Source organism: Lithobates pipiens, unplaced genomic scaffold (assembly GCF_037356315.1).
Source record: "Lithobates pipiens isolate NorthernLeopardFrog02 unplaced genomic scaffold, aLitPip1_a1.2 Scaffold_16, whole genome shotgun sequence".
Classification (NCBI taxonomy): domain Eukaryota; kingdom Metazoa; phylum Chordata; class Amphibia; order Anura; family Ranidae; genus Lithobates; species Lithobates pipiens.
In genome coordinates this window covers 126963785-127107963 of record NW_027507748.1, presented here as the reverse complement: position 1 = coordinate 127107963, position 144179 = coordinate 126963785, and the positions used below count along the sequence as shown (strand labels likewise).

At 43.9% G+C, this 144179-nt stretch overlaps 1 protein-coding gene across 4 annotated transcripts; it reads left to right on the top strand.

Annotated features, from left to right (window-relative positions):
- The first annotated feature begins 40916 nt into the window (after positions 1–40916).
- RABGEF1 (RAB guanine nucleotide exchange factor 1) lies at positions 40917–142155 on the top strand. 4 transcript variants are annotated; one of them, XM_077480441.1, is made up of 11 exons: positions 41007–41060; positions 46057–46154; positions 60477–60662; positions 68419–68588; positions 75998–76117; positions 108160–108326; positions 111527–111608; positions 118180–118312; positions 119032–119123; positions 124715–124971; positions 137545–142155. In XM_077480441.1, the coding sequence occupies exons 3-11, from the start codon at positions 60484–60486 to the stop codon at positions 137941–137943; spliced, it is 1599 nt and encodes a 532-aa protein (XP_077336567.1). In that variant the 5' UTR covers positions 41007–41060; positions 46057–46154; positions 60477–60483; the 3' UTR covers positions 137944–142155. The 4 variants fall into 4 exon arrangements, with proteins under 4 accessions (XP_077336566.1, XP_077336570.1, XP_077336569.1 ...); XM_077480440.1 differs by lacking the exon at positions 46057–46154 and having other exon boundaries at positions 40917–41060; XM_077480443.1 differs by lacking the exon at positions 46057–46154 and having other exon boundaries at positions 40979–41060; positions 60480–60662.
- Positions 142156–144179: the final 2024 nt, after the last annotated feature.

Sequence of the window (144179 nt, the reverse complement as noted above, 5' to 3'; positions counted from 1 at the left end):
GCAGATCATGTTTCCCTTTTAGCAGAAACCATGCATTATTTTTTGCAGACAAGGTGAAGATGGGTTTTTCTCATAATTTTTGTGGCAGGTGTACAGAATTGGAAAATTAAACCGAGGTTCAAGGATTTTACCAATGGTGACCATCAGAGACAAGAGAAGAAAATGGTGTTCCAGGCTTTCCACGGTGCTTTTTAACAAAAGCCCAGGTGTTTGATGCTATGGTCTTTGTTCAAATTGTGGATTACTCAAGGTGAACACTGATCCTTTTTTTTACAAATCAAATCACACAACAAACTGCTTTGGTTATTGGTTATGGGACGAATACAGAAGGAAACTGTATTCGTTATTCACCTTTTTCATTTTAAGCCCCAGAATTTCAATTAAAGAGGAAATGTCACCTTAGCCATGCAGGGCAAAGTGATTATGTCTATGCAAAGGCCCTTCCCTTTGTCCCTCATATACTCACCTCGCCTGTGCTCCCTCTCTGCTTCTTCCTCTGTTGCAGGCAGCACTGGAATTATCAGTGCCAGCGACCAACGATGAGCTTGAATATCCTCTGAAATCATCTCTATCTTGAACTTCCACTTTGTGAAATTTTACAATCCAATATGAACACATCAGAATAGAGTATTTAGTCAATTACATACATAATTTTAGGTTAGCATTTGAGCAAAGGTCAAGAATCTACCAATGACTGAAACATCAGCGTTGAGTAGTCTGACCCTTTAAAATTAAGCTCCAGGCAAATATTTATTGCACAAATCAATGTAGTTCTTCAATCATTGATACAACGTTAAATGTATTTTAGAAATGCCAGCATTGTAAGTACCTGAATTTGACTTGGCATCGGCTTTTTGCAGTTTACTGTACAACCCATATGGCAGAGCTTAGAAGGAGAGGGAGAAGCAGCACAAGGAATCAATCAGTATACTGCAGTGCAAGGAACTAATCATAGGAGGAGAAAGCAGAGTGACAAAAAGATGGGGTCATCGTTGGGCTACTTTTCTTTTCACTGTCCAGTCACAGGCTGAGGGTAGGGTAGGGTAGGGAGCAGGGATGAGCGAACGGTTCGGCCCGAGCATAAGTTCGGGCTGAACTTTGTTTGAATGTTCTGCAAACACCGAAGAATATGCGGTGTTCGGGGCTAATTCGAAAGCCGCCGGAACACTGTTATGCCGTGTACACTAGACTTTCTGGCAGAAAAAGTCGGACGGAATCATTTCATCGGATATTCTGATCATGTGTGGGCTTCAGCTGACTTTTTTTTTCGAAAATTCTGACGGACCTAGAAATCTGAAAATTTACTTTTTTTGGGGGGCAGTGATTTTTTTAATGCTTAAAGTGAAACAATAAAAATGAAATATTCCTTTAAATATTGTGCCTTGGGGTTGTCTATAGTATGCCTGTAAAGTGGAGCATTTGTCCTGTGTTTAGAACAGTACCACAGCAAAATTACAGCCGCAATCAGTTTTAAGTGACAATTTTTGCTTTAGAAATGTAATGAATTGTCGGGTCTCAGCAATATAGATAAAAATCATTGAAAAAAAGAGCATGAGATCCTCCCAGTCCATTACCAGGCCCTTTGGGTCTGGTATGAATATTAAGGTGGACCCCAAAGTAAAATAAAAAAATTGCGTGGGTACCCCCCTAATATTCATACCAGGCCCTTTGGGTCTGATATGGAAATTGAGGGGAACGCTGTGCAAATTTTAAAAAAAAAATGGCGTAGTGGTTCTCCTCAAAATCCATATCAGACCCTTATCCGAGCATGCAACCTGTCAGGCAGCAGGAAGAGAGAGCGGCCCCCTCCTGAACCGTACCAGGCCCCATGCCCTCAACATTGGTAGGGTGTTTGGGGTAGCCCCCAAAGCACCTTGTCACCATGTTGATGGGGACAAGGGCCTCAACCCCACAACCCTTGCCCAGTGGTTGTGTGGGTATGCGGATGGGGTGCTTATCGGAATCTGGAAGCCCCCTTTAACAAGGGGACCCCCAGATCCCAATCTCCCCAATCTGTGAAATGGTAATGGGGTACGATGTGACAGTTCTTATATAACTGGTCACCTGGTGACTCCGCCCCCTCTGATACCACAGGGACTTCCCTATGGCTTTCCTGTGGCGTCAGAGGGGGGAGGGTCACCTGTTTAGGTAAACAGGTGACCCCTCAGTTATATAAGAACTGTCACAAGCACAGAAGCGTCACACTGCGGGAGCCTCCCATTGAGGCAGATCGTCTGGAAGAAGAAGCCGGAGGAAGATGGAGAAGACTCGAGGAAGAAGCAGAGGAAGATGGAGGAAGAATCGGGGGAAGAAGAAGATGGAGGAAGAAGGAGAAAACCGAAGGAAGACCAGAAGAAGATGGAGGAAGAAGCGGGGGGGAAAGATGAAGACATTATTAATAAAGGAATTGTCAAAAACTGGCTATTGTCTTTTTTTACAATTTTGACACTTTTTTTTTTACCATTTCACACAGAGGGGAGGCCGGGAACTGGGGTTCCCCTTGTTAAAGGGGGCTTCCAGATTCCAATAAGCCCCCGTCCTCATACCCCCACAACCACCAGGCAAGGGTTGTGGGGATGAGGCCCTTGTCCCCATCAAAATGCAGACAAGGTGCTTTGGGGGCTACCCCAAAGCACCCTCCTCATGTTGAGGGCATGTGGCCTGGTATGGTTCAGGAGGGGGGGCACTCTCTTGTCTCCCCCTCATTTCCTGGGGTCTGCCAGGTTGCATGCTCAGATAAGGGTCTGGTATGGATTTTGAGGAGGACCCCTACACCATTTTTTTTTAAATTTGGTGCAGGTTTCCCCTTAAATTCCATATCAGACCAAAGGGCAGGACCTGGGTCCCCAAACAATTTTTATGACAACAACTTGCATATAAGCCTTTAAAATTAACACTTTTGATTATTCATTTTCGTGTCCCATAGACTTTAACGGTGTTCGTGTGTTCTGCCGAATTTTTTGCCTGTTCGGTATATTCTGGTGAGAACCGAACTGGGGGGTGTTCGGCCCATCCCTAGTAGGGAGATGGCCCCTGCTAGATACAGGACATAATGAGTGGAAATCCAACTCCTTTGGATGGTAAAAGAACTATATACGGTACATTGTTTTTAATCCCTGTATATAGTTGTTTACCTGAAGCTCCGCTGTAACTACTCTATAATAGTAAACTGAGATATGGTTAGTTGCTGTTAGTTTGTAGTTATTTTCTTATGTGTACATAGGTGCAGTTCTTCAAAATCTTTATATATATATATATATATATACATATACACACATACACACACACAGACAAAGCTTATTAAAAAGAAGACATGCAAAAGAAAAGTAACTTACTGTACTTCAATAAACATAAATTCCATAAAATACTAAAAGTGCATGCAAGTGAAAAAATGGGAATGGGTCCTTAGCACTCAGTGAAGCTACTGAAGATCTCATCTGAATGACCATATACTAAATTATGTGTTTTGCCACTTCATTTAACAGAAGTTTAATTCAATTTCTAATGGTTTGCTTGCCTTAAAATACATCCTAGTAATTCCTTTAATCGCAGTAACTGATTACTGATATTTCAACTGCTTTCTAGTTGTGCACTGATTAAAAGGGAAGGGTGTTTTCTATGCAGGCACATTAAAATAAAGCAGACATACATTCCTCCTCAACTGAGTTGCACAGGAGTTCTGTGCCAGGCACTTCTGCGCTTACTCTGGAGGGGGTGGAATTACTGGAAAAGCAGACAATGCTGCATCAGAAGGAACTGTGATCATGAGCAATATAAGCTAGGGCCACGCTGTGGGTATCTGTACAGCTACTCTGGGTAATGATAAAGAAATGATGGGCTAGGGCACATTTGTAAGTGTTCCTGATCACACAGATAAGACAGCAAAATGTCAAAGCAGTGCAGAATCCAGATCGGGTTTAACTCCTGGCAGACAGCTAAATAAATACGTGACAAAATGTTTTTATTTTTTTCCTTTTTGTAGCACACCCCCAGAGGAGCCGCTGGTGATGATGGGTTCCTCTGCTTTGCCATGACTGTCCAAACTGCTCGGTCCCCACTGACACACTTGGTCCTTGCACCTGTGAATTCAAGGGTTAGCAGGCTACCATTCTATGAATGCACGGGAATGAGGCCACAAACAACTTGACAGTAAACTGATAGAAAGTATTAAAGCAATTAAATGCAAAAATAAACGGATTGTAAACCTTCCTGTTTTTTCACCTTAATCCTATGCATTAAGGTGAAAAAACACCTGGCAGTGACTGCCCCCCCCCCCCCCCCCCGTTTTACTTACCTGAGCCCTGGAACCTGACCCGTCAGGGACGTGCTGTCTTTCTGCCTGGGGTTCTCGGCTCTTGATTGGATAGATTGATAGCAGCACAGCCATTGGCTCCCACTACTGTCAATCAAATCCAATGACGCGGGCCCGGAGGGGTGGGGCCGAGTTATACATTTGGTAGCTATGGACGCCGAATGCTGGACTTGCCCGCAACATAACCCCCTTGGGGTGGCACATGCGGAGAGGACCCGCAAGAGCCACCGAGGAACCCCAGAAGAGCAGGTTCGGGGACACTCTGTGCAAAATGAGCGGCACAGTGGAGGTATGATATGTTTGTTATTTAAAAAAAACAAAAAAAAACCCTTACAATAACTTTAAAGGAACTCAATGTAAGCAGTGTAAATACACAAACAGATAAAGTCATATTCATAGTCAAAGGAGTACTGTAATAGACATATAGGCAACAGTTATCTGACTTGCACTAAAAAGAAACTACAGCACCATTAACTTGAATCCTAACTGGGCTACTAGAGTCTGTAGATAGCCTCAGCCAAATCAGAAAAGGGGCCTGGTGTAACCCTCACAATCCCAACAGCAAGCGGGTGTATGTGTTCTTAGAGTGGGGGGTACCCCTGGAGGTAATGAAAGTACCTAGTGTACTTTACATTGACCAGCTTTCAGTTGGGCCCTTCTCTAGCCACTTGAGCTCTGAAAGATTTACCCCCTTCCTGACCAGGCCATTTTTTGCACATGACAATTGGGCAGTCGTGCAACACTCTCCCACAAATAGAGCTTTCATTTGGTGGTATTTGATCACCTCTGCAGTTTTTTGTTTTTGCGCTAAAAACAAAAAACTACTGAAAATTAAATAAATAAATAAATATAAATATATATATATATATATATATATATATATATATATATATATATATATATATATATAATTCCTGCCTTAAAGCATATCCAATAAAAAATGTAAAAAATCAAATTTCTTCATCAATTTAGACCAAAATGTATTCTGCTACATTTTTTTGGCAAAAAAATCCAAATGAGCGTATATTGATTGGTTTGTACAAAAGTTATAGTGTCTACAAACTTTCGGATATATTTAGGGAATTTCGATTTATTTTTTTGTTTTACTAGTAACGGTGGCGATCAGATATAGCAGGACTGCAATATTGCAGACACCTAACTGACACTTTTGACACTTTTTTGGGAACCAGTGAAACTAATACAGTAATCGGTGCTAAAAATATGCACTGTCACTGTACTGATGACACGGGAAGGGGTTTTCATCACGGGGTTAACTGTGTGCCTAACATGTGATTCATGTAGTGGGGGAGGTGCTTTTACTAGTGGAAGGCATGGATCAGTGTTCCTGTTTCACAGGAACACAGGATCCATGCCTTCTCTACTGACAGAACTGCAATCTGCCTTGTTTACATAGGCAGCCTGTTGTTCTGCCTGTGTACAGACCGATCAGCAGGTGCCAGTAGACATCGGGTTTGCGGGACCCGCAGATCAGCTCCCGCTGTGTAAAATCACAGCCGGAGGGAGAGAGCTGCCAGCGGCACACACTTGTACCCAAGACTCCGGAAGTGCATAATCATGCATATACATATATGGCTGCCATGTAGCAGTAAATGTGCTATGAGGCAGTCGGCAAGTGGTTAGTTGGTGCACTGTCCCTTTAATGCTCCATAAACACGGTCGGACATTCCGACCACAAAATCCGTCAGTTTTTTTCTGACTGATTTTGGCTGAAACTTGTGTTGCATACACACAAAGTTGTCGGAAAATCCAATCGTTCTGAACGAAGTGACATACAAAACGTACGACAGGACTACGTAGAGGCCAGTAGCCAATAGCTTTCGTCTCCAAATTTTTTCTGAGCATACCTGGCACTTTGTGCATCGGAATCCTCTACACACAATCGGAAAAAGTCCGATCAGATTTTGTTGTTGGAAAATTTTAGATCCAGCTCTCAAACTTTTTCCGTAAAAAATTCAGACGGAAAAAATCCGATACAGCCCACACACGATCGGATTTTCCGACAACATAATGCGATCTGACTTTTTCCATCTGAATTTCTGACCGTGTGTATGGGGCATTAGAGTGTTAATTGATCAACAAAGGCTAAGCTGCTAAGTAGGAGCAGTCTCTATTTCAGCTAACTGTTTGTGCATGCAGTTCAGCTCACCTCTTCTTGTCAGGCAGATACTCTGGTTCCAACAACTTGCCAACTCGTGGTTCCCAGCAATCAAGTCCTGTATCCTCACACAGGCCGCAGTCTCACAGCTCAGACCCCAGTCTCTAAAGGCAGCTCCAGCAGGCTCGGGTACAGGGTACTCCATTCCCTGATGTAGGGGAACAGGCATAGCAACGGGTACTCTTAGCTCCTCTTTAATGGCTCTGGTCCATCGGCTGTGAGGCACAAACCCTGACTGCAGGTCCGTCCCCATCGCTCCCTTCCCAGGACTGCCCAGTGCTCAGGTTTACCCAGAAAACAGTGAAATTCTCCTCCTCTAAGAAGGATTTGTAGGAACTGAAGTCCAGTAGCCATAAGTCTCCATAAACAAAGATGGTGCAGCACCCTTTGCCACATGCCTCTACTAGGATAGGGGAAGGGATGAGTGCGGGGACTGAACACACATGCAACCGTCCAAGCACCTGGTTACATTTTGTTCAACCAGTCTTATGGTCAAATAGGTGTGCACACAGGATGTGCTGAGTGTGCCTGGGCACAGCCTAATCTAGTGGTTAGCAACCCATCAATCGTAGTCCCGATCATTCACTGTATTCGTTCATAACTGAAGCATAGTAAACTGTGTTTGTTATGCTTCAGTTCGTGAATAAACAGGAAGCTGCTCAGCACAGAGCACTTCCCATTCATTCACTGTCCAGTGCAGCTGAGGCTACAGAGAAAGAAACTAGGGAATCTAAGTCCTTAGTCTCTTTGCCTCAAAAGTGAGACATCAGGGATCTGTTTGGACCTTTGATATGTCAGCAAAGCCCAATTTAGGTCACCTATCTGCACACAGGCTGTTTGTAGGCAGGTGCAATCTGCTCCCTCCACTGTAGATGGTGCCTGATTGGAGCAGCATCACAGTCTGCTCTCTGTGGTTCCCCATCACCTGCAGCCATGTTTCAGTTAGTGTGTGTCAGGTGACACTTTGTAGCCACCTTGGGTCAGCAGAGTCTTTTTAAGTCCCTGGCTCTCAGGTTTTAGTGCACATTTGTGAGTGGGTAGTGTAGGGACAGGTGTTCCATCTGTCAGAGAAAAGTTTCCAAAGGAGAAGGGAAAGGATAGGGTTGTAAACTTCTCTGGACTTCTTCCTGCTTGGGCATGAGATGGCCGCATTCTGCTCCTCCTAACAGGTGCTGTCAGTTCAGATGAAACATGCTTCACTATATGCTGTTGGAATTTGTGTCACTGAGTTTGTTGTAAACTGTCTTACTTTACTTTAATACAAGTTCTTTATATTGCCCCTGGATTTTGTTGTTGCCGTCGCACCCACCTACATGTTTACTGGACAGTAAAAGAGCATTAAACCATTGAAGTAATCACAAGTGTTTTCCTCCTGTCAGCACGCTAACCATGTTAGATTGATACTACTAAACAAAACTGTTAAAATATGATGGCCCACAATGCTGTCCCTCCTTCTTTGTGTAGAGGCTTAGATGCAGCTAATATAAAGACAGATTCAGGTACTCATGCTAGCTGTATTTAAAAATAAAATAAAAATCTGTATAAAAAAAAAGGACAGACATAATATATTACAGCTTACTAATCCTTAGATGTGGTGGCTGCATTTGTTTTCTTTTTTCAGGATTGCTTGCCTCTATTTTCACCTGGTGCTCCTGCCAGTAACATACTTCATATCCTAAGACAGTGATGGCGAACCTTGGCACCCCAGATGTTTTGGAACTACATTTCCCATGATGCTCATGCACTCTGCAGTGTAGTTGAGCCTCATGGGAAATGTAGTTCCGAAACATCTGAGGTGCCAAGGTTCGCCATCACCATCGCCATCACTGTCCTAGGATGATAACATATTGTTATCTATCAAGGAGAAGTGTTGTCACCCCAGACTACTTGTACCTGATTTGAACTACAGAACACTTCCAACACTCCTTATCTCCATCTCGAAGGTGTTCTGTAGTTTGCAGAAGTAAACTGGACAGGGGCAATAACACTGCTTGAGACCCTTTTCCGAGAACGCAGCCCAGCCGGTCAGGAAAGGGAGTAAGGGCGAGCAAGCGCCCCCCTCCTGAACGGTACCAGGCCGTATGACCTCAACATGGGGGGTGGGTGCTTTCGGGAAGGGGGGCGCCCTGGACTAAATCCGCCGTATAGTCCGATCGTGTGTACGCGGCATAACTCTACACTCTACAGATAGTGCTGCTGCCTACGGGTTGCTACACTGCAACTCCACAGATGCAGTGGAAGGGTAATTGTAGCCAGCCTTTTGACGAGCCTAACCAGTGTAACTGAGAATTTGGAGAAGTCAACACACATGTGTAGCGCCACCCCCGAAGGAGCCGCTAAAGATTGTTAGATCTGGCACACCTGCTACACAAATATCACTACAGACACAATGGTGAGGTACATTACACTGTAGCAGGTCAAAATACTTTACTGAAAGGCTTTTCAATAAACAAGACAGTAATAACTTCAAATAGGTAGTTACCAATACCTATAGTAAACTCTGATATTAGGCAGCAGGCTATAAAGGAATATGCAAAGTAATCATAACCAATTTACAGGCCCTACTATGACCTATGTGCTCTGTTATGAAGGGGAACAAGAATGATTTCTCATAGGTCAATTAAATTCCCTAAAATCCTGAGATCACAGGCACAGAACATAAAGATACAGGGCAACACACAATAACATGTAACATTAACCACTTGCCGCCCGCCCTATAGGCAATTGACGGCTGCAAAGTGGTTTCATAATCCTGACCGGACGTCATATGACGTGATCAGGATTATGAGCCGCTGCGCGCCCCCGGGGGCGCGCATCGCGGCGATCGTTGTTGCGGGGTGTCAGTCTGACACCTGGCAACTACGATCTCGGTAAAGAGTCTCCGACGGAGACTCTTTACCATGTGATCAGCCGTGTCCAATCACGGCTGATCACAGTGTAAATGGAAAGAGCCGGTGATCGGCTTTCCCTCACTCGCGTCTGTCAGACGCGAGTAGAGGAGAGCCGATCGGCTGCCTCTCTGACAGGGGGGGTCTGTGCTGATCGATTATCAGCACAGCCCCCCCCGAGGATGCCCACACTGGACCACCAGGGACGCCACCAGACCACCAGGGAAAAGGTAATAAAGGTCATAATCCTCCCTAGACCACCAGGGATGCCAGTCAGCACAATGGGTGCCAATCAGTGCCCATAATGGATGCCAATCAGTGCCCACAATGGGCATCACTGATTGGCATGCATTATTGTTTGGCACTGATTGGCATCCATTACTATAGTATAACACCGATGCCGCCTATGAGTGCCCACCTGTGCCGCCTATGAGTGCCCACCTGTGCCGCCTATGAGTGCCCACCTGTGCCGCCTATCCATGCCCACCTGTGCCACCTAACCATGCCCACCTGTGCTGCCTATCCATGCCCATCCATGCCCATCCGTGCCGCCCATCCGTGCCGCCCATCCGTGCCAGCTATCAGTGCCAATTTGTGCCACCTATCAGTGTCCGTCCGTGTCGCCCATCCGTGTCGCCCATCCGTGTCGCCCATCCGTGTCGCCCATCAGTGCCGCCTATCAGTGCCACTTCATTGGTGCCCCATTAGTGCCCATCAGTGCCGCCTTATCAGTGCCCATCAGTGTAGCCCCATCAGTGCCCATCAGTGAAGGAGAAAACGTACTTATTTACAAAGTTTTGAAACTGAAACAAAAAAAAAACATTTTTTTTTTCAAAATTTTCTGTATTTTTTTATTTGTAGCGCAAAAAATAAAAACCGTAGAGGTGATCAAATACCACCAAAAGAAAGCTCTATTTGTGGGAAAAAAATGATAAAAATTTCATTTGGGTACAGTGTAGCATGACAGTGCAATTGTCATTCAAAGTGCGACAGCGCTGAAAGCTCAAAATTGGTCTGGGCAGGAAGGTGTTTAAGTGCCCTGTATTGAAGTGGTTAAACTTTACACTGAAAGTGAGAGTTCCTCTATAATGTGTACCAGTCATTTACACTGGGTCCTTAGCATTGTAGCAAAAGTAGTTTGGCAGTCCTTAAAGTGGGAATATCTGGTATCTTCAGCTAGCTCAAAGTGCCCAAAGAGACCTCTATCCAATAAAACTCAGTAATGGGATAATTGGTGTAAAATGTCTCCTGTGGTGGCTCTGATGCAAAGATATGGTAAATGTGTCTGCATGCAGTGTCTCTTTTTTAGTGTATGTGTTCAAAGTGAGCTTCCATCAGCTCACCAATTCTGGAGACACCAAGGCCCAAAGTAAGGGGAGTCCTGGAATGAACTCTTGAAGGATGCCCAACTGGGAACCTGGTGACCAAAGAACCCAGAAATGTCTGTACAGGTACCCAGACAGCAGTGAAGGGTCTGTGACAGGTGATCTGCATCCAACAGTGTAGATTGCTTTCAGGAAGGGCCACCACCTTGCTCAGCCGCAATGTCTCACCCAGCAGGGAAAAGGGAAGCACTCCTTCCACCATGTATGGCCTTCTCCAACTCACCCTGACAGCCCTTTTCCCCCGGCTGCTTGTGGTCTCCTCTCCTCACCATAGGTCCCCTCCTCCTCTTTTCCCAGGAGTGGGGCCGCTCATCTTCTGGACTATGTCTTCCATGACCCTCTGCTCCTTTTCCTGGTTGCTCCCATTTCCCCTGCCAATAAGGAAACAGGGGAAAAGAGCAGAGCAGGCGGCTGTCCTTGCCAGTGCCACCTTACTAGCACGGCGGCTCAGAGAGATGAGGGAGGAGGGAGTGAGTGTGTCCTCCAAGGGCAGCGGGGGCTAGCTTTCTCACAGAGTGAGGGGAGAGGATTGGCACCTGTTACATACTCCCCCGCCAAAGAACCTTTGGTCCTCCCAAGGAGGTAAATAATAACCTATTACATGCTTTTTAAGATACATCAGGAGGCAAAACAGGTTAATAAATGTAAGAAAATAGTCAGGTTGCATGTATATAAGAATCTGGTAGAGAAACCTATCACCATTTATCATATGAGGGAAGGTTGTCCTGCCTACAAGCCACCATTATTGGGATGGCCCACCTATAATTGCCAAGGGGTGAGTTAAGGTCACCCTCCACCAAATCTGTAGTGGGAAGGTTGGGCATGTCAAGAGTCCTTTGAGAGGTGAGAATGACTTCCACAGAACTTTCACCCTGAGCTTCATAAGTCAGTCTCTTTGGTGACCAAATGATCCTTCTCTTTCTCTGCTCTCTGGGCTCAGGCATTGTAGATTCACTAACCTCTTCTTCATGTACAGCAACTGCTTTCTCCTGTAGATCTGGCTCCACTTCTTACACAACTGATCCTTCTTCTTCCACCTCGGAAGAGTGAAAGGCTTCTGAATCTCCTGCCATCAGAGAGGTTTGGAGGTCTTTGTGGCTCTGGCCTGTCTGTCTCCTTAGGAGGAGGAGAAGAAGGAGCGACAGTCTCTGACATTTGAGACAGCCACAGTCAGTCTATGCCAATTTCTTCATCCCCACTGTCTTCCTCGTCTGTGTTCAGGGGCACAGATTGGGACCTGGTCACTGGATAGGATCTCTAAGAGGTCATTGGAGTGGACTGTGAGTCTGGCTGTTGCGGCACATGAACCGCTTCGGACAAGGGCAGCAGGTGATTGTGGTGCCAAGTCTTTAGTGGGCCTGTGCTTCCCTCCGGGTAGATCTGATAAACTTGCAGCTGCTTACAGATGATATAAGGCTGTGAATTCCAGCGATCAGCCAACTTGTACTTTCCAGGGACACCCAAGTTCCTTAGAAGCACTCTATCACCCAGCTCATGGACTCTCACCCTCAAGTCAAAGGTCCTTTTGTTCCACTGCCCTCGGGCATCTGAGGCAATCTGAGCCTTCTCAAATGCTGTTTTAAGAATTTTCCTCATGCGGTCCACATATCCTCTGTAGGATGTCATTGAGGTGTGGTCTGGGGATGTACCAAAGTCCAAGTCAACTGGCAGTCGAGCTTCCCTTCTAAACATTAGCCTGTAAGGGAAGTAGCCCGTGGTATCATTTTCAGTACTATTGTAGGCATGCAAAGTGGCTGAGATATGCCTACCTCAATGCGGTTTCTGTTCAGAAGTGAGAGTTCCAAGAATATCTAGAAGGGTACCATAAAACCTCTCCGGCTGAGGGTCCCCTTGCGGTAATAGGGAGTATTTCTTGACTTCCTTTGCCCAAAAGGCCTAAGAGTCTCCTGATGAGGTTACTCTCAAAGTCTCTCGTCTGGTTGGAGTGAATGCGTTAAGGTAGCCCTTAATGAACAAAGAACTTCTCCACTAGGATTTTGGCCACAGTACATGCTTGCTGGTCTTTAGTTGTAAATGCCTGAGCATAGTGGTCAGTCACTACCAGGAAATGTCTCTGTCCACTCAAGTCAGGCTCCAGCCACAGAAAGTCAATGCACACCAGTTCCATGGGTCCTTGACTCTGAAGATGGCAAAGTCTTCCTCTGTATGTATTATATACAGAAGTGACAGTACCCCTCAAATTTATCCCACATGCAGGACTAGTAGAAACACTAAATTGAATGTCCTTTCGGGCCCTAGGTCACCATGGTTGTCAAGAAGAGCAGTCAGCACAGTCTCTCTATGCTTTCTCGGTAGGTATAGCTGTCATCTCTCTTCAGAATCGTCAGAGGGGCTCCTTTGGTAGGCTAATGTGAGGGGATTGTTGTCAGTCTTGATCATGAAGTCTGCACCGTAAATTAGTCGCTCAACTTGTCCACCACTGCCCACTTTAGAGCCAGATTGGTTGGTATAAGGCTTCTACACACATAAGCAACAGGCCTATGTGTGCAGAACATGAAGGTGCCCATCATGTTCTTGGTACAGCATCCCATCTAACCCATCTCGACTGGCATCCATACGTTCATACAGCTTAGTAGGATCAGCATAGGCCAGAAAAGGAATGGTTGTTAGGCTCCACTTCAGCTGCCGAAAAGCTTGCTCACACTGGTCAGTCCGCTGATCCTCGATCACCTCCTGAGGCCTCCCAGGCCCTCCTGATGATCTAACGGGTTTTGTTAGACTCCTGATCCTTGCTTTCTGAGTGTAATGCACTCCTTAAAGTGGTTGTAAACCCTTACAAACCACTTTGACCTACAGGTAAGCCTAAATTAAGGCTTACCTGTAGGTCCAAGAAATATCTCCTAAACCTATATGGTTTAGGAGATATTTGCCCGAAAACGGGCACCGCTGTCTACGGCGCATGCACCGTAGACAGCGGCGCGCAGACGCACTAAGCGCGGCATTTCCAAAAATGGAGCTGCCGCGCGTGTCGACTCCCGTGCGCATGCGCGGGAGTGACGTCATCGCGGCTTCGCCGAATGACAGCGGCAGAGCTGCGAGACGCCACCAGCAAGATGGATGCAGCGGACTACAGGGGACAGCGGCGACTTCGCTGGCTCCTGTGTCAGGTAAGTCACACATAATGGGCTATTATGCAATGCATAGTAGTTCATTATGCTTTGCATTTGCAGGGAATGAAAGAGGAAGTAAACCCATCAGGGTTTACTTCCTCTTTAACCCTGCATTCTGAGTGTAACGCACTCCTGATCCCTGAATTCTGAGCTTAATGTACTCTCTACGTACGCAGTAGAGTAAGTAGCATGCACTACTTTCAAAAATGCACTGTGACAAATTCTATGATACTGTAATACCATGTAATCTTATGTCCACAAACACACTGCATTTGCAATCTACGTTTGGGGTCAATGTATTATCACCCACAGTGGATCACAAACAAAGTTCATTTTGAACATGGTGCAGGAAACACACATGAAACATGCCTTTCTGGCACCACGTTCTGGTGTGAACTGGCCCTAACAACAGGACATTGTGCCCGGTGATCTTTGACTTCATCAGTGTTGTTCAAGTAGATCTCCATCTCTTGAAGGTTGCCTACCCCTGCTGTAGTCTATAAGAGGGGACAAATTAGTCATCAATGGTCTCTTGCCAGCCTAAAAAAATGGTACAGGGCCACCTTCTGGTCAGCAGATTTAGTGCAGCCCAACACCTGCCTAAAATCCTAAATCCTAAGTGTGTTACTGTCCAGATGAAAGTAGAGAAGAAAAAAAAAAGCCTAACAAAAGGAAACCAGCCGCCACATCTAAGGTTTGTTAACCTGTAATATATTTATATATAGAATGCATACATAATTGTATGTGCATAAAAAATATACTTAAAAAAATTATTTGTGTTTTCAGGCTGACATAAAATTCAAATGACATTCTCAATCCTGCCCTTTTACAAATTTCCCCCTCCTTCAATACATCACCTATGGAAGAGCCCTGGGCCCATCATAATCATTTATTTTATTTTTTTAGAGAATTATGAGTTTCAAAGTCAGAATTCTGAGATTAAAAGTCAGAATTCTGAGTTACAATGTCAGAATTCTGAGATTTAGCCCAGGTTCACACTGAGCTACAGGAATGAAGCCTCGCACAATTTCACTCATGCATGTCAGTCCCGATTTCCGCCACGATTTCAGAGACATCTGTGCAGGTTTCTGCACAGATGTCAATGTAAATTGCAGCCTGAAATCGCAAAAAGTAGTACAGAAACAACTTTTTGAAATTGGTGCAGCGCTGCAGATGTGGCGTAGCACCTATTAGGTGCTACCATTGACGTCAATTGCCTCCAATCTGACATGCGATTAGACATGTCAAATCGCATGTAAAAACGCTCCAGTGTGAACCAGGGCTGAAAGTCTGAATTCTGAGGTTCAAAGTCAGAATTCTGAGATTATATAGAAGAGCCCTGGGATCATCATAATTTTTTTTCTTTTACAAAAATTTTGAGTTTGAGGCTGGGTTCACACTAGTGGGAAGTGGATGTGGGTTTCCCCGCATTCAATATTCACATCAGGAGATTGTGACCGGCTCTCTATAAAGCCGTTTTACGATTCTCCGCAGTGGCTCTGGTGCTATTTGCACAGGAGCCCTGTGCGTCTTTTGGTCTGTTTCAGGTCCGAATTCAGAGAAAAATTCAGGGTGAAACTGGACCTGAAAAGATGAACGAGGATGTACTGGACTCCTGCTGTGAGCTGTAATAGTGTGAACCCAGCCTTAAAGTCAGAATTCTATGGAGAGCCCTGGAGCCATCATATATAATATATAACCTAGTTTTCAAAGAAAAGTTAGCGCTAGAGATGTGAAGAAGGCAGCTTGCAAAATAGGTAAATATACCAACCTAACAAAACCAATACATTTACAATGTGCAGCGCCAAAGAAAATTAAGTGCATATTATAAAGTGCAAAAAAAAAAAAACAAGATATGTAGATATACTTATGTAAATATTGTCTATAAATTCAAACAAAAAAGTTAAATTAGTGGAAAAGTTAGGTGTCCTCATTGGAAGTGAAAAATCCAACTCCTATGCTCCAGATATTGATACAGTGGTTGAAAATCGCCCTCTGCTGGTTACAACAAGAGCTTATTCTCTGAGCAGTGGAGAACGTTTGCCTATTCATTATCAGTCATGCATGCTTTGCTGCTTCCTTATGAAGTTTACGAGCTGGTAAGTGGGCAATGGTGGCGGTATTTTGACACACTCGGTGCAGGGTTGCCAACTGCCCGCAACTTTTTTTACTGACAGAACATGAAAATTTACTGACAGAGCACAATTTCACTGACAACCTGATAAAATTGACAGAACTCCTATTAGAAACTAGAAAAATCAATATTTAAACAGTGAACAGAAAAACAAAACAATCTGTAAACACTGACAATACCCATAACAGGTAATTGACCTGGTTTACATTTATAAAGTCAACACAGCATGACAAATGATCAACCACCCTGCTGGGGAAAAACAAGTTCTGTTATGCATGCCAAAGAGAGCAATGGGCATAACCAGATTGCTTCTAACAGTGGGAATGGCTTAAAAGAGGATAATTAAATAGAATCGCTCACTGACCACCTACCTCTAAATGAACAATAGCTTTATAGTGTGTAATTTTTAACTCAAGATGTCAAGTTTCAAAGGCAGCATCACCTGTCACACTTACGTGTTTAGCTCAATAGGCAACAAACCAAATGCTTGACTTGTGGTTGTGACACAGTATTTCAATGCAAAATTCTAATTTGGCTGGAAAAAAACACATTTAGGAGGCAGCAGTATCACCTCCTGCAACAGTGGGAGAGTCTGTTAGCATCCAGTCTTAAAGAGTTTTAAAGAAGAGTTAAGGAGACTTAAAGGAGTCTTAAGGGAGAGTCTTAAAGGGGCATACTAGAAGTGTCCCTATGACTGTCACGCTGCATCAATCACTCGGAATCCCTACAAAAACGATTCCTCAAGTGATACTACAGGCCACACAGACCAACTGCTATATACCCCACCGGTTCACCAAAATGCTGGAGAGGATACAATGTTACCGAATCATTGTGCCACATATGGTGGGATTGCCCGGTCATTACAAACTACTGGCAAGAGATATCCAGCTTCCTCCTTGTGAGATGTATCTTTCAATATGACCTCACTATACCTACTGCTGGGCCTATCTCTTCCTGAAAGACAAAACCAGAGAAAATTCCCAGCTCAACTCACCAACTGATGATGCACTTTCAGTGACGAAACGTTGGGCGGAGCTTGGCTTGACGTGGGACGCGGACAAACTACACTACAGCGATTGTTACTGAAGCGCTGGACGCTTCAGCTGTTTGCTTTCATGAATCAACAAAAATGTGAGTGGAATCTTCTTAATAATAAACTGATGAATGGTTCTTAAGATATCTGCGCAATGACCTGACACAGTGAACAAAAAGTGCTTAGTGCAAGAAAATATTATTCATTAGTAAAGTGCATACATCAAAAATTCATATGTGTTCAAAATATTTGCAGTCCATTTTGCAATCCCAGGAAAAAATGAAGACTATTATTATCACTTTCTTGGATTTTTCCTGGGATTGCAAATATTTTAAACACATATAAATTTTTGATGCATGCACTTTACTAATGAATAATATTTTCTTGCACTAAGCACTTCTTGTTCACTGTGTCAGCTCACAATTTTTTCTTTTGCACTTTTTTTTTTTAAACAGCATTTGCACTTGGTTTGTTTCATAGAAACACATATTTTTTTGTATGAGAGATTCATTATTTTATGCAATGACACAGAGTTTATCATTATACATGATTGTTGTATTGAATGTATTTCACATGTGTACAGTAATGCCGCGTGCACACGACTGGACTTTGACGGACTTGGTACGGCGGACAATCCGACGGACTTTGCAGCTGAGGTCCACTGGACTTTCAAACGAACAGACTTGGCCACACACGATCATTCCAAAAGTCTGACGGATTCGACGTGATGATGTAGAAAAAGGAAGTTCATAGCCAGTAGCCAATAGCTGCCCTAGCATTGCTTTTAGTCCATTGGACTAGCACACAGATGAACGTATTGTCCACTAAAAGCCAAGTCCGGTGGACAAATTTGAAGCCGGTCTTATTTCTAGGTCCACTGGACTTTTTGGAAGAAAAAGTCCACTGGAGCCCACACACGATCGAATTGTCCGACGGACTCTGGTCTGCCAGAAAGTTCAATCGTGTGCACGCGGCATATTCGGCCACTAGTGGTGCACTTTTAACCCCCACTAGCAGACGAAAAAGGGTTAAAACTTTACCGGTGGTTTGGTGGCACTTCCCTATTGATTTCACATCCCGGGTGCACATCCTGGCACTATTCGGCCGCTATTCGGCCGCTTTTAACCCCCGCTAGCAGACGAAAAAGGGTTAAAAATGCCCCATTGATTTCACATCCCGGGTGCACATCCCGCCTTAACCGCATTGGGGAACACGTTCCAGCAGTCTGTGTCAAATCTTTGGTTGTTTCATTAGCACTAGTCTGAACATCCAATTCCGGGGAAAGGTTTTTCACTTGCAGTTTCAGAAACTAATGAAGGTTCACCAGCATCTGGGTCTTCATTGGCAGTCTCAAGAGTTAATGAAGGTTTACCAACAGCAGGGATTGGTGACAATTCACTTGAGAAGTCTATCAGGTCCCTGGTCTATTGTTCAGGGATGACTCCTTCGGCCTTAGGTTTATCCATCCCCTCAAAAGGTGACAATGTATTGAACTCTGGTCCAAGGGACCTACGAATCATCTTATTTGTTTCTTTTGGCCGATGAGGTACCATCTTAGCTGTTTGTTTTGGCCATTGGGGTACCATCTTAGCTGTTTCTTTTGGCAGTTGGGGAACCATCTTAGCTATTTCTTTTTGCTGAGGTAGCAATGCTCTATAAGCTTCCATCCTTTCTTTCATCCTCTTCAAAGGGCTGGCTTTTGAGCCACAACCAGAAAGGCACATTCACCATCTAATCCTCTTCTTCAACCCTCCTTCGAAGGTGGTGACCTAGAATAAGGAAGTTCATAGCCAGTAGCCAATAGCTGCCCTAGCATCGGTTTTAGTCCATTGGACTAGCACACAGACGAACGGATTGTCCACTAAAAGCTGAGTCCAGCGGACAAATTTGAAGCCAGTCTTATTTCTAGGTCCGCTGGACTTTTGGGAAGGAAGAGTCAGTTGGAGCCCACACACGATCGAATTGTCCAACGGACTCTGGTCTGCCAGACCAAGTCCGCTGGAAAGTCTGATTGTGTGTACACGGCATAAGGCTACTTTCACACTGAGGCGGCGTCGGCGGTAAATCGCAGCTATTTTTATTGGCGCTTTACCGTCGTTTTAGCGGCGCTATTCAGCCACTAGTGGTGCACTAGTGGCCACTAGTGGACGAAAAAGGGTTAAAACCTCCCGCTTTACCAGCGGTTTGGTGGCGCTGCCCCATTGATTTCACATCTCAGGTGCACATCCTGGCACTATTCGGCCGCTAGTGGGGCGCTTTTAACCCCCAATCTTTGGTTGTTTCATTAGCACTAGTCTGAACATCCAATTCCAGGGAAAGGTTTTTCACTTGCAGTTTCAGAAACTAATGAAGGTTCACCAGCATCGGGGTGTTCATTGGCAGTCTCAAGAGTTAAATGAAGGTTCACCAACATCAGGGATTGTGACAATTCACTGGAGAAGTCTATCAGGTCCCTAGTCTATTGTTCAGGGATGACTCCTTCGGCCTTAGGTTTATCCATCCCCTCAAAAGGTGGCAATGTATTGAACTCTGGTCCAAGGGACCTACGACTCATCTTATTTGCTTCTTTTGGCCGCTGAGGTTCCATCTTAGCTGTTTCTTTTGGCAGTTGGGGAACCATCTTAGCTGTTTCTTTTTGCTGAGGTGGCAATGCTCTATAAGCTTCCATCCTTTCTTTCATCCTCTTCAAAGGGCTGGCTATTGAGCCACAACCAGAAAGGCACATTCACCATTTCATCCACCTCTTCTTCAACCCTCCTCCTTCCTGGTGAGGACACCGGACTAGAAACAGAGGACACTGGACTAGAAACTTGAGAAAACACATAATCTTCTCCGAATTCATCTTCTTCATCCGTCATATCAGCTGCAGTCGACATTTCCTTTTGTAAACATGTTCGAGGTAGAGTTGGCTTTGGGGAAGGCTATAGAGGTGCTTGAGGCACCTTTACTGCATCCGACAGTGGTAACAAGTAATTCCTGTGTCACATCTTCAACGGTCCCTTCTCTCCATCAGGTCTGATCTGATACACGGGCAAACCAAGGAGTTGTTTACACACAACATAGGGCTGTAGCCTCCAACGATCCGCCAGTTTATGTTTTCCTGGTACCCCTAGATTTTTCAGTAACACTCAGTCACCCGGTTGTAAGTCCTGGATCTTTACTCTTAAAGCAACGTTTTTTTTTATTCCGAGATTCTCTGGTAGAAGCATGCTCCATAGCTTTCTCATAGGCTTGTCGTAGGTTCTTCCGTAATCTATCCACATAACCCTTATGTGATGTTAAAGGGATGTCATATTTTCGAATGAGGTTGAAATAATGTCGAATCATGTTGAAATCATTTCGAATGCAGTTGAAATAATGTCGAATCATGTTGAAATCATTTCGAATGCAGTTGAAATTATTTCAACATGATTCGACATTATTTCAACCGCATTCGAAAATATTTTTGTGACACGAATATGGGCCATGTATCTCGGGGTCACTTGGTGCTAGAAACTCCAAATTTGGATATGTTGTAGTGCTAGTACTATTGTGTTTGCATACCAAATTTGGGGTTTCTAGCTATAAGTGACCCCGAGATATGTGGCCCCAAAATCGGGTCGCAAATGTCCGAAAGATGCAAAATTCGGCCGAATTTCGATTTGTTGCGAAACGAATTGCACAAGCCTACTAGCCACCTGTGTCTTGTGGCATACAGTTTTGCCAAGGTCAAGATGTAATTTAAGGGATTGTTGTCAGTCTTGACAATGAACTCAGCTCCATACAAATAGTCTCTCAGCTTATCCACCACAGTCCACTTGAGGGCCAAAAATTCAAGTTTGTGTACGGGGTAATTCTTCTCCGATGGGGTAAGGCTCCCACTCACATAGGCCACCGGTCTCAATACTCTATTTTGTTCCTGATACAGCACTCCTCCTAATCCTTCTCTACTAGCGTCCACATGCAACTCATAGGGCAGGCAAGGGTCAGCGTAGGCCAAGACTGGGGCCTCTTCTTCACCTGCCAAAATGCTTTTTCACATGGAGAGGTCCATTGGCTTTGAATGGACACTCCTTTTTTGCGGGCACCACTCTTCTTGGGTCTAGCTCCATCTTCTCCTTCTCCCGTGATCACTTGCAACAGATCATTAAGGGCTCGTGCAATCTTAGAGAAGTAGGCCACAAATCATCAATAATAGGAGCAGAATCCCAGGAATGAACTCAACATGGTTATAGTTCTTGGTCTAGACCAGGTGGTGACAGCCTCCAGCTTTTGTGGATCTGTGGTGACTCCTCTTGTAGAGACAACATGGCCCAAATAAGTAAAAGAGGTTCTGAAGAACTGGCATTTTTCCAGTGACAACTTCAGTCCTTCCTCGTGGAGACGGAAAAATACCTTTTCTAGTCGAGTTTCATGCTCTTCCAGTGTCTTCCCAAACACAATGATGCCATCCAAATACATCAGTACTTCTACAAGATTAATGTCTCCTACTGTCCTTTCCATCAGACGCTGAAAGGTTGCAGGAGCCCCCGACAAGCCCTGAGGCATCCCACTGAACTCGTAGAATCCTGAATGGATTATGAATCCTGAATGGATATGAATGCAGTCTTCTCCTGATCTTCTGGGTGCATGGGAATTTGATAATACCCCCTTTTCAAATCAAGCACACTAAACCATTTAGCTCCAGTAAGGCAATGCAAAGCATCTTTGATGCGGGTTGTGGTGTACTGGTCGGGGATGGTGCACCGATTCAGGGTCCGGTAGTCGATACACATGCGTAATGACCCATTTTTCTTCCTTGCCACAATGATGGGGGATGCATAGGGTCTCAGAGATTCCTGAATTACCTTTTCAACTCTGCCAGCTGCTCTCTTAAGTCTTCTAGGTCACTGAGAGGTATTCTCTTGGATCGTTCTCGGAAGGGTTTGTCTTCCTGAAGCCGAATTCTATGTTGGCCACTTCTTGCACATCCCACATCAAAATCATCTTTGGAAAACAGTTTCTCCCATCTCATCAGTTGAGACTTCATCCTTTTCTGCCAGGCAGGGGACAAGACCGCTGCACATCGCTGGAACTCCATCTGTAACTGTTGGCCCTTCTTAAAATCCTTCTTCAGGGAGTACAGGGGTGGCGGCACTCACCTGTTCCACCAGCATATGGGCTCCCAACGTATTAGGCTGATTGATCGCATTATTCAAATGGATGGGCACTTTCCTTCCTGTTCTGGACAAGTCTCGGGTAGGAACCATCTCAGGGACCATTTCTAGTCCAGCCGTCTTGACTTGCTCATCCGCCAGCACCACAAAGGGGCCCGGTTGGTTCCAAGTCAATTTCATGGTGGCCTTCACATGGGCAACTTCCCCCGGCTGTAGCACCCTCTCTTTGGTCTCTAACTTCCACGGCCACCCCACTCCTCCTTTAGTGGCCTTCTTCTCTCTTGTCACTTGCCGACAAACTTTCAGTAACTGAATTAGCCATCATATGGGCATCTAGCAGTTCCAATTCCCCAGATCTCGAGTTCTTCCAGCTTGCGTAAGGGAATGTGGCTCAGGTGTTTGTCATAGAAATCCCAATATAATAACGTGACCTGGGCTCCCGTGTTGAGTAAAGCTTTGGTATAGACACCTTCTATTTGCACAGGCATCGGGGACGTCCCCACTAACTTTTCCAGGAAACTGGCAGAAGTATCCTGAGTGTGGTTAAGATCATAGTTCCTTTTCTTTGAGGCACGGTGTGGGGACCCAACAGTGACCCTAGGTGGTGTCACCAGGCCACTTTTGATTGAGCTATTCTGACAAACTTTCTTAGGGGTGTTCTGATAGGACCTGACTGTGGACTAGGTGATGGTAAAGCATTGACCCTCTGCGCCTAGCTCCCTGACCCCGGTGCCAGGTTACTTGACTGTGGGGATGGCCAGAGTGATCGGGCCACTCTTTCCTTCTGCAGCCTCGTTCTGGCCCTTTTCTTCCTTTGTTTCCTGGAACTCTGTTTCTCACGGGGTACTAAGTTGGCTCCTTCACTGAGACCCCCTGGAGTTTTCCACTGGCTGAGCTTTCAGCAATTTCTGTAATAGCTTCACCAGCTCCTCCGACAGTTCAGCATTCACTTCCCTTTGTGGACACTGGGCTTTGAAGTGCCTTTGATCACCACACTTATAGCACTTCCGAATGCTCATCCACTCAGCCTGAGCTTTGGCCTGGGCCTCCATCACATTTAATAAAGCTTGCTGTACCTGTTCTTGAACTTGAGCTCCACTTTCTGATGACTTGACGGGAGTAACTTTGGGGTGGATTGCAGGGGTTTTAGTGCGCTCCCCCCACTCAGACTCTTCTTCGCTCTCCACCAAGCTGGCATCCACCTGGACTGATTGTGGGACTATCTTCTCATTCTTCTGGAGTGATTTTACTGTGAGCCGAGCCTCCTGATTCTTTTCATCCAGGAGAGCCTCCTCTTCTCTCACTAACCCCATCAGCTCGGGTACCATTGAAGAGCAATCGAAGCACAATAGGATGGTTTGACCTGGCTCCTTGTAGGATCCGATCCAACCGGACTCTGCCTCCCAGGGGTCGATAGCTTTTTTTAAGATAATCTGGTGCAGGATTTGATCCACCCGGGTGATATATAATCAGACAACTTCTCTCCCCTTCACTGGTGGGTATGCTCAAACTTGTACATCATATCAGGTAGCTTCCCTACCCTTCCATAAACTGCGTAAAGAGCTTCAATATAGTCCATGGCCTCACAATCCGGTTTCCCCCTCTTTAAGCTTCTGATGACATGCGCTGCTGAACTGCAGAGACTCTCTTGTCTTTCCACTGTTCCCAACACATCCCACTCCTCTATGGCTTGCATAGCCTGATCCATCCAGATATCAAATTCTTCTCCATCTGGTCTGGGGACACAGCCTGAAAAGATTAGTAACCTCCGATATCCCTGGTTGTTGGACTTGTTGTGACTCTGTATCAGGCTGTCAATTAGGCAATTCATGTCTAGATAGAATGAGGTAGGAGGCATCCCTGCCATTGGGCTTCCTGCTGCTGGACTGGTTGCATTTAGACTACCAGCAGTTTGACTGCCTGCAACAGGGCTCCCTGGAGGTGACCCAGGGGACTTCCCATCAGTCTCCTCCGGCAACTGTACTGGGATCAAATGGCCATGCAGGCCTTCGGCTAGGCTCCCAACCTTCTTCTGGAACTCTGCCAGAAAACTCTCTTTCCATTCTAGACGGACATAAGTACAATCTTCCTCTAAGTCATGTTTCAGGTCCAAGAGGTAGGACCCCTGTTCTGGAACAACCTTTCTCATCAACTGCCGTACCTCTCTCTCAAACCACTGGACTCCTGGTAGCCTCAGGACCATAGTTTCTTCCAACCGACTCCCATACTCCTGGCTCCACTCGGTGGCAGTGAGTCCGTGACTTCTTCCACCCTGGGCGCCTCAACTGATCTGCCCGGGTACCCCAGATAGGATATCTCGGTGGGACCTCCAAATGTAGCAGTACCCCCGTGAGGGCTGCTGATTGACTCTATACCCCACTGGCTACCCCGACTCTGAAGATCCTCTCTTACCTCTTACACCTTTTGACAAATTTGTTAATTCCGAAATTTCAGAATTTCAAATTTCAGAATTTTCAAATATCTGAATTTCGAATTTCCAAAAATTCTAAATTTTGGAAATTCGGAATGCAGAAATTCAAAATTTCAGAAATTGGAAAATTCTAAATTTCGGAAATTGGAAATTCGGAAATTGGGAATTTCAGAAATTCTACATTTCAGAGATTGAAAAATTTAGGAAATTCGAAAGTTCAAAAATTGGAATTCTGAAATTCAAAATTTCGTAAATTCGTAAGTTCAGAAATTCAAAATTTTGGGAAATTCGGAAATTAAAAAAATTTGAAATTAGGAAGTTAGAAAATTCTGAAATTCAAAATTTCAGAAACTTGAAAATTCTAAAATTTAAAAGAATGAAAATACAAAAACCTGAAAAATTAACTAACTAATAATAATTATTCAATTCTAGGTATTGGAATTTCCTTTCAAATTTGGCTGTTGAATGTAACAAGTATGAATTTAACTGAAGTTACGAATTACCTGAAATATCGAATGCTGTATCTAAACGAATGGAATATAATGATCTAATAATAATAAACAATAATAATAATAATAATAAAACCACCACCTGTAAACCTTCATCTCCATCTTTCCATAATCAAGACCTATTAGGTCCATGGCGGTGTTTTCTCGCCAGCGAAAGGGACTTTACGTTCTTTTCACCCCCCCATTGCTTGTACTCCCGTATTGATTTATACCTCTTGGATAAGTGGCTTTTATCAAGGGTGCTTCATGAACATTAACACTATGACATGGTCAACCTTCATCTTCTCCGAACTTCCTTCACGTAATGACCGGTACACACGAGCGGATTTTCCGTTGGAAAAAACTTGGATGGTTTTTCCGACGGAATTCCGCTCAAGCTTGGCTTGCATACACATAGTCACACAAAAGTTCTCTGAACTTTCGACCATCAAGAACGCGGTGATGTACAACACTACAATGAGCCGAGAAAATTAAGTTCAATGCTTCTGAGCATGCGTCGAATTGTTTCCAAGCATGTGTAGGAATTTTGCATGTCAGAATTTGGACAGATGATCAGAATTTCCGTTCAGAACTTTTTCAGACTGAAAAATAGAGAATCTGCTCTCAATCTTTTGCTGGCTGGAATTCTTCCAGCAAAAGTCCAATGGAGCATACACACAGTCGGAATTTCTGACCAAAAGCTCACATCCGACTTTTGCTGGTAGAATTTCTGATCGTGTGAACGGGGCATTAGAATTGGAAAAACATCTACTGAATTTGTGAAAATAATGAAGCTTCAGTTAGTGACCAATTTGTTTTGTGGAATGCCCCCAAGGCATTCATAAGGGGAATGTTCATTAAATTTGGTGTATGGGCGAAGAGGCATTGGTAGAAACAAATTATCGATCTCACAAACAACGTTTTTGCTCTAGATAATACCCAAAACAAGCTAAAACCATCACTTAAAATCTCTTAAAAATTAACCAATTTACACCAAGATCTTCACACCTTCTCTTAGAAAACTTTGACAGGACATTCAGAAGATTAAAAATGACACATTATTCTTGTGGCAACAGGGTGGGTAAAATTCTAGTCCATCACAAGCAATGCTGTAGACATAAAACCAAGATTCCTTTTATCATACACCCAACATCCAAAGCCAAACTATACTATTCACAGGATACAGCAGACCCTTTTAGTCATTACTATAGCTTGCTATATAACCTTAACAAAGACCCTAATCATTTTCAACCAAGTTCAAAGCTGGGCAATGAATTTCTACAAAAAGTAGCCCTACCACACCTAACCCAAACTCAATTGCAATTGCTAAACTCTCGATTTGCCCCAACTGAAATCCACTGAATAATGTGTGTTTCAGTATGGTATTGTCCTAACACTGGGAGGCTTACTCCTCCTTCAAGTTTAGACTTGAATTGAATTTTGGGGACCTTTCCTTGCCAGATACATTTTTTAAGTATAGTGTCAATTGTTTTAAAAGAATTAGATGGAATTATAGTGGGGATTGTAATAAAAAGATAAAGGATTTTAGGTACTAGTACTAGCATCTTAAATGTTGCTATGCGCCCTAGCCAATTCAATGCATATTTTGCAATTCGTTGGGTATCTTGGGAAATAGTTTGTATAAGTGGATGGAAATTGACCTTGTACGTGTGGTCTGTGGGGGTTGTTAGGGTTATGCCTAAATAGGTTTGTTTGCTGCCTTCCCACACATAAGGAAATGTTCTTTTTAATTAAGCTAAATTTGTATTTGAAATATTAATCAGCAAGATAGTGGACTTGGTGGTGTTAAGTTTATAGTAGGAGATATTACTAAATCGGTTGATTATGGAGTATATCGCATTGAGCGAGGACTCAGGGTTGGTAAGGGTCAGGACCACATCATCCGCGAAAAGGTGTTGCCCCGCTATCTTTATACCTGAAATTTCGGTGTTAGCTCTAATTGATTCCGCTAAGGGCTCCATTATAAGAGTAAATATGAGGGGAGACAGGGGACACCCCTGCCTAGTGCCATTGGAGATATGGAAGGGCACAGATAGGGCACTAGAAGTAAATATGTTCGCTGAGGGACTTGAATATAACGCTAAGATGGCCGATTGGGCGAATCCCTGGATTCCGAACTTGTCCAGATAAGCCTGCAGATATCCCCAGTGCACCCTATCAAACGTCTTTTCGGCGTCAAGCGCTAGGAAGGTTGTTGGTGTTTTCCATAATTCCACAATGCGAAGGAGATCAAGCATGCGTCGGGTGCCATCTGGGGCCTGTCTACCCTGGACAAATCCCACCTGATCCAGCTTAATCAAACTCGGTGTGATTTTTGCTAATATATTTGCTAATACTTTCACGTAGATCTTGAGATCTGAGTTTAGTAGTGAGATAGGGCGAAAATTCTGTGGGCAGTCTGGGGTTTTTCCTGGTTTCGGGAGTGTTACTATAGTGGCTCTTAGCATCTCAGGGGGGAATGAGGCAATGGAGGGGTCAATGTATTTTGAAAAGTTTTGTAATACTCAGCAGAGAACCCGTCCGTACCCGGTGACTTGTTATTTGGCAAGGCTTTGATAACCGCCAGAATCTCATCTTGTCTAATAGGGGAGCTCAATGTTTCCTGCTCCTCTTTAGAGATCCTTGGCAGGGTCAGTGATTCTAGAAAATTGTCTATCAATAATTTAGAAGGTTGAGGGGTCAGTGGGTCTGTGGATAGATTATAGAGGCTTTGATAATATTTACGAAAGGCCTCGGTAATGTGTTCTGGGTGGAAGACTTTAGTTTGTGTTTCAGGGTCTATAACTGATGTCAATTTGGATTTTGTTTGTCTTTGTTTGAGATACTTAGATACAAATTTGCCTGCCTTGTTCCCTTGAGAATAGTGCAAGGCTTTAATCTTCTCAGGGCATTAGCATGGTTGGTTCCTATTGGTGCCTTAAAACGATTCCTAAGATTTGTCAATTCTTGTAACTGATCCGTTGCCAAGGTGTTTTTATGATGAGACTCTAGCTGTTTAATTTTTAACAATTCAGACATTTCGCTGGATTTGCACCTTTTCTCCCTGGCTGCCATCTGTATGAGTAAGCCTCATACAAATGCTTTGTTGGCACACTAGACCGACGAAAAGGGTAGGCCTGTTGTGGTCTTTGTAGAGAAAAATTCTTGGTTCTTCCTCTCTAGGTCTTTTTTAAAGGGCAACCGGGAGAAAAGGCTTACATTGTTTCATCACATATATATACAGGTTTAGAGTCGTGGGTCTCCTCCACTACTATAGAAATAGGCCCGACCACAGAATTTAATGAATTTTTGCCTCTTGGTTAAAAATAGATTGTCTGTAAGAAAAAGATCAGTCCTAGTGTACACCCTGTGAGGGGCTGAGTAAAATGTGTAGTCCCTCTCTGAAGGATTGAGACAACGCCATACATCGTACAGGTCTTCCTTATGCAGGACTTGTTGAAAAGTCGAGCGATTATGGGCCTTTGCAGTGGTATCCAAATGTTTGTCTACTATCATATTGAAATCTCCACAAATGAGGAGTGTCCTTTTGCAAACTTGATGAATCTTCCTTAAAAGTTTATGTACAAATGCGATTTGATTGGTATTGGGCGCATACACATTTACTATGGTATAAGTAACATTGTTAATATCCCCCACCAAGATGAGTGTCAGAAACAATGAATCAGACCGAGACAGAAGTACAATTAAATCACACTTGTTTATTAAATAAAAAGGTAAATATAAAAAGCGTAGTCAAAGCATAGCCAGAGTCCAGTAACCGGATCGAGTAGTCAGCCAGGCCAGAGTTCAATAACCAGATCGGGTAATCAGCCAAGCCAGAAGTCAGGGATCCAAGTAGAGCAACAGCAAGCAGGATAAGGAGCCAGAAGGAATGTCAGCAAGCCAGTCTTTAAACAGAACCACAGGAGATGGTTTCTTGTGATGTGACCAAGGCGAAGGCAGAGGTGAAGTGAGCTGGACAGCTTTAAGTAGGCAGGTCAGACGAGCATGATCAGGAACAGCTGGTAACTGTGGAGAGAGATGAGAGCTGACAATTAGCCGACAGCTGAGCAGCCAGCCCAGAGAAGGAAGGGCTAAGCCAGCCCTGACAATGAGGTACCTCCCATTCTGGTCCGATATTAGTGATTGGAGATTAAAGGCTACAGAGTTCTTTATGGCAATTAGGATTCCGCTTTTTTTAACTGCTGCGCTTGCTGTGAAAACCTGCGGGAACATTTTATGCGCGTATTTAGGAGGGTTAGAAGAAGCGAAGTGGGTCTCTTGTATGCAGATGACATCTCCCTTTAATGCTCTTGCCTCTTGCCACATTGCTTTATGTTTAAATGGGCTATTAAGGCCGTGGGCATTTAATTAAATAAATTGAAATGTAATTTGTTAGGTAGGAGGGGTCACTGGGTATCGGACGGTGATAAGTATCTTCATCTTTTCCCTGATGAGAGAGTATTGGGTAATTTGCTTTAGTGGTGAAGTGTTCCCAAGTATGGGAGCGGCATCGGTGGCATCAGCATGAACCAAACAAAATGAAAATAAAAAACAACAACAAAAGTAGAACTTAATGAACCATTTAAAAAGTTCAACCGTGGCAGTAATAACGGCTCCTTTTTACTGGGGGAAACAGCTCAACTAAGCCACAGGGTTCTCTGGGTTCAAGAAAAATAATAAACCCTTCCATTGCTTCGAATGTAGTGTTCAGCCAGGGATCGTATCCCATAAAGGGTCTATCTTTGGCAGGGAGGAGCTCTCTGGGGGAGGTTGATGGTCGACAGGCAGTAAACCCCACATCTCCATCAGGCGCATTGCTTCCACCTTGAACACGGTGTGGGTTTTGATATTCTAGTTGACAATTAGCTTAGCTGGGAAGCCCCATCGGTAGACCATGCCGTTATTCTGATACAGCTTGGTGAGCGGGACTAGTTTGCTGCGAGCTTGCATTGTGTATTTGGAGAGAACAGCAACCAGTGTGATGCCTTTGTAGGGGTCCAGAAAATTAGGGTCTTTCCTAACTCTCAGCATCAGCACCTCTTTTACATGGTAGAAATGCATGCAGACTATTACGTCACGTGGTACTGTTTCAGACAAAAACGACGGCTTGGGGAGCCTGTGTGCTCTGTCTACTGCAATTTCTCTCTTGGACACATCAGGCAGTAGAGAGACGATCGTTTGTTGGATATGGTTGCGTAGTTCAGCAGGAGGAACAGATTCAGCCACTCCCCTAAACTTAATGTTGTTCGTCCTAGAACGATCTCCCAAATCTGCGAGTTTGGATTTAATGGCTAGTAGTTTATCATCAGCCTCATTATGCGCATCCACCAGTTCATTATGCGCCACCGCAAAGTCCCCCATTTTGTCTTCCACATGGTGCAATCTCTCTCCCAGCTCTTCTATATCCTTTCTAATGTGGGTAATCATGGACATAATATCTTTATGGAGTGACCCTCTCGGCGACCCTAGCATATCTTTCAGCATCTTATCTGATAATGGTTGTCCCACTGTGGGGTACTCATCTATGCATTCAATGAACTCCCTCGTGGAGTCCCCTGACATGTTTTCCGGTCCCCTCTCACCTGCATATTTATGTGCTGGAGACATCCTGGGGATTGCTTTGAGAGGGCTGCTGCCTGGGGATTCTCTGGGAGAAGTGTGGCTGCCTCCACTGCCATGTGATCCGAGTGGTGTGCTGTGCCTGGATTACGAACGTTTCTGTTCCCGGCCGGCGGCATCTTTGGACGAGCGGGCCTCCACAGTATTGAAATAAGTCGTCAATTTCCGGGCTCCAGAGGGGGGTTTGAAATTGTGATCGGTGATGTGTCCCCGCTTGTGTGGCTCTCAGGGGGTGTTTAGTTCTCCGCGAACGACGCTTGTCTGGCCAGGATTACAGGAGCTCTTCTTTCATGTGGCCATCTCCGTTGGCTGCCGGCTCTGCCCCCCCATTGAATAATTACTAAAGAACAAATCTCCAGGCTCAGACGGTTTTACAAGGTAGAATTATAAAACATTTAAAAATATCCTAACGCCAAATTTGGTTTACATATATAATGCAGCGGCTGCCTCTTCTTCCTTAAAAGCCTTAATTATAACACTGCCCAAGCCAGGGAAAGATCCAACCACAGCTCAGGCCAGGTTCACACTGGTACGACATGACAGTCGTATGACTGTGGATCCGACTTTGCCCTACGACTGGAAGTCCAACATCCTTCTGACTTCAATGAACGGGGATCCGACAATGCAAGGCATTGTGTCTGGTATGAATCTTTAGGGAGAAATCCATTCAAAATGTAAAAAAAAGGTATGGGTTCCCCCTCCAAGGCCATACCAGACCCTTCAGTCTGGCATGGATTTTAAGGGGAACCCCCCACACCAAAAAACAGTGTAGGGTCCCCCCAAAATCTATACCGGACCCTTATCCGAGCACTCAGGCCAGCAGGTGAGGAAAGGGGGTGGGGATGAGCGATCGCCCCCCCCCTTCTTGAACCATACCAGGCCGCATGCCCTCAACATGGAGGGGTGGGTGCTTTTGCTCCCCCCACCCCAAAGCACCTTGTCCCCACGTTGATGAGGACAAAGGCCTCTTCCCGACAACCCTGGTCGTTGTTTGTTGGGGTCTGTGGACGGGGGGGCTTATCAGAATTTGGTAAGCCCCCTTTAACAAGAGGGCCCCCAGATCCAAGCCCCCCACCCTATGTGAATGAGTATGGGGTACATTATAACCCTACCCATTCACCTAAAAAAGTGTGAAAAATAAAATGCAGTACACAGGTTTTTAAAGTAATTTATTAACAAAGCTTCCGATTTCTTCTCCCCTCCACCTTTTCTGCCTCCTCCACTGATGTCTTCTGCCTCTGCCGGTTCTTCTCCCCTCTCCGGGTCTTCTCCGCACTCCGCTGATGTCTTCTAGCCCTCTCTGGTTCTTCTCCCACTGTCTGCTGTCTTCTGCCTCAACCGGGTCTTTCCGCTGTCTTCCCGCTCTTTTGCCGGTTCTTCTCTACTGTCTTCTCCCTCTGTTCTTCTTCCAATATTGACTGTCAGACCTCAAGTTGCCCCAAGTTGCTGGACATAAGAAATTCCTTTGAAGTGAATGAATGCCGTTTTAATGCACACTACTGAAGTTGCTCCGAATTCAGAAAAGGTTCCTGTACTACTTCAAGGCGACTTCTAGGCAACTTGTACACATAGATTTCAATGGACGTTGCCTCCAAGTCGGATCTCCATCTATATAGACGCGACTTTACAGGATAAGAAACTAATTTACACAGGTACTTCCCACGTTTACCCAGGCAACCCCCTCCCACAGAGCAGATTATTCTGTGATTGGCCACAGCCAAAGTCGCCTGTCCTGGAGGCAACTTTAAGTTGTGTTGTAAGTTGCGCAAATTCACGCTGAAGTCACGCGGAAGTCGCCTCCAAATCGCCTTGCAAAGTCACACTGTAAGTCAGGTTGCCCCTGTGTGAACCGGTACTAAATGTGCAGGAGACCACAGATGCCACCGGGCGACTAATTAACATTATCCATCTTGCAAAAATGCAACAGACACTTTCTCTGCTTCTGCCACTAGACGCAGAGAAGGCTTTTGATAGAATCCACTGGGATTATTTAGCTAGTGTACTATCTGCTATCGCACTTTGAATGACAACTGCGCATTTTTTTTTTTTTTTTTTTAGACAGAGTTTTCTTTTGGTGGTATTTAATCTCCACTGGGGTTTTTATTTTTTGCTAAACAATGTTTTCTTTGTTTCTGTTACATTTTTTTGCAAATAAGTAATTTTTCTTCTTCAATGATGTGCAAACAGATGGGCACTGATAAGGCTGCACTGATGGGGCGGCACTGACAAAGGCATGCACAGGGGGTGTGCCTGGGCACACCTTAATTACTATGTGTGGTGCCGATTCCCCCTACTGCCCAAGCCCCCCTCCCTTGTTTGTTCCCCCTGCCCCGCAGTCCTACTGGCTTTCCTCCTCTCCAGTCCCCGGCTGCTGATGTTTCAGGGTGGAGAGCAGAGGAAGGGGCGATTAAATATGTAAGTTACTGGCCACCTTCCTTTTCTAAATGAACACACTCGCTAACTGCGTTCATTCATAACTGAATAGTAAGCTGTGTTTACTATGGTTCAGTTTGTGAATGTACAGGAAACAAATGAGCTCAGAGCACTTTTCCATTAATTCACTGTCCCCTGCAGCTGAGGCTGCAGAGAATGGCATGTGTGTTTGAGCTTTGGGGTGCACACCCTTATGCAATAGGCTGCACACACCTATGGGCACTGATGAGACGGTACTGATGGGCATTAATGAGGAGGCACGTATAAGGCAGCACTTATATGCTGCACTGATATGTTGCACTGATGGACACTGTTTGGGCAGCACTGATAATCAAAAAAATGATGATCAGTTCCTTGATTATCAGTGTAAATGTGTTCTGTCGCAGTGAAAGTGCTGAGAAAAAGAAATGCTGATAAGTGATATTTGTTTACATAGGATCAGCTGTGATTGGACACAGCTGATCACATGGTAAAGGGCTGCTGTGATTGGCTCTTTGCTTTGATCTGTAATCAGCTCTGTCCGAAGAGCACAGCTATCACAGAGCACATCTGATGCTCATACCAGGGGCACCAAGGGTTCTGGGAGGACATCAATAGACGCCTTCCCAGAACTGGACAATTGCACTGTAGCCGTCTTTCAATTTGTAAAGTATAGTAATCCCATGGTATGGGCGTTGCTGCCAAATGCTTTTGAACTTGAAGGCAGAGGCAGTACTGCTCAAAGGCATGAAATTCACCTGCTACTTTCATTGCAAACACATCTCAAATAGGACCTCCTGTGTCTAGAAAAATAAAATGTTAAGCAGCTTACCTGAAACCTCAAAACTGTCATCTGCACTGTACCACTGAGGTAAATGAGAATCTGCTGGCCTACATTTGACTTGTTTCAAGCGCACATCAAACATAGTAAACATTGCCTGTGTACAGAAGCCCTAATAAATATTGTGCATGGTAGCTTACTCTATGTAGGAAAGAATAGAATAGATTTTAGCAATATTTAGATTAATTGTTCATACAAAACGTCACACTATGGTAAAGTGCAACTAACTAATGCCATCTAGTGGTAAATCTAATATAGGAACATTGGAGAATTCAGGGATAAAGCCAAAGCATGATTATTTTTAGATACTATAAAAAAAAGAACAATTTTGCACAATCTATGACCATAGATGGACTTAGTACACATTTCACTTTGCTAGTACTGCTTTATATCACTAAAGAAGCACAGTTTATAGATACTGCTAACTGTCTACCTTACCACTTAATGTGGAAGTAAAGGCAAAACCTAACTCTGAAGCTACTTTCCCACTGCGGCGGTGAAAGCGCCGATAATTTTAGCAGTGATTTACTGCCATTTTAGCTGCGCTTTTCGGACACTAGTGGGACGCTTTTAACCCCCTGCTGATGGCCGAAGAAGGCGTTAATAGTGTCAGTGTAGCTCCGCTGCTGAACCGCTTTTCAGGAGCTTTGGCAGCGCTGCCCATGCATCCAATGGGCAGGGGCTGTGGAGGAGCAGTGTATACACTGCTCCTTCACTGCTCCAAAGATACTGCTTGCAGGACTTCTTTTAAAGCCCCGCAAGCGCACTGCCAACCCTGGAAATAATTTCATACCAGCCCCATAGCATTATTATACCAGCCCAACAAAATAACATCATTATTTTCTTGTTCATAAAAAAGAGAACCATGCATTTTAAAGCACATTTGAAGAGTGTATTGTACTCACCAGTGCCCATCAGCGCAGCCTCATCAGTGCCAATCAGCGTAGCCTCATTAGTGCCCATCAATGCAGCCTCACCAGTGCCTATCAATGCAGCCTCAGCAGTGCCCATCAACTCAGCCTCACCAGTGCCCATTAGTGCAGCCTGAACAGTGACCATCAGTGCAGCCTGAACAGTGACCATCAGTGCAGCCTGATCAGTGAACATCAGTGCAGCCTGATCAATGAACATCAGTGCAGCCTCACCAGTGTTCATCAGTGCAGCCTGATCATGGCCCATCAATGCAGCCTCACCATTGCCCCTTATTAGTGCAGCCTGATCAGTGCCTCTAAGTGCAACCTCACCTGTGTCCATCAGCGCAGCATTACTAGTGCATGGAGTGAGAGGAGAGCCGATGGATTACACATTCATAGTACACATTACAGAGCAGCCGGGGATCTCCCGCTTACCTGGCAGCTGATGTCATACCAAGTTCCATCTCCTGCAATGGCTCTTATGATGGACATCACATGTCCCGGCATTGGGCCAGTGTGACGTCCATCATGGGAGCCGGTCCAGGAGGTGAGACTTGGTATTACAGCGGCAGCCGGGTAAGCAGGAGATCCCTTCTCTGAGTAATCTGGCGGCCCTTGCCCCCCCCCCCCTTCCCCTCAGAGGCAGTCCAATGGATCGAGCGGTGGGACCCAAGGTAGGGCTGGCCCTGGACACCCCCCTCTGCCCTAGCTTACGGTGCCTGGGTGGGTGCAAGCTGGCTCTGCAAAGAACCCTATTTAAGATGATCGTATGGTGGTGCCATTGGCTAATTCACTACAACACCCTAGACAAAATGTGGGCAAGCTTGTAAGGAGTGTGGTGGATAAAATTGAACTCCTGCACCCCTTTTGTTATTAAGGGGGCAGGATCTGCTCCATTTTCTCAGCTTAGCAGAGGTACAGGAGTAGACCCTGCAACACTCTTTGTTAATCCCCCCCCCCCCCAAGTAATTTACACTGAGCAGCCCTATCTTCCCTTCTGATCTCATTAAACTCTCCGTTTTTTAATCACTTTCAACAGCTGATTTCATTTCTATTTTAATCATTGACTGTGTTCCTGTTTATATACAATATTTGGAGATGAAATCTCTTTTTCCTCTAGACATAAAGAGTGTCCCCTTGTGCTCTGTGATGACCTTAAAGTGAATAACTCAGCACCAAATTCACTATATGGACCACTTATGTATTTATATCTGTTGATCATATCTCCCCTTAACCACTTCAGACCCGGAAAGGTTTCACCACCTTCATGACCAGGCCATTTTTTGAATTACGCCACTGTGTTGATTTAACTTACAATTATGCTTTCATGCGATGTTGTACCCAAACAAAATGTATTTCATATTTTCCCCCACAAATAGAGCTTTCTTTTGCTGGTATTTGATCACCGCTGAGGTTTTTATTTTTTGTGCTATAAATAAAAAAAACTGACAATTTTGAAAAAAAACAATATTTTTTACTTTCTGCTATAAAACATTCAATAAAAAATTTTTAAAAATATAATTTCTTCATCAATTAAGGCCAATATATATTCTGCTACATATTTTTGGTAAAAAAAAAAATCCCAATAAGTGTATATTGATTGGTTTGCGCAAAAGTTATAGCATCTACAAACTTTGGGATATTTTATGGCATTTTTATTTTTACTAGTAAAGGCGGTGATCAGCGATTTTTAGCAGGACTGCGACATTGCGGCGGACAAATTGGACACTAAGTGACAATTTTTGGGGACCAGTGACATTAATACAGTGATCAGTGCAAAAAAAAAAAGTACTGTCACTGTATAAATGGCAGGGAAGGGCTTAACATCAGGGGTGATCAAAGGGTTAAGTGTGCTCCTAAGGAGTGATTTCTAACTGTGGGGGGATGGTTTAACTGGAGAAAGCGAGAGATCCGTGTTCCTGATTAGCAGGAACACAAGCTCTCTCTCTTCCTCTCTGACAGAACAGTGGTCTGCCTTGTTTACTCTCCTGAGAATGATCAGCGACCATCGCGGCCCCTGGACCCGCTGTGTCCAATCACAGTGGGAGCGGGTCACTGTGCACGCGCACCCTAGACTCCGAGGAGCAAACAACATACAGGTAAGTTGTTTTGCACAGACGGGCCACCCTGCCACAGTAAATGTGCGGTGGGCGGTCCGGAAGCTGAACTCCTCCGTGCATCTCATCAGTTTGGTTGCCCATCTCTGCACTTTCTCCAGTTCCCCAATATACTTTTTGAGAACTGGTGGCTAAAACTGAACTGCATATTCCAGATGAGGTACTGTATTACTAATGATTTGTACAGGAGCAAAATTATATCTTTCTTCAAAGTGAAGAAAGTGACATTTATACACTAATCAGTTCATTTTTATAGCACTGATCACTGTATAATTGTCAATCGACCCAAAAATGTGTCAATAGTGTCCAATATGTCTGCCACAATGTCGCAGTCTCGATAAATATCACAGATCACTGCCATTGCTAGTAAATAAATAAATAAATAATAAAAATGTCATAAATCTATCCCCTATTTTGTAGACGCTATAACTTTTGCGCAAAAAAATCAATATACGCTTTTTGCCATTTTTATTACCAAAAATATGTAGAATAATACATATCTGCCTAAACTGAGGAAAAAATATGGGGATACTTATTACAGCAAAAAGTACAAAATATTGTTTTTTTCAAAATTTACACAATTTTTTTGTTTATAGGGCAAAAAATAAAAATTGCGGAGATGATCAAGTACCACCAAAAGAAAGCTCTATTTGTGGGGAAAAAAAAGGATGTCAATTTTGTTTGGGTGCAACATCGCACGACTGCACAACTGCCAGCTAAAACGACGCAGTGCCGAATCGCAAAAAATGGCCTGGTCATTGAGCAGCCAATTATTCCGGGGCTGAAGTGGTTAAAAGCCAGCAGCTACACATACTGTACTTTTACTTTATTTATTTATTTATTTATTTTTTTTGGCGGACTTCCGTTTTAACTACTTGCCAGCGACCCATAGCCAAATGACGGCTACAGGGTGGTTGCATAACACTGGGAGGGCGTACAGTGACGTCCTCCCAGAATCCTGTTCTCACACATCCCCTGGGGCTCGCACCCAGGAACATCCGTGATCACTGTAAATGGATCACGGTAAATGGCCGCTGATAGCGGCCGTTTATCACGTGATCGCTCCGTCATCCACCCATGCTCAGCCATCCCTCTATGCTCAGCCATACTCTACAATACTCTACAATACTATGCAATACCCTGCTATACTCTGCAATACTCTGCAATACTCTGCAATACCCTGCTATACCCTGCTATACCCTGCTATAACCCTGCAATACTCTGCAATCCCCTGAAATACTCTGCAATCCCCTGAAATACTCTGCAACCCCCTGAAATACTCTGCAATACCCTACAATACTCTGCAATACCCTACAATACTCTGCTATACCCTACAATACTCTGCTATACCCTACAATACTCTGTTATACCCTACAATACTCTGCAAAACCCTGCAATACTCTGCAATACCCTGCAATATTCTGCAATACCCTGAAATACTCTGTAATACCCTGAAATACCCTGAAATACTCTGCAATATCCCACAATACTCTGCAATACCCTGCCATACTCTGCAATACCCTGCCATAATCTGCCATACAATGCAATATTCTGCCAAAGGCTACAATACTCTGCCATACTCTGCATTACCCTGCCATACTCTGCCATACCCAGCCATACTAAGTCATACTCAGCAATACCCTGCAATACCCTTCCATACTCAGCCATACCCAGCAATACCCTGCCATAATCAGCCATACCCAGCCATGCTCAGCCAAACTCGGCTGTACGTGGCCAGGCTGTGGAAGTCTCACACATGTGGTATCGCCATACTCAGGAGGAGTAGGAGAATCTATTTTGGGGTGTAATTTTTGGTATGTACATGCTATGGGTTAGAAATATTGTATAAATGGACAACTTTGTGTTAAAAAAATGCGTTTTAACCACATCCCGCCCGCCGTCATAGGACGTCCTTGATTTTGTGTGGGAATATCTGAATGATGCCTACAGCTACAGGTATCAGATTCAGATATCAGCTTTTTCAGACAGCGATTCCCTACACCATAAGAATGATCATAGCGGCTGTTCCGCTGCTTGATCGTTCTTACAGGAGGCAAGAGGGGATGCCTCCCCCCTCCCGTTGCCCTCCGGTGCTTCTATCAACTCACCGTTATGATCAAAGACAGGATCGTTTTTTTTTTTTTTATTTCAGGCTTCCCAGCCTACCTAGAGGTGAGATGTGACCCCATATCTCACTGTAAAGAGGACCTATCATGCCATATTCCTATTACAGGGGATGTTTACATTCCTTGTAATAGGAATTAAAGTGATCAAAAAATTTATTTTTTGGAAAAAAAGTGTCAAACTAAAATCAATAAAGTAAAATGAACAATAAACATTTATTTTTTTAAAGCGCCTCTGTTCCCGTGTGCTTGCATGCAGAAACGAACACATACGTAAGTAAGTGTTCAAACCACACATGTGAGGTATCGCTGCGAACGTTAGAGCGAGAGCAATAATTTTGGCCCTAGACCTCCTCTGTAACTCAAAACATTTAACCAGTAAAAAAATTTAAAGCATCGCCTATGGGGATTTTTAAGTAGCAAAGTTTGGCGCCATTCCACAAACATGTGAAATTTTGAAGGGTGACATGTTAGGTATCTATTTACTCAATGTAACTTCATCTTTCACATTATGTAAAAACATTGGGCTAAGTTTACTGTTTTTTTTAAAGCACAAAACAAAAAAAAAACGCGTTCCGAAAATTGGTGCGCAAATACCATGCGAGATACAAAGTTGCAATGACCGCCATTGTATTCTCTAGGGTCTTTGCTAAAATTATATATATCATGTTTTGGGGTTCTATGTTATTTTCTAGCAAATAAATGATGATTTTTACATGTAGAAGAGAAATGTCAGAATTGTCCTGGGTGCTCCAGAACACCTGAAGGTGCTCCCTGCATGTTGGGCCTCTGTATGTGGCCACGCTGTGTAAAAGTCTCACACATGTGGTATCATAATATTTGGTAGTAATAGCAGAATGTATTTTGGGGTGTAATTTGTGGTATGCATATGCTGTGTGTGAGAAATAACCTGCTAATATGACAATTTTGTGGGGAAAAAAAGAAAAAAAAATCTTTATATTGCAAAGAATTGTGGGAAAAAATTACAACTTCAAAAAACTCATCATGCCTCTTACTAAATACCTTGGAATGTCTTCTTTCCAAAAAGGGGTCATTTGGACGGTATTTGTACTTTTCTGGCATGTTAGGGTCTCAAGAAATGAGCTAGGCTGTCAGTACTTCAGGTGTGATCAATTTTCAGATATTGGCACCACAGCTTGTGGACTCTATAACTTTCACAAAGACCAAATAATATCCACCAATTTGTACTTATTTTTATCAAAGATATGTAGTAGTATTTCATTTTGGCCAAAATGTATGAAGAAAAATTACTAATTTGCTAAATTTTATAACAGAAACAAAGAAAAATTCTTTTTTTTTACAGAATTTTCTGTCTTTTTTTCTTTTATAGTGCAAAAAATAAAAAAGAAAGCTCTATTTGTGTGAAAAAAATACAACAATTTCATGTGGGTACAGTGTTGTATGACTGAGTAATTGTCATTCAAAATGTGAGAGCACCGAAAGCTGAAAATTGGTCTGGTTAGGAAGGGGGTTTAAGTGCCCAGTGGTCAAACTAAATGGAAACTTGCTGCCAAAATGAACACTGCCACTGATGTAAATAATGAGAGTGGACTGTATATCTCTTATAGTTCGTTAGGGGGCGCTACTGGCTTCCTACACATTGGTACCAAAGCCAGTTCCACCACATGGCAACATACCAGAAGAAACATATTCTCATGCGCATTATCGATATTTAAATTGATTCCTAAAATGAGTCGGTAATGAAAAAATAAAAACAGACAGTGACACTGAAACTCTCTTTTGTCAGCCTGCCCACTCATACCCGGAAGTGTCCGCTCGCAGCGAGGCTTAGAACGCAGCGTCATGTAACGTCATCACGGCGGACCTGGCCTGCGTGTCGCTCTGGGGTGAGAGCCAGGAGGGTCACAGGAACTCAAATTACCTGGGACGAACAAAGGTAAGAGCCTGGAATATAGGGGGCGGAGGTGTTGTTGTTGTTGCTGTGAGGCGGGGGGCATGCGTGACAACCAACGAATTGGCATGAACGGTGTTTTCAGAGACCTGCCCTGCCAGTTAAAGGGGCATGTCTGCTGATAACCCAGGAGTGCAGCACCAGGCTGAGGGCTCTGTGTATGATGTGTGAAGCCCCCCACCTCCCAGTACTGTCAGGTTTGAAGGCTATTTGTGTCCTGTGGCGAGTGAATGTAAGTGCAATGTATAGTGTGGTCGCTCATAGGAACTCTCAGGGCCTGTGCACCCCAATTCTTGTTGGATTCCTGTACATTTTGGGACCACAGATTGGTTGCAGGAGATGCCCAGTGCTGAGGGAAGGGTCACAACATAAAGGCACGTTTCCCTCTGGTGCCATTAGGGCAGCCTATTCATTCCAGTGGGCTGCCAAATAAACAGGAACACTCAATGCGTTCTGTAGGCATGATTATTTATATTGCTGCCCACCAAACCACATGATACTCTCTCTGGTACCAATGCGTTTAGGTGGGTGTGAATGCACCTGTGTTTGCGAAATGCATCAGGTGTCATTGTAAATGAATGCACATCCGCAGAGGAAAAACTCGCACCGCCAGTAGTGTGAACAAGCCTTGAGGCACAGCAGTGCTGAGATCCCTGTGCTGCCAGTGCACCTCTCTCACAGACCGGAGCAATCGAATAATTGTTGTGAGTGGGCAGAGCCTGATAGAGGTCTCTGATAGACTAGTTCCCCATCAGATCCGCCTGCGTTGTGGTTGGAAGTGGGCAGATTCCATAGCTGTTAACCCAATAGTGACTATGGAATCCGTGTGCTGCTGACATCAGGACATCTGTATGGGGAAGGAGACTCAGCATCCACCCACCATCCAAGTTCAGCCCACATCATTGTTTGCTAGGATATAAGGATGAGCTTAGGCGTGTTCGCAAACAGCACCTGCAAAGCCCGCCAAGAAGTCAGCACTGCACAGCGCTAATCACAAGCAGTGAGACATTGTCCTGATGTGCGGCTGCAGAGATCGGGAAATGTCTCACTGCTTGTGATTGGTGCTGTGCAGTGTCGACTTCCTGGCAGGCTCTGCACGTGCTGTTTGCGAACACGCCAGAGCTCATCCTTACTAGGATACTGGCAACCTGTATCCTAGTAACCAGTGAAGGAAATACAAAACACATTCACTGAAATGTATTAAGAGTGCTACATTTGGCTGTCAGTCTCAAGGAGAGCAGAGCCTGATGGGGAACTCCACCCATTGTCTGTGTACCCTTACTTAATTGGCTGCTAGAAACCAGTAAAGAAAATACAAAACAATACCAAAAGTTAAGGAGCTTAAGAAAATTAAGTTAGCAGTTACAAATACTGTAGATGCCGACTTTTAATATAAGGACATTTATCTGTACAAGGATCTAGCTTTGTCGTCACCCGAGCCGATTCTTCAATCAGCTTCGGGTCCAGGGGCCAGCATCTTGAATAAGGGAAAACCGCAGTGAAGCCTTGTAGCTTCACAGCTGGTTTTCCACTGTGCATGAGCAAGCCACGCTACCCTTTGTGAATGTTTCCACGAAACTGTGATATGTCCTAGAAAGCTGTGGGGCAAGGAGGGGAGGACTGAACTTCTGACCGGAAGTGGGAGGAGGTACCTGTCAAAACTGGGTACCCACTCCCCCAAAAAAGTGGCAACTGTGGCAGAGAAGAAGGGAATATATGTAAATGAGCAAAACGCCCCTTTTGGGTGAAGTTATGCTTTAAAGCAGAACTAAATACAAGGAAGCTGCCATGTCTGGCATGAACTTTAGGCTGGGTTCACACCTCCAACGGATGCGGCTCGCTGCAGGGGTTCGGTGTGTCCATGTTCTCTGTTTCGGGGACGAATTGGGGCTGAATTTTTGTCTAAATTCGGCCTTGAAACAGAGCGCAAGCCGCAACAAATATGTGAGCTGGCTCCATAGAGAACAAATCACAATCACAATCTCGGCCCGCTCCCTCTTCACTGGCTATGATTGACAGTAGTGGGAGCCACTGGCTCCCACTGCTGTGTCTCAGCCAATGAGGAGGGGGAGACTCGGGAGAGCTTCTGCTCTTGTGCACACCTGTGTATTGGGATCTGGTAAGTATAAGGGAAGGCTGAGGGAGAAGCTGCCCCCTGAAGGTTTTTTACATTTATGCATTGAATGCATGAAAGTAAAAAAACTTGCAGCTTTTACAACTACTTTAACATTTGTGGTGTCTTGCCAGGCAAACCACCTTGTCCCTATGTTGATGAGGACAAGGGCCTCTTCCCCACAACCTTAGCCTGGTGGTTGTGGGGGGAGGGCTTATTGCACTCTGGAAGCCCCTTTAACAATAAGGGGAGGGGCCCAGATTCCCCCATGTGAATGAGTAAGCTAGGCCATAAATTAGAGGTCGACAGATATGGGTTTTTGTCTAGCCGATGCCGATATTTAGAAATCATGGTGGCCGATATATGATGCAGATTTTTTTTTGGCCCGATATGTTAGGCCCATTTTTTTTTTCCCTTCATCTCATAAAATCTAACAGTTATGCCTTGTTTTCACTGAGCGGTTCGGTTTGGTACAGTACGCTATTTTGAGTGTTTCCATTATGAAAGCGGCCCAAACAACCGAACCATACCACACCATTCAGGGTCCTGCCTCAGATGTGGCGCCATAGAAAATGGTATGGTACGGTTAGGGCGGAGCTACGATACATTCCACTGATTGGCAGACGTTTTTCTGTCCGCCAATCAGTGTGACGCAACGCTAGGCGTTTTTTCGGAACCCTGTATGGGCCTTGGTGGTCCGATTTGCAGTAGAAATGCTCACCTGAATAGGCCGGACCATTCTAACCCTTCCAAACTGTACCAACCCAAACTGATCCGCTCAGTGGAAATGAGGCATTAGACACCTTTCACACTGGGGTGTTTTTCAGGCACTTTTGGGCTAAAAATAGCACCTGTAAGGTGCCTGAAAAAAGGCTCCACTGCAGTTTGTGTGAAAGCCGGAGTGCTTTCACACTGAGGTGATGCGCTGGCAGGACGTTAAAAAAAAAAAAGTCCTGCAAGCAACACCTTTGGAGCGGTTTATACCGCTTCTCCACCACTTCTGCCCATTGAAATGAATGGGCACCGCTGCCGAAGGGCCTGCAATGCAATTTGGCAGCAGCGCTTCACGGGCGCATTTAACCCCTTCCTCGGCTGCTAGCTGGGTTATAAATGCCCCGCTAGCAGCTGAATAGCGCCGCTAAAATGATGGTAAAGCGCTGCTTAAACTAGCAGCGTTTTACCGTCAACGCCTGCCCGCTCCAGTGAGAAAGCAGCCTTAAGTGATACAGAAAATGTCTTACATTTAAACATTTATTAAACAAAACAAACCTCCAATCAGTTCACTTGTATGTATAATTTAGATTAAAAAAAAAAAACATTATATATATATATATATATATATATATATATATATATATATATATATATATATATATATATATATATATATATATATTAAATACACAAAAACAGGTAATCAAAACTTTTGGATGAAAAAAAAAATGGGCTAACTTTACTGTTTTAGTTGTTTTTTTTTTTCTAAATCATTCGTGTATTTTTCCCCAAAAAATTGCGTTTGAAAGACAACTGCTATTTTATTCCCTAGGGTCTCTGCTAAAAAAATATATATAATTTTTGGGGGTTCTAAGTGATTTTCTAGCAGAAAATACAGGATTTTTACTTGTAAGCAACAAGTGTCAGAAAAGATTTAGTCTTTAAATGGTTAAACTGAGAACTCCTACACATCAAGCTCAGTTCATTCATAAGTATAAACATTGTATCTCTTTGGTCTTTTCTTGGCAGACTGCCCAGATAGGAGAAGTCTCCATGGAAGAATTCAGGCAACTTGTATTGACTTCTATTACTGTTTATAATCGGCCTATGCCGATTAATTAAAAAACGTCAAATATTGGCCTATATATCGGTCGACCTCTACCATAAATTATGCTATTTTCTTTCCTTCAACAACTGGTTGAAGGAAAGAATATTCCTTAGTACTGACTGACTGTATTGATGAGGGATTCCCTTTTGCAGCGCTATCGTTTACTGCCGGTGGGAGCTAATACTTACCTGAGCCTCATCTCTCTCCAGCAGTGTCCACGAGTACCTTGGCCGTCTGAGACGGTCCCCCCGATTGACTGACTGACTTTGACAGCAGCAGGAGCCAATGGCACTGCTGCTGTCTCTCAGCCAATCAGGAGAGAGAGGGGGTAGAGCCAGGTCGGGGCTCTGTGTCTGAATGGACACAGGGAGCTGTAACTCGGCTCAGGTGTCCCCATAGCAAGCTGTGGGGGCACTTGACAAGAGGGAGGATCTGGGCTTCTCTGTGCAAAACCACTGCCTAGAATAGGTAAGTATAACACGTTTGTTATTTTTATAGAAAAAAAAAAATGAGACTTTACATAGGACAGTGATGGCGAACCTCGGCACCCCAGATGTTTTGGAACTACATTTACCATGATGCTCATGCACTCTGCAGTGTAGCTGAGCATCATGGGAAATGTAGTTCCAAAACATCTGGGGTGCCAAGGTTAGCCATCACTGACATAGGACTTTAGGCTCCATTCACACCCGAGGGTATCGATTTACTGGCATTTTTTAAGCTTTTTTTTTTTTTTAACGTTTTACAGCAGCCAATAGAAAGGACTAGGGGGAAGAGAGGGGAAGGAAGTTAGGGGTGGAGAGCTGCTATTTGGGGCTCTGTTCACAACTTCTTTTTGGCGACAGGCGACCCTTGATTCTGTTTGCACAATTTGTTGGTCGACAATCGTGGCAATATCGCACCACAAATGCAGTGCCATTGGTGGTGACGGGAACCACACGAGGGTCCTGCGATATGCCATGATTCGTTGCAATTCTATGGAAGTCTATATGGCCAAAAATGCTTGTACTCTGCCAAAGAGAAGCTTATGTACCATTTTGCTTCAGGTGACAGAATTCCCATACAGTATGTGAACAGGGGCCATTGAAATGAATAGGATTTGACTTGTCGAGCGTTTTGGAACTTCAATCAGAAAATCCTTCAGGTATGAATGGGGCCTTAATGCCCCAGAGTGTAAAGTCGTATCAAAGTCGGACTCCAAAGTTGCACGACTTTGGAGTCGGGCTAGTGTAAACCGAGCCTTTATGCATGATGAATGAAACACACTTTGAGGGAGAAAATGAATGCCATTTGGAAAAACAAATGACACACTGTGCAGAAATTGATGTTTTTTTTCCCCCCCACTTGTCCTCACTATACTGTGACTCGTCCTTTAGGGCTGGCTCACACCATAGAAACGCAGTCCGGGTGCATTCCGGATGTGTTTTTGCGAGAGCAGTTTTGATGCTCTTCCGTGCATCAAGAGGGTCCTTGGTGCATTTTGGTGTGTTTGATGCATTTTACCATGTTCCTGCACAGTTCAGTGCAGAAAAAATGCAGTGTGTTTTTCACTTTTTTTTTTTTTTTTGGAACGCAGTGGAACTGACCGCACTGGTGTGAACTATGCCATTGGAAATATAACCTACTATGCATGCATTTTTGATGCAGAAAAAAATGCACCGGACTACGTATGGTGTAAATTGGCCCTTACAGAGTACTTTGGGCAATGGGCTCTGCTGACTATTGATCACAAATAAGCCATAGAACACAATACAATGCTAAAAGATTTGCTGTAGTAGTTGGAATATATTTAGGTGGGGGCAGCTGTAATGTCTTGTGACTCCATTTCTGTAACCGTCAGCGATGAATTATCATTAGTACGGCGGTGGCTCATCAGTGTGCTGGTTTCTTCCTGTCTTTCTTGTCTGTCTCTTTCTGCCTGGCTTGTTTTTGTGCTTTAGACCTCATAGATGCTAAAATTAGCTGGTAGCACTGTGTAAACACCATTTGCATAGAATGCATAGAATGTCTGATGAGTTATGCAAGTAAAATTTGTTCATAATACCACACCTACAGTGGATATAAAAAGTCAACACACCCCTGTTAAAATGTCAGGTTTCTGTGATGTAAAAAAAATAAATTAGACAAAGATAAATAATTTCAGAACTTTTTTAGGCTGGCCATACACTATACAATTTTCTTGTTGAACTTTCCTTTAGATTTACCAAAACCATATAATGAGGTCAAACCTAAACCCTTTCAATTTGTATTTTATCAGGCAGGCCCTTGCACTACATAGTTTAAGGTAAATCGAAAGGAAATGGAATAATAAAATTGTATAGTGTATGGACCGCTTTAATGTGAACAACAAACTGAAAGCGGTTGTAAACCTCTGCACTTTTTTTTTTTTCTTACTGCAAGACAAAAGCATAATGTGCTAGTATGTATCACATGCTAGCACCTTGTGAAACTTACCTCAAAACGAAACCTTCCAGCGATGCGATGTTATCGCTGGAGACTGAGTCCATATTCACCCAGTCTTCCTTCCGGGTTTGCACGGGCGGCCGTTCTTTCAGAGCGCATGCCCCAGTGATTTCATTGGCTGCATGTACAGTAAATATCTCCTAAATGGTGCATTGGGATATAATTACACTACCTATAGGTAAGCCTTATTATAGGCTTACCTATCGGTAAATTTAAAGATGGACGTTTCTTCCTCTTAAAATTTTGTAGTTGGAGGGAAGTAAAAATAAAAAAAATAAAATAATATGGTTGCATAAGTGTGCACACCCTTAAACTATCAGCATGGTGCATCTTGACTCTAAGCCCTTGTACACACGGTCGGACATTCTGACAACCAAATCCGTTGGATTTTGGCCGACGGATTTTGTCCGAAACTGTTGCATACACACGGTCGGACAAAATTGTCGGAAAATCCGATCGTTCAGAACGTGATGACGTTATTTCATTACGACGAGACTACGTTCAGGCTAGTAGCCAATAGCTTTGGTCTAGGAATTGAGCATGTGTGGCACTTTGTCCGATCGGAATTCTCTACACATGATCGGACAAAGTCCGATCGGATCATGTTGTCGGAAAATTTTATAGCCCGGCTGGAAAACTTGGTGCACAGCATTTTAATCGGATTCAGGTTTGGGCCATTCCAAAAAATGCATTTTCTTCTGGTGAAGCCATTCCTTGGTTGATTTGAATGTATGCTTTGGGTCGTTGTCATGCTGAAAGATGAAGTTCCTCTTCATGTTCAGCTTTCCAGCAAAAGGCTGAAGGTTTTGTGCCAATATTGACTGGTATTTAGAACTGTTCATAATTCCCTCTACCTTGAATAAGGCCCCTGTTCCAGCTGAAGAAAAACCGCCCCAAAGCATGATGCTGCCACCTCCATGCTTCACTGTTGGTATGGTGTTCTTTTGGTGATGTGCGGTGGTGTTTTTGTGCCAAACATATCTTTTAGAACTATGGCTGAAAAGTTAAACTTTGGTTTCATCAAACCATAACACATTTTCCCACATGCTTTTAGGAGACTTCAGATGTGAGTTGCAAAAGTTTCTCCGGGCTTGGATGTTTTTCTTGGTAAGAAAAGACTTCTTGCCACTCAACCCCATAACCCCGACATATGAAGAATACGGGAGATTGTTTTCACATGTACCACACAGCCAGTGTCAGATATTCCTGCAGCTCTTTTAATGTTGCTGTAGGCCTCTTGGCATCCTCCCTGACCAGTTGTCTTTGAGTTTTCTTTTCATCAATTTTGGAGGGACTTCTTGGTAATTTCACTGTTGTGCCATATTTTGTCCACTGATGCCTGTCTTCACTGTGTTCCATCGTATATCTAATGTCTTGGAAATTATTTTGTGCCAAATGATACCTTGTAACAATGAGATCCCTCTGATGCTTTGGAAGCTCTCTGCGGAACATAGCTTTTGCTTTAGGATTTGACTAAGAAAAGGAAAGACCTACTAGAACAGCTGAACTTTGTTTTGGGTTTAATTAGAGGCACTTTACACTGATACTAAACACAGTAATATGAAAATAGTTCATGTGCCCCTGCATTGCCCACAGCTTCTTTTTACATTTAAATACTGCCGCTACCTTTTTTGGCGGATCTGTATGCCACGGACACGTGTTAAACTGCAGGATCTGCCCGAGTGCTGAGTGTTCAGGTAGGAGGAGATTTCCACTACCTTTATATACCTTCCACTCCCATAACTACTTTCCTTGTGCTGTTATGGGAGGCGGATCATCCATCAATCAAGATATGACATCCCAACCACTGTTCTTTTTTAGTTACCGGGCATGGAGGAGGGAGGGAGGGACTGGGCTGTCATTTAGGATGTGTATACACACCCACATGCGTGATGTCAATATGTGACCTGAAAATCTCAGTTCAAAAACAAAATATTCTCTCCAGCAATAGAGACCAAACTAAGCATGTGCAGGGGGACCAATCTGACTGTGTCTTAACTGGCCTTGCCTGGAGAGACCCTGCAGGAGGGTGAGGATCTGTGCATACAGGATCAAAGAGCTTTTTTTACACAATGGAGGAATATCCCCTTAAGTTCCACAGTATAACAAGCAAGCTATTCTTCATATACAGACTGATTTTACTGTTGTAGGTTTAGTAACACTCTAACCACTTGCGAACCAACCACCGTTGTTATACTTCGGTATTTTGATGTAGAATACCGGGCTTATGGCAGCAGAAAACTGCGATAACCCCTGTATTTTCTTTAATGGCGGGTGGTCCTCTTTCAGATAAAAGTGGTCTCCACGGCAGATTCGCCATGAGATGACCCTCTTATAGCTGGGTATGTAGCTGTGTTCAGAATTAAGCTATCAGGAGGTCTAGGGCTAGAATTATTGTTCTCGCTATACCGATCGGACGATACCTCAAATGTGTGGTTTGAACACCGTTTTCATATGTGGGCGCTGCTCATGTATGTGTTCACATCTGTATGCGAGCTGGGTGGGGGGGCGCATTTAAAAAAATAAAATAAAATAATGTATTTCACCTTTTTTATTTTTTATTGTACTGTTCTTTTTTAAAAAAAAAAAAAAAACACTTTTATTCCTATTACAAGGAATGTACACATTCCTTGTAATAGAAAAAAAGCATGACAGGACCTCTTAAATATGAGATCTGGGGTCAAAAAGACTTCAGATCTCATATTTACACTAAAATGCAAAAAAGAGTTGCTTTAAGAGCTATGGGCAGAAGTGACGTTTTAACATTGCTTCCGCTCTGCAGTGGTATGGAAACGGGTGGGGACCATCTTCCCCTCACTTGTCTCCATTCCAAGCCAGGGAGAGGATGTGATTGCCTCCGCCGCTACCAACGGCTCCGGAGAGCAGCGGGGGACCTCTCACGCCGCCGATAAAAGTGATCTTGCGACGAATCAGCCGCAGAGACCACTTTTATCCGAAACCAGACCGCTCACTGAAGAAGAGGATATGGGGGTTGCGGTGGTTAGCTGCTGCCATAACAGTGCTATCCATCTTCAAAGTGCCGACATAGGTCGGCGTGAGCCAGTACTGAAGTGGTTAACTGGGGTGTGTAGACTTTATACCCATTATAGAGATTTGTTTTTGCACTGTCTAGGAGAGTATACAGCCCCATACACACTATTAGATTTTCCGCAGATTTTTGTCTTCAGTTTTACCAAAACCATGTAGTGCAAGGGTCTGCCTGATTGCATACGAATTGAAACTCTTAAGGTTTGACCTCCATTGTATGGTTTTGGTAAATCTGAAGACAAAAATCTGCAGAAAATCTAATACAGTAGTGTGTATGGGGTCTAAGAGCTCATTGAAAATGAAGTCCAATGCAAGCTTACGCTTTCAGTTGACTCTTGAAAGTGTAGTATGCCTAAAGTTGAACTTGGTCACAAAAACGTTTTATACAAATATATACCTCAGTAGCAATGAGGGAAATAAATTATTATACAGGATTTATATAGCACCAACAGTTTACGCAGCACTTTACAATATAAAAGGGAGACAATACAGTTATAATACAATAAAATATAAGAGGATTGAGAGGGCCTTGCTCAGAAGAGCTTGCAATCTAATAGGGTGGGGCAGGTGGTACGAATGGTTTAAAAGGAATGAACTGATGGAAGTGGTAAAAGATTAGTTAGAAGCATGATTGGCTTCCCTGAAGATATGGGTTTTTAGGGATCGCCTGAAGGTAGCAAGAGTAGGGGATAACCGGACAGGTTGAGGTAGCGAGTTTCAGAGGATGGGAGAAGCTCTGGAGAAATCCTGAAGTCGAGCATGGGAGGAGGAGACAAGGGAGCTTGAGAGTAGGAAGTCTGGGGAGGAGCGGAGAGGATGGTTCGGGTGATATTGGAAGGCCAGATTTGTATGTTGTGGTTAGTATTTTGAATTTAATTTGCTGGGCGATTGGGAGCCAGTGTAGGGATTGGAGGAGAGGGTTTCCGGACGCTGAATGGTTAGGTAGGGTGGATAAGCCTGGTAGGAGCATTTATGATAGACTGAAGAGGGGATAACCTATGGAGAGGAAGGCCAATGAGAAGGGAGTTGCAGTAGTCAAGGCGATAGATAACAAGGAAGTGAATGAGGAGCTTGGTGGTTTCATTTGTTAAAAAGGGGCATATTTTATTTCATAAATGTTTTTTTTTATTTTATCAAAACGGAACATAACAATTAAGATTGTTGCAAATGGTACATATCGTAATAAAAAGCATTGTAAAGACATATAAAATAGGTTTTGTTCAAATCTTGATGGCCCAATCCAGCCTACCCCAAATGGGTTCATGCTGTAGGTCTGGGAGGTCACCACATTGAGCCACTAGTCAGTCTGTACAACTATAACTAAGGGAACAACATTGGGAAGGGGGAGGGTAAAAGGGGCACATTTTAGAGATGTTACGGGTGAATTATTCAAACGTTTGACGCCGACAGAGGCATTCTGACTATTAAAGTGGTTCCCTGTAAAGTGGCACATCTGTACTGTGTATTCAACCTGCTGCAGCAAAAATGACATTTGTAAAGCCAAAAAAATAAATTTTCCCTACAAGCTTTCTTTATTTTATAAACAACGGCTTGGGGAGCCAGTCTGTATGATGAAGCCACAATTTAGTACACTCGGAACAAGATTGGAGATTTTTTTTGGATAAATTCTGGTGTCTGTTTCGCAGACTTTGGAGAGAAGTATCGGATGCAGAAAAATTGGGCTTTGGGTGTTGGTGGTGCCTTCACACCGTAACCCTGTAGAGGTACTCTTGATGAAAGCAAGAATTGACCTTGCTGTGAAAAATTGGAATTATATGCACATGTCAAACAGGTGCAGAAAAATTGGCCCTTGGGTGTTAATTGTGCCCATGAAACCTAATACCAAAAAATGTCCACATCCCACAAACACTTAATCAGCTTGATAGCTGCTGCTAATCGAGGAATCATTCATTTTGATAAAGGTCAGCCGGTAAACAGAGTCTGTGAACGGACGCACTCTTTTATTTGTCACAAAACCTCTGGCAGCACTGTATGCCCGTTCGGAAATCACGCTGGATGCAGGGCTGCTCAACTGCATATTGGGCAAGTTCTGGCCAGTGGTCTATCCTCATGACCCAGTAACCCAGTGGATGATCAACTGGAATGCTCTCCATGTCTGTTTTCACCCCTAGATAATCTCCCACCATATAATACAGATGCTGCGGATGGTATATGGGAGCTCAATAAATTAGATACGCTGAGCTAAAAAATTACACTAGAGCTGCACAATTAATCGTCAAGAATCATTATTGTGATCTTGACTAAAGTGTTTCACAATTCTTTCTATGCAAAGAATTCTCTCTGCTCTTCTGAAGCCACAGCCTTCAAAAGAAGGAAGAGAAAAACTGGGCAGTCTGCCAAGAATCAAAACATTCTTTATCAGTTGAACTTAAGTATAAACATTGTAACAATTTGTCAATGGAATAGAGTTTGTGTGTAAGTGAAAAAAGTTTAAACACTAAACCTTTTTCTGACATTTGTTGGTTTCAAGTAAATATTTTTTTTTTGTAGACACCCTAGAGAATAAAATGGTGTTTAAACTCAGCTCTAAATGCCTGTTGCTAGGGGGTCCCTCGTAGTCTGCCTCCTTCAGTGCCTGGGCTGGTGACATCACTTCCCCTCAGCTCAGCTCTGCCCCCTTCCTCCTGTCAATCACCTGGGGCACATGACAGGTCCCAGATAACTGCACGGCCACTCGCGGTTCGCGGCGCCGCTCGCGCATGCTAAGTTGGTGCCCGGCTGTGAAGCCACAACCGGATGCCCACAGTTGCAATGCCGGCGCCGCCAAGCTGAGGGGGGGATGAGCGGGGCTTTGTTCCCCCGCATTGATGGACTCTGGGACAGGTAAGTGTCTGATTTATTAAAAGTTTGTAGCTGCTGACTTTTTTAATTAAATTTTTTTTTTTTTACGGGAACTCCTCTTTAAGGTCTACTCTCACAAGAGGTCCATAGCTTGGTGACAGAGCATTATATTCCCCACTCCTTTCTATTCTGTGGCTAATTTATTGCTCCCTAATTGGTCACGTTACTTAGCAAATGTTTATTGGGCACAGCTGCTCCCCTTCATCGGTTGTCCCCATGGAAAACCGATTTCCATGGGGGTGCTCCCGAGCCCCGCTTATGCTTCCATTGACACAGACGGCGGGACTCAGCCCCGCCCACATCTCCATTGTCACTGGATTTATGTGACCGCAGCAGGAGCTGGAACAGATGGGCTCAGGTAAGAAAAAGAGGGTGCTCTGGGGGCAGCTGCAGCAAGGAAGGTTTTTCACCCTAATGCATAGAATGCATTAAGGTGAAAAACCATAAGACTTTACAATCACTTTAATATCAGTTGATGGAGAGTCCACATAAACTCATTGTCTAACGGTGAAACTAGGCCGCACATGTAATGTGCAATTGTCCCTTTGTGGTCGCCAATTATGTTGCCCAAATCTATAAATTTTCCTGATATGCTTTGGTTAATGAGAGTTCTTATCCAGAAGTGAAAGCTTCAACACAACAACGACAACAAATTTATTGGCAATGCATACTAGCTCATTATGCCCTTTGTCTTACATGATTTGTTTTTTATTTTTATAGGGTTTACAACCTCTTTAATAGAGCTCTAACACCTTACTGAATACAAACAATGAGAGAGAAAAGACATAAGACAAAAATTTAGATATAAGTGCAACGAATATATTGCCATGAAACTACAAATGAGGGCCCCATTCTTTCTATTCAAATCTTAAGAGTGGCTAATTCTCAACCCTTCTTTTTCAATACTTCGCACAAGTCAGCCCCTATTTTGTTTGGTAGGGAGAATTAGGTATGCCAGTTTGTGACCTTTTTCAGAGAACTTAAAGCAGAGTTCCACTCAAAAATGGCATGTCATTTTTTGGGGGGCTGATGCCCTGTTTTTAGAGGCATCCAGCTCCCACTTCCTCCCAGGACTCAGGGGCGCTGGAAACAAGTTCACTTCTCCCCCCTTCCTCCCTGCAAACTTCTGGGACATGTCACAGGTCCCAGAAGATTGCCCGGCCAATCGCAGCATGCAGCGCAGCTCGTATAGTGCATGCCCGGCTGTGAAGCCACAGCTGGGCACCCACAGTAGTGATGCCGGCACCACAGAGAGGAGTGGGGCTTCGCTCACCCACATCGCTGGACCGTGGGACAGGTGAGTGTCCGGTTATTAAAAGTCAGCAGCTACATTTTTTTGTTGCTCCTGACTTTTAAATGGGTGGAACTCCACTTTAAGTATCCATGACAGGTTGGCCACCTTTACTGCATATCTAAATCCTTTGAGGGATTCTTTGAAGTGAATATTCATAGAATAAAAGAGGTTTGGGTTCCATTGTTTAGATAAACTAAATCCGTCCCCGAATTGTCAGTGAAAAACCTTCTCACATACAGTAGTAATAATTTGAGTATTCCCCCTATCAACTTAACCACTTGCTTACTGGCCACTTAAAGTGGAAGTAAACCCATCGATTTAAACAGTTAAAAAAAAAGGCATGCCGGGAATGCTAACTGCACATTGGCTGTGCTCTCAGCCAAACTATCAAACTATCCAATGGCTGTTGTCATAACGAATCACATGTGCAGCACCATAGCAGTTGAAGATTAAACAGAGGCAAAGATGGCAGCTTCCTTGGCTGAAAACGATAGGGGAGTTTACTTCCACTTTAAACCCCCCTCCTGCCCAGGCCAATTTTCAGCTTTCAGCGTTGATACAGTTTGAATGACAATCCCGCGGCCATACAACACTGTACCCAAATTAAATTTTTATAATTTTTTTTTCCACAAATAGAGCTTTCTTTTGGTGGTATTTAATTACAACTGGGAGTTTTATTTTTTGCAAAGCAAAATAAAATAAAATAAAATAAAAAATCATGTTTAATAGTTTGTTATAAAATTTTGCAAACAGGTAATTTTTCTCCTTCATTGAAATGCGCTGATGAGGCGGCACTGGTGGGCACAGATAAGGCAGTACTGATGGGCACAGATAAGGCAGTACTGATGGGCACAGATAAGGCAGTACTGATGGGCACAGATAAGGCAGTACTGATGGGCACAGATAAGGCAGTACTGATGGGCAAAGATGGGCACAGATAAGGTGGCACGGAGGGGTGGCACGGATGGGCACTGATAGGTACTACTGATGGGACTGATGGGCGGCACTGATGGGCACTGGTAGATGACACTGATGGGCACGGATATGTGGCACTGAGGTGCAGCACTGTTGTTGCGGCAAATTGTGGGCACTGATGGGTGGCACTGTGGGTAATCATGGGTGGCACTGTGGGCACTGAGTGGCACTTTCTTACACATAGGTGGCACTGGCAGGGGGCAGGTGGGCACTGATGAGCTGACTCCAGCTCGCCGTGATTGGGACTGATGTCCCTCTCACGGCCACCGGTGATCGGCTTTTTTTTTTCTCCTCGCGCTGTCAGCGCAAGGAGGAAAAATAGCCTATTACCGGCTCTGTTGTGATCACATGATAAGCTGTCATTGGCTGACAGCTGATCACGTGGTAAGGGGTCGGGCCCGACCCCTTGCTCCGATCTGTGATCAGGCGTATCTCATACACTCGCTGATCACAGAGTGCGCCGGGACTGCTTGTAAGACCCCTTTTACACGGGTCGACCGTTCAGGTCCACCTGTCAGTTTTTTCGGCGGACCTGAATGGATGCTTCATGTAAGTCTATGGAGTGATGGATATCAGTGGTAACCATGTCAGCTGACATCCGATCCGCTAAAATCAGACGAATGGCCCTACGTTCGCATCCGTCCTTGGCGGATCGAATCAGGTGAGATTTGATGACGCTGCCCGTATTTGTCCGATCTCTTCATAGCAAGCAGTGGCGCTCGACAAGCCCCTCCCCACTCACTGAGCAGAGAGGGACCTGTCATCCGCCGGCTCAGCGGAGATCAACGGAGAGATCTCCCGCTGAGCTGACGGACTCGGTGGCAGTGGATCCACCTCGTGTGAATCAGGCCCAATTCTAATTTTATTTTCGTTTAGTCTTGGTCACTGAAAACGTGCAGCTGACTAAAACTATGACGAACACTGCCCCATAGGAAGTGGCTTCCCATTGTGGTGCATTGATAGGAGAAGGGGACAGAGCTCCAGCGGAGGATTTCCAGACGTTCAGGGCAGCTCTATGCAATACCATTGCATAAGCCACTTTGTGTTTTTTGTCTGCAAAGGTGTACATTGATGTAATTTTACTGTGTCTTCTGTTGCCCTGTGCAGCCTATAGTAGATTATATCTTCACATTCCATTGTCAGAAGTTTCTGTTTTTCGAGACACGAGGCATGCAGCAAGCCGGTCCAAACTTATCAGACCGATGCTGCATGACTCCCAAAAAATTAAATAAAAAAAATCCTTTACTTCTCTTTTAAGTGAAACCTTGAGTTCATCTTAAAGGATAAGTTCACCTTTTGTAACATGTTGCACCCATATTCAGGGTGTAACATGTTACAGATGCATCAGTCCCTGGTATCACAGATAGCGGGGATCTTCTCCCTCCTGCTAGATGTCACAATCTGTAAAAAACCCGGCCATGCAGGGCTCCACCTGCCCGGCCGCATCATCCATTTACATGTTCTGTGAAATTGAAAACTTCAAGGTCTGTCAAGAGCCTTACCTGCTGTCCACTTGTAGTTCTCAATGAACTATCGGGGCGCTGTTGATTACTGTAGTAGTTCATTCTTCCTGTCACAGTGTAACTGCCTGGTTATATCAGAGGTATGTCCAGACAGTCTGCAGGACCCGTGTCATTACATCCACGATCTTCTGATTGTGGATGCAACGCTTTACAGGTCCATTACAAAAAAAGAATGCAATTTTTTTCTTTTAACTGCAAAAAATTGTGCATTTATTATTATTATTATTATTATTATTATTATTATTATTTATGGTGAACTTATCCTTTAATGCTTCTGTTAAAGCGGGAGTCCGCCGGGACTCCGCGTTTTTTTTTTTTTTTTAAAAGCCAGCAGCTACAAATACTGCAGCTGCTGACTTTTAAAATAGTGACACTTACCTGTCCAGCGCGCCCGCGATGTCGGCACCCGAAGCCGATCTCTAGATCGTCTCTCGGGTGCTGCCGCCGCCATCTTGGGTATGGGAATCAGGAAATGGAGCCTTTCGGCTTCATTTCCCGGTTCCCTACTGCGCATGCGCGAGTCATGCTGCGCAATAAGGACGGTCCCCGCTGCCTCTGGGATCTGTGTGTTTTCCAGCAGGCAGCGGGGCACTTGCGGAAAGGGGCGGGCACTTTCGGAAAGGGGCGTAATGTACGCCCCTTTCCGCAGAGAGCTATCCCGGAAGTGGGTGCAGATACCTGTACTGTACAGGTATCTGCACCCCCTCCCCCCTGAAAGGTGCCAATTGTGGCGCCGGAGGGGGGGAGGGTTCCGATGAGCGGAAGGTCCACTTTAGGGTGGACCTCCGCTTTAAAGGGTATAGGGTGTGTATAAAGGTTGACTGAAAGAAATGAACCTGAGTGCTGCTGCCATATGTATGTAGGGCAGATTAACCTTATTTAAAGCATGAAAAAGAAGTGTCAGTTTTAGGTAATTCTAACTTCTGATCCAGTTGTAAAAATGGAAAGAATGTGTCTCCTAGGAAAGACACACGTGACATGGGCTATGTTCTCTGTGGAAACTAATTGCAATATATGCTGGTTGTTACTAAGCTTGAAAGTAGAATTTTATAGTTTAACATCAAAGCCTTTTTCTTTTGTATCTTGAATAGAGCGGGGAAAGGTTAGACCCTCTTCCTGGTTTATACTGATTTACAGGACTCTCCTAGAGAGACTTCTTTCTTCTCTGCCTGTGTGACAACTTGTTTGACAATATGATCCTAGCCTTTCCCCTACTTCACTGAACAAACACTTCATTTCTGTCTGTATTACCCTTTGCAGTTTTACTTTCATTTCTGGTCTGGTGAAAATGTTAGAAGAACAAAAAGCGAGGATAACATTTATGTTGAAGCCCAGTATAGCAGTATTAAACCGACAGGGGACCTAACTCTTCCTTATTCTATCCAAAACGAATACATTTTCTTTTTTAACATTTGCCAATGTTGAAGCTGGTGAAACATGCATGGAAATGAGGTCACCCCGACCCAGCCAATGAAAGCTTTGGACACTTGATACCTGGAAACTTGCCACTAGAAGATGTCAGCAGCCGCCGGGGACCTCCAAGACGTTGCATCGCTGGAGCCAAGGTAAGTATAGTTCTGGTTTAAAGACAGAGGAAAGGCATTTGGTTAGCCAGTCAACTAGCATTTTCCCTAGGAAGTCTGCTATGTGGGCTCACGTATCCCTCATGACAGGTTTAAAGTCTAGGTGTGAAAATTATCCTTGCAGTGAACTTGCCACCTCCTAAACAAACACACTGTCAAAGGACTAGTTGCTTTTCTTTCAGTAAACACGGGCTGAATGTTGTGCGGCATTGGCCGTTTCAATAGAAACTTGTGTACTGCAGACAGTCCGACAGAAGCTGGCGGGGAGGGGGGGGGGGGGTCTGTCCTCCTGTCAGCACACAATAGTAGAGCAGGGGAAATTGCTATACTAACATTGCATGATTAGTACAGCGGCTCCTCTGGAGCGGTCCATTTTGTTCATTCATCCCTGCTGGTTTGAATAAAAAAAATTTCTAGTGTGTACTAGACTTTAGCTTATTCCTTATTACACAGCAGCTGCCGCTCTTAGACAATCCAGGATGCGTTCTTACTTGTAAGGGTAGTGCTGGCCTTGCATTGTACCTGATGGCGTCAGCAAACTTGCAGAAGCTTCTTTGGGGAACCAGTCGCACAACTTTGAGAAATAAGGTAAATATTACTGTTTATTACAACCCCCCCCCCCCAAACTAAAAGAGTCTTTAACCTTTGTTGGGAGGGGCCATTGCCCCTGCAAAGGTATAGTTTTCTTCTATAATCAGGGTTGGTTGTCCCAAATAAAAGGTGTGCGCTTTGGAAACCCTTTGGGGCTCATATGCTGAAATGCAATTTATGTACTATTCCTGGGGAAAAAAAGCATCCTATTTTAAAGTTGTACTCAAGGTTAAGTAAATATTTTATACATATGAGAAGCTTGTGTGTTCTTATTTGAATCTGGGGGACCTTTGTGTATTTCTTCCAGATCTGTGCAGTAATCTAGCATATAACTTTGCATCTGTGCAGGAGCTTCCCGTAATGTAGATCGGTTACTGCTGTTGATGGTGACTGGTCTGGTATCCACTCCCTCCTGTCATTTTCTGCAGGGAGCCTGTATTGGGAGACAATGCTGGGTCCCTCCCACAGGTTTGTTCTGCACAGGATACGTACAGCGCAGCTACTTTTACGAGGTGATTACTGGGTTTGGAAAGGCATTTGGTACACACAGAGTAGATGTGTACTCTTTAGGGCCATTAAGGAATATACTTTTTGTTTCGTGGAGTTCATCTTTAAAGTAGAACCATAGGCAAAACCTTTATTTATTTTTTTCCATTTTGGATAGAGTAAGGGAGAGTTAAAACCCATGTCAGTTTTTTTTTTTTTTGTTTTTTTGCCATCTGTGTCCAATTGCAGAGATTTCCCTACACGTCCTGTCCCAAAGCCAAACAGGAAGTGAGAGGAAATCCCTGCGAATTAAGGTAATTCATTGGGGACCCCCAGGTCACTGGAACTCGTGTCCCCATTGTAAGATTTCCACTCTATTGCTTTTCTGGGGACAACCCAAAATGTGGTATTTTCTTTCACTTTTCGATTATAATGGTATACAGGATAACAAAACGGGGACACGGACAGCAATAAAAACAGACAAGTGTTCTAATCCTTCTCCACTCTCTCCAAAAGAAAAAGTTTTGCCTTTAGTTATACTTTAAATCTTTCAGTCAGTAAAAAAGTTTATCTCAACTTTTTTGTGCAGGAGTAAAATATTGTATCCATCAAATCCAAAATCCATTTGTTTTTTCCTCCAGCAGAAAGATGAGCCTCAAAACGGAGCGAAGGGCCATCCATGTGGACCAGTCAGAACTCCTCTGCAAGAAAGGATGTGGCTACTATGGCAATCCAGCATGGCAAGGGTTTTGCTCAAAATGCTGGAGGGAGGAATATCAGAAAGCACGACAGAAACAAATCCAAGAAGACTGGGAGCTCGCAGAACGGTATCATTCTCGCTATCAGTTTGTTTTTTTCTGTTTAATTTGCTTTACTAAGGCAGGGCATAGATGTTGCAAACTTCTTTCCTGCAACCACGGGTTGTTTCCAAAGTCCTAAATATGTATAGTATTTAGAGCCACGCCATCATTTTATGGGGGATAGTCTGCCCATTCACGTTAGCTTGCATTGTGAGTACTGGTGGATTTCTTTGGTCAATTTTGTTGTGAGTAGTTTATAATGTACTACTGCTAGCTGAGAGGGAGATGGTGTAAGTTGAATACCTAGATAAGGACTACTAGTGTCCTTCCAGGTGTAAGGTAAGTGTGCATTAAGGTGGGCTCTAGTGGGTTTAGAAACACCTAGGTCTAAAATAAGAGATTTAGTATAATTCACTTTATAATATGATACAGAGCTAAACCGGGTTAACATGATGGGCTTGTGGGAGGGACAACTTGGGAATAGTGAGGAGAAGGATCACGTCATACGGAAAGAGATTGATGACATGAGAACGGTTCTTGAAATGGAAACCTGTGATGGAAGCATGTGAGCGAATGGTCTCTAGTAGTGGCTCAGTTATGAGGTTAAAAATAGATGGGGGCAACCCTGCCTGTTTCCATTAATAATAGGAAAAGGCTGGAGGAGTAAACATGCAGAAGGAGTTGAATATAGGGCTATAATAACTGACAGAATGTGTCCATCCAATCCAAATTCAAGTAATACTCTTTACATATACAATCAGTGAACACGGTTGAACGCCTTCTCTGCGTCTTTGGATAAGAAGAGAGAAGGCGTTCTGTTCGATTTTGCGTGACTATGTATGTTTAAAGCGGAGTTCCGCCCACAAATTGAACTTCCGCTGTCCGGATACCCCCCCAGGGTATCACATTTGGCACCTTTCACCTGTCTAATCTAGTTATTTTCTCCCACTTCCAGCGAAAGATCACTGCAGTTTCCGTGGCGATCTACACCATGTCCGGCCCCTCCCCCGTCAGTCCCCCTTCTGTCTTCTGGGAGTCACACTGGTCCCAGGTTATATTAAAGGCAATAAAAAAATCAAAAAAAAAATCCTACTTACATGCTCTGTGCAGTGGCTTTGCACAGAGCAGCCCTGATCCTCCCCTTCTCGGGTCCTCCTCTGGTACTCCTGGCCCCTCACTTTGCTGAGTGCCCCCAGAGCAAGCAACATGCAATGGGGGGCACCCATGCAGGCTCGCTCCCGAGCCACTGCTTTGTGTGTGCATTCACATACAGCGCCACAGCTCGGCCCTACCCCTCTTTCTCCTCATTGGCTCACTGGATGTGATTGACAGCAGCGGGAGCTAATATTGTCTCAGCCAATGAGCAGGTAGAGTCCCTAGAGAGCAGAAACTCTCATGCATATCGCTGGATCACAGTGGGACTTCATATTAGAGGGGTCTGCTGCATAGAGAAGGGTTATTTCCTTCATGCCTAGAATGCATGAAGGTAACAAACCTTGAGCCTTTACAACCACTTTAAATCACTCCCTGTGACCCTGATGGGGAGACTCAACCTCTCTATATGACCACTTTTTTTTTTTTTTTAACAGTACTATATGACCATTTTTAGCCAAATGTGATGGGAAATGCAAAATCTTTTAAAAAGTTTAAGAGGGTATTTTCCCTAAATTTGAAGACTTTTTCCTTTCAATTCTTTTGTCTCTGGAACAGGAAGTGAAGTGAAATCTTCCCAATTGAACACAGAATGCAAAGGGTAAGAAGCGGGAAAGGTCCCCATCCCCCTGATCCACCGGTTCTTGAACAAGAATCGATGGAACCCAAGGATGAGGAGTCGGCGGAAGAACTGGAGGATGGTCAGGCAGTGGACTCTGCTTCTGAGGCGTCAGAGCCTGAAGAGCAGCAAGAAGTCTCTGCCTCTCAATCACAAATATTAGTTCAGGGCCTTACTAATATGGTCCATTCAGATGTGAGGCTATCCCCATTCGAAGCCTCTGAGGTCACCTACTCCTCTTTGGGTTCATTAAAACTGCTGCAGAGTGCTCAGGTCTTTCCATTACACCCTCTACTGGAACAAGTTATTTATGCTGACTGCGATCATCCAGACAGGGTTTTTGTCCCACCTAAAAGGTTTTTCCTCCTATACCCCATGGAGAGAAGTTTGTTAAGAATTGGGGCATGCCGGTAGTTGACACAGCTGTTTCTTCCCTAAATATGCATTTGACTTGAGGACAATGTCCAGGTATTTAAAGATCCGGCAGATAAGAAGCTAGAATTGCTACTTAAAGCCTCCTTTTTCTCTGGCAGGGTCAGCCACACATCTGGTAGTGGCTGCTATTGGCATTTGTCAGAGTCTGAAAGACTTTCAGGTCAGGGGGAGGATTCTGCTGAGGATTTGGCGGATTTACCATGTGCCTTATGTTTTTCAGTTGATGCCCTTAAGGATTCAATTCAGCAGATCCCACGCATGGGTCTTTTGTCAGTACACATGTGCGTAGAGTTTGGTGACTGAAGAGTTGGTCAGCGGAACTGCAGTGCAAGAAGCTATTGGCAGCTTTTATTTTTAAGGGAAATGGTGGTTTGGCAAAGATGTGGATAAATCTACCCAAATAATCTCAGTGGGAAAGAGTTCACTTTTACCTTAAGAGGAAATCTAAGTGCCCAACCTTTAGGGGTTAGGCACTTTGGTTTTTGGGTTCCTCATCTGCCAGTCATTTCACCACGCACAGGGCTCTTGCCTCTAGAGGTAAGGGGCCCGAGGCCAGAGCCAGAGAAAGCCCTGGGTCCAAAAGTCCTCAAAGACGGGCTCAAAATCGTCTCCCTTATGAAAGGGTGCCCCCACTCGTGCGGGAGGCTTTTGAATTTTCAGATGCCTGGAAAGAACTGATCCAGGACAAGTAGGTCATTTCCACAATGTCTCAGCGGTGCAGACTTGAATGTCGGGTCTTTCCCCCTCCCCGTTTTTTAAGGTCAAATGCTCCCACGAATTTGTTGAAAGTTTTTTTTTATTTCAGGCACTTGATTGGCTGTTACTCCAGAGAGTAATTATGGAAGTTCCAGCAGACAAAAAATTACAGGCTTTCTATTCAAACCCGTTCATGGTTCCAAAACCAAATAAGGGCATGAGACCCATTCTAGAGCTCAAGGGATGGAATCAGTTTCTAAATATCCATTAATTTCGAATGGAATCAGTATAGTCTGTAATAACCTCATCACAGGATGAAGATCTTCTAGCGTCCAAAGACGTCAAGGACGCATACCTGCATATGCCAGTACTTCTCTCTCATCAGAAGTTTCTGGGGTTTACAGTAGAAACTTGACATTTCATGGTTCTACCTTTTAGGCTGGCCATGGCTCCCACCCCCCCCCCCCCCCCCCCCCAAGTATTTACAAAGGTTCTGACTCCAGTGTTGGTGTTGCTCAGAACTCATAAAGTATTGGTCTTGGGTTATCTGGATGATTTACTGCTCAGGGGCCAATCTGTTCTAAGCTTAAGACAAAATGTGGCTTTCATGGTGCGTACGCTGGAACACCTAGGCTGGGTGCTCAACTATGAAAAGTCAGCTCTGGAGCCAGTACAAAGCCTGTAGTATTTGGGGATGGTCTTAGACATGGTTCAGTCAAAAGTGTTTCTGCCTCCAGTAAAAAGCTGCACCCTAAGAGATCAGGATCAGCGTTTAAGAAGCAGAAGGTATCCTTCGATACATCTCTACATGAGGTTACTGGGGAAAATGGTGTCCTTGTTCGAGGCAGTTCCCTATAAACAGTTCCACTCCAGACCTTTGCAGAGGAACATTTTGTCTGTTTGGAAGAAGAAGATTCCAGCACTAGATTACCACATGTCTCTATCCCCTGGGGTACTGCGGAGCTTGAGTTGGTGGTTAGAAGCTCAGATTTTGGAGAAAGGAAGATCTCTTCTCTAGATAGTATGCAAATTGGTAACCACCGATGCCAGCCTTTCCAGGTCGGGGGCTGCACTACAGGGGACTTTGTCTCCACAGGAAAACACTTTACCCATCAAAATCCTGGAAAACTTTGGGTGGTACGGCCTGCCCTGAGGTAGTGGACAAACGGGCTCCACGGTGGGAGGACACTTTTACCCGATTCAGCTGCAGGATTGCGGAGGAACAAATTCTGGTCAGTTTGCAAGCTCTTGCTTGGCCCAAGATGCAAACATAGTGAATCTGACAGTGGACTGTCCGTGGTCTCTGCCGAGACGCCCAGGTTGCTTCTCTCAGGGGCCAATATTGCATCCGGCATTATGGTCGCTGAATTTGACGGCATGGCTATGCAGACCCAAATCTTGAATGATGGGGGGGGAATCAGGCACAGTTATCCTCTGAATGTTGAATGCCAGAAAACTGGTTTCCAGGAACATTTAATACAGAACTTGGAAGGCATATATTTCCTGTTGTGAGGTCCGGAAATGGCATCTGTGGAAATATGTAATTGGTAGACTTTTGTCTTTTCTCCAATCCGGAGTGGAGAAAAAGCTGGCTGTTGGTACCATTTTAAAGGCCAGATTTCAACTTTGGACATTTTTTTTTTTCTTTCTAGAGGCACATTGGTTCTCACTCATTGATTCGTACTTTTCTGCAGGAGTATGGAGAAATTTCCTCCTATCAGACACCCTTGGTGTCTTTGGGACTTGCACTTGCAGAAGTCACCTTGTGAGCCTATTGGGGAAACTCGTTAGTTCTGTTTTTGGTGGCAATCACGTCTGCAAGGAGGGTGTCAAGCTGGCAGTCCTTTGTAGAGAAACATTTTTGGTTTTACATAAGGATAAGGTGGTGTTGTGGCGACATCCCTTTTCTTTTCTCCAAAAGTGATTTCTAATTTTCAATAAAATCGGGACATTGTATTGCCTTCATTTTTTTACTAGGCCTCAGTCAACAAGGGAAAGATCTCTACATGCCCTGAATGTGGTATGGGCTATCAGAGTCTTCTTGAGAATGACGGCACAAATTAGAAAGACTGATTCCTTCTTTGTTCTTCTAGATGGGAACAGGAAAGAGCAGACAGCATCCAAAACTATTTCTCATTGGATCCGCCACTTAAAGAGGGATTCCACCAAAAAAATAAATATTAAAAGCCAGCAGCTATAAATACTACAGCTGCTGACTTTTAATAAATGGACACTCACCTGTCCCGGGTTCCAGCGATGCCGAGGCCGATCGATCGCTCGGCCCTCGGCTGCTGCCGCCACCATTTTAGGTGAAGGAATCAGGAAGTGAAGCGAATCGGCTTCACTTCCTGGTTCCCTACTGCGCATGCGCGAGTCGCTCAGTGCAATAGGAATTCTCCGCGCTGTCACTGGGACCCGTGTGTGTCCCAGCAGACAGCACGGCAGGGCAGGAAATGGCGTAGACTCCCACGGGAGTCTATGCCCGGAAGTGGGTGTAAATACCTGTCTTTGACAGGTATCTCCACCCCCCTCCCCCCTGAAAGGTGCCAATTGTGACACCGGAGGGAGGGATCCGATCAGCGGAGGTTCCACTTTAGGGTGGAACCCCGCTTTAATCATTCAAGCTTATGGTTTCAAGAGTAAGGTCCGACTCTTTTCGGGAAGACCACACCCTATCTGCCATCAGGCATCAGTGAAAGGCAGCTACATGATCTTCGATACATACATTCACAAGGTTTTACCAAGTGGATGTCAGAGCCACGGAGGATACTGCCTTTGGCCGCAATGTATTACGAGCAGCAGAGCAGGTCCTTTGGATTAATGAGTAAAAGAAAAGGGGCCTGTGATCACCAAACCAATGTCTCCAACATTCATGGGTGTTCTGTCTTTAAACCTTGCCTATTTGAAAAAACAAGGATTTAAGGTTATAACTAAAGGAAGTAAAGCTCCCAAAGAAGGGTAACCCAGCGGTTAATTGGACAGAAAACTAGACTTAATGGATGGTGTAATGGCTTGTTTTATTGAAAAATTCATATAGACCACAGAATATATTAAAATTTGGATTATGGTTGGGTCTCCCACCCCTCCAGATTTTATTTCTTTGTCCCGTGATGGAAGATAAAGAAAATTTTCGATTTTGTAGGAAAAAAAAAAAAACTTACCTGTAAAAAATCAATTACTTGGAGTACATCATGGGACACAGAGGTCCCACCCTTCTTTCTGGAATTTCATTGCTTGCTACAAAACCAAAGTGCTTCCTGTGTAGGAGGGGTTATAAAGGGGAGGACTTCCTGTTTTGGTTGGTCGGCATATAACCAGCATAGTCATGATTATAGCCTGCTCTGTGTCCCATAAAGTACTCCAAGAAATAGATTTTACAGGTAAGTATGTAGAAAAAAAAATCAAGAGCAGAAGGGAGGGATATCTATAATCTATGCGTCACTTGTGAGAAACACTAACATACTACCTTTATATGCTGGCTTGGGAAAAAGACCTCCAAATCACATGGGACTTGGAGGACTGGCACAAGTCATTCTCCAGATCACTCAAAGGCATTTTCAATACCTCACTCATAGAAGCCAACATTAAACTCTTTACGAGTGGTACCTTGTCCCTACTAGATTAGCTTCCATATTCCCTTCCTCTTCCCCATTGTGCTTCAGGGGCTGCCAGAACTTGGGCTCTATGCTACACGTCTGGTGGGAATGCCCAAAACTCAGAGGGTTCTGGAATAATATTTTCCACCTCATTTGCAAGGTTACGGGCTGCTCTGTCCCCCAAACCACGTTCATAGCTTTGCTCAATGGATTCATTCCGGGTATCCCCAAACTCACTCGCAAATTGATCCTGTTTATCCTAACTGGGGCAAAAATCTCTATAGCCAAGGCCTGGAAACGACCTAAGGTCTGGCTACTATCCACGAAAAGTAAAAGTTGCTGGATAATGACCCAAGAAAAAATAGTAAGTACCATCTTGGATACAACCAAACAATTCAAAGTGACATGGGAACCCTGAGCCCAACACATGGGCATTCCCTGCTACAGGTAACAGTCCCTGAACACTGGGCCTGGCATCTCACAGGCTGGCAACTCTCTCTTCTCTATTATTTCCATATGCTCGTCTGTCTTCCCCTCGTATACTCTACACGCCACGATTTTGGTTAATTAATCACACATAGGGTCCATATGACCTAAAGAGGTCCTAAACATAACCAGGTTCAGAATTACTATCAAGGTTGAGGTGCTTCACAGGACCGGCCCCTTAGTGAACCCAGACCACTTAAGACTCTACACTATTAAAGCTTCTATAGGATTACGAATGGTATGGGCCAGGGGGGCACCCGCCTCTCCTGGGTACAGTGTGATCCCATTGGGGGTGTCTGGAGCGAGGTGAGGCGCCCTTGTCCTCCTAATTTCAATTGCATACAAAACACCTGGTAGATGCTAACAGAAAGCCAAATTGGCTCTTGCCTAAGCCTTTAAATCCTGGATGATCTCACCATATGTCAATATGATGATCAATGTTTTGTACTATGACCTCAATTTTGATATCTCTGTTTTGTTGATTTATTGAAAACCAATAAAAACATTATATACAAAAAAAAATCAAATTTTTAATGTTCAGCATAGTGTTGTAGACCTATATTTTTACCAGCGTGCTTTTTGTTGTAAAATTGGTTCTATCGTTTTTTCTTTCAGCTTTCAAAAGTAAACTTTAAAAGTCATCTTGACCTTCATTGAAGCAGGTTGTTAGATTTGCCAGTATTTGAGCTGATGCTTGACTTGCCATCCCATCCATAAGTCAATGTTATTTTAGCAAACACTGCACAATGTCGCTGTTAAAGTCTGTTTGACCTTTTATTATATTTGGTGTCTCCTATAGCTTACAGCGGGAAGAAGAGGAGGCTTATGCCAGCAGCCAGGGTGCCCAGGGAGGTCAGCCTTCACTTGGTTTTGCCAAGTTTGAAGAAAAGAAATCTAATGAAAAGACACGAAAGGTTACAACTGTAAAAAAGTTCTTCACTGCCTCATCCAAAAGTGTGCAGAAGAAAGGTAATATTTTACATTTCATGTATCACGTAATTATAATATATCTTTTGTTCGATTTTACTGTTAGAAAAAGATTAAAGCATACCTGTAACTAAGACCTCTTTCACACAGGATGCGTTTTTCAGGCGTTAAAGGGCTAAAAATATCACCTGTAAAGCACCTGAAAAATGCCTGCATCCCCAGTGTGAAAGCCTGAGTGCTGTCGCACTGGATTAGTACGCTTCCAGTGTGTTAGAAAAAGTCCTGCAAGCAGCATCTTTGGAGCGGTTTAGGAGAAACGTATACACAGCTCCTCAACTATCCCTGCCCATTGAAATTAACTGGGCACCACTGCCGAAGTGCCTGCAAAGCGCTATTCGGGGACATTTAACTCTTTCTTCGGCTGCTAGCGAGGGTTGAAAAGAACAGTTAAAGTAACGCTAAATTTAGAGACGTTTTAGCGCTAATGCGGCAGCGCTGTGAGTGTGAAAGGGGTCTTAGTAGTAAAGCTAATGATGTGAAGAAAAGGGTGAGTGGTAGTCATTGTTTAGGACTTTAAATGAGACAAGCCTAGTGTCCCCACTGAGATCTAGGTACTTTGTGCCAGTCCGCTACAAACTAAATGGTAAGAAAATATATCTTGAGAGCTCCTGATTTTTACGCTAGTCTTTCTTGTAGCCTTTGGTAAACAGTGGTGGGAGAAATAATGTAACATATGCACAAAAGCTCCGTGCAAGCCTTCCAGTACATACCAGTGATTAGTTGACTGTAGTCATGTCTAGGCAAATCTAGCCAAAGTCTAAGAGCCAGAAGCACACATAAGTAAACTTCAGCGTTGATATGATGATCTCCATCCTCTTCACCAGAAGCCTAGATTCAGTTGTCTTCACCGTTTTTCCATAACAGCCATATGCACAGTTCTTATATTTAAACCCTACCCACAACCAGCATCTACATCTGCAACCATATACCAAATTTACAGTTCTCCTTACCTTCTTTGCCATAACATTCATGCCCCTTCCCCCCTGTTCTTGTGTCATTTTTGGTGGTATATGTGATGATTTGTGATTACGTTTATGCCTTATTCCGCGTGCACACGATCGGACTTTCCGTCGGACAATTTGATCGCATGTGAGCTCCAGCGGACTTTTTCTTCCCAAAAGTCCAGCGGACCTAGAAATAAAACATGTTTTAAATCTTTCTGCCGAAAGTCCGGACCCAGTTCCTGTCGGGAAGTCTGCTCATCTGTATGCTGGTCTGATGGACCAACTACGATGTAACGGCAACTACAGCACCTGCCCGCGAGAATGTTTCCAGCGCAACTTTAGATTTGCCCTGCGGCCCACCCACCCCAAATGCACCTTGTCCCCATGTTAATGAGGACAAGGGCCTCTTCCCGACAACACTGGCCATTGGTTGTCGGGGTCTGTGGGTGGGGTCACACCCAAAGCACCATGTCCCCATGTTAATGAGGACAAAGGCCTCTTCCTGACAACCCTGGCCATTGGTTGTCGGGGTCTGCGGGCAGGGGGCTTGTCGGAATCCCGGATCCCCCTTTAATAAGAGGGCCCCCCATCCCGACTCCTCACCCTATGTGAATGAGTATTGGGTACATTGTACCCCTATCCATTCACCTGGGGGGAAAAGTGTCAATAAAAAAACACACTACACGGGTTTTTAAAGTAGTTTATTAGGCAGCTCTGGGGTGGTCTTCAGACTTTGGGGGTCTTCTTCTGACTTCTCCGCACTTTCTGGTTCTTCTCACCGGGCTCCTCCACTATCTTCTGCTCTTTTGCTAGCGGAGGAGCCTGGCTTTCTCCTTCATCATCGCCGTCTTCTTCCTCCTCCTCCTTCTTCTTCTTCCTCCTCCTCCTTCTTCTGTTCTTTCAATGTTGACACAACGCAATCTCCCGCTGTAATGCGATGGACAGGGTGCACGGCGACCCCGCCCCTTATGACGTCACAGTCCCAGCATGAACCGGGTCTATGACGTCATAAGAAGCGGGGTCACCGGGTGACACGCCCCTTATGCCTATATAGGTCGCCGCACACCGTGTCCATGGCTTTGCAGCGGGAGAGAGTGTTGTGTCAACATCGGAAGAAGAAGACAGTGATGACGAAGGAGAAAGCCGGGCTACTCCGCTAGCAAAAGAGCAGAAGATAGTGGAGGAGCCTGGCGAGAAGAACAGGAAAGCGCAGAGAAATTGGAAGAAGACCCCTAGAGCTGCCTAATAAACTACTGTAGTGTGTTTTTTTTTTTTTTTATTCACACTTTTTTTTTTTCCCCATTCACATAGGGTGGGGGCTGGGATCTGGGGACCCCCTTATTAAAGTGGGCTCCCGGATTCCGATAAGCCCCCCCGCCCGCAGACCCCGACAACCAACGGCCAGGGTTGTCAGGAAGAAGCCCTTGTCCTCATCAACACGGGCTTCCCAAAGCACCCACCCCCCCCCATGTTAAGGGCATGCGGCCTGGTATGGTTCAGGAGAGGGGGGGGGGGGCGCTCACTCATCCCCACCCCCTTTCCTTACCAGCTGGGATGCGTGCTTGGATAAGAGTCTGGTATGGATTTTGGGGGGACCCACACACCGTTTCTTCAGCGTAGGGGGTTTCCCTTAAAATCCATACCAGGCGACGGGGCTCGCAAGGTGTCAATCTCGCCGATGAAAGCGGCGAGATTGACTTCCTTCTCTAGTCCCGTCATACCTGGAGTCGCGTTCAAAATGAAGGGACTTTAGTCCGTGTGTGGGCAAGTCCGTTCATTTGGAAAGTCTGTCGGACCTCTGCCAAAAGTCCGCCGGAAAGTCCGTTAGTGTGTGTGCAAGTCCGCTCGTTTGGACCTCGACTGCAAAGTCTGGCGGATTGTCCGATCGCGTGTACGCGGCCTTAGAGCAGCTGGCCACAGTGGTAATCCTTTGCTTCCCCATTCAGACCTACTTGTGAGACAAATGACCTACCACACTGAGCACTGCTGGGACAAGGCTTGCTGCAATCTGCGCCGTGTTTCTCTTCCCAACAGTGCACTCTGTGCTGCAGGTCACTCTTCTGACAAGCAGGTCTGCATCGGGTAGCTTATGAACAGCATACCAGGGAACCTTTTCTACTGGTAACGTAACTGGGATTTGTCTAGCCCTGGGTAGAATAATGCAACTTGTGTGACTTCTTCAATATTCTCATTAGCAATTTATTTCTGCACTATAGAGTACCCGTGAAAATGCTCTGATACCCGTAACCGCTACCCTTGTGCTGCGATTTGAGCCCAAAAAAATGAATGGGCTAAAATTGCACTGAACTAATCGCATGCCATTTGAACAGGAATTGCATGGGTTATTCCCCTGCCCCCCACCGCTTCTGTGTGAACCCAGGCTTGTCATTGTGATTTCAGCCTGGGTTCACACGGAGCAAGGGGTTCGGAAACCTAAGGCGAGTTGGACAGGAATAGCACCGAATTCCTGTTCAAGTTGCATGCAATTCTTTGTGCCCATTAATTTTGTATGGGTATGAATCGTACTGCAAAGGTATTAAGACTCGCTATCGGCGAAGAACGTTATCAGTGCAACCCTAGTGGAGAGTGTTGGAATCCGTAGAGTGCCACAACCAACCCCAAACGGGAGTCCGATTTTGGGTCTCCAAATGGACGCTACTGATTGGCCTGACATTTGGGCTGCCACAAAAGCCGGCCTCCCGGAATGTTGTAGCCTCAGAAAGTAATTATAAAGTATTAATACACTAGTATTTGGTTCCTGCCCAGATTGCTAAATACCTTCCCTCCTATCCTCTCCTGTTTTTGAGGCTGCTCAGACAATGGCACACACCTTTTATATTTTGGTGGAGCTGTCCACTTGACCAATCATTTTGGGCTGACATTTTTCAAATCCTCTCCACCCTCATTGGTAGCAGCTTGGACCCCAACCCAGCCAGAATTCTACTCCATAAGAAACCTTCTGATATAACCTATCTCCAATTCAAGTTGCTCCTGCAGGTCATAACCGCGGCAAAGCAAACCATTGCAAAGGTCTGGTAAACCTCTCGCCTCAATGTCACAGAAACTAGGAATAGAGTCACCAGAGCCATGATCCATGGCAAGATCGAAGCAGTTCTTCTTGACTGGGTCATAAAATGTGAATGTCTTTGGAAACCCTGGGTTGACCACTACCTTCCTCCTGACTTTTAGAAACACATTACTTCTTCCCTAAATCACCTTATCTGTAGTTCTGATTACGTATAGATGCCGGATCCATATGTCACGTGAATCGGATGCGTTTCAAAAACCCATCTGATTCGCATAAATGTGAACGGAGCCCTGTTATCACTTTAAACCTTGTCAAATACAACAAAGCCTTTCCTAATGGCAAAAGAACTGTATCCCTCCTATCTATCATCCTGCTTTGCAACATAATGACAAGGTCTACTTTTAACCTAGAATTGACCACTTTCGGTTCCTTTTTTATCTTTTACTACTATATTAGTTTGCATATCCTGTCAGAAAAATGCTTTACAGTTAGGAAGCCGTTTGCAGTGCAGTCTTTGTTTGGTAGCTATATTTGGTCTTAGTCTCTATTCTGCATTCCAGTGTGGATCAGAGCTTGTAAATCAATGTTGGTGTGTGGGAGCCCAAGAATTTAAAATGTAGAAAGTGACTAAATGCATTGCATAGTTTGGTGAAAGTTGGCTGAAATGGAGAGAGTGGCTTTAGGGGGCTGGCTTCTTTAAATAGACCAAAGTTAGACACACTGACACTATTTCCCAGCAGTAGCATACAAGAAAGAAACTAGTTTAAATATTTTAGCAAATGTAAGACTGATTATTTTTCTTAAAGTGATATGACCATGTTTTTTGCACTTCATGGAGTTATTTTTCATTGCCACCAGCCACTGCCTTAAATGTGTATGCATGTACTGAAAACAAATAATGGTTGATTTTGCAATTGTATGTGTGGCCTGTATGGACGTGTAAACCAGTTCTCCACTTAGAGGAGGGCCGTTTAAAAAAAAAAAAAATTAAAAGTCAGCAGCTGCAAACACTGCAGCTGCTGACTTAATAAGCACACTTACCTGTCCAGGGCGCCCGCGATGTCGGCCGCCTGAGGCCGACCCGTCCCTCGGCTCTCGGGTCCCAGCGCCACCATTCCTTCTAAGGGAAACAGGCAGTGGAGCCTTGCGGCTTCACTGCCCGTTTCCTACTGTGCATGCGCGAGTCGCGCATCGCTTTGTGAATGGGACGCGCTGTGTTCTGGAACACACAGTTCCCAGAACACAGCACGATCCATTACCCAGAAGACAACGTGACGAGGAGAGAAGAAAGAAGATCTCCGCGGAGGAGGAAGAGGAAGATTAGGATTATGTGCCTAGCAACAGGCATTTCTGGTAAGTTAAAAAAAATATATATTTATTTTTTTTTTTTTTTAGATTTTTTTTTTTTTTGTAATTTTTAATACCGTATATACTCGAGTATAAGCCGAGATTTTCAGCCTCTTTTTTGAGGCTGAAAGTGCCCCCCTCGGCTTATACTCGAGTCACCGCCGTCTGTCTACCCGATCAGCATGTCGAGCAGACAGACGGCGGCCATTCAACTATTCAAAAGCCGCGCCTCCCTGTCTGTGATAGGCGGAACACTCAATTTCCCAGCAGTCAGTGGTCCGCCTATCACAGACATCCGCTCATCCTCATACTACGGACGAGGATGAGAGGATGTCCGTGATAGGCGGAACACAGACTGCTGGGAAATTGAGTGTTCCGCCTATCACAGACGGAGGCGCGGCTTTTGAACAGTGGAATGGCCGCCGTCTGTCAGACGAGAAGAGGTGCGGCATGGCCGCCGTATGTGCAGAAGCACGCAGGCTCGGGACGCAGGCTCGGGACGCAGGCTCGGGACACAGGTAGGCTGGACGGACACACAGGGCTGGACGGACACACAGGGCTGGACGGACACACAGGGCTGGACGGACACACAGGGCTGGACGGACACACAGGGCTGGACGGACACACAGGGCTGGACGGACACACAGGGCTGGACGGACACACAGGGCTGGACAGGCATGTCTCACCCTCGGCTTATACACGAGTCAATAAGTTTTCCCTTTTTTTTTGTGGTAAATTAGGGGCCTCGGCTTATATTCGGATCGACCTATACTCGAGTATATACGGTATTTTGTATTGTTTTGTCCATGTGTATTATGGTGCACTGATCTGCAGATGCATTACCAGTTACTGTATTATTGTGTTGGGGATGCAGTTTAAAAACAAGGACACTGCCAGTGCATGTGGATCGCTGTGCATTGTGTTATAAACATGAACATAATTGGAGAGATAAAGGAATCAATATACAGCTCACATAGATGGAGATGGGATGTACAGGAGACGAGAGTGTGAAAAGCATAAAAAATTATCCCACAATCGCAACCCCTCGCTGTAAATCTGCTCTGCCGTTCATCCTTTCGTTCCCTTTCATTGATAAATCCCCACCACTTCTTTCCACAGTTGTAAGAAGGGGTGGGTTCCTAGATGTAAACATTTATAGTGTTTACATTTGTGATTGGTCATCATGGTGATCACAAGGTAACAAAGGGTTAAAGGTATCCATGCATGGGTGGTACATTGTACGTTAATGTACTTTCCCTAAGTTTGTCCCTGCACTTTCACTTTGAAATTCTTCAGAATTGCTTGTGGTCCTATGTATAATCCTGTTCCAAAGAAACTAGATGGCTAAGAAAAAATGTAAAAAGCTATATATTTAGGAATGCCGAGTGGATGAGAACTTGTAACAGACACGGGATATAGTGGGGTTTTCTCAAATGTGACTGTAAAAATGGAAATTTACTTTAACTAAATGTTGTTTTATGTTATATTTCCCAGGTACATTGAGCCCACCTCCTGTGTTCTTTGCCCTGGTTTTATGTGCATTTTACCATGTCAACTCCAAATTGGACAGGTTATGAGGGTACTGTTCTGGCAACCTTTTAAATGGTAGGGAGGCACACCGTATTAGAGCTGGGTCTCAACACAATACATCAAAAGTACTTTGTATCTTCGCCTAGGTTCACACTGACAACGGGAATGAAATCGTGCATGTTCAGCTGAACTCGCACGATTTCATTCCTGCGTGTCAGTCCCGACTTCGGGGCAATTTCAGACACATATCTGTGCATTTCTTTTGGCTTCACACAGCATCATGTTCACTACTTTACTGCAGGTGTGCCTTAATGAACATTACAGGAGAGCTCATATACACTAACAAAATAATCTGAAGGTGGCAGACCTTTGTAGTTTTTGCATGCTATGCTGACTGCTAAAGAGTTTACTTTCCATTTCAAGCTTATATCATTGATCCTATTTAATCATTTGTTCTGATTTTTATTTATTTTTTTCCTTATTTCTACCCTTTTTTTTTTCAACCCAATTTGCCACCTGGTTTGCTGCTGAATATTCCTCAGACATTGAAGAAAAGTCTGTTAAGCCGGCGCAGGCAGGAGGGAGGGAGCGCAGTGCTGATATTCTCAGGGACTTGAAGGGTCTTTTTGTCCCTCCCTGGGAGCTGGCCTCCCCGGCTGAAGGTAACACAGCTTAGTCAGTACAGTCTGCTTGCTTCAGTACATCGTTGCCTGTTATACTCTAGACTGGAATCTGTGATATGCTAAACTCTTCTTTCTGTACTAAGCAGCAGTGATTCTGTTTTGCTTTATAACACAGGGGAATCTGAATTAAGCATCTTTAGTATTGATATGACTTTTGTAATTGTTAAAAACCTGTCTAGGGTGTGCTGTCTGTAATATTTTTCTTGATTATGTAGAACAGAGCTACACTGAGTTGAAGAGTCAGTGTTTGATCTCTGCCGCTGCTTTATTATTAAGCTAGGATCTCCTGTTGATCTGGAATAGTAGTGGGCTGTATGTGTTCAGCTGTAACCGCTTTTAGTAGTTTTAGTTTCAGCTCATGTGCTTCTCAGTAGCTGGAGACTTTCATAACTAATCTCCATTTAACCCTAATCCATCCCTTTTGTGTGTGTGTGTGTGTGTTCCAAGTGTGTTCCTTCTTTGTGATTAACTGATTTTTCACAAGATTTCAGTTCTCTCTCTCAGGTTTCAGTCAGATGCAGTGGCTGCTGGCTCCAAAAAATGTACAAGATCCAAAAAATATGTTGGCTTGAGAAAAACAAATGTAGCTCCAGAAAATTGCATGCTGACTTAAGCAACCATTGCATATTAAAGTGTTGAACACTTGGGCTATGAAGTAGGTTCTCTTCCTGTTGCTCTGGAAGCATAGATTTAAATTTATGTTGTTGCTCTCCAAGTGCTCTGGGTAAAGTAAATATGGTTTATAGTAGTGTTATCCACAACTCATAGTTTATATTAGACCAACCTTTCTCAACCAGAATTCCGTGGAATCTCAGGCTTCCTCCAAAGGTTGGTTGGGGTTCCTTGAGCTGTGGATGCTTGACCTGTCATGTTACTGGCCATGCCAAGGTAGATGAGATCATTGATCTTTTTATCTGTCTTAAAGGGTTAGGTTACCTTTCTTTGCTTACATCAGGGGACACAGAGCCATAGTACTTACTATGTGAGTTATAGGCCCACTGATAAGTGATGGACACTGGCACACCCTAATGCAAGAAGTGTACTCCCTATATAACCCCTCCCACCACTGGGAGTCCTCAGTTTTTTTGCCAGTGTCTAAGGTGTTGGACACGAGTAAAGATGTGCTGTGCTGAGCTCCACTGGAGGCTTCCCTGCTGGGGCTAGCCATGTAGACCGGATCCATTCTGATGTCCTTTCATGGGCTAAATGGATGGTACCCGGGCCTTGTGTTCGAAGAAGCGAGGTTTTGCTTGCGAACGCTTCTCTTTAGAGAGCTGGACCCTGGGATCCAGTACTTTTTGGTAGTAAGGCCATAAAGTTTTTACTGGCATGGTGCTGTCGCAGGTCCAGGGTTCCCCTGTTCCTGAAAGTTTCCTAAAGGTCTCGGAGCCCTCCGTGAAGGGTGAGGATTGTTTTTTTTTTTTTTTTTTTTTCACCACTGGGGGCTGTATTGAGCACTCACCGACCTGATGCTGGAAACGGCACAGAAGCCCTAATTTCTCCTTCTCCGGCCACAACAGATCCTCTGGTACGAAAGGGGGGTCTGGGGCTCCTGCACCCCCAATATTGATCCTTTTCCCCTTCGGGGGATTCATATAAAGGCAGTTTCCTTTCTGTAAAAAAAAAAAAAAACAGGGACAGAATGCGCGTCTGCTCAGTGGAGGATTTAGCCCCCCCCCGCACGCCATGTCTGCTGTTTTTACAGGACGCGTGAGCTGCTGCTCGCACAGGAAAACACTTTCCTTTGAAAGGATGGGGGGGCATAAACGAAATCCATTTCCAAAAGAATGTCATCCTCCTCTGAGAGGGATGCGGCTGATCAGATTGAGCAGTCAGGGGAAACTGTTATTGCATAAACACTTCAGTCCCTGTATATATCATACAAGAGGTTTTTTCTTCTACCATTTGTAAATTGGAAAGAAGATCGATGCTATGATGTCTCTCCATAGTGGGGCTAAACATAGATTCCCATCTAGTGCTCAGGACCCTCTTATTGAGGTGCAGGAGGCTGGGGATCAGGTAGATCTTCCCAAATATTTGGAAGATACTTATTTATCCTCTTCTGAGGATCCTAATATGGAAGGAGTAGCATCACGAGACAGGTTGCTTGTGTACTCCCTTACTCAACATTTTTGCTGCCTACAGCGCAGGCTCTTGAGGAACCTACCTCTAATTTGGGTTCAATTGGAACCTCCCCCATCTGGGGATGTTTTTTCCTATTCAGGCATGGCTAAAAAAATGCTTATGGATTCTGAATAGGAACATCCGGATAAATAATATTATCCTCCCAAGAAATTCTCCACACTTTATCCTATGGAAGAGGATTTCTATGAAAAAAAATAAGGAACAGTTTGTGAGGATACTTGAAATTCTGCCTGATCAGCAGGCCCAGGAATGGGCCGGTGTATCAGATGCACTATGTCTCACAGTAGATGCTATGAAAAACTCTATCATAAGGATGCAGTGGTTTTTATGTCCTCATCCTGAATTCCTACCAAAAGTGGTAACAGGTTTTCATTTAAACCAAGATATTATTCTTCCTTCTTTCTCCCAGAGCCTCAATCTAGGGAAGAGAAGGCACTTCATTCCCTTCATGTAGTAAGAGCGATCAGAGCCTATTTAAAGGTGACCACTCAGGTTCGCAAAACAGTTTTTTTTTTTTTTTTGTACTGCTAGAGGGTCCAAAATATGGACAGGCAGCGTCAAAATCCACTATTTTCCAAATGGATTTGTCAAGCGATTGTTCAAGCTTCAGCTGAAAGAAAAAAATTCTTCCTTCCTTCTTATGTTAGAGCACACTCATTCAGGGCGATTAGTGCCTCTTGGGTGGTGCATCATCAGGCCTTTATGGCTCAGATCTGTAAGGCCACAACTTGGTCTTCTGTTCATACGTTTACCAGATTTTATCAAATCGATGTTAAAGGTCATGAGGATATTGCCTTCGGGCGCAGTGTACTGTAGTATGAGTCCTCTGGCCTACTGTTTTTTGTTGTCTCCCTCCCCTCAGTTGCCATTGCTATGGGACATCCCACATAGTAAGTACTAATAGCTCTGTGTCCCCTGATGTAAGAAAAGAAAACAGGATTTTTAAAACGGCTTACCTGTAAAATCCTTTTCTTTGATGTACATCAGGGGACACAGAGGTCCCTCCATTCTTGGTATACACTTGTATTGCTTGACTACAAAACTGAGGACCCCCAGTAGCGGGAGGGGTTATATAGGGGAGTACACTTCTTGCCTTAGGGCATGCCAGTGTCCATCACCTATCAGTGGCCCTATAACCCACATAGTAAGTACTATGGCTCTGTGTTCCCTGATGTGCATCAAAGAAAAGGATTTATTGGGGTCCATTGGAAGAATGTCAATTTGGTGGTCAGTGGGAATAATTCAACCTTTAGCTCACCTTTTTAGAACAAAATTGTGCACACTGGTTCCACCCCCAGACCCCACTGTACTTAACCTCGATGGGTGTTGAGCTGTTGGTGCCTATGCAACCCATATAGCAGTCCAGGGATTTGAAATCCATGCTCTTGTCTGTGTGGCGCTTCTGGGATTGATAAGTGATGCTCTCTGCTGCTGCTGACCAATCGGAAGCTCTCTAATCTGTCCCAGAAGCACTTCACAGAGAAGAGGGAGAAGAGCGTGGCTTTCAATTCCCCAGACTGCTGCATGGGCACCACACAATCCTGCATTGAAGGAGGCAAGTATGGGGGGGTCTGGGGGTGAGGAAGTTATACAGTGTTCACCTTTTTAGTTTTTCTGAGAAGATTAACTCTTTTTAAGGGTTGCATTATTCCAACCATCACTAGTCTGCATGACGTTCTTCCAATGGACCCCAATTCATTCATTTTAGCAGGGGTTCCCTGAGAATTTAAAGTTATTTCAAGGATTCCTTCGTGGTAAAAAGGCTGAGGAAAGCTATATCAGACTTCAGTCACACCAATTATAGTAGATTTAGCTTACTGGGTTTTAGTTTATGACCTCTACAGGTAGATTTTCCTTGGCTTAAACAGCATAGTAGTCCCATGCCACTGAAAACTAAAAGGAATATGGCTAGTTTTAACTAAGAATTATCTGTAAAGTTGACCAGCAGCACTTTTTCCCTACGTATAGGTGTACTGGAAAGATTTCAGCATTTAGCAGCTCAGCTCACACGGGCTGGATTTTGGATATTAAAGCAGAGATCTGCCTCTCCCACCCCCCCCCCCCCAAAATAAACAGGTACCCGCTCCCCCTCCCCCCGAAAGGTGCCAAACATGGCACTGGAGGAGGGAGAATTCAGGTAAGCGGTACTTCCACTTTTGGGTGGAACTCAACTTTAACTAGTAGCAGGAGCACTTTTATTTATTTTTTATATACAGTGCAGAATTCTCTTGAACATCTCTGCCTGTTCTTGATTGGTGGATGTATCTAGGAGGTGAATGCTAAAAGCAACAGACTTCACTGAGCCAATGAGGAATGGGCAGGGAAAAGGGAAGATTAATATCGGGGACAAACCATGAAAAAAATACCAACCTTTTTCTTCATTCTGGTGTTACCATTGCTACCCACATTGACTAAAGTTCTCAGAACAGCTGTAATGTTAAATTCCAAGGTCCTAGACAGCTAAAAGCATTACAGGATGCTGCTTTTCTAGTTTACAGTAATGCTTTAAAGATGCTAGAACTTTAAAGATACCTCTGTATGATGTGTTATAGAGGGTGCCTTATTGCCTGGTTGGATTCAGCTAAACTCGCATGATTTCATCTGTGTGGGTTGCCGAACAGATGTCTATGGAAAGCGTACCCTGAAGTCGCCAAAAGTAGTACAGAAACTACTTTTGGAATCTGTGTGGCCCCGCAAATGCAGCGTCACATCGTTTCGGACGGTGCCATTGCCGGGAATTGCTGCCGATTTGGCATGCGATTTGATGGGGCTCAAACTACTGGTGAAGACATCCCTTTTGGATTGTTTGTGAGTAACTGACTGCTATCTAATGGGTGTGGTGTAAGGTAGCAAGTGAACTGATAAATTGGTCACTGGTAAGGTGCCATGACTGCTCTACTCATTTTAACCCATGAAAAATGAGGTGCGTATTCCTATGCCATACACTAGGGTGTTGTGTTTTTTACTCTGCCTTTACTGCGTGCAGTATTTGTTGCATGTGTGTTTCTAGATCTTTGTTGTCTACTTTCATTGTTTGCTTTAAATTGTTTTGTTTTCATTTTACTTCATGAAATCCTTTATTTGTTCTAACCATTTTGTATGTTTTTAAATGCGTTCATTGTCATATTTAACTTCATTTTGCTTCTACTGGTTTGCAAGTGCTTTGTGACAAGCTAAGAGGTGGGTGCACAATTCATTGTATGCGCGTTCCATTAACCTGTGTGTTTTTGCATTTATATCATTGTAATTGGTGTAATTATAGCACTTTTAGTATTTTTCCTTTATTGTCTCTGGTCTCTGCATTTTGCACAAATAGATAAATTTTTAAGGGAATGTCTTATGCTGATAATGTTAAAGTAGAACTATAAGCAAAATTATTTTTTTTTTTTTTCATTTTGTATAGAGCAAGGGAGGGGTTATAACCCCTGTCAGATATTTTTTCAAAATCTGTGTTCCATTGCAGAGATTGCCCTTCACTTCCTGACCGTGAGCCAAATGGGAAGTGAGAGGAAATCCCTGAAAATTAAGGGAATTCCTTTGGGACCCCCAGGTTACCAGAACTAGTTTCCCCATTGGAAGATTTCCCCGCTCTTACTTTTCAGGGAACAACCCAAAATTTGTGATATATATATATATATAATTTTTTTTTCACTTTCAATCATAATGGTAAGCAGTGCAAATAGAGGCTGAATCTCCTTAACCGAGGCACAGACAGCAATAAAACCTGTCGGGCATTCTAATCCCTCTCCACTCTATCAAAAACAAAAAGTTTTGTCTTTAGTTATACTTTAAGTTTCAGCCTTCTATTCATCCTTCTCTACCCAAAGCAACCGCTTTCAACCACCACTAGAGGGAGCTGAAGGGAAGAAGAGATATAGATGCCTTGCTTAGTTATCCAAATATGAAAACGTCTCTTCTTCCCTCCAGCTCCCTCTGGTGGGGGCCCAGAAGGATCATGCAAACACACTGCTTTAAGTAAGACACAAGTATTATTATTTTTTTCTTACAGTACTGTTTCTGTAATGTTTAATGTGTAATTAATGGACCTTTGCTGCTTCTAGTGGTAGTAGTAGCATCAACAAATTTTTAGTTTTTTTGAAAAATTTAACTATTAGTATCACTAAAATTTGAAAGTTGTAGAACTCTATTCTGTCTACATAGATTTTACCGCTGTCTACTGTATTTAGGTTTGTTTTAGAAATACAAGAAAAAAAAAATCTTTAAGGTACCCATTGTCTTTAGACCTTACTGATCACAAAGTGCTATTGTAGAAAATGTCCAACTTGTAATCTTTGTACGCTTGCAGACCAACTGCCGCAGTTATACTGTGGCGGGTTGGCTCGGCAGCGCAAATTGCCTTAGGTGTACCTCAGGCTCGTACACAGCTTTCAAATCGGGCTTCTGGCAGGGAAGAGCTGACGGGCAGCAATGGGAAAGATTAAAGAGAGAATTTTCTTCGCAATCCAGCAGTGTTTCCCTAGTGGGGTAAAAATGTTTTTTGTAAATGAATGTATGGACATGTATTTAAGTTTTTAATGCTCATAAAAATTATTCTTTCACAAGCAGTAACTTAACTGTAAAACAATGCCTCACTGACCTCTGTAACTGCAGACACCGTGGAGCAATTAATTCTCCAAGTTCACAAGGGGAATCGGTGAACTGAAGTACCTGATCATTATGCTCATTAGAAGGCTGTCAGTTTTCCAACTGGCTGCTGAGCCTCTGTCACACAGCATAGCTAGAAGACCACTTTATTTTTTGGTTGAACTTTTCTGCTTTCTAGGTCACCTCCCTCCTCATTGGGCAGAAGTGATGATGCTGATTTATCTTTTTAATACACACAATGGAGCTGGAGAGTCATAAGAGAAGGATAAATCTTTTGAAAGGCAGTTCGTATGTATCCTCCTAATACTTGTCCCTGTGGCATGAGGGCAAAAAAAAAATCACGAAAATCGCCATGACTAGGACAGGAAAACACCGCTAAAGATACCTGCCCTAGCTTATACCCCTTCCATGTTCTACCTAGGAATGCTTTATTCTTATTCCATCGCTTCTTTCCTTTTGTCTTCAGGAAAGAAAATTGGGACTCAATTTGAACATTACACTGGAAAGAGATTATAGAGCTATCTTTTGCCTCATTGATTTACTAGCCTTCTGTAGCTGTAATTAATTCTGGTAGTACCTACAGGATTATGTAAACTGTAAGCTTCTAAAGTAGTGACCTTTTTTTATTTTTGATGTGTAATATGATAATTCACTATTTTGGAAAATGCAGTGCTCAGTTTTCCGAAAGATATTTTTAAAGCTTATTCTAAATTCTTGACATGGAAAGATTGCTGTCAGGAAAATGCCAATATACAGAGTGTCACAAAAGGGAGTACACCCCTCACATTTTTGTAAATATTTTATTATATCTTTTCATATGACAACACTGAAGAAATGACACTTTGCTACAATGTACAGTAGTGAGTGTACAGCTTGTATAACTGAACATTTGCTGTCCCCTCAAAATAACTCAACACACAGCCATTAACCACTTCGGCCCCGACAGAATTTACCCCCTTCCGGACCAGAGCACTTTTTGCGATTCGGCACTGCGTTTCTTTAACTGACAATTGCTCGGTTGTGCGACGTTGCACCCAAACAAAATTAACGTCCTTTTTTCCCACAAATAGAGCTTTTTTTTGGTGGTATTTGATCACCCCTGCGGTTTTTTATTTTTTGTGCTATAAACAAAAAAAGAGCGCCAATTTTGAAAAAAACAAATTTTTTACATTTTGCTATGTTAACCACTTCCCACCCGGCCAATGTACATATACGGCCGGGTGGGAGCTCTCTACTTCTGAGAGGACGTTCAGGAACGTCCTCTCAGAAGGAGGGGGATAGCGCGTGCGTGCCCGCGCAGCGGCGCGATCCCGATGTGCTCGTGTCACCCGGATACGGCACATCTCGGATCAGCAGGAGGGCTCTGTGATTGGCCCTCCTGATCACATGACGCCCGTGTCCAATCACGGCCGTCATGTGATGTAAACAAACAGCCGGTTGCTAGGCAATCAGCTCCTCCTCTCCTCACACAGAAGTCATCGCTGAGGAGAGCAGATCGCTGCAGCCGACTGGTGATCAGTGAGTATGAGCTGTTTTTACAGCTTTTTACTAACTGATCACCAGTCTAGTGTAAACACACATCACCACACAGTGTAAACACACATGTCACCACAATACACATGTCACCACACACGTCCCCAAAACACAGATGTCCCCTAATAATAAAAAGACATGTCCCCAAATAAAAAAACACATGTCCCCCACATATGTCCCACTAAAATCACATGTTCCAATGATAACCTGCACACATATGTACATGATCATTTGCGTACATATGTCCGTGATCACACAAACCAATTATTATACACTTAACGGAATTTCTTTTACCAAAAACATGTAGCAGAATACATTTTGGCTTAAATTTATGACAAAATTAGATTTTATTGGATTTCTTTTAAAATAGAAAAAAGAAAATATAGTTTTTTTTCCAAATTTTCGCTTTTTTGCGCTTATATCGCAAAAAATAAAAAACGGAGTCGTGAATAAATACCACCAAAATAAAGCGCTATTTGTGCGAACAAAATGATAAAAATTTCATTTGGGTACAGTGTAGCATGACCGCGCAATTGTCATTGAAAGTGCGAGAGCGATGAAAGCTGAAAATTGGGCTGGGAAGGAAGGGGGCGAAAGTGCCCTGTATTGTAGTGGTTAAATATCCCCCAAAAATATATAAAAAAAACTTTTTTTCCTCAGTTTAGGCCAATACGTATTCTTCTTCTACGTGTACATTTGCGCAAATGTTATAGCATTTACAAAATAGGGGAACGTTTTATGGCATTTTTATTCATTTTATAATTTTTTTTACTAATAATGGCGGCTGTCGGCGATTTTTTTTTTTTTTTTTTTTTTTTTCATGACCGTGACATGGCGGACACATTAGACATTTTAGACACATTTTTGGGACCATTGTCATTTATACAGCAATTGGTGCTATACAAATACACTGATTCCTGTGTTAATAACACTGGCAGTGAAGGGGTTAACCACTAAGGGGCGGTGTATGGTTTAAGTGTGCCCTGGGGAGTGTTTCTAACTGTGGGGTGGCATGGCTGTGTGTGACGCGTCACTGATCTCTGCTCCTGATTACAGGGAGCAGAGATCAGTGACACTGTCACTAGGCAGAATGGGCAGATGCTTGTTTACATTAGCATCTCCCTGTTCTTCCTCTCTGTGAGGCGATCGCAGGTATCCCAGCGGCGATAGAGTCCACCGGACCTGCAACCTGGCTCGCGGAGCTTGCTGCGGGTGGCACGCTCGCGCCCACTGACCGCCTCCTAAAGGGCCACATACAGGTATGTTAGTTTGCCTGTATGAGCCCTTCTGCCAACGTATATCGGCATGAGGCTGTCGGCAAGCGGTTAATGTCTAAACCGCTGGCAACAAAAAGGGTACACCCCTAAGTGAAAATGTACAAATTGGGCCCAAAGTGTCATCATTTTGTATGGCCACCATTATTTTCTAGCACTGCCTTAAACCTCTTGGGCATGGAGTTCATCCAGAGCTTCACAGGTTGCCACTGGATTCATCTTCCTCACCTGCATGACATTACGTAGCTTGTTAATGTTAGAGACCTCCACCTTCCATTTGAGGATGCCCCACAGATGCTCAATAGGGTTTAGTTCTGGAGACATGCTTGGCCAGTTTATCACCTTTACCCTCAGCTTCTTTAGCAATGCAGTGGCCGTCCTTGAAGGTGTGTTTGGGGTTGATGTAATGTTGGAATACCACCCTGTGGCCCAGTCTCTGAAGAGAGGGGATCATGCTCTGCTTCAGTATGTCACAGTACATGTTGGCATTCGTGGTTCCCTCAATAAACTGTAGCTGCCCAACACACGCAGCACTCATTCATCAATCCCACCACCATGCTTGACTGTAGGCAAGACACGCTTGTCTTTGTACTTTTCACTTGGTTGCCACCACACACGCTTGACTACATCTAATCCAAATAAGTTTATCTTGGTGTCATCAGACAACAGTGCATAGTTCCAGTAATCCATGTTCTTAGTCTGCTTGTCTTCAGCAAACTGTTTGCGGTCTTTCTTGTGCATCATCTATAGAAGCGGCTTCCTTCTGGGATGACAGCCATGCAGACCAATTTGATGCAGTGTGTGACATATGGTCTGAGTACTGACAGGCTGAACCCCATCCCTCCAACCTCTGCAGCAGTGCTGGCAGCACTCATATGTCTGTTTCCCAAAGACAACCTCTGGATATGACGCTGAGCATGTGCACTCAACTTCTTTGGTTTACTATGGCGAGACCTGTTGTGAGTAGAACCTGTCCTGTTAAACTGCTGTATGGTCTTGGCCACCGTGCTGCAGCTCAGTTTCAGGGTCTTGGCAATTTTCTTATAGCCTAGGCCATTTTTATGTAGAGCAACATTTCTTTTTCACATCGCAGGACACAGAGCCATAGTAATGACTATGTGGGTTATAGGCCATCTTCAGGTGATGGACACTGACACACCCTAAACTGGAAGTTGCTTCCTTATATAACCCCTCACACTACTGGGAGTACCACCGTTTTTTTGCCAGTGTCTAAGGTGTTGGTCACGAGTAAAGATGTGCTGTGCTGAGCTCCACTAGAGTAATCCTTGCTGGGACTAGCTATGCAACCAAATCCATTCAAAGTGTCTTTTCAGGCCGAATTGAATGGTACCCGGGCCTCGTGGCGGAAGAAACAAGGTTTAGCCCGTAGCGCTTCTCTTTTTAGAGAGCTGGACCCCAGGATCCAGAGATTTGGTGTTTTCAGCCATAAAGTTTTTACTGGCGGGGTGCTTTACGGGTCCAGGAGTGTGGGTACCCGAGGTTCCCTGTTCCTGAAGGTTTTGTAACGGAGCCCATCGTGAGAGGTGAAGATTGGGTCTGTTGGTTTTTACCACAGAAATCCCTGCGGCAGAAAAGGTAAGTAGAGGTTTCTAAGGAATTTTTTAATTTTCTTATGAAATGTCTCCTTTAACCACTTTCAGACCGGACCATTTTGCTGGTAAATGACCAGAGGTCTTTTTACACTTTGGCACTGCGCTGCTTTAACTGGTAATTGCGCGGTCATGCAATGTTGTACCCAAACAAAATTTGCGTCCTTTTCTTCCCACAAATAGAGCTTTCTTTTGATGGTATTTGATTGCCTCTGCGATTTTTTATTTTTTGCGATATAAACGTAAAAAGACCGCAAATTTTGAAAAAAAATGATATTTTCTACTTTTTGTTATTAGAAAAATCCAATAAACTCAATTTTAGTCATACATTTAGGCCAAAATTTATTCAGCCACATGTCTTTGGTAAAAAAAAAGTCAATAATTGTATATTTATTGGTTTGCGCAAAAGTTGTCACATCTACAAACTAAGGTACGTTTTCTGGAATTTACGCAGCTTTTAGTTTACGACTGCCTATCTCATTTCTTGAGGTGCTAAAATGGCAGGGCAGTACAAAACCCCCCCAAATGACCCCATTTTGGAAAGTAGACCCCCTAAGGAAATTGATAAGAGGCATGTTGAGCCCATTGAATATTTTATTTTTTTGCCTCAAGCGATTGAATAATGACAAAAAAAAAAATTTTTTTTTTTTTTTACACAAAGTTGTCACTAAATGATATATTGCTCACACATGCCATGGGCATATGTGAAATGACAGCCCAAAATAAATTCTGCTGCTTCTCCTGAGTATGGGGATACCACATATGTGGGACTTTTTGGGAGCCTAGCCGCGTACGGGGCCCCGAAAACCAAGCACCGCCTTCAGGCTTTCTAAGGGCGTACATTTTTGAGTTCACTTCTCACTACCTATTACAGTTTTGAAGGCCATAAAATGCCAAGATGGCACAAAACCCCCACAAATGACCCCATTTTAGAAAGTAGACACCCCAAGCTATTTGCTGAGAGGCATGTTGAGTCCATGGAATATTTTTTATTTTGCCACAAGTTGCGGGAAAATTACAAACTTTTTTTTTTTTTTTTTCACAAAGTTGTCACTAAATGATATATTGCTCACGCATGCCATGGGCATATGTGAAATGACACCCCAAAATAAATTCTGCTGCTTCTCCTGAGTACGGGGATACCACATATGTGGGACTTTTTGGGAGCCTAGCCGCGTACGGGGCCCCGAAAACCAAGCACCGCCTTCAGGCTTTCTAAGGGCGTTACAGTTTTGAAGGCCATAAAATGCCAAGATGGCACAAACCCCCCCCAAATGACCCCATTTTGGAAAGTAGACACCCCTAAATTTAGGGGTACACTAGTGAGACTAGGTAATAAATGGCGGGTGCCCTGAAACTATAAAAAAATAACTAACCAACCAGCGTCACCTGTAACAGTTATATGGTGATCACTGGTGAAAGGGTTAACTAGGGGGCAATTAGGGGGCTTTATGCGGTAGTATATGGGGGTCCCTGGCGCTATAAAAAGCTGCAGCGAACCTAAATACCTACCTGCCTAACTAGCGTCACCTGTGACACTAATACAGCGATCAGAAAAACGATCGCTTATTAGGCTGGGTTCACACTGGAGCGATGCGGGAACGCCACGAATGCGCGGCGGGTTCCCGCATCGCATGCCTCCCGGCGGCAGTTCACACTGCCCTATGCGAACTGCTGGGAGTGTCAGTGAAATGTTACTGACACCCCCAGATCAGTTCGCATATCGCAGTGCGATCTGCAAACTCGGATCGCATGGTGTGAACACCCATGCGATCCGATTCTGCTGCGGGCCAAAAAAAGGGTCCCGTGCGAATTTGCGGCGGGTGCGGCGAATGGCTGAACTCGAATCGCACAGAGATCGGATGTGATTTGCACTGCAGTGCGGTGCGAATCACATCCGTTCTCATAAACCGCTGCAATGTGAACCCAGCCTTAGTGACACTGGCGACGGGGGGTGATCACGGGGTTAAACCTTTATTGGGGGGGTTAGGGGGGTACCTTAGAACTAAAGGGGGCTAACCCTAACTGCCCTAACAGTTATTAGTCACAAATGACACCCGCCGGGTGATCAGGGGGTTAAACCTTTATTAGGTAATAAATGGCGGGTGCCCTGAAACTATAAAAAAATAACTAACCAACCAGCGTCACCTGTAACAGTTATATGGTGATCACTGGTGAAAGGGTTAACTAGGGGGCAATCAGGGGGCTTTATGCGGTAGTATATGGGGGTCCCTGGCGCTATAAAAAGCTGCGGCGAACCTAAATACCTACCTGCCTAACTAGCGTCACCTGTGACACTAATACGGCGATCAGAAAAATGATCGCTTATTAGGCTGGGTTCACACTGGAGCGATGCGGAAACGCCGCGAATCCGCGGCGGGTTCCCGCATCGCATGCCTCCCGGCGGCAGTTCACACTGCCCTATGCGAACTGCTGGGAGTGTCAGTGAAATGTTACTGACACCCCCAGATCAGTTCGCATATCGCAGTGCGATCTGCAAACTCGGATCGCATGGTGTGAACACCCATGCGATCCGATTCTGCTGCGGGCCAAAAAAAGGGTCCCGTGCGAATTTGCGGCGGGTGTGGCGGGTGCGGCGAATGGCTGAACTCGAATCGCACAGAGATCGGATGTGATTTGCACTGCAGTGCGGTGCGAATCACATTCGTTCTCATAAACCGCTGCAATGTGAACCCAGCCTTAGTGACACTGGCGACGGGGGGTGATCACGGGGTTAAACCTTTATTGGGGGGGTTAGGGGGGCACATTAGAACTAAAGGGGGCTAACTCTAACTGCCCTAACAGTTATTACAGTCACAAATGACACCAATGCAAAAAAAAAAAAAATGACATTGGTGTCACTGTGACTGGGGGGCAGGGGTAATTGGGGGGGTGATCGGGGGGTAAAGGGGGGGTGTGAGTGTGCCTGGCATGTTCTACTGTGTGTGTAGAGTGTTGGTGCAACTCACCGATCCGCTCTCCTCCGTGTCGGAACGAAAAATACCGACACGGAGGAGAGAATACATCACTTCCTCTCCTGTGTTTACATTACAGGAGAGGAAGTGATGTCACCGGGGATTTCTATTCGTCGGGAGCGATCGCGAGGGGGTGGCCATGAATGAATGGCCGCCCCCTCGTCCCGGATCGCTCCCGGACGAAAACCGACCGCCGCAGGCACCGGGCGGGGGCCCGATCGGGCCCCCGACCCGCGGGAGGCAAGGGACGTACATGTATGTCCTTATGCCTGCCCGTGCCATTCTACCGACGTACATCGGCGTGCGGCGGTCGGCAACTGGTTAACCACTTGCTTACTGGGCACTTAAACCCCCCTCAGTCCCAGACCAATTTTCAGCTTTCAGCGCTGATGCACTTTGAGTGACAATTGCGCGGGCATACAACACTGTACCCAAATGAAATTTTTATCATTTTTTTCCCACAAATAGAGCTTTCTTTTGGTGGTATTTAGTTACAGCTCGGAGTTTTATTTTTTGCTAAACAAACAAAAAAAGATGCAAAAAAAAAAAAAAAAAAATCATGTTTTAATAGTTTGTTATAAAATTTTGCAAACGGGTCATTTTTCTCCTTCATTGAAGTGCGCTGATTAGGCGGCACTGATAGGCACTGATGGGCTGCATTGGTGGGCACTGATGGGCTGCATTGGTGGGCACTGATGGGCTGCATTGGTGGGCACTGATGGGCTGCATTGGTGGGCACTGATAGGCTGCACTGGTGGGCACTGATAGGCATAGTTAAGGCGGCACTAATAGGCACAGATAAGGCGGCACCGATGGGCACAGATAAGGCGGCACTGATGGGCAAAGATGGGCACAGATAAGATGGCACGGATAAGTGGCACGGATGGGTGGCACGGATGGGCACTGATAGGTACCACAGATAGATGGGACTGATGGGCACTGATAGGTGGCACTGATAGGTGGCTCTGATAGGTGGCACTGCTGGGCACTGATGGGCGGCACTGCTGGGCACTGATGGGCGGCACTGGGGTGCAGCACCTTTGAGGCAGATTGGGTGGCACTGTGGGTGGCACTGTGGGTGGCACTGTGGGCACTATGGGCACTGACAGGGGGCACTGTGGGCACTATGGGCACTGACAGGGGGCACTGACGGGGGGCACTTACTTTTTCTTTTATTTTACTTCAGGATGGCACTGCGGGAGGCAGGTGGGCACAGGCAGGTGGCAGGTGGTCCCTTGTATTGATGGCCGTGATCGGGACTGATGTCCCGATCACGGCCGCCGGTGATCGGCTTTTTTTTTCTCTCCTCGCGCTGTCAGCGCGAGGAGGAATAATAGCCGATTACCGGCTCCGTTCTATCACATGATCAGCTGTCATTGGCTGACAGCTGATCACGTGATAAGGGGTCGGGATCGACCCCTTACACGGATCGGTGATCAGGCGAGTCTCACGGACTCGCCGATCACAGAGCGCGCCGCGCGCGCCCCTCAGGGGGCGCGCAGGCCGCTCGTAACCAGGACTACGTCAATAGACGTAGTCCCGGAAATGTAGGTCCGCGCTAATGCCGTCATTTGGCAATAGCGCGGATCTGAAGTGGTTAAACAAGTAAATGTCATGCCTATGAGTCACCACTGGGGGCTGTATAGAGCACATACCTTGTCATGCTTTCCTGTTTTTTGAAAGAGAAAGGAGGAGGCACACGATGCGAGGTGGGGGCTGGGCTTAGTGCGGCATTGGCATCTTCCAATGCGGGAGTGTGCTTTGAAAAAAAATGAGAGCAAAGAGGAGCATGAAAGAGATTTTGGTAACACAGGCATTTCCTATTTGACACATTTACTTGCATCAGGCTGAGCATTAATAGCAGCGGCAGTGGATGACTATTGCTCAAGCAGTGGATGCGATTTTCTTCTGGCAATACCTCTGCTTTGAGCATCGGGCTAAGGTCAGAAGGAGGGGTTGAAACGCCCCCAAAAAAGAGCTAAAATAGTCTCCCTCAAGCTCTGGAAAGCCTACTCATTTCTACAAATGGCATCCTCCCCTGAGAGGGGGTGGCTGGTCAGAGTGAGCATCTGGGCCATGAAATGTTTTCATCACTGGCAGTCCCTGTTTATTTTCCTCAGCCATAATAGGTTTTAAATTAAAATTGGACAATAAGGGCACACAAATGGATAACAACAGTAGAACTTGCAAGCTGAACACCAAAAAAAGGCAAATCACAAACACCTCAGCAAAAAGTAAAAAAAATATATAAAACGGTGCAGCGCAATAAAGGACAAATAAAGTAAAGTACATGCAGTAAACAATCAGAAGTGATGAATGACAGTAAGGAATGAGGCCACCACGTGATAAGATATTCAATAGATGATCAAAGTGACAAATCCTCCACCATCAATGTAATATACTCACTCTTACCAGATCAAATGGTCAATCTCGCTTATATCCACCATAGGTGAGGGCAAAAGATCAATCCAGCAGCAATGATCCAGTAGCTCGGATATAAGCAGCGTATGTGCCGGATCAAATAATCCTGCTTATTGCCACCATAGGTAAGGGCACTCTATCAATCCAAAACCAACGATCCAATAGCACAGGTAAGGTATATAAAACGAGGATACCTTTCAGACCCAAACTGGCCTCTCTGTTCACTATTTGTGATCACTGGGTGCATTCAGTATCTTCAATGACTTCTCCTCGGGACATTTTGCATGAGCCGATCACCAATGAACCATAAGGGGGACCTGGCAGGGATGGAATTGTCCTGCAATGTAGTTGTTACACCGTGACACAGATGGTAAGCTCTGAGGTAACAAGGCACCAAACAGAGGGCAGGAAATGGATATGCCCAGTGTGACTGTGAGAACTCCCAATGATAGGAGTAACCACTTTGGTCAGTATAGGGTTGGCCAAAAAGTCCAAGATCTTGAACTAATGGCTTCCTGTCATGTGAGGGAGTAATCACAAGTCTGTTGACCCTGTCAGCCAGACACCAGCGGTGATAGGTTTTAAAAATAAATAAATAAAAGTTTATTGACTTTAATCGCATCCCAGTATGGGTCAAAATGTGACAGGTTCTCTTCCATTGCCCAGGACCCTCAAACTGAGAAGCTAGGAGCGAGAGAAGACTAATTCCCTCAGGGGGCCATTGTGAGGCTGACGACTCCTCTGATGAGGTGTCAAATGCAGGAGAATTAGGTTTTTCAGTCTTAAGATTGATGGTGCAATTTCTTGCTGAATGGTCCGCTCCATATGTATTATGTATCCTTAACTGAGTGTTTGGGGTTCACTAAAGCCTCCTCAAGCTGTGCATGCTATTTCTGTCCATTCATTGTTGGAAAAGCTTTTTTGTATCTGAGAGGATCACCCAGATAGGCATTATTTTCCCCCATAAAAGGTTTTTACACTTTATCCTATGGTGGAGGAAATTCACTAAGTAGGGTATACCAGCAATTAATGCTGTTATATCCTCTCTGAATAAGAGTTTGACTTGTCCGGCAGACAATGCTCAAATGCTTAGGGATCCAACGAATAAAAAGTTGGAATTCCTATTAAAAAAAATGAAAAAAAAATTCTTTCTCTCAAGCATTGGACAATCTTTTGGCAAAAAGTGATCATGGTGGCCCCCATGTAAGAGCAGAGGTTGGAGTTTGGTTAAATCCAAATGGACATCCTGGATTTCAAAAATCTAAATTTCAATTCCTGAATATAATTCAGGATAATTCCTGAATATAACCACTCTTTTTTTTTTTTTTTTTGCATGGAGTCAATCCAATCAGTTATCTCCATCCTACAAGAAGGAGAACTTCTGGCGCCAATCGATGTCAGATATGCATAACTCCATATGCCTATTTCCTCGCTCACTAGAAATATCTACTTTTCAAGGTGGAAAATCTTAATTTTCAGTGTGTAGCTCTACTTTCTGGGCTAGCTACTGTACCTTGAGTGTTTACAAAGGCTCTGGCCCCTCTTCTAGCCAGATTAAGGGCCCAAGTTATAACGATTATGGTTTACCTGGACGCTCTGTTCTTGATAGTCCAGTCAGTAGCCCACTTAGACCAAAGTATGGTTACCACATTCAACTACCTTAAATATCTAGGTCAGTTTCTCACCCTAGGAGAAATCTTCTTTAAAACCATGAAAAGGGCTAAGATACTTGTTTCTGATCATAGGTACACCCAGAAAATGGTATTCTTGCCCCAGGCAAAGATCAGGGCCATAAAGGAACTGATTCAGGTGGTCAAAGCAAAGACGAATCCTTCTATTCAGCTTTGCATGAGGTTGTTGGGAAAGATAGTGGCTTCATTCGAGGCTGTTCCTTATGCTCAGTTTCGTTTGAGGCTTCTGCAAAACCGTATCCTATCAGCTTGGAACAAGAAGGTCCAAGCTTTAGATTTCCCAATGTGTCTGACTCCAAAGGTGTGCCAGAGCCTCAGTTTATGGTTGATAACCAAAAATATGCAAAGGGGAAAATCCTTTCTACAGTTACCTGGGAAGTGGTAACAACATATGCCAACCTTTTTTTAGGTTGGGGAGCAGTCCTGGAAGAGACAACTGTCCAAGAGAAGTGGTCCAGATAAGAAATGACCTTGCCCATTAACATTCTAGAAATTCAGGCAGAGCAATTGGCCCTGATGACTAAACGTTGAGTTTACCGAATTTTCCTGTCAGGATCCAATCTGACAATGCCACAGCAGTGGCCTATATCAATCACCAAGGGGAACAAGAAGTTATGCGGCCCAGAGAGAGGTGAATCATATCCCATCTTGGGCAGAAAACGAAGTACTTTGCCTATCGGCAGTTTTCATTCTAGGAATAGAAAAGTGGCAGGCGGACTATTTTGATTTGCCAACAGTTGTTCCTGGGAGAATGGCTTCTTCACCCCGATATCTTCCTGTCAATATGTCAAAGATGGGGGATCCCAGATGTAGATCTGTTTGCGTCCAAGTTCAACAAAGAGAAATAGATAACTGTGTCAAGAACAAAGGATCCACTAGCATGTGGAACAAATGCCTTGGTGTTCCCGTGGAATCAGTTTTCACTGATTTTATACATTCCCTCCTATTCTGCCTGCATCCACGACTTCTTTGCAGGATCAAGCAGGAAGGGAAGTCGGTGATTCTTGTGGCCCCCAGCAGATCTTGGTATGCAGAGATCATAAGGATGGCAGTAGGGGTCCCATGGACCCTACCACCATGTCCAGACCTTCTCTCGCAAGGTCTGTTGTTCCGTCCTACCTTACAAACACTAAATTTAACAGGTTGGCTATTGAGACCCACATTCTGAAGAAACGTGGGCTGCCAAGTTCAGTGTTTATGTACCTTGGTTAATGCAAGGAAGCCAGCCTCCCGAATCTTCCATTATAGAATCTGAAAGGCATATGTCTCTTGGGATGAGTCCAGGGGTTGGCACCCCAGGAAGTATGTCATAGGTAGAATCCTTGACTTTCTGCAGATGGGGTTAGAAATGAAGCTGGCCTTGAGTACTTTCAAAGGGCAGGTCTCGCCTTATCAGTATTGTTTCAACAACCACTTCGCATTCTTTGGTTCATAGTTTTTTTCAGGGGGTAACGTGGCTTAATTCCCCGGTTAGGTCACCCCTGAACCCTTGGGACTTGAATTCAGTTATGTTACAAAAACAGCTTTTGGAGCCGAGACAACATATTCTCTTGGTCCTTTTGACAAGGAAACTAGTTTTTCTGGTAACCATATCTTCTGCAAAAAGGGCATCAGAGTTGGCTGCTCTTTCTGGTATGAGCCATATTATTATTTACAAGGATGAGTTAGTATTGCGTCCTCATCCTAACTTTCTACCGAAGGTAGTGTCAGTTTTTTTTAATCTAAACCAGGATATTGTTTTACGTTCATTTTCCAGAACCCTGTTCTATGGAAGAAAAATCACTACATTCTCTTGATGCAGTCAAGGTCTACTTAAAGGCGACCGCTCAGATTTGAAAAACTGATGTTTTGTTTGTATTGCCCAAAGGTCCTAAAAGAGGACAGGCAGCATTGAAATCTACTATTTCTAGATGAATTTTACAAGTAATCATTGTAGCTTATGGTTTAAATAGGTAGATTCCACCCTCCCAAATCAAAGGGCACTCCTCCAGGGCTTTTAGTGCTTCATGGGAAATGCACCACCAAGCCTCCATGGCTCAAATCTGCAAGTCCACAACTTGGTCTTCAGTCTATACATTTACCAGATTCTGTCAGGTGGATGTAAAAAGACATGATGATGTTGCCTTTGGGTGCAGTGTGCTGCAAGCAGCAGTACAAGTCCTCTGATCTCATGGTGCCCTAATTTTGTTATGTTTCCCTCCCTTCAGTTGGCATTGCTCTGGGACATCCCACATAGTAATGATTATGGATCTGTGTCCCGTGATGTACGATTAAGAAAATAGAATTTTTATAACGGCTTACCTGTAAAATCCTTTTCTTTGTATTACATCACGGAACACAGAGGTCCCTCCCCTCTTTCTGGTATACACGTGTATTGCTTTGCTACAAAAACTGAGGTACTCTCAGTAGTGGGAGGGGTTATATAGGGAGGCAATTTCCTGTTTAGGGTGTGTCAGTGTCCATCACCTGAAGGTGGCCTATAACCCACATAGTAATTACTATGGCTCTGTGTCCCATGATGTACTTCAAAGAAAAGGATTTTTTTCAGATCCTCAGAGTTCTTTGCCTTAGGGTGCCATGTTGATCTTCCAGTGACCAGTATGAGAGAGTGAGAGCAATAACACCAAATTTAACACACCTGCTCCCCATTCACACCCGAGACCTTGTAACAGTAATGAGTCACATGAGACCGGGGAGGGAAAATGGCTATTTGGGCCCAATTTGGACATTTTCACTAAGACCCCTTTCACACTGGGGAGGAAGGAGCGTCGGCGGTAAAGTGCTGCTATTTTTAGTACTGCCCCTCTAGCGGCCGAGAAAGTGTTAAAAACCACCGCAAAGCGCCTCTACAGAGACACTTTGGCGGTGGTATAGCCGCACTGCCCCATTGATTCCAAAGATGCTTGGGGCTTTTACATTGGAGAGACAGCAGTGGCTGTTTCAGGTCGGTTTGCGGGCACTATTTTTAGCGCAAAAGCACCTGCAAAACGACCCAGTGTGAAAGGGGTCTTGGGCGTGTACTCACTTTTGTTGCCAGCGGTTTAGACGTTAATGGCTGTGTTGCGTTATTTTGAGGGGACAGCAAATTTACACTGTATACAAGCTGCACACTCACTACTTTACATTGTAGCAAAGTTTAATTTCTTCAATGTTGTCACATGAAAAGATATAATAAAATATTTACAAAAATGTGAGGTGTACTCACTTTTGGGACATACTGTACATAAGTGGTCCATATAGTGAACTTGGTGCCGAGTTATTCACTTTAAGGTCATCACAGAAGGACAAGGGGACACTCTTTACGTCTAGGGGAAAAGATATTTCATCTCCAAATATGGAAAGGTTTCTTCACAGTAAGAGTTGTAAAAAAAAAAAATGTGGAATAGACTCCCTCCAGAGGTGGTTCTGTCCAGCTCAGTAGATTACTTTTAAGAAAAGCCTTCCTCTGGATCAACTGTGGGTATTGTGTGTGTGTGTGTGTGTGTGTGTGTGTGTGTGTGTATACATTAACTCACAAAAGTGAGTACACCCCTCACATTTTTGAAAATGCACAAGAATGCATCAAAAATGCGCATGCAGAAAAGCATCTGGAACACATCCGGAATGCTTTTTTATGGTGTGAACAGGCCCTAAGTTTGAAAGGAGACAGCCAGCACTCAAAAAAGAGAGGATTGTCTCTTCAAAGGAAATGCACTCGCCTTATTTAACGTTCTGTGAATGGCGGAAGAGTAAGCTGCAGATACTTGCCACAACAGGTGTTCCCATAACCCTATCCACCCCTACTTTTACCATTCATGATGGAAACATTCATCCTCTGCTGTTCATTTACTGTAAAATGTATTCTACCCAGAGTTGAAATACCCAGAGACATGCATATTAACCTAGGTTTCATAGTTAGTAAGGTTGAATAAAGACACCAGTCCATCCAGTTCAACCTGAGTGTCTACAAATGTCCCTAACCCTGTACATTGCACACTCACATCAGTCCCTACCCTCAAGGAGCCCACAATTCAAGATACCCATTCATATACTAGGGCCAATTTTGGACAGAAGCCAATTAACCTACCTGCATGTCTTTGGATTGTGGGAGGAAACCGGAGTACCCGGAGGAAACCCACACAGGCACAGGGAGAACATGCAAACTCCACGCAGATAGTGGTTGGGATTTGAACCAGCAACCCTTCTTACTGCTAGGTGAGAGTGCTAACCACTACACCACTGTGCTGCCCGTTAATAGGTTAAAAAAAAAGTTCACAAGATTATAAACCTCATAAACAAAAGGCCCCTTTCACAGGAAGGGTCACATCAGGCCCACCTGTCAGACGGATCCCCTGCTGGTCAAAACTGTGTTTGCCTCATGTGAAAAGAGCCTAACCCAATGCCTTCAGTTTATCCACAAGAAGGCAAAGTCATTATAAGCCTAGATTCTGTGGGTTGCTATTGATGCATTTTTCTGGGGCATTTTGCTGTTTTATACATGCATTTTTAATGCACTTTTGGAAGGGTTCTGTTGTCATGCAGGAGAAACCAGCAAAAACGCAGCAGATGCTTTTCCATTGAAGTCTATAGAACCAAAAACACAACCTGCTACGGGGGAAAATAAAGACCCTGACCCTTTCCATAAAACTCACCAGTGTAAAACGCAGAGATGTGAACATGACCTATAGAAAACCATGTTAAATGGACTGTAGTGCTTTTCTGCAAAACAGAAAATGTACTAAAAAACACAGTTGTGAACCAGGCCTAATGCATGGTTGCTCCAACAGAGGAAAGCAATCATTCTTAATGATCTAAGGCAATCAGTTACCTATTGGTAACAATCTCTGGTCCTATAAACTCATAAATGTTAATATCCAGTTACATTTTGTGCATTTAGGAATGCATCAAGCTTTTTTTTTTTGTTTGTTTTTTTTTTTTAAACCAGCAACTAAGCTGATTAGAACTAGGTCCTGAGAAAGTCTGTTCTACATTTTCACTCCTGCTCTGAAGAAGCTTTTTCATATATGGAGGTTAAAGCTCTTTACATTTTCACCCAGTTCACTATACAGTTCCACTTTATCAGTTTACAATACCTTCCAGAGATGACAGTGGTAAAGATTAATATTAAATTTGTTTGTCATCTGCAAAAAACTGTTTCTAAACTCCTAGACCTGGAGTATAACTAATATTTTTTATTAAAGGAATTGTGCGAACCGATCACCACAATAGATAGCATATGGTGAATCAATTAGGGTTTGTTATATCAAGAAGGTTTAACAGCATTCTCATTCCAGTAAGATTCATTGAATTGGTATATCTGGATATAAACATTTTATTTTTTTTAATCTTCTTTTTTTTTTTTTTTGCATCAGTATATATAGCACGCCATAAACTCTCATCAACAAATTGTGGCAAACTTTACGCCCTTGCAATTTTAGTTCCCTTCTACTGATTGCCACCATTTTGCCTGTTGGCAGTGCTACTTTCACATCACATGCAATCCTTTTTCCTTCTTTTCTTTTTTTTTCTTTTTTTTTTTTTTTTTTTTTTAACATTTTCCTTTGTTTTATTCTTTATTTTGTTAGAGTTTCGAGAAAGTAAAAATATTGCAAAAAATATACCACCTATTCCATTACCTTATATCTCCCCATCCCATCCCCCCGCTCCAATCCCCCTCCCCCGCTCTCCCCTCTCTCTCTCGGTCTCCCCCTCCGTCTCTCCCCCTCTCACTCCCCCTCTCACTCCCCCTCTCATCTCCCCTCGGGACCACTCATTCTGAGACATTCCCTTGTTTTCCTGAACTCCAACCATTTTCCCCACTTACTATAATAAATTTCCACTTGGTCTCCTCTTCTGAATATTGATTCCTCCATTGATCTTAACCACTCTATTTTAGTCAACCATTCCCCCATGGATGGGGGCTCGGCAGTGCCCCATCTCCCTGGGATCAGGCTTTTTGCTGCAATCAATAAGTGAGGGATCAATGAGTTTTTTGTATTCCCCTATTGTTTTGTCAGTATCATGAAACAGACATGTCCAAGGATCCTTCTTTACCTGTTCCCCTGTTATCCGGAAGATGTTTCCTATTATTTTCTCCCAATAAGGGCCAATCTTTCCACACTCCCACCAAATATGTGCAAAAGTTCCCACCTTATCACAACCCCTCCAGCATAGTGCTGAAATGTGCACCCTTCTCTTATGCGCTCTTTGTGGGAGAATATACCATCTTGCCATTAATTTAAATGACATCTCCGCTGACATATTGTCCTTAGATATTGTACCTGCTATTCTTAAGATCTTCTTTCTACGTTCCTTATCTCCCAGAGTGCCCAACTCTTCTTCCCATTTTTTCAGGAATAGTGGTTCCCCTGGTTCCTTTTCCTCCTCTAGAATTTTATAAATTTTGGACAAACTTTTTTTTTTTACAACTCGGGTCTGAAAGCATTCTCTCCATAGGTCTGAGATCTCCTTCCCTACGGAGTGGCCGAGGTAGCGCCTGAACAAAATGTTTAATTTGTGCATATCTCCAACTATCTAATTTCCTACATCCCCATCTTTGTCTTATTTCTCCTAAAGTACAAACTCTGTCCCCATTCATTACATCTTTCAACAAAATATCATCCCTTTTTGCCCATCTAGTAAAGTAAACATATTCTTCCTTCCCTGGTTTAAAAAAACTTGTGTCTAGTAAAGAAATTAAAGGTGAATTGTGCTGCCAATGATTTAATTCGCCCACTTTATCCCATATTTTAAATAAATTAATAGTTAGTGGGTTGGTGCTCCTCCCCAAATCGCGATAATCCCGTGGTATCCAAATCCTTTTTCCTAAATTGACTCCACTTTGTATTTTCTCTATATTTACCCACCCTTTGTCCCCTTTATCATACACCCAGTCCACCACCCGTGAAATTACTGCTGCCTGGTAATATCTTCTAAGGTTCGGGGCGGCTAATCCCCCTTCAACTTTCCCCCTTTCCAAAGTCGCATATGAAATTCTAGGCTTCCTACGTCCCCATATATGTTTTAAAATTAGGGTTTGGAGTTTCTTAAAAAAACTCCTGCGGAACTTTTATTGGGACCATTTGAAACGTAATATATCAGTTTTGGTAAAATAAACATTTTTAGCGCGTTTACTCTTCCTATTAAAGACAGGGGTTTATATCTCATGCGTTTAATACATTCTTTCACCCTATTTAATAAACCTATGTAATTGGCTGCGTATGCAGATGACAATGTGGGTGTAATTCTTACTCCCAGGTACCTCAACTCTTCCCTACACCAGATAAAGGGGAAGGACTTCTGGAGTTCCTCTTGTTCTTTTTTTGATACTGTTATGTTCAAAATCTCAGTTTTTGACATATTGATCTTAAAATTTGTCAGCTTCCCATATCTGTGGATCTCCTTGATTATGTTTGGCAGGGTCACCCTGAGTTCCGAAGCATAAAATAATATGTCATCTGCATACGCAGAGACCTTATACTCTTCTCCGCCTATTCTCACCCCCCTTATATCTCCATTCCTCCTAATAGAAGCCAACAAGGGTTCCAAAGCGAGTATAAACAACATTGGAGACAGGGGACATCCCTGCCTAGTTCCATTGTATAGCTTCACTACCGGGGAGAGGTTACCGTTAATTTTAATTTTTGCCGTCGGGCGGGAATAAAATGCTTTTATCCATCGTAGTGTTTTTTTCTTTTAACCCCAAATATCTTAAGGTCTCAAACATGAAGCCCCAGTCTACCCTGTCGAATGCTTTTTCAGCATCCACCGACAACAGGGCGACTGGGGGTCCACTGCTCTCCACCCCGTGAGTCAGCATTAGGGTTTTAAGACAATTATCCCTCCCCTCCCTGCCCGTAACGAACCCCGTTTGGTCACCATGGACCCATTGGGGTAGCAATGGTTTCAATCTTTCTGCTATCACTTTTGAGAATATTTTCACGTCCGTATTCAGAAGAGAGATTGGTCTATAGCTCCCAGGGGTTGTTGGATCCTTCCCCTCCTTTAATATCAGAGTTATGTAAGCCATCAATGCTTCCTTCCTCAGTTCTTCCCCTTCTGCAACTGCATTCATATACTCGCATAATTTGGGCGCCAGTATCTTTTCAAACTTTTTATAGTATAGGATTGGAAACCCATCCGGGCCTGGACTTTTCCCAATTGCCATTCCCCTTATTGCCCTCACCACCTCGTCTACCATTACTGGGGCCTCCAACATTTCCAGCTCATCCTCTGGGACTATAGGAAGATCTATCCCTTTTAAATACTCAATGGTATCCTCCTTATCTCTACTTTTCTCCTTTCCCTGTCCTACCTTATATAACTGGCTGTAATAATTATGGAAGACCGTCGCTATTTCAGGGGTGGAGTACTTCATTTCCCCCTTTTCATTTTTAATTTTGGGTATAAAGGACGCATTTCTTCTCTCCCGTACTACTCTCGCTAGCCATTTCCCGGGTTTGTTCCCCTCCTGGTATCTTATGCTCTCTGCCCAGTGGTTAACTCGCACCCTTTCCTTCTCCAAAAGTTCTTCTAATTGTAGCTTCTTGTCTTTTAGCTCAACTTTCTCTGGGATCCCCTTTGGCCTTGTTTGTTGCTCCAATTCCCAAATCTCCTTATTTAGATCTTGTAACCTTTTCCCTATTTCCTTTTTCTTCCCTGTCCCAATGCTTATTAAGATTCCTCGTATGCATGCTTTGTGGGTCTCCCATATCGTGCTCCTCGTAACCCCTGGGGAGTCATTTCTAATAAAGAACTCTTCAAGTTCTATTTCAATTCTACTTCTAGTTTCAGGATCCTGGATCAATGCTTCATTTAGTCTCCATGTCTCTTTTAGCCTGGTCTATTACTAGCTCCAGCTGAGCCATGACTGGAGCATGGTCAGACAAGGAGATAGATTTTATTACTATATCTTTGAGTGCTGGGAGCATTTGATGTTCAATCAGAACATAATCAATTCGAGTGAATGTCCCATGCACCGAAGAATAGAAAGTATAGTCTCTGCTGTTCGGATATTTAATCCTCCAAGCATCAACTAACTGAAATTCTAAAAGCAGAGCCTTTATTTTTTTATATCTAAGCTCCGACCAACGAGGGGACCCAGCTGAGGAGTCCGCCCGAGGGTCGATGCACATATTCAGATCTCCCGCCACTATCAGTTTACCTTTTTTAAACTCTGCTAATAGTTCCAAGACCTTCCTTAAAAATGTATCTGGGTCCCTGTTTGGGGAGTATATATTCGCAAAGGTATATGCTCCATCCAATAATTTCCCCCTTATAAACAAAAATCTCCCTTCCGGGTCGGCCATCTGTTTCTCAACATCAAACCTAACACTTCTCTCGAAACCTATTGCTACCCCCCTGGCGTGACATGTTGTAGAGTCGCCGTAGAACCATGTCGGGAACCTCCGGGACGTCAATCTCCCTCTTGCCTCGTGTGACAGATGTGTTTCCTGCAAACAGATCACATTCGCTCCATACAATTCCAACTCCTTGTTTACGCTGAACTTTTTTTGGGGAGTACTTATACCCCTCACATTATATGTTATCAATTTCAACCTTGTCATATCTCACCCATCCCCTCCCCCTCCTCTCTCCCCCCGCCGCCGGCGCGGGAGGAGAGAGGAGGGGGAGACGAGAGAGAGCGAGAGAGAGTACCCAGACCCTGTTTGAGAGAGAGATTGCCTCCTAACCCACCCCCCCCCCCCTCGAACCCCCTCCCACCCACCCTCCCCCCTCCCCCCCTCCTCCGTTCGGAGGAGTGAACAATTTCCACATTTGTTCCTCGCTTAGGTGTCCCGGTGACCCACAGGTCACCTTTTGCGCACCTAGCATTCTTTGGGAGGACCGCCTCATTCACAGCCTATCCACGTGCCCGCGCCTCCCCCCCCCCCCCCAACCCCCTCCCTCACCCGCCAATGATGGTAATTACACCCCCTCTTTCCCCCCCCAGTCCCGGACCCGAGACCATTGCACAGCCCCACTAATTCCTTCGTACCCCAACTCCTCCTCCCATCCTGGTAGTGCTGGTGGGGGGATTTCTAACTTATTGCAGAAGTCCGTTAAATCCTCTGGGAACCTTAATACCGCGGATCGGCCGTCTCTCCTTCCTCTAAGGCATGCTGGAAACCCCCATTGATAGGGGACATTTAGTGACCTCATTAGATCTGTCAGGGGTTTAAGGAGCCTTCTTCTCCTCAAAGTTTCCCCTGCCAGATCCGAGAATATCTGTAACTCCGACTCCTGAAACAAAATTTTGTCCATCCTTCGGATATTCTCCACCACTAACGCTTTTTCCTCATAAAAGTGGAATCTAATTATTACGTCTCTTGGTTTTTCTGTGGCTTGGGCCCGGTATCCCGCGACTCGGTGTACTCTGTCTATTTTTAATTTGTCATTCTCCGCCCTACCTAGAATGGGATTGAACAAGTCCTGCATCACCCTAGGGAGCTCTTCGTTTTTAAATTTTTCTTCTAGGCCTTTTATCCTTAAGTTTTTCCTTCTTCCACGGTTTTCTTGGTCCTCGATTTTATATCTATTCATTTTTTGGGCTAATTTCACTTGTTCTCTCAGGTCCCTCATATTCTGTTCATATCCATTCATTCTTTCCTCCATCTCTTCCACCCTTCCTAGCACTCGGCCAATATCTGTCTTTATCCCGGCTATATCGGATTTAAGTGACGTTTCAACCTTAGTCAGTGCCTCTGTAAATATCTCTCTCAGGCTCACTTGTGGCTCTGCCAGCACTGGGGCTCCTTCTGATTCGGGTTGGATTTCGGGTAGGGGGGGGGTCTCTCCTTTTCTCCCCGATTCTTCCCTTTTTTTGCCCTTATCTTCATCTCGGGAGCTTACCCCCCCCATCCTGGTGCGAGTTGGGCATGGATCCTTAGGCTTTCCCGCTCCCCGCCCTTCACCCGTATCCGTAGTTTGACTAGTGCCTACACCTGATTTTGTTGATGTCTTCTGGCTGGGGGTATCCTGACTGTTTTCCATCATACTTGTCTCCCCCACCAAGTACCGTTGTATCCCCCCCCGGGCTAACAGGCCCCGCACCCCCCTTTTTATTCATCTTCCCCGGCATTCTCCTTTTGTAGCAAATTAACACCAAGAACCAGGGCCTTTCCCTTTTCTTATGCCTCTTATGGGGTCCGGATTGCTTACATCATTCTCTGGGGGCGGGGTTCCTCACTCCCTTATACCCATATGCCAGCGGGGAACAGCAGCACAGTTTTTTTTTTAACAATCAGGAGTGCTTTATTAAATATACATATAATACAAAATCTGCATACAAGGCATACTGTAACATCGTACCAAGGTCAGCAAAACAATCATAGTGAACACTGAGGATCTGTGAGCCAAAGGATAGCTATAACAATGATAAAACCCTCTTGGGGGGGAAAAAGGGGGTGGAGGCAAGACAGCCGACAGCAGAAAAAGAAAAGAAGAAAGGAGGAAAGGAAAACAGAAGGAAAAAGGGGGGGGGGGGGCGAGAGCAGAGAGGGAGGAGGAGATGCCAGAAAGAAGAGGGGGGAGGGGGGGAGGAGAGGGAGCTCACCAGAAAGAAACAAAAAAAATGTAAGAGGAGTAAGACACAGGGCACCTCGCCACCCTCCGCCTACTATCCAAGGGTAGGTCCAGTCCAAGGGGACCATACCTTGTCAAACTTCCAAGGACATCTCCTACTTAGATAAGTCAATTTGTAAAGAGGCAACATAGCATTGATTTTATTCTCCCATGCAGACAAACAGCAGCACAGTTAACGGGCAGGGAACCCCAGTCCAGCTCGTCGCCCAAGGACCCACGCCAGGATTCTCCCTCTCTCTTTTTTTTTTTTTTCCTTCTTTTTTTAGCCGCAGATATTGGTCATAAGTTAACTCCAGCACTCGCTACCAATGTCGGCCCACAAGAGTTGCTGTCCAAGAGTGCTGGACAAACAGTGAGCGAAGGAATGAAAATTGTGAAATGAGCGCCAATCTGGACCGCTATTTTATGCCTCTATATGGAATTGTAAATAGAAGAGCAAGAGAGAAAAACTCTGCATAACCTTGCTAATTATCTGTCCATCAAATGTCCATCCATTCACCTCTCATCATTCCTCCCCCTGCAGGGTTTATATCCAGCTGATCAAACAGTGTTGGTAATAATCTGATGGTCCAGAAATAGGAGTCACGTTAGAGGCGGTTGTTAGCAGGCTTATATATATATATATATATATATATATATATATATATATATATATATATATATATATACACCTTACCGCTTTCAAAAAAAAAAAAGTCCTTACAACAATAGCTTCTAGTCACTGATGATGACAAAATATCAGCCGACCATCTCCCCTCCTTTCATCCACACAGATTGCTCACCTATCCCTGCACCTCCACCCTGTCACTGATTATCTCATTCATAGCCTCAGCGACCTGTGGAGGGGTGGAGAGGTCCGTGTCCAGCAAACCAGGCAGTGTTGGTAACAACTGGTAGTCAAGTAATAGGTGTCGCATTAACAGCAATCGTTAGCCAGCTTGTAAACATATATACCTTACCACTCTCCAAGAAATTCTTTAGACTAATAACTTCTAGTCACTGATGATGACAGAATATCCAGCAGTCCATCTCCCCTCCATTCATCCACACGGTTGCTCACCTATCACTGCTCCTCCACTCTGTCAGTGATCATCTTATTCATAGCCTTACCGACCTATGGAGGGGTGGAGAAGGTCCGTGCCGTCAGGCTGACTCCGCGGTAAAGGAGGGGGGGTGCAGGGCTTTACACAGAGCCGCCTTCCTACCGATGTATCTCCACTTCACGAGGGAGCGCTCTCTGCTCGCTCTCTCTCCTAACTTGATCCGGAGCGTCCGTCTGCCTCGTGGAGGCGAACAGCTGACGGCGGGTGGGCGGAGCGGGCGATACAGGAGGCATGGGAGGGGGCGGCGGGGGAAGAGGACGCGAGCCAACGGCCGCTACGTGTCAACGGCTCCTCCCATCCCTGCCCCCTTCTTTTTTTCTTCTGATCTATTGAACATGTGTTTGTGACATCAGCCATCTTTTCCTATTAAAGCAGATCTTCATTGCATCTGAGCCCCACAAACCAAAACCACTATTTAATTCATTTTTAATATTCAAAGCAAACTCCCCATGCTTTATTTTGTTGAGAAATCACTTTCTGGCCATGGCCATCTTGAGTAAGGGCAAATAATTCATGTAGCATTTTCTTCCTGGAAACCATCTACCCTTAATTCAAGCATGCATGCAGGAGGGTTTGCTTAGCTGAGAAATCCCCTCTTCTCCTCCCCTCCTGAAGACTCCTGGGATATAGGTCATTAGCCTAGGCATGAAACCAGGAAGTAAATTAAGAACTGTTAAAAAAAATAAAAGTTTTAAAACAAGTAAATATGATATACTTTCCTATCTATTTATTAATGCCAGCTCAAGGATTAAAAATAGTCAATGTTGATTAGGGGAGTGAAGTTCCACTTTAAGCTGCAGTGACATGTTTACTGCACCTTTGGAAATACATTTGTGAAATTGTCATTTGTTTGTTCCTTTAGAGGTGATTAAATGGATGGCTATGAGAGATGCGTAACAGGCACCGCTTCCTATTTTAATAAAGTGTAGGCCATTTGTGAGAGAAAATGTATAGGCAAAGTATCATCACTCGCTTTCATTATGAAAATGATACCAAATTGAAAAAAGGTGTTTATTCTATCTGTGCTAATGCTCTGGCACTTGGTAAAAGTTACATGACAGGTACACTTTTTTAAGGTCTGTATTTTTCCTGTTGACTGTAGATATGAAAGAACCGAAAGCTCCTAGTCCTTCTCTCACTCGTCAGTACAGCATTGAGACCGATCGTGTGTCCAAGGAATTTATCGAATTTTTGAAGACCTATCATAAAGCGGGGCATGATGTGTATAAGCAGTGTAAAGTCTTCCTGGAAGCCGTGCAGCACAAGAAGGTCTGTAAAACTTTTTTTCCCCTTGTAATTCTGTCAGGCATTTATGTTCTTATGTTTTCCCAAACTAGCTCAGCCATGCAGGCTGGAGAGTGTGCTTACCCTGAGCAAACCTCTTTCCTGAAGTCTCCTGGGATGTATGTCGTCATTTGCCTAGGCCTAAAAATAAGGAAGTAACTGGGAGAGAAAAAAAAAAAAGTTTAAAACGAGGAAATACAATATACATTCCTATCTATTTACTAATGCTTGAAGGATTAACCACTTAAGGACCAGGCCTCTTTTTCAGACTTGGTGTTTACATGTTTAAAACTTTTTTTTTTGCTAGAAAATTACTTAGAACCCCCAAACATTTTATATTGTTTTTTTATAACACCCTAGAGAATAAAATGGCGGTGATTGCAATACTTTTTTTCACACCGTATTTGCGCAGCGGTCTTACAAGCGCACTTTTTTCGGAAAAAATAACTTTTTGGAAAAAAAAAAAAAGACAACAGTAAAATCAGCCCAATTTTTTTTTATATTGTGAAAGATAATGTTACGCAGAGTAAATTGATACCCAACATGTCACGCTTCAAAATTGCGCCCGCTCGTGGAATGGCGTCAAACTTTTAGCCTCAAATCTCCATAAGCGTCATTTAAAAAATTCTACAGGTTGCATTTTTGTGTTACAGAGGAGGTCTAGGGCTAGCATTATTGCTCTTGCTTTACCGATCGCGGCGATGCCTCACATGTGTAGTTCGACTGCCGTTTTCATATGCGGGCGCTACTCACAAATACTGCAGCTGCTGACTTTTAAAATAGTGACACTTACCTGTCCAGCGCGCCCGCGATGTCGGCACCCGAAGCCGATCTCTAGATCGACACTCGAGTGCTGCCGCCGCCATCTTGGGTATGGGAATCAGGAAATGGAGCCTTTCGGCTTCATTTCCCGGTTCCCTACTGCGCATGCGCGAGCCGCGCTGCGCAATGAGGACGGTCCCCGCTGCCTCTGGGATCTGTGTGTTTCCCAGCAGGCAGCGGGGCACTTGCGGAAGGGGGCGGGCACTTGCGGAAAGGGGCGTAATGTACGCCCCTTTCCGCAGAGAGCTAGCCCGGAAGTGGGTTCAGTTACCTGGATTATCCAGGTAACTGCACCCCCCTCCCCCATGAAAGGTGCCAATTGTGGCGCCGGAGGGGGGGGAGGAATCCGATGAGCGGAAGGTCCATTTTAGGGTGGACCTCCGCTTTAAATGCAAAAAAATAAAATAAAAAATAAAAAGTAATTTGAAAAAAATTACATTAAAAATATATACCTTTTAAAAGGTATGGGCGGAAGTGACGTTTTGACATCGCTTACGCCCTCCTATGGTATAGAGACGAGTGGGGGCCATCGTAGCCTCACTCGTCTCTATACCCAGCTAGGAAGAGGACCTGATCGCCTTCGCCGCTACCGGCGGCTCCGGTAAGCGGCAGAAGGCGCAGGAGGGGGGGTGGCACCTCTCCTGCCGCTGATAGCGGTGATCTCGCGGCAAACCCGCCATGGAGACCACCGTTATCGTACAGATGACCAGCGCCTGAAGAGATGGATATCTCGGTTGTGGCAGCAGCTGCCGTTACCGAGATATCCCTCTTCAAAAATATGACGTACATCGGCGTGCGCTGGTCGTTAAGTGGTTAAAGGGTTTGTAAAGTTTCCTTTTTTTTTAAATGTATATAACAGACCTCCCATACATTCTCTGTGTAATGGTTTTGCACAGAGCAGCCTCCCTTTATGATTGCCCCCCATAGCAAGCTTGTCTTAGCCCCACCCCCTCTCTCTCTCCTTACTGGCTGTGATTGACAACAGTGGGAGCTCCTGCTGCTGTGTCTCAGCCAGTGAGGAAGCAGAGACTTGGGAAAACCTGCTGAACGAATGATAGTAAAGAAACCTTGAGCCTTTAGAACCACTTTAAAAAAATAAATAAATCAATGTTAATTGAAAGTGTCAAGTTCCACTTTTATGCCTGGCCTGCTAAGAGTTCCCTCCTCTCTGAGGCTACATTCTAATGTGCAGGAATTACAGGAGAATAGTATAAAGACCCATTTTGCAAATGTGTATTTCTAGCCAATTTTTTCTTTTTGCATAGAGTAGGAAGTGGTTAAATCTCTCCAAATTGAAGGAACGTTTTAACCAAAATAGGTATTCAAATGAAAGATTTTCTTTTAAGGCCTGTTACACTTATTCATTTTTGATGCATTTTCAGTTTTACAAAAACACCCTACAGTCCATTTAACATGGATTTCTATGGATGTAGTTCACATCTGTGCATTTTATGGAAAGATGCTATGGACTTTTTTCTGGTTTTTGGTTCCATAGACTGCAATTGATTAAAGACGTGTATTTAAAAACGAGGATGGTGCTGCACCCAGAAGTTTTTTTTTTACCTTAATGCATTAGAATAGATGGAATGCATTAAGGTAAAAAAAACCTTCTGCCTTTACAATCACTTTAACCACCTCAATACAGGGCACTTTTACCCCCCCCCCCTCCTGCCCAGGCCATTTTTTCAGCTTTCAGCGCTGTCACACTTTGAAAATTGCGTGGTCGTGATACACTGTATCCAAATGAAATGAGCACTGATAGGCGGCACTGATGGGTGGCATTGGTGGGCAGCTGGCATCCCTAATGGGCACTGATTGCTGGTACTGGTGGCGCTTCATTGTAATCAGGGCACTGATGATCAGTGCCCTGATTACCTCTCTTGATGTACCCTGTGAAGAGATGCCGCTGATCAGCTGTCTTCGCCACACACTGTCAGTGTGAGGTGAGGAGAGCCAATTACTGGCACTTCTGTATTTACATGTGACCGGCTGTGATTTGGCACATCTGATCACATGTTAAAGAGCTGTGGCTCTTTATAGAGATCGGGGTACTGTCGCTTCCTAGCAACATGGCACATCTATAAACGCCACGCTGCGTGCCACCGTGGGCGCCCACCCAGAATGAGAGTCGCACCATCCTGCCATCATTTGACAGTGGGTGGGCAGCAAATGGTTAATATACATGTGTTCCTACCACATAAGATATTAAAGTCTGTTTTCTGCTTCAGAAATTGCTTGTTTAATGCTCATTTCTTGTATATTCAATAATCAATAGCTCCATCATCTCTGAGATGTGTCATGAGAAATTGAAGTTTGATTCTGCTGTGAAAACATGTTGATTGTCTCTCTTGCTGTCTCCTCAGGAGTCAAATATTGAAGAATTGTCAGAATACACTCAAGACTTTTACCAGAACACAGCAGACAAACTGCAGATGTATTGGAAAGGTAACCCCGTCATTTCAGATGTTAACTAGACAAACCATCACATACCATTTACTGAGGCTGAAGCCCATTGATTTTTTTTTTTTCCTTTTAAACCAGATAGCATTTTTTCTTGGCTCATCTACAATTTATTCATACATTTCTGACAACTTAATTTGTTGTCACCATTGTTTGCAAGACGGTATTGGTTTTCTTTATGTTTATTAATCAGTTTTGTCACCATTGATTGTTCCATGTTTATTTACTGGAGCTTCGAAACATAAAATACATTTTGCTTCTTATTTGTAAAGGCTGAACGTTCTGTTTTGCAGATTTGGTTATCTGAAATATTTAAACAGTTTACTTTTCTCTGGGCAATTTTTATATTCATTTTCAGCACTCTAAGTATTTTTTTTTTTTTTTTTGTGTACGGTATCCAGGTTCCCCTATAATATATGTAAAATTTCAAATTCCTAAAGCAATCATCTGTGTTTCTTTCACAACATGGTTACATAGTTGGTCTGGTTGAAAAAAGACACAAGTCCATCTAGTATAACCAATAAAAGGGAAAACAAAATATTACATTACCTATAAATGTTAGTATCCAGTTATATTCTGGCCATTTCTGGCCCTTTTTTAAAGCAATCCACTGAGCTGACCAGAACCAGCTGTTGAAGTATATTCCACATTTTCTCAGCTTTTTACTGTGAAGAAACTTTTCTGTATTTGGAGATTCAGTCTCTCTTCCTCCAGATGTAAAGAGTTGCACCCTTGTCCTCTGTGATGACCTTAAAGTGAATAACTCTACACCAAGTTCACTATGTGGACCACTTATTTATTTATACATGTTGATCGTATCTCCCCTTAATCTCCTCTTCTCAAGAAAGAATAAATTCAGTTCCTTTAATCTTTCCTCATAGCTGAGCTCTTCCATGCCTCTTAACAGTTTGGTTGCCCTTCTCTGCACTTTCTCCAGTTCCCTGATATCCTTTTTTTGTGAACTGGTGCCCAAAACTAAACTGCATATTCCAGATGAGGTCTTACTAATGATTTGTCCAGGAGCAAAATTATATCTCTCTCCAGTCCATGCCACCTCTTAATACAATTAAGGATTTTGCTCGCTTTTGAGACTGCTGCTTGGCATTGCATGCTATTATTGAGCTTATGATCTACCAGAACACCCAGATCCTTCTCCACCATTGATTCCCAAGTTGTACTCCCCCTATTATGTATGATGCATGCATATTTTTAGCCCCCAAGTGCATAACTTTACATCAACAGTAAACCCAGGGTGGATTTGATTTAAATCACAATTTAAATTACAAATTAAATCACTAGAAAAAGGCTTGATTTCAATTTACTTGATTTAAATCATAAATTTTAAAGAGCAGCTGTCATCTCTGTCCCGCAGCGGCTCCTCCTCAGACCCACTGTTTACTCACAGACAATCCCATTCACTTTAATGGGATGGCTGGTGATGTGCCAGTGACACAACAAGGTGAGGGATATGGCGGCAGCAGGTGAGTGGATGCCCGCTAATAGGTGCTGCCATGATGGACAGGTGCTCTTTAAATGTAAGGACTAAGAACTTTTTCACACTAAGGTGCTTGACAGGCGCTATAGCGCTAAAAATAGCACCTGTAAAGCGCCTCTCCTGTCACTGCAATGTGAAAGCCTGAGTGCTTTCACACTGGAGCGGTCCGCTGGCAGGATGTAAAAAAAAGTCTTTTGAGGAGCCTTAGGAGCGGTGTATGCCCCGCTCCTAAAGCGCCCCTACCCACTGGGGTTATAAGTGCGCCGCTGAAAATGGGGGCACTTTACCGCCGACGCCCGGCCACTGTGGGTGTGAAGGGGCTCTTATTCTTGCTGGTAGTTAGAAATTGTGTGAGTACATCAATGCAGTGCATGTTATCCCAGCTTGCAGAGCTTGGATTCTTTGAATGAGTTTACTAAAAATTTAAATATTGCAGAATATACAGCATCATGCTTCATAACCTCCATTTCATGCTAAATAAACAATATTATTACTGTATCATAAAAGGAAAACTATCTTTTAGATAGATTTTTACTCCAAAAGCATTTTATTTAAAAAAATCTAATTGAAATAAAAAAAATCTGATCGTTTATTTTTATCCACCCTGATTAAACCTCATTTGCCACATAGTTGCCCAATTAAACAGTGCACTGAGGTTGGCATGTAAATTGGAGACATCCTGTAAGGATATTATTCCACTGCGTAACTTGGTGTCATCTGCAAAGACATAAATGGTACTTTTAATCCTAGACGCTATATAATTTATAAAGATATTAAAATGTAAGGGTCCCAACACTGAGCCTTGGGGTACACTACTTATCACCTTAGCACATTCAGAGTAAGAATCGTTACCCACTACTCTCCAAATTCTGTCTTTTAGGCAGTTTCTATCCATTTACAAATTGATCTTTCCAAGCCTGTAGACTTTACCTTACACATTAACCGTTTGTGGGGAAATGTCTCAACGCTTTTGCGAAATCAGAGTATACAATGTCCAAAGCCACCGCTCTGTCTAAGGTTTTACTTCCTCATAAAAAGAAATCAGATTTGTCTGACAACTTCTGTCTTTCATGAACCCATGCTGCCTGTTGCTTAAAAATATTTTATTTCCAGCAAGAACTCTTCTATGTGGTCTTTTATTAAACTCGCTTCACATCACTTACATTTCCTTAGCATCTTCATATTTATAAAAGGTCAAACATTGTGATATTGATATTCAATTTGTTGGATTTTTTCATGTTAAAACAACATTTCTATATAGGGATTTTATGATGAATTTTGAAGGTAAGATTCTACATCATTACTATGAAAATGGTTAAAGTAACTGAAATATTACATTATAGCTATTTTATCTTGTTACATAAAAAAAAAGGTGTGAAAATACTAGTATTGAATCGAAAATTGCATAATATTAATAGATAAAGCTTTAATTACTAAAATGACATGTACCTTAGATATTAGCTGAAAAAATAAAATACTTTATTAAAGATGGAAGATATAGCAGTGTTTACTACTTGTACATGTTTTCTGCAAGATTTTTATTAGTAAGCCCCTAAGTTGAACATAAAGAAAAGTAACATGTCAGTCGCCCCCAGCACACAATTAGATGTTGGTTTTTTGTTAGGGGTGGTTTGAAATTAATAGGAGAGTATAATGTAGTTGGGCTGTGTGTAACAGAGAATTAAAGTGGTTCTAAAGGCTCAAGATTTTTTACCTTGATGCATTCTGTGCATTAGGCTCTGTTCACATATATGCAAATTGAATGCGTTTTGAACCGCATCTGATTCATATGACATTTTAAAGAGAGTCCTGTGTGTTTTCTGAAAACTTTGGTGTGGGTCATATGCGAATTCCAGTCTCATTGCCTTCTATGGGAATGCACCCGAATCGCGCATCGAATCAGCTATGAACAAAAATATGATCTGAAAAAAAATGGAGTGAGCCCCCCCCCATTCATAATTTGACGGGAACCCCCACGCCACAAATTTAAAAGCCCCCCCCCCAAAACCCATACCAGACCCTTATTCGAGCATGCAGCTTGGCAGGCAAGGAAAGGAGGGGGGTGAGTGAGCGCTCCCTCCTGAACCATACCAGGCCACATGCCCTTAACATGGGGGGTGCTTTGGGGCCAACCCAAAGCCACTTGTCTCCACGTTGATGGGGACAAGGGCCTCTTCCCCACAACCCTGGCCGGTGGTTGGGTTTGCGGGCAGGGGGCTTATGAGCATGTGGAAGCCCCCTTAACAAGGGAACCCCACATCCTTCCCCCTCCCCTATGTGGAACATTTTACCCTTGCTCATTCACCAAAAAAGTGACAAAAAGAAATAAAAACACAGACAGTTTTTGACAATTCGTTAATTAAAAATAAAAAACAATGTCCCCCAATGTGGAACTAGCATCAATTAACGCCACCGCCATCGACCCTGGAAAAAAAAAAACTTCTGCCGTCTGTTAGTTCTTAACCACTTGCCGACCGCCGCGCGCCAATTTATGTCGGCAGAATAGCACGGGCAGGCAAAAGGGTGTACCTGTACTGCTTTTATTTAATTTTTGTTGTTTTTTTGGTGAATGAGTAGGGGTACAATGTTCCCCATACTTATTCACATGAGGATATGGGGGCTTGCAGATTCCGATAAGTTCCTTGCCCACAGACCCCCACAACCACCAGCCAGGGTTGTGGGGAAGAAGCCCTTGTCCCCATCAACATAGGAAGAAGATGCTTTGGGGCAGCGAAACACCCCCCCCCCCCCCGCATGTTGAGAGCAATGTGGCCTGGTATGGTTGGGGGGGGGGGGGCATGTATCACTTGTCTGCCTGCTCAGGTAAGGGTCTGGGTCTGGTTTGGATCACCCCACGCCATTTTTTCTTTCATTTTGGTATGGGGGTTCCCCTCAAAATCCATACCAGACCTAAGGGTCTATTATATGTAAATGGGTATTCCTGCGCTAATATGTGATTAAAATGTAAAAAATCAATATATGGTGATGCGCTCCTCAAAAGTGTTATATACTAAAATGTATAATAAACTAATAAATTCTGTGCAATAAAGTGCAAATGTGCAAATATATGAATCCTTAGGAGGTCACTAAGTAATAAACATACCCACACTTGTATATATTAATAAAATGAAGTGCAAAGAAACAGATTGAAGATAATGGAGCAATATACAAGTAAAAAAATTATGGTAAAATATACTTGATTACTAAAAGTCCATATAATGAGGTAAAGTGCCACCAATGCATATAATAAACGATTCCTAAATCAATATACAGTGCAAATGTGCAAATAAAGTGCTGTCTAGCATTAAAAGGAGATGTTGTGACTTCACTAAAGTGAAATCTTCAAAGTGACTTATGTAAATAAAATCTGTAGGTGTACTACCATCTTACCTTACTGTTGTAAGGTAATCAGCTTGTCAGTATAAGGGATAGATGATCTCAAAGGGAGGGGTCCTTATTCACATTCCTTTACAAGGTTCCAGTATCTCTAGAGCCTGATGCCTGCTTCCTCTTAATATCGCCTCTCCTGGGAATGGGTCAGGTGATGTAGATCCACTCAGGTGAACCAGCCGGGCATATATATAAAAAGATCAGGAAGGAAGGGACCTCTTTAGTGTAGTAGGGTCAATGTTGTTTATTGCATTCATAGTAAAAACATATGGGTACTCACATTTAAAAAGGTAAATACATGCACATAGTAAACGTCTGCTGAACTCGCAACCTGACGTCACTTCCGGGTTCTGTATTTCCAATGTGTGTCGTCACGAATCACGTGACTTCATCGGGGATCAGTGAGATTTCAGATATATTCCTATAAAAGGCAATGAGCCTGGAATTCGCATCTGAATCGCACCACAGTGCTCAGAAACCGCACAGGACTCTTTTTGAATTTGCACTGCCACTGCACCGCATATGTGTGACCCGGCTCCATAGAAAATTGGTTTGGTTCACATGCCATGCAAACAGATGCGGTTCAAAGCGCATACAATTCGCATATATGTGAACGGAGCCTTAATCTACTAAAATTTCCAGTACATTTTAGACCACTAAATTTGAATGGGTTTTGTTAAATTGTAATAATGCATTATTTAAGCATTTCTCTAGTATTTCGAAACTTATCATTAGGCTCCATGCACACCATGGCATTCCGATTTGTAAATAGCTAAGTGGCTGAGCCACCCGGTGACCTTAGCTGATGGCACTGCCCCCTGTGAAATCACCAACCCAGCATGCATCGGTCAGTGATTTCACAGGGGGCGGTGCCACTGTGTTTTCTGACCAGTGCAGCCAGTCAGTGTTCCTGATCAACGCCACAGCAGCAGTCATAGTGTCACCGGACCAGTGTAAGCCAGCAACAGTGTCCCAGGGACAATCCATCTCCACTTTATCTAAAACTAAACAAAAAGTTTTGCCTTTAGTTATACTTTAACATCCTGGTCTTCATGTGATTAAAGGGCTCTAGAAATGAACAGATTTTCCAGAAGTGGTGTGACATCTATGTACTATACAGTGCATGTTAATTCTTAGTCACGTGTTTTATTGGCAATTGAAATGAGGAATTAGTGTGGCTGTGGCCTGATATCAGCAAAGGTTTTGTTGCTGGCAAGTAGCATTTCAGCAAACATTTTGGCTGTATGTTTATCTTGTGTAGCACAGTTGCCAAAGATGTGCCCTGGTCTCTGCATGCACAAACCATATAGGTAAGCGGCCTCCCTTGCTTCTTCCTATGGCTGATATTAGTAGTATTAAAATGTTCTGATCTTATAGGATAGTTATGTTGAAAATCAGTTAATGATCTGCATGTATATTATCCTCTACACTCCCAACTGAAGACAGTGCATACAGTGTCTCTTCACTTTACATACAGCGAAATGTGTATAGTAAGAGATGTAGATGTACAGTATATATGTATCTTTTTCTGTACTGTGTGTGAGTGAAACAGAGATCCTTTTTATTTGTTTTTTTTTTTTTACAAAGTTCTTAGTTTTGTGCTTTAGACTTGTAGTGGTGTTATTGTCTTTGTGAAGTTTTCCTCATTGCTCTTATTATTTTTAAAAATAGTGCCACCTAATAAAGTGGAGGAAGCCATGGACCAAATTGAGAAGTTTATCATGACACGCTTATACAAGCATGTGTTCTGTCCAGAAACCACAGACGATGAGAAGAAAGATTTAGCTGTGCAAAAGAGAATCAGGTGAGGGGGATATCAAGAATTAATTTTTGTGTGGCTAGAGATGCAGTGTTAAATCCATTGTCAGATTAGTCAAAAGGTCTATAGGAACCAATAGGGATATTCTTATGTGTCCCAGTACTGGTCACAAAGCTGGCTGTGGCCTATTCACACAGCAACAGAGATAATGGGGTAGCACCCTTCCTGAGTGCTGGAAAGAATTCAGTTTTTTCTTTTTAAATTTTTTATATGTATACAAGCCTTTTTTTATATACAAATAGACATTTAATGGATGAAAATGCCTTGGTTCTTGCTTCTGCTGGAAAGTAAAGGCTCTTTCAGAATTGCGAACTCCACCAGCAGATCAGCTCAGCTTATGCACAATGGACACAGCTCACTTTCCTCGCTGGGGGGATCTGCTGGAAATGGACCACTTGTCTGTTTAATCACCAGATGGATGGGAAGCGGATCTCCTATCGGTCTGTTTTCAGCGTCCAGGATTGGATATCGGTGGGTGTAAACAGACACATGTCCATTTACATCCGGCAATGGATGGTCTGATCGGGTCCGCCTAAAATACTGACAGCCTGCTCTAGTCTACCCTGGGAATATATGTACTGTAAAGCAAGTCTTTGCATGGGCTTCCCATTTGGAGGTTCATGGAAATAGTTGTACAACCTGCCAGGAAGCAAAACGGAGTGCCAGTGTACTTTAAATTTATGCTTTCATGCTCTGTTCCTCAGGGCCTTACATTGGGTAACTCTTCAGATGCTGTGTGTTCCAGTCAATGAAGATATTCCTGAAGTGTCAGATATGGTTGTAAAAGCTATAACGGGTTAGTATTTTATTTTTTTAACATATCATTTTTATTGATTTTCATAAAGCTTTGTTTACAGGTACAAATACACAGGGACATTTATAGAGACATTACTTTACCTAAGTATATGCACTAGCCCAACATTGTTAGAAAAGTTTAAATCATGTTTAAACACCCAGTTCCTCAACGGAGGAAAACTTATAAACCGGAGTGAGATAGCAGATTTCTGAGCATAAGCCACGTAGGGCCCAAATACTGTAGATCATGGTACAGTAGGCATTGGATATATAAGCAATTCGTACTTCATTCTTCATTCACACATATACACACACACAATCTCTGTCATGCAACACCCTTCCAACCTCACCTCCCATCCCCACCCCCAGCCATGCTGCAAAGAAGTCTGTACCCACCATTGGCAGTCACCTGAGGTCCCCAGGGGTGAGACGGGGGCCAATTATTGCTTTGATAGATTCCTTCTGGAAGGATACTCCGCTATGTCAAGCCAAGATTGCCAGATCTTAGTACATTTTTTGAGACAAGCCCTACCCTTCTAGATGAGTTTAAAAGTGGGTATAACCTTATTTATCATACGATATAACAATTGAACATTTAGAGCAGTTGTGGATTTCCATTGCACCAAGATTAATTTCCTAGCATCGAATAGTACTATACGGACTAGAGTCCGTGTATGAGTCCTGGCTATGAAGTCATTCAATATCCCCAGCAGTCCGATCTCCAGGGTACAGGATACCTGTACATGTAGGGTATTTCTGAAAAACGAGAACAAATCCCTCCAGAAGGCAGACTAGGCTGGAAAGGACCAGAACATATGCATGTATCCCGCTGCAGTGAAGCCACATCTGAAACTGGAGGCAGCTGACACATAACCCATACGGGCCAGCCTGGCAGGAGTGTAATGCAATTGGTGTATGAATTTGAACTGTACATATTGGTTATTAGACCCTATAAGATCCAGAAAACAGACCTCCGAGGCCTCTTCCCATCCCTCCTCCGACAACTCAGGAATTTCCTTTACCCATTTCCGCTGTGCAATCTGAAAGGGTTTGACCCCAGCAGCCTGTAGGCGTGAATAAATAGTTGTAACCAGTTTTTCAATATCTGGGTACGACCTCAGCACATCCAAAGGAGATTCCTTGAGCTCTAGGGTCAGACCAGTAAATTGAGCCCAAAGGGCATGGCGTAACAAGAGATACTTAAAATAAAACTTATTCGTCACTCCACGCCCCGTCTTCAGGTCATTAAAAGAGATGAATGCACCATCAATGAATATGTCTGAGGCGTGGGTGATGGCAAGTCTAGCCCACCACTGGGAATCCGGGTGGCCCATGAGCTCACGAAAAATTGGGTTGTGCCATAGGGGGGCTTTGGGGGATATCCCTCCCGGATCCGTGATCACCTTGTTTCCCTCATGCCAGGCTAACCGGCTCGTCTCTATTGGAGAGCCACGGGAGCAGCATTCAGGTATAGACCTGTGCAATGTGTCAATGAGCGAGGCCCCTGGGTCATTAATTGCAGTCAATAGAGCAGGATGAGGAGGCCTCCAGGAACCAATCCTATACATATACAAGCTGTGCTGCCAAAAAATAGTTTTGTAGATTAGGGCAGGCCAACCCCCCATCTGGCCTAGCAGCCTGGAGTGAGGCCCTAGCAATTCTCGGGTTTGAACCCTGCCAGAGGAAGGAGGGCACAAGTGAGTTGATTTTATCCAAAAGTTTCTTAAACAAAAAAATTGGAGAGGCCCGGAAAACAGAGAGGTTTTGGGTAAGTATATAATTTTGAAAATATTCACACGTCTAATTAAGTTTATGGGTAAGGAGGCCCAGGAGCGTAACCTGATCTCCATATGCGTTATAATTGGGGCAATGATGAGGGTAGGCAAGAGCGATAGATTGTTGTTGATAGAAATCCCCAGGTATTTCAATGTACGTTGGATGGTCAATTTAGAGTGCATTAGGTAGGAGTAGTCCTTTTCAGGGCCTATAGGGAATGCCACAGACTTTTCCCAGCCGACCCGTAACCCAGAGACCTTCACAAACTCCTCCACAACCATTAGTAAAGAAACAAAGGACTGCTCTGAGCCGTCCAGATATATCCGAGCATCATCGGCATAGAAAGAGATCTTTTCGGAGAGCTCACCATAGCAGATGCCACCCACCGTCGCCGTCTGCCGCACCGCCAGAGCAAGAGGCTGTATGGGCAGCGCAAAAAGCGGCGACAGCGGTCAGCCCTGCCTGGTGCCCCTTTGCAAAGTAAACATTTCCGAAACATCCCTGTTGGTACTTATCCTGGCTTTAGGGTTAATGTAAAGCAACCGTACCCATTTTATAAATCGGGGGCTGAAACCCATACAGTGCATGGTTTCCCAGAGGAAGGACCAGTTAACCGTATCAAATGCTTTCAGCACGTCAAGCGATGGCACCAGTCCACTTCTTTTGTCTGTGGCAGCCCTGTGAATATGCAAATAAAGGTGGCGAATATTATCATATGTACTCTTCCCAGGCACAAACCCAGTCTGATCCCTGTGAACCAGGTGGAGAATTACTTTCTGTAGTCTTAGTGCCAAAACCTTAGCTAGTACCTTATCATCACTGTTTGAGAGTTCGCCTTCCTCCATCACACGTTCAAACAGAGAGTGCAATCTCTGAGCCAGTACTTCAGAGTATTGTTTGTACCATTCCGCGGGCAAACCATCTAACCCAGGGGTTTTATTCGGGGGTAGAGAGTGTATAGCGTCAGTGATTTCTTCTATAGTCGGGTTTATCTAAGACGGAAGTATGGGAGTCCTCCAGTACTGGGAACTGAAGGGAGTCAAAAAACCCCAATGTCTCAATTTCATCCGGGGGGGGTGTATAGATTTTCATAGACTTAAATGTCTGATTTATTCGCAGGGGCTCAGATCAGATGTAACAGTGCCATCCGGAAAGGCTGGATTTGTGGTATAGTCCTGTCAGTGTATTCAGTGCGAGAAAGATATGCCAACATTTTGCCATTTTTCCCACTGTATTCGTGTAGCCTGGTGGATAAATACAGCTGCTGCTTCCGCGTTGCCTCCACCCTATGGAGATCCAGTGCCCTATGCGCCCCCAACAGGACTCCACGAGAGTCCGGGGTGGGGATCGCAGAATATTGTGCCCTAGCAGTCTCCAGGGAGGACTCCAAGGCCAGAAGCGCCGCATGAAAAGACTTCCTGTGTTTGGCAATGTTAGATATATAGGAGCCCCGCACAGACACCTTAAAGACGTCCCACGTGGTGCCAAAGGAAGCAGACCTGGCATTGCCCCCCCCTATAGTGGGACATGTCTTGCTGGACCGGCTCCTCAAATTTGGGAGTGGAGACCCAGAGAGGACTGAGTCTCCACAACCCGAAGAGAGGGCCTATGGCCAAGTAGTAATACAGCACACATGGCAGAGTGGTCAGAAATTGTCTGGGGTAGGTAAGAGACAGTCTGGATCTAGGTAGTCAAGTCGGGAGTCCTGAGGGCATAGTCCAACCTGGAAAGAGTATGATATGTCCGGGACTGGCAGGAGAATTCCCTTACCCCTGTGTGTTGTCTCCAAAGGTCAACATAGCCAAAGGAGGCACACCATTGACTAAATAGCTTAGATTCATATTGCATGGGTGCCATTCGATCCAAACTAGGATCAAGTACAGAGTTGAAATCCCCAACAATAAGGGTGGCAAGTACAGGTAGGTCAGAGAATCGTGTACTCAGGTCTGTAAAGATTGCGACCGGGGGGGGGGGGGGAGCATACACCACTACCAAGAGCAGTGGCATGGCATGTATTATGCAGTGAAGAAAAATGTATCTTCCTGTGGGGTCCAGGATTACCCGCTCACATGAAAAGGGTAGGCCCCTTCTTATAAGAATGGAGACCCCCCCTTGCATAATTAGAGTATGTGGAGTGGCATCCATGCATAACCCAGTGGTTTTTTTTTTTAAGAGCGAGCACCCTCGACCCCATAAGGTGCGTCTCCTGTAGGCACAGTATATGAGGTTTATGCGCCTTAAGGAAGTCAAACAGGGAGGCCCTTTTGAATTTAAACTCCTGACATTCCAGGAGATGCATTTAATCATAGACATTTAAACAGTTAGACAAAGAAGTATGGGTAGGCAGTTTTAATGGTGTATAGTAGGACACTTCACGGCTGCGGGGCGGGGCAGAGGACAGTCACACGCCAATACACATCATTCATCCAGTCACTCAACAATGCCATGACAGACAGAAACCCTTTTGGCATAGGCAGTAGCCCAAATTTACCCCCTGCTGTGCCCCAAAAACTGGGGGCAGGCTTAAGTCCCGAACTGCTAATACATCTTAGGAACATGGCCAATACAGGCAAGTCAGCGACTAAAAACTTTAAAGAAAGTTAAGTATATAAAGGTATGCAAACATCAGCATCATAGTTCTCAAGTAGAGAACTATCTTGAAAAGATAGGTAACTTGGATTACCTGCCACAGATAAGGACCCACCAGTTGGGGTGGAGAAAAGCATTAGGAGCAGCGTCTTCCAAATCGCTAATGCGGCATTCTGTCTCAGAGACCCGGTCCCTCGTTTTATGCATGTCCTGTCGCATGATAGTTATATCCAGCTTAAGCTCTGCCACTTTCTGAATGGTTTACCTTTATGAGTTTCAGGACATCCAGCAGCGTGGGCTCCGGCTTGGGGCCCTCCCCCAGGTCATCTTCACTGTGAGAAGGGTGGGCTGGCAGCGCTGGGGAAGCGGGGACCACCGGAGAAGGTGGTAGGGAGGGATCAGGCTCCTCTTCAAAAAGGCCTGGTGTGGATGCCAGAGATGAGTTCTGTATGGTGGAGCAGCGGCCATCTTGACAGGAGCGAGTGGTTATACTCCTGGCCGGGGGCTGTTTCTTCCCCTTGCACTTTCCCATCCACCAGAGTCCCCAATAAATGGTAGTTGCATGGCAGGTAAGCATGATTACACAGGATTGTGCAGAGGGATTAAGGAGCTGCTAGGAAAGACGTCCGCTCACATGCTGCGTCAGGCCACGCCCCAACGGGTTAGTATTTAAATGAATATTCATAAATTGTCTCAGGGTTAGGTTATAAGGGTCACTGAGCTGCAGGATGGCTTGAATATGGCTCACCCATAGAAATTAATCGGTCAGCGACCCGTTTTGAGAGAAGCCAACGGCAATGTTTTTGGGAGAAAGACTGAGACGCTGGACAGGTCCACAAAGTGGAGACCATGGTAATGGGGAAAGAGCTTGGTATTTAACTTATCACTTTGCATTCGGTGGTTGGGTAGAATTCTTAAGACAAGTTCAATAACCATGAATGATGATGAAAATTAGATGTATATCCATATAGCCAAGGGCACTGGACCTGCAGAGATGAGACCAGCACCATTAGCAGTTTACCAGAAGATGCAAACTGTTTAAGAAGGTGCTAGCATTGTGGATTTGAATTGATAGGGAGGCTTTTGGTATTGTGTATTCTTTAAAACTAAAAATATGGTAGGAGTCCTGACATTGTTAGACCAGTTGATACAGTGTGTTTTTTATTTTTATGTTGCATTTGGGAAACTATAATTAGGATTTTTTTATTTTTTTTTAATCTTCTTCAGATATCATAGAAATGGATTCAAAGCGGATTCCTCGGGACAAACTTGCCTGCATTACTGGATGCAGTAAACAAATCTTTAATGCAATTAGAACCACAAAGAATGAACCTGCCTCTGCTGATGACTTCCTCCCTACTCTAATCTACATTGTGCTAAAGGCAAACCCACCCCGTCTACAGTCAAATATTCAGTATATCACTAGATTCTGCAATCCTAGTCGGCTGATGACTGGGGAAGATGGATACTATTTTACAAATCTGGTGAGTAGTATAGTGGTCTCTTTCTAATGCCCTCTTATGCTCTGTTCACATGATTTTGTTTTAAGATATGCCTTCCACGTTCCATAAAGGGGAATTTCATTTTTGTTTTCTAACAAGGCCAATTTTCAACTTTCAGTGCTCTCACATTTTGAATGACAATTACTCAATCATGCAACACTGTACCAATTTTTTCACACAAATAGAGCTTTCTTTTAGTGGTATTTAATCAGCGCTCGTTTTTTTTTAGTTTTTGCGCTATAAATGAAAAAAGACAGAAAATTTTGTTTAAAAAATCTGCACTTTTCTTTGTTTCTGTTATAAAATTTTGCAAATTAGTAATTTTTCTTCATAAATTTTGGCCAAAATTTATTCTGCCACATATCTTTGGTAAAAATGACCAAAATCCTTGTATATTATTTTGGTCTGTGTGAAAGTTTATAGAGTCTACAAGCTATGATGCCAATCGCTGAAAATGTATCACACCTGATGTACTGATGGCCTATGGGTCCTTTCCTCCAGACAGACTCTGTTTTGCTCAGTGGGGGGTCAAAACTTTGATTAAAGAAGAGAAGGGGGTTTGGGACTTTATATGAGGCAATGTGTGGGCAGGTTCATCTGCCTCCACCCCTGTTGTGCTGAAACCATACCCTTAGCTGTGCCTCATATAAAGTCCCAACAAACCCTCTCTCTCTGATTTCCCCTGAGCAGGCGGATGACAGGTCTGTCTCCGCTCACTGCAGAGACAGACCCGTCAGTCCCGCTTACCTCTATGCGAGAGGGAATGAAAACAGACCGCCTGTCTGTTTTCATCCTATCTGATCCTCCAGATGGATGGAAAATACGTTTTACATCCATCTGGATTTCACGAACAGGATTGGATCAGATATCGGCGGACATGTCACCGCTGGCATCCGCCGCTCCATAGAGGTGCATGGAACATCCGATCGGATAGGAAGCATATTGAGTCTTTTGAACATGTCTTTTTTTTTTTTTCCACAAGTTTTTGGAAAATGTGGAAAGAAAATGAAAACACTTTTTTTTTTTTTTCTTCTTCTTTTTTTACACAGTGGTCAATTTCTAAGATATTTCCAACACATAGCATGTACATAGAAAAATTATACCCCAAAATACATTCTGCTACTCCTCCTGAGTATGGCGATACCACGTGTAAGACTTTTTCACAGGCTGGCCGCATGCAGAGACCAAGCATGAAGAGAGCACAGTCAGGATTGGCACAGATGGTGCATGGATGAGGCATGTATAATGTACACATGGACACATATGCGGCACAGATCAGCGATGTGGGCATGTCAGATGCAGCCTACAGCGCTGCTGCACCGGCTCCTTCCTCTCCTCACACGCTGTACAGATCGGTGCAAGGGGAGAGCTCAGCCGGACATGTGCCATTTTGTTGACAAGTGATCACTCAGTCATTGGATGGAGCAATCATGTGATAAAGAGCTGCTGTCATCAACCCTTTACACCAATCCGCGGTGCACTGGTTCCGATCGTAGACACTTCCGAGTGCGCTTCCCAGGGGGCGCGCAGGAAGCGCAAGTTCGGGAGGACGTACCTGGACACCCTCTCAGAACTACCCAACTGCGCTGTAGCCGTCATTCGGCTATGGCCCGGTCGGCAAGTGGTTAAAAAAATAATAGAGCATATAAAATTGACATACAAGCTATTTTGTAACTGAATCCAAAAAGCCAATTCGCACACTCCAACTTCACTATACTGTGGGTAGTAAGCTGGTACAAAGAAGTGATTTCATAACACTTTCAAAATTAATATAAATGACAATATATAGTGCAGCACTCCCAAGACAATGACTAATGAAGTAATTATCTTGAGAAGCGCTGCACTATATATTTTCATTGATATTTTTTTATTTAATGTTGATTAAAAATCTATTTTATTCTGAAGCTGCTGTCATTTTTTTTTTAAACGGTCAAAAATTTCAATGCAATGTAGCGACATGGAGGGCATTATGTACTTTCTGCTTCTGTGATTGGCGTGCTGCTTTTCTCAGTTGTCTACACTAAGATACAAGGTAACATTTTAGGCATCCTCTACAATAGGAATATCATTTTTAGTGAGATAATCCCTCAGGCCGGGTTCATGCCTGGGGTCCAGTGCATGTTTGTTCACCGATTCAGGTACAAATTTTTGCCTGAATTCGCACCTGAACCAGACTCGCACACCCAGGACCATTTTCTTTATCATACATCACAGGACACAGAGCTGGTTATAATAATAACTATTTGGGTTATATGCCACCTGTGGCACCCCAGATGGGACCATTTGAAGGACATTAAGTACTCTACAAACTACTCTTAACTTGCCTCTTCCCATAGTAATCTAGTTTATAAAACCCTGCTAGGCACACTGATATAAAGTTACTTATGAAAACACACACACACTGCTGCTAGTAAAACACTATCTTATTTATTTCCCAAGAAATTAGGAAAGCTAACATGAAGTATTAAAAAGACATTACAATATCACAAAGCTTACAATCAGAATATATAATACAAGAATATGAAAGATACTTATCACAGGGTCCTCCGTGAGGCTTTGCTGCATTGGCTAGGCTCAGACTGGGAGAGGGCCTTCACCATGAGGTTTAGGCCAGAGCCATCACCCAGAGTAGGCCTCAAGATGGCCGAATCATCAGGTTAGCAGAACCACAGCCTCATGAGAGGCTGTGTGCAGTGAACAGGGAGCGAGACAGCTCCCTGTAACAATCCCTTTTTTACAATCACGCACCATCCAAACCGCATCCTACTGCCAGTCCCATTTGCTTTGGACCAATCAGTGTTCACTTGACAGTCCTCCTTATATTACCGACTGTCCTGCCATACTTGGCTTCTGGGGACAGTATTGCAGTCTATGTGCCCTGGGCCGTCTTCATCATCAATCTATATGAAGCTTCGTGCACACCAGGTGGGCTGAAGATAACTCCTTTTGCTATGCAGATTCTGTTTGGTGCCACATTCCTCTATACCTTTTAACCGCTTCCTGCCCGCCCTATAGCCGAATGCCGGCCTTAGGGCGGGCGGCTTCCTACGCCTGGCCGTCCCTGGACGGCCTGGTGTTTACTTCCGCAATGCGCGCCGCCGCGGGCGCGCATCGCGGAAGTTCTGTGTTTGCCGTGTCCCCCGGGGACAGGCAAACACAGATCGCTGTAAACGGCCAATCACAGCGGCCGTTTACAGCGTGATCGGCGTGTCCAATGGGAGATGATCTCATATGTAAACATATGAGATCATCTCTCAGCGCCGCTCTCCCTCCTCACACAGACAGCGTGTGAGAGGGGAGAGAAGAACGGCTGCAGCAGCCGTCAGTGTAAAAAAGAAAAAAAAAGTAAAAAAAAAGTTTAATAAAAAGTGCCATCCTCCCCCAGAGCCATCCTCCCCCAGTGCCACCCCCCCCCAGTGCCATGCCCCCCCCCCCAGTGCCATCCTGCCCCAGTGCCATCCTGCCCCAGTGCCATCCTGCCCCAGTGCCATCCGCCCCAGTGCCATCCGCCCCAGTGCCATCCTGCCCCAGTGCCATCCGCCCCAGTGCCATCCGCCCCAGTGCCATCCGCCCCAGTGCCATCCACCCCAGTGCAATCCACCCCACCCCAGTGCCACCTGCCCGCAGTGCTATCTGTCCCCAGTGCCACCTGTTGTCAGTGCCATTTGTCCCCAGTGCCATCTGTCATCAGTGCCACGTATAAGTGGCATCTGTCATCAGTGCCACGTGTTATTAGTGCCACATAGTGCCATCTGTCATCAGTGCCACGTATTAGTGCCATCTGTCATCAGTGCCACGTATCAGTGCCATTTGTCATCAGTGCCACCTGTCAGTGTCACGTGCCATCTGTTGTCAGTGTCACGTGTCATCAATGCCACTTATCAGTGCCATCTGTCATCAGTGTCACGTGTCATTGGTGCCACATATTAGTGCCATCTGTCACCGGTGGCACGTATTAGTGCCACGTATTAGTGCCACATGTCATCAGTGCCACGTATTAGTGCCACGTGTCATCAGTGCCACATATTAGTGCCACGTGTCATCAGTGCCACGTATTAGTGCCACGTGTCATCAGTGCCACGTATTAGTGCCACGTGTCATCAGTGCCACATATTAGTGTCATCTGTCATCAGTGCCACGTGTCATCAGTGCCACGTATAAGTGTCATCATTGCCACGTATCAGTGCCATCTGTCATCAGTGTCACGTGTCATTGTCCTGGTATTTCAAAAGTGTAATAAGTAGTCAACAAGTTAGATGTGTAATTTATGCTCCTAGAACATGTGATGGCGCTCCCTGCATGTTGGGCCTCTCTATGTGGCCAGGCTGCGAAAAAGTCCCACACATGTGGTATTGTAATACTCAGGAGGAGTAGCAGAATTTTTTGGGGGGTGTCATTTGTGGTATACACATGCCACGTGAGAGAAATAACCTATTACAATGACAATTTTGTGGAGAAAAATAAAGAAAATGAAAAATCTTCATTTTGCAAAGAATTGTGGGAAAAAAATGACAACATCAAAAAGCTCACCATGCCTCTTACTAAATACCTTGGAATGTCTACTTTCCAAAAAGGGGTCATTTGGGGGGTATTTGTACTTTCCTAACTTGTTTGGGTCACAAGAAGCGAGATAGGCCACCAGTACATCAGATGTGATCAATTTTGTGCGATTCGCACCACAGCTTGTAGACTCTCTAACTTTCACAAAGACCAAATAATATCCACTAATTTGGGTTATTTTTACCAAAGATATGTAGCAGTATAAATTGTGGCCAAAATTTATGAAGAAAAATTAATAATTTGCATAATTCTGTCACAGAAACAAAGAAATATGCGTTTTTTTTCAAAATTTTCGGTCTTTTTTCATTTATAGCGCAAAAAATAAAAACCCCAGAGGTGATCAAATACCACCAAAAGAAAGCTCTATTTGTGGGAAAAAAAGGACACAAAATTCATTTGGGTACAGTGTTGCATGACTGAGTAATTGTCATTCAAAGTGTGAGAGCACCGAAAGCTGAAAATTGGTCTGGGCAGGAAGGGTGTTTAAGTGCCCAGTAAGCATGTGGTTAAACATGTGGGACTGCAAGTGTCAATATGGCTGAGCTTGGTTGTACATGTGTAGAAACTTTAGATATATAACAGTGTACATTTGCTGTCCCCACAAAATAACTCAACACACAGCCATTAATGTCTGAATGCTGGCAACAAAAGTGAGTACACCCCTAAGTGAAAATGTCCAAATTGGGCCCAAAGACTCAATAAAGTCCCTCTTGGCATGGAATTCACCAGAGCTTCACAGGTTGCCACTGGAGTCCTCTTCCACTCCTCCGTGATGACATCATGGAGCTGGTGGATGTTAGAGACCTTGAGCTCCTCCACCTTGCGTTTTGAGGATGCCCCACAGATGCTTAATAAGGTTAAGGTCTGGAGACATGCTTGGCCAGTCCCTTGGGCTGACCACAGCTCCAGAGGGTTCATAAAGCTCCCAGGCCCGTTGCTGGGCTTGCCGAAGATACAGGGGGTGTCAGTCTCCGTATACCTCAATAATCTTTGCTCAATAAACGGTTGGTTGGTTTTCAGGTTTTCTTTCAATACGTATCTGCAGGAGGAAGTTGTATGTAGTTCGAAACGCGTTCCCTATGTACAGTCCTACTCTAGGTCCTTTGTAGAGGATCATTCCCTATTTCTGGAACATGAAGATCCAAGCATTGGAATGCCAGAAGGCTCAGTTCCTGGGTTGTTGCAGAGCTCAAATTGGTGGTTGGTGGTTGATGGTTCAGAATCTGTAAAAGGGGAAATTCTTCCTTTCAGGGGCTACAGTTCAGCGGACTTGGTTTCCACAGGAGAGAGTACTGCCCATCGATATCTTGGAAATTTTAACCAGTACATCTTGCTCTGGATTATTGGACAAACCAATTGTAGGTTCAATCCAACAATGCCTCTGCAGTGGCATTTATCAACCACTAGGGCGACACCAGGAGTCGTGCGGCTTAGGAAGGTAAACCACATTCTGCCTGGGACAGAACAAGTCCAGTCCCTGGCACCAGTACATATTCCAGGTACAGAGAAATAGCAGGGGAGTTTTCCAGTCATCAGTAACTAATGCCAGGCCCACGTAGTTCCTGCATCCTGAGGTGGTTTCGGCAATGTACTAACATTGGGGAATCCTGCAGGTGGTTCTATTGGATTCCAAGTTCTACAACAAGTTGGATAGGTTGTGTCCGGGATGAGAGTCCCACTGGCAATATGGATAGGTGCACTGGTCTAACACCTTAGGGACCTGTTCTCCCTAATTGATGCCCTCCCTCTGTTTTGACTACTTTTGCGAAGAATCTGGGAGATGGTAATACTAATTAAATAGTTAGCCGAATTAGCTCTGGAGTGCTTGGTACGCTGACATAGCGAATCCTGCGGGGGACGCTCCTTGGATGCTTCCAGTCCAGTCTTGGGTCCTGTTCTCTCCGCACTGCTAAGCTCCTGTAAGCTGGCTTCAGGGAGCTTCAATTACAGAACTGAACTGAAGAGGTATTTTATGCCTGGGGTGAAGCCAGGAAGTGGCACCCAAAGATATCTGTGAGTGGGATTTTTTTTCCTTTCTCCAATCAATAAGGGAAGTGAAATTTGCCTTTAAAGTAGATGTAAACCCTCACATATATCCAGTGAGAACAGCCTCAGATGATAAATAATATTGTATTGCCCCACCCTTTGCAGCTATAACAGCTTCAACTCTTCTGGGAAGGCTGGCCACAAGGTTTAGGAGTGTGTCTATGGAAATGTTTGACAATTCTTCCAGAAGCGCATTTGTGAGGTCAGGCACTGATGTTGGAGATAAGGCCTAGCTTGCAGTCTGCGCTCTAATTCATCCCAAAGGTGTTCTATCGGGTTGAGGCCAGTCAAGTTCCTCCACCCTAAACTCGCTCATCCAAACTCGCTTCTGGAAGAATGGTCAAATGTTTTCATAGACACGCCCCTAAACCTTGTGGACATCTTTCCCAGAAGAGTTGAAGCTGTTAATAGCTGCAAACGATGGGTCAACTCAACACTGAACTCTACGGCCTAAGACTGGGATGCCAAGTTTTTTTCAAGTTTTTTTCAACCTTTTGCCACATTTCAGGCTTCAAACATAAAGATATAAAATTTTTATTTTTTGTGAATAATCCCCAACAAGTGGGACACAATTGTGAAGTGGAACGAAATCTATTGGATTTTTGAAACTTTTTTTAACTAATAAAAAAATGAAAAGTGGGGCGTGCAAAATTATTCGGCCCCCTTGCGTTAATACTTTGTAGAGCCACCTTTTGCTGCGATTACAGCTGCAAGTCACTTGGGGTATGTCTCTATCAGTTTTGCACATCGAGAGACTGAAATTCTTGCCCATTCTTCCTTGCAAAACAGCTCGAGCTCAGTGAGGTTGGATCAGGTGAGGTGAGCTTTTGTGAACAGCAGTTTTCAGCTCTTTCCACAGATTCTCGTTTGGATTCAGGTCTGGACTTTGACTTGGCCATTCTAACACCTGGATACGTTTATTTGTGAACCATTCCTTTGTAGATTTTGCTGTATGTTTGGGATCATTGTCTTGTTGGAAGATAAATCTCCGTCCCAGTTTCAGGTCTTTTGCAGACTCCAAAAGGTTTTCATCCAGAATGGTCCTGTATTTGGCTGCATCCATCTTCCACTCAATTTTAACCATCTTCCCTGTCCCTGCTGAAGAAAAGCAGGCCCAAACCATGATGCTGCCACCACCATGTTTGACAGTGGGGATGGTGTGTTGAGGGTGATGAGCTGTATTGCTTTTACGCCAAACATATCGTTTTGCATTGTGGGCAAAAAGTTTGATTTTGGTTTCATCTGACCAGAGCACCTTCTTCCACATGTTTGGTGTGTCTCCCAGGTGGCTTGTGGCAAACTTTAGAGGAGACTTTTTATGGATATCTTTGAGAAATGGCTTTCTTCTTGCCACTCTTTCATAAAGGCCAGATTTGTGCAGTGTACGACTGATTGTTGTCCTATGGACAGACTCTCCCACCTCAGCTGTAGTTCTCTGTAGTTCATCCAGAGTGATCATGGGCCTCTTGGCTGCATCTCTGATCAGTCTTCTCCTTGTCTGAGCTGAAATTTTAGAGGGACGGCCAGGTCTTGGTAGATTTGCAGTGGTCTGATACTCCTTCCATTTCAAAATGATCGCTTGCACAGTGCTCCTTGGGATGTTTAAAGCTTGGGAAATCTTTTTGTATCCAAATCTGGCTTTAAACTTCTCCACAACAGTATTTTGGACCTGCCTGGTGTGTTCCTTGGTCTTCATGATGCTCTCTGCGCTTTCAACAGAACCCTGAGACGATCACAGAGCAGGTGCATTTATACAGAGACTTGATTACACACAGGTGGATTCTATTTATCACCATCAGTCATTTAGGACAACATTGGATCATTCAGAGATCCTCGCTGAACTTCTGGAGTGAGTTTGCTGCACTGAAAGTAAAGGGGCCAAATAATTTTGCACGCACCACTTTTCAGTTTTTTATTTGCTAAAAAAGTTTAAAATATCCAATAGATTTCGTTCCACTTCACAATTGTGTCCCACTTGTTGGTGATTCTTCACAAAAAAATACAAATTTTATATCTTTATGTTTGAAGCCTGAAATGTGGCAAAAGGTTGAAAAGTTCGAGGGGGCCGAATACTTTCGCAAGGCACTGTGTGTGTGTATATATGTGTGTGTGTGTGTGTGTATGTGTGTATATATATATATATATATATATATATATATATATATATATATATACATACATACATACATACATACATACATACATACATACATACATACATACATACATACATACATACATACATACATACACCCACCCCTTATTCACCAGCATGATTTTGGTATGAGCGTATTTGTAGCACTGAACAAATTGAGGTTTCTCACATTTGTTGATCTATGAATATTTAAAGGATAAGGAAGCAAGATATAATCAAGCTTTGCAATATTTTAAAGTGGTTGTAAACCCTTACAACACACTTTGACTTACAGGTAAGCCTAGATTAAGGCTTACCTGTAGGTCCAAGAAATATCTCCTAAACCTATACGGTTTAGGAGATATTTGCCCGAATACAGGCACCGCTGTCTACGGCGCATGCGCCGTAGACAGCGGCGCGCAGGCGCACTGAGCGCGGCATTTCTAACGACGAAGCTGTTGCGCGTGTCGGCTCCCGTGTGCATGCGCGGGAGTGACGTCATCGCGGCTTCGCCGAATGACAGCGGCGGAGCTGCGAGACCCCACCGAGAAGATGGATGCGGCGCACTACAGGGGACAGCGGTGACTTCGCTGGCTCCTGTGTCAGGTAAGTGACACATAATGGACTACTATGCGATGCATAGTAGTCCATTATGCTGTGCCATTGCAGGGAATGAAAGAAGAAGTAAACTAACTCATCAGGGTTTACTTCCTCTTTAAGTTCATTTAAAGTTGAAGTGTGTGTAAAGGCAGGCGTCCCAATACTTTTAGTAATATAGTGGAATTAAACTTGTCAATATGGTATATGAAGTGCAGGTTTTGAAAGGGAAGGTTTTTTGGATAGTTATTAAAACTTTAATCAATTGCTGTATGCCAGTGATTAGAACAATGTATCTTAAAATATGGAACAATCCATCTTTTTTTATTTTTTTTAAATGTATGTACACTGGAACAAGTTTTTTGCTCTCAAAACCCTTTCTGATTAAAAAAAAGTATGGAACAAGTTGAAAGCCTGCATGACGGAGCAGGGGAAGACAGAACCTAACATGCAGTCTGTCCTTGAATTTTGTTCACCAGCACTTTATTCTCTGGATCTATAGAACCACTACATACTGCACTATATATATTTTTTTGTTGAAGGAAATATTTATGAACACTCCAATTTATGCGGTTTTATGAATGTTAATTTTACTTGTACGTTTTGAGCATCACATTTGATACTTTCCCTTGTTCTATTTATGTGTTTTCACTTGGGAGATAAGCACGTTGGGTCACATACCAAAGACTGTTAGTTGTCAGCACTTGTATTGCACTTTCAGCTTGGGCTTATTATTCTTTTAGCCTATATGCAATATGGAATATTTATGGACACTTTTTTACATTTTATTTATATGCATGTATGATGTGATATTCCTTTCATTATTTGTTTTTTACCTGGAAGATGAGCACTTTGTTGCACGGACTGTAGATTGTCTAATGTCACTTTATTTTATTTTTTTTAGCTTATTTTTCACTTTTAGCCCCCATTGGTTTCTTTGGCTTTTTTTGCACAGTGTCAGTTTGATTATTGCCATTACCTGCCATGTATATTATATTTTATTGTGACCATTTTTTAGCATTTTATTATTTTCTGTGTACAGCGCACCACTACTCTTCTATTTGTCATTTTGTTCGGGTTCAGATATTTCCCGCAGTGTGTGCAGCAGTACGCTAGCTGTAACCATGAGTTGGCGCAGGAATACCTCTTTCTATTATCTACCTGTATTAGCATACCACCAGTGCTCGTGATAGCCTTGTTACTGAGTGTGCGCCTGCTTGACCCAGCTGATATCTGCTCTGTATATAGCATGTATGACCTGGCTAATTTAACCCTGCTTTGCTCACTTCTGATTCGGTACGGTTTTGGACTCTGACCTACCTGTGTATGACCCAGCTTGTCTAGACTACGCTTTGCCTGATACTGCTGTAATGCCAGACTCGGCATTACTACTTGGCTGCCCAGTCAACCTCCTGTTACATCTGCATTGGTGAACCACAAGCACCAGCCAACCTCTACCTTCATCAGCTGTGAACTACAAGTTCCAGCTGACCTGCTCTGCTTAGACCTGCTCATGGTATATGCTCTTGTTTATTGAACTCTTTGCATAATCGACACATCTGAACTGTTACCTGCTGTCTGCTCCTAGCCTGACACTATTTCTGTGTTACCGCACTAAGAATGTTGCTACTTCTTTTGTGAATATGCATTCCACAAGGGCCTTGTCTACATCCTGGGCTGAAAGAGCTGGTGCTTCCCCAGAACAGACATGTATGGCCATCTTGTGGTCTAGTTTTTTTACTTTCATTGCGCGTTATCATTTGGACCTCTTGAGCCGTCAGGAGCAGACGTTCAGCTGTAAGGTCCTCTAGGCAGTAGTCCCACCCAAGGCTTGTAAGTTCTTGCTTATTATGGGCTGTCCTGGAAGATGACATGGGGAAAACCATAGTTAGATTTACCGGTAACTCTATTTGCATGAGTCTTCCAGGACGGGGATTCCTGCCCCCTTTCTGGTGATTTATGTTCTGTTTTTTTGTAGGTCCATCTTTTGGTTCTTGGGGTGACTGAGGTAAGGGCCTGGATGACCTCTTTTTATTCTCAAAGTCTGCATTGCTTGCTTCAAAACTTGAGGACTCATGAAGTGATTTAGGGTCATAGGGCGGGTGGCCAGGAAACCTGTCCTCTAAAGCTTTGCCAGAGTCCAATCACCTGAAAGTACATTCGCATAACCCATGATGTATAAATACTCTGCTTGTGTCCTATACTGTACTCTAAGATAAGCAATTTAATGTAAATTGTTGAAACATTGTAGAATTTGTTTTGTTTTTTTCATTAGATCCCTTAGTTAAAAAAAAGAAAAAAAAAATGTCTTATGTAGTTACGCTTTAAATGTGGGTTTAACCACTTGCCGCCCGCCATATATCAGAATGACGGCGGCAAAGTGGTTTCAATATCCTGACCAGACGTCCTATGACGTGATCAGGATATTAAGCCCCGGGGGCACACATTGCAGCGATCGACACACCGCAACTACGATCTCGGTAAATAGTCTCTGACGGAGACTCTTTACCCTGTGATCAGCAGTGTCCAATCAATGATCGATTATCAGCGCAGCCCCCCCCCCCCCCCCCCAGGATGCCCACAACTGGACCACCAGGGATGCCATCAGACCACCTGGGCATCACTGCTTGGAATGCATTATTGTTTGGCACTGATTGGCATCCACCCGTACAATACTTTACACTACAGTGCCGCCCATCCGTGCCGCCTATCAGTGCCCATCTGTGTCGCACATCAGTGCCCGTCACTGCAGCCCTGTCAGAGCCCATCAGTGAAGGAGAAAACTTACTTATTTAGTATTTAGTTTTGTAACTGAAATAAAAAAAAAAAAAACATTATTTTTTTCAAAATTTTCAGTTTTTTTTTATTAAGCAGAAAATAAAAATCCCAGAGGCGATCAAATACCACCAAAAGAAAGCTCTAATTGTGGAAACAAAATGATAAAAATAGTTTGGGTACAGTGTAGCATGACCGCGCAATTGTCATTCAAATCGCGACAGTGCTGAAAGCTCAAAATTTGTCTGGGAAGGAAGGTGTATAAGTGCCCGGTGTTGAAGTGGTTAACATCATGTAGTTGTCAACTCCAAATTGCCTCAAACCAGCAAATCCAGGAGCTTGTTGTTTTGTATCTGCATTTGCATCGTAAATCTGTATCGCCAAAATGTTTTATAGTTTTTGTTACAAAAAAATAACATTTTGATTCTTTGTCTCCTCTTCAGTGCTGTGCAATAGCATTTATTGAGAAGCTGGATGCCCAGTCATTGAACCTAAGTGAAGAAGAGTTCAACAGGTACATGTCTGGCCAAGCTTCTCCTAAAAAGCATGATTCTGACATCTGGGACGCAGACACATGTCCAGGGGTGAAACAGATGCACAGGAACCTTGATTTGCTCTCACAGCTGTCCGAGAGACAGGAGCGCATTGTGACAGAAGCCAAGAAATTGGAAAAGGATCTGATTGACTGGACTGATGACGTAACTCGTGAAGTGCAGGACATTGTGGAGAAGTACCCACTGAACATAAAATCTAGCACTCAAGCCTTGGCATCCATTGATTCAGAAAATGTAGAGGACGACCGTCTTCCCCCTCCACTACAGCCACAGGTCTATGCTGGATAGACTGTGTATGCTGAACTCCATTCTGTTACTCCTGTAAACAGGTCACCCCTTTGGGACAGCACTGAATCAGTTTATTAAGAACACGGGAAGGGGGATGATTTATAAATCTAGTGTATTCCTTTCCTGAAGGTCCGAACAATCCCTAGACTGCAAACCTAATTTAATTATTTTCTTAAGGCAAAAAGCAAACTTGTTTGCGTTGTGTTTTCTTAAAAGATAATTGTCATTTTTAAAGAAACTTGAGCAGTGCAGCAGACAATTTTTAGCAAAAACTCCACTTTTGTTGAAAAAAAAAAAACATCCTACCATTTGTTATTCTGAAATCCCTGTGTGATGGTGCCCATGTGGAAAGTTAATCCTATGGGAGTGGTTTCTTAATTACCAACCAGCTACTACACCTGCAGGGCTGTAATGAGGAGAATTGCAGGGTCTGCATCCCTTTTTAAATGTAATTTCCTATTGGGATTATCTCAAAACCCAATAATGACATTTCTGTTGCAGGGGATGCTCAAATCTGACTTGTATCTTAGTGCAGGAAAATCAGTGAGCCAATCGCACAATCAGGAAATGTTTCTGGAGGGCGTTCTGTACAGATTAACTCCAGGTAGCCATATTGCGTTGCATTTTACAGAAAATTACAGCACTGCAGATTGAAAAGGAAAAGTAATTTTTAATAACATTCAATTACAATATGAGTTGTCACACTTGTATATGCTATATCATAATTCTTTTATTCGCTATTTTTATTTCCCAGGAAAGTGGAGTGACCCTTTAAATATAAAGTGCCATCATTAAGGGCTTGTTTACGTTTGCTGCAGCCTTCATCACCCCTCTAAAAAGTGTTATGTGGATTGCTTTTTAGATGACAGCTGACAGGTGGCTGGGAGGCCATATGCCTCAGCAGCTGTTTAAACCCCTAAAAGCTCAAGCCACCACCATTTGCATTTGCGTTCAGTTGTAGGGTGGTTGTAAAGCAGTCCCGTGCTCTTTAATGGGTTCTGTTTGGCGACGGTATTGGCTGCAGAACACAACAGGGTAACATTTTTGCCATGCAGCAAAGCATTCCAACCATGGCACATGTACAACCCCACCCAGCTGCTTTTGCATCTTAAGGGGGTGGTAAAACTGTAGCTTAGTTGCCTATTTTTTTTTCAGCTGCTTCCATCCTTAACAGCAAGTGTAAACAAGCCCCAATTAGTATGCGATTCAGTTTGTCACATTGGCCTAAACAGGGCTTGAACAGTGTTTGAATCCATAGCCACTGTATATAAAATCCGGATGGGTTAATCATTTATTGCAAAGGAAAATGCGGCAAGGTTTTTGACAAGCTGGTTCCTGGTAAATATCACCCAGACAAGTGCAATCAATGGGTTCCTCAGCTTTAAATTGCTTGTCTGAGCTCAAGATAAAACACCATTATTCTTAAAGGAATGGTCTGGTATCCACTAATGATTTCTGCAGCTAACTTATTAAATAGCACTTGTTTTTTTTGTATTCTAATTATAGTATATATTGTCATATCATGACTCTTGCTAAATATTTCTCCTACCGATCGGAATATTTTTTTAAGTTGCGTGTTGCCAGAAGCAACAGTGACCTTTTAGACATTAGTTGTTTTGGGTCAGCTCTTTATCTATACTTAAAAATAATTGCAAGACTGATTTTAGAAGTAAGCATCCTGGGAACCTTATCAGATAAATTTGACAGTTTTCTAATAATTAAAAAAAAAAAAAAAAAAACATGCTGAACTAATATGAGATCAGTCCACTCAAAACAGATATAATTAAGTCCCCAAAGATAGAACAAGCTACTGGGTGAAAACCCTAGAAATCGCTGAATGAATGCTTTTTGGGAACTGATCATTGGAGCAGAAAGTACCAAAATGTTGAGGGGTGGAAGGGATGTACTATGCTAACCAGCAGAGATCACCTTTCTAGGTATTTTTTTTTTTTGTGGCTCTAGCCCCTAAAATACAAGTACAGTCAGTAATGTCCCTAGCTTTATATACCTGCACTTTGAAAGCTGAAACAGCTGTGTGCTTATGTGCCACCTACGGTAGGTATTCCTATTTCATCAATGAAACAATCAGATTTTAAAGCAGTAATAAATGCCACTTTTTTCAATATGGTTTATGCCATATTGCGCTTGTATGTACCACATATTAGCACATTATGACAGACTTGCCTGTGAAACGAAGCCCTCCACCGCTGAGCTGTCACTGCTCCCGACGGTTCCATCTTCACCTGGTCTTCCTTCCAGGTTTATGCTCTCCACGCACTTAAAAGTGGTTGTAAACCCTGTACAGCCACTTTTACCTATATTAAAGAGGAAGTAAACCCTGATGAGTTTACTTCCTCTTTCATTCCCTGCAAAGGCAAAGCATAATGGACTACTATGCATCGCATAGCAGCCCATTATGTGTCACTTACCTGACACAGGAGCCAGCGAAGTCGCCGCTGTCCCCTGTAGTCCGCCGCATCCATCTTGTTGGTGGGGTCTCGCAGCTCCGCCGCTGTCATTCGGCGAAGCCGCGATGACGTCACTCCCGCGCATGCGCACGGGAGCCGACACGCTCCGTTGCTGAGAATGCCGCGCTCAGTGCGCCTGCGCGCCGCTGTCTACGGCGCATGCGCCGTAGTCAGCGGTGCCCGTTTTCGGGCAAATATCTCCTAAACCATATAGGTTTAGGAGATATTGCTTGGACCTACAGGTAAGCCTTAATCTAGGCTTACCTGTAGGTCAAAGTGGTTTGTAAGGGTTTACAACCACTTTAAGGCTTACCTGTAGATACTGGAAATATTGCCTAAACCTGCATGGTTTAGGAGATATTTACTATATACGCTTGCGCCGACGTCATTTGAGCATTGTGCCCTTTCTTTAGGGCTGTGACCGTCGGCTCCCACGCACATGTGTCTCCAGCCAGTCAGAGAGCGAGAGTCTGCGGTTCTGGAAGGAAGAGGGGTTGAGATGGATGTTTCCCCACACCGGGGACAGCGGTGACATCGCTGGCTTCCTTTGCAGGTAGCTGCAACATAATGGCTCATGCTTTTTTTTTGCAGGGGGAAAAAGAGGAAGTAAAACCCATCAGGGTTTACTTCCTCTTTAAATAGCAGGGCTGCGATGAAGTCACTTCCTGCGCACGGACACAGGAGTCACCATCACGGCACATCGTTCCTTGCAATCATGGCACAGGTAGTGTGCCATAATTGCAGAATAAACTGCACGTGTGAGTGATGTCATCACCTGGAGCCAATATGAATATCTTTAAGGGTGCAACATTTTGAAGGTACTTACATAGAGAGCATATATAGTGCTTCAATATAGGGGAACGTAAAAGTGTTGGGTTTATTACCACTTTAATATTAAGATGGCAGCAATTTACAAACAAGCTAACTTGTAGCCTTTGATCTTAGACCCCATTCACACTTTGCAATTTAGAAGCTCCACAATTCTGGCGCAGATTCCAAATTCCAGCAAAGTTGCCTGCTGCGCATTTGGGAGCAATTCATTCTTACTAGCACCTCAAATGCTGTGCGATTTTGCCACGGTTGTGCAACAGAATCGTGCGTCAAAACACCCATTTAAAAATCTTGCGAAGCACGTTGCCCAAAAAGGTGCATGAGCTTTCTTTGTGTGACGAATGTGCACGGGGCAGCCCAATCAAGTGGGGACCTTGGCATAGCAGGTTAGCAGCTCCAGCTATGTCTTGCCTAAAAAAAAAAAAAAAAAAATGGCTTTTTGTTTTTAGTTATGTATTTTACCATTTCTTGAAGTGTCAGCATTAAAATCACAGCAGTTTACTGTTGAGAAATACATTGTACAGACTCAAGCAATATTCCCAAGAAAGGTGCTTATACACTAGAAACTGATGACACTAGGAATTATCACTGAATACACATTTCCCTATCCGCAGCTATGGAGTTTTTTGTGAAATTATTATTGATGTACATGATTTCCAGGATTATACATGGAGCTATGTCTTACTTGCTGAGTATTTGAGGTTTGACTAATTGAAAAAGTATTTATTCAGCGTTTCAGTTGAAGGCAAATTATTCGTCATGTTGGGAAAGCCTAGCTGTGCATATTTTGTTGTATTTTTTTCCTATTTTCATTGTAAGAATTAATCTGTAAATAATACAGGGTTCACGTTATGAGGATAGACGCATTGAATTCATTGCAAAATAAGTACCGAAATTAAACTGTAACAATGTTTGTGGTTTCTGCAGTATTGCTTCAACACAGGTTTTTTTTTTTATGATCTCATTATCTTTACCTGCTGGAGACTTGTATCTTCTGCAGTCTGGTTCACTGCAGAAGATAGAAGCAGGATATCAGACTGTCAGGTATGACGCATCGTGGTTCAGTGCTTTGGTGGTGTGTGTACCTCACAAACTTCTGAAATGAAAAGGGGACACTGTTCAGAAAAAAATATGTAGACAAATGACACATCCTTGCCACTCCCCTATTTACACCAGACCGCAAAGAATAATTATGCAGGCAGAGTTCGTTAAACTCGCAGGTTGCTTTTTTCACAACTATTTTTTTCCTAATGTTTCAAAATATCAAATGCAGTCATTGAAGTCTGAATGCAAGGTTTAGGGGGTCTATTTTTACATTCTGTCAAGATTCACACAACTTTCACCTAAGATTTACACGTTTTTCTTATGGGATTTAATTAAAAATATGTTAATCCTGGGGGGAAAGCGTGTAAATCTTGTGTGAAAACATTCATGAATAGGACCCTTAAGCTGGATGCACATGATACAATGTTCTTTAGATTTTTTTCCTTTAGATATACCAAAACCATATCATTTAAGGTTAAACCTAAACACTTTCAATTTGTATGCAATCAGGCAGGCCCATGCACTACATAGTTGAAGGTATATCTAAAGGAAATTGAAAAACAAAGGTTGTATAGTGTGTATCCAGCTTTATTGTAATATAATCATTTTTAAACAATAAATAGTCTTTTTCTATATAGAGGTTTATTCGTCAGAATTAAAGTGGTTCTAAAGGCTCAGGCTGGGTTCACATGTCCAGTGCGATGTCCGTTTTCACTGCAAATAATAAAAGCATTTGATGCAGTTCTGATCAAGATTTGCAAGGCTCGGGTCCGAATTTATGTCACAGCTGCAATTTCAGTGCTGGCCAATACATAGTGGCTAAAGGGTGTCAACTCCCGTAGAAGGAGAGCAGTACGTGCTGAAATTCTGAATTGAATTCTGAACACATTTGCGATTGAGCCTGGTATTTGCACCTGAGCCACACCGCAGTGCTCCGAAAACTCACAGGACTCTCTTTAAATTTGCACTGTGGATGCATCGCATATATGTGAACAGCTTCAATTCACATGTCATTTGAATATTTGAATCAAATGTGGTTCAAAACGCATCCAATTTGCATATATGTGAACCGAGCCTCAAGGTTTTTTACCTTCATGCAATTCAATGCATGAAGGTTAAAAAAAAACCTCCGTATAGCAGCCCCCCCACCAATAATCTCCTGAGCTTCATTGCGATCCAGCAATGTGCATGAGAGCCTCAGCTATCTAGGGACTCTTTGTTCTTATTTGCAGAGACTGGAAGCCATTGGCTCCCACTACTGTTAACCACAGCCAGTGAGCCAATGAGAGAGAGAGGGGGCAGGGCTAAGCCACATCTGTTTGTGACTGGACACACAGAGCAGCGGCTTGGGTTCCCCCTTTGAAAGCTGCTTGTTATGGGGGTATTCACAGGAGGGAGTGGCCTTGAGCACCGGCGGGGGGCCTAGGAAGAGGAGGATCTGGGCTGCTCTGTGCAAAACCACTGCACAGAGCAGGTGAGTATGAGATGTGACATGTTTGTCATTTAAAAAAAAAATGCTTTATATATCACTTTAAAGAGGGCAGAGTGAGGAAAGAGGAGCAGTGGAATTTGGTTCTGGTTACAGGACAGTTGGGGGATTTGGTGTGATCTTCACTCTATTATTTCCATCACTGTGGAATCTCTCTGCTTCTGTTGCAGCAGGAATTACTCCTGTCAATCCATATAATATAAAAATAAAGGACACAAAAAAAACAGGAAGAGTGAGACCACTTCACGATGGACATAAAAGTTAGGTGAAGGTATCATTTAGGTGCAACGATCCTGTTGCTGGATTTATTCTATGATATGAAAAACTTTTTTGTGATATAGATGATTGGGGTCAATAAGATTTTGCTACAAAATCTCCCACCTCTCTTTCCCCTTCCCTCCCTC

Excerpts from the sequence above, each read along its gene's own strand:
- RABGEF1 (XM_077480440.1), top strand. The coding sequence starts at position 60,484 with ATGAGCCTCAAAACGGAGCGAAGGGCCATCCATGTGGACCAGTCAGAA. Across the intron at positions 76,118-108,159 it reads GCTGGCCTCCCCGGCTGAAG|ATATGAAAGAACCGAAAGCT; the intron begins GTAACACAGCTT and ends TGTTGACTGTAG. Across the intron at positions 111,609-118,179 it reads ACTGCAGATGTATTGGAAAG|TGCCACCTAATAAAGTGGAG; the intron begins GTAACCCCGTCA and ends TTTTAAAAATAG.